Source organism: Sus scrofa, chromosome 9, assembly GCF_054392235.1.
Source record: "Sus scrofa isolate SSC_HxYL_T2T_F1_AM1 chromosome 9, Sscrofa_HxYL_maternal_Yorkshire_Landrace_v2.0, whole genome shotgun sequence".
Taxonomy (NCBI): Eukaryota; Metazoa; Chordata; class Mammalia; order Artiodactyla; family Suidae; genus Sus; species Sus scrofa.
Genome location: NC_139391.1, coordinates 52,048,507 through 52,178,523, shown reverse-complemented (window position 1 = coordinate 52,178,523; position 130,017 = coordinate 52,048,507). Strand labels below are relative to the sequence as shown.

At 43.6% G+C, this 130,017-nt stretch overlaps 4 protein-coding genes and 1 long non-coding RNA gene across 16 annotated transcripts; 1 reads left to right on the top strand and 4 right to left on the bottom strand.

Annotated features, from left to right (window-relative positions):
• Positions 1-21,482: 21,482 nt before the first annotated feature.
• LOC146399911 (uncharacterized) lies at positions 21,483-23,401 on the bottom strand. Its single transcript, XR_014816738.1, has 2 exons — positions 23,367-23,401; positions 21,483-21,808 (listed from the first exon to the last, which is right to left on the bottom strand). It is a non-coding gene; the product is annotated as an uncharacterized LOC146399911 (long non-coding RNA).
• A 15,037-nt stretch (positions 23,402-38,438) lies between these two features.
• SPA17 (sperm autoantigenic protein 17) lies at positions 38,439-50,967 on the bottom strand. 4 transcript variants are annotated; one of them, XM_003130022.4, is made up of 5 exons: positions 50,822-50,967; positions 49,569-49,749; positions 42,773-42,843; positions 41,763-41,837; positions 38,439-38,764 (listed from the first exon to the last, which is right to left on the bottom strand). In XM_003130022.4, the coding sequence occupies exons 2-5, from the start codon at positions 49,720-49,722 to the stop codon at positions 38,603-38,605; spliced, it is 462 nt and encodes a 153-aa protein (XP_003130070.1). In that variant the 5' UTR covers positions 49,723-49,749; positions 50,822-50,967; the 3' UTR covers positions 38,439-38,602. The 4 variants fall into 4 exon arrangements, 3 of the variants coding, with proteins under 3 accessions (XP_003130070.1, XP_005667513.1, XP_003130071.1); XM_005667456.3 differs by having other exon boundaries at positions 38,439-38,761; XM_003130023.4 differs by having other exon boundaries at positions 38,439-38,743.
• Positions 50,968-51,062: 95 nt separating this feature from the next.
• Positions 51,063-90,657, top strand: SIAE (sialic acid acetylesterase). 6 transcript variants are annotated; one of them, XM_013979529.3, is made up of 11 exons: positions 51,063-51,152; positions 55,885-55,996; positions 58,463-58,526; positions 64,616-64,791; positions 75,619-75,757; positions 80,092-80,263; positions 80,860-80,969; positions 81,515-81,648; positions 85,961-86,118; positions 87,089-87,281; positions 89,179-90,657. In XM_013979529.3, exons 4-11 carry the CDS (start codon positions 64,633-64,635, stop codon positions 89,458-89,460), a joined length of 1,347 nt encoding a protein of 448 aa, XP_013834983.2. In that variant the 5' UTR covers positions 51,063-51,152; positions 55,885-55,996; positions 58,463-58,526; positions 64,616-64,632; the 3' UTR covers positions 89,461-90,657. The 6 variants fall into 6 exon arrangements, with proteins under 6 accessions (XP_013834983.2, XP_020918717.2, XP_013834980.2 ...); XM_021063058.2 differs by having other exon boundaries at positions 55,835-55,996; XM_013979526.3 differs by lacking the exon at positions 58,463-58,526 and having other exon boundaries at positions 55,835-55,996.
• A 785-nt stretch (positions 90,658-91,442) lies between these two features.
• On the bottom strand, positions 91,443-104,556 carry TBRG1 (transforming growth factor beta regulator 1). Of its 4 annotated transcripts, none has more exons than XM_084976514.1 (9): positions 103,678-104,556; positions 102,165-102,235; positions 100,583-100,815; positions 99,711-99,847; positions 99,266-99,412; positions 96,002-96,099; positions 95,666-95,776; positions 95,131-95,273; positions 91,443-94,524 (listed from the first exon to the last, which is right to left on the bottom strand). In XM_084976514.1, exons 4-9 carry the CDS (start codon positions 99,816-99,818, stop codon positions 94,379-94,381), a joined length of 753 nt encoding a protein of 250 aa, XP_084832640.1. In that variant the 5' UTR covers positions 99,819-99,847; positions 100,583-100,815; positions 102,165-102,235; positions 103,678-104,556; the 3' UTR covers positions 91,443-94,378. The 4 variants fall into 4 exon arrangements, with proteins under 4 accessions (XP_084832640.1, XP_003130068.1, XP_084832639.1 ...); XM_003130020.5 differs by having other exon boundaries at positions 104,179-104,556; XM_084976513.1 differs by lacking the exon at positions 99,711-99,847.
• A 4,804-nt stretch (positions 104,557-109,360) lies between these two features.
• Positions 109,361-115,730, bottom strand: PANX3 (pannexin 3). Its single transcript, XM_003130019.5, has 4 exons — positions 115,550-115,730; positions 114,566-114,708; positions 111,807-112,021; positions 109,361-110,190 (listed from the first exon to the last, which is right to left on the bottom strand). The coding sequence occupies exons 1-4, from the start codon at positions 115,728-115,730 to the stop codon at positions 109,551-109,553; spliced, it is 1,179 nt and encodes a 392-aa protein (XP_003130067.1). The 3' UTR covers positions 109,361-109,550.
• Positions 115,731-130,017: the final 14,287 nt, after the last annotated feature.

The following is a 130,017-nucleotide window of genomic DNA, read 5'->3' as shown; positions in this document are numbered from 1 at the left end:
GCACAAATACACTCGCATCTGGGCACAACAACATTCCAACCCACACAGAGAAAACCACGCACCCCTCACCCCACCCCATACTTCCACAACCTAGCTACGGTCCCAGATATGGCGCCCTCTACCTTCCCTCCCCCTCAGTCCTCAAAGAAATGCCCTCCTAAGACTTGTTGAAAAGTACGGTTATCACTGCTGTGGAATGGAGAAGGTGTCAGCACGCAACCAGGTGGTGGGCACATTTAAACAGAAAAGCTCTCGGCACGAGCCCCACCTGCCCATATATGATACTCCCCAGGTTTACTAAAACGAGCACTTCTTCAACATGTAGGCACAGAGTCTGCAAAAACAACTACGTAGACCCTGTACACACACTGTGCAGATACGCGCAGATTCCGTTATGCGCACACACACGCAATTACCCTACCCGAGATGTCTACATTATGTTATCTATTTATCTATCTATCATCTATCCATCCTTCTATGTGCCCTGCACCAGACAAAAATCAAATAATCACAACACCCATTTTGTATGCATTTATGCATAGATACTGATGGGAGAAACCCCCTTCTCTTTCACTCCCCATACCAGACTCTCCCCAAGCTCTTGATACACAGCTTCTGAATCAGATAAAAACTGGCCACTCCCACCCTTGCCCCTGGGGAGAAGAAAAATACCCTCAACTCCAGTGTAGGGAAATACCAGAAATCATCAGTTCTTTGGGTTCCTGATGGAGGAAGAATGTGGGTGTTGTGAGAGGCTTGAGACGAGAGATATGGAGGAGCAGCCTGCCACTTTCGTGGTCTCCAAACTCCCCCAATCTGTCAGACTGCTAGAGCCAGCAGTGTGGTGTGGTACGTGAAATGGGTGGGACATCTCTGAGAAAACCAGAAAGAATGTATTTTTCAGCTGAGGTCTCAGAAAAGGGTAGGAAGAAAGGACAACTGTTGCTCAGGTCCTTTGACTGAAGCAGAGGGAGGAGGGGAAAAATGCCCTGTGGCTCTGGTTGGAGCAGGGGTTGTTGGAACAGCACTGCTGCGAATGCTCAACCACTGGCCAGTCCTACTTAGCGGGACTGTAACATGCTTCCTACCTAAACATGCGGGCCATGGGCTTTGCTTGCCAAAGGGAAAATGAATGGGAGGGAAATTCCCATGGCCATTCAGGTTGGGAACAGGGTTAGCCAGTGTGGGCCCCCAAGCCAAGCTGGATGCTGGCTGGGGATCCTGGGGTGTAAGGTGTCTCTCCTGGCATGTTTGGGACCCTCCCACCCTTGTAACTGAAAATCTGTTCCCCAATCTGTCTCTGGCACATCCTCCATACCCTCCACCTCCACCAAACGGCAAGATGTCCTGGGAACTCAGGCCCTTGCCTGTCTGATGGGTGTCTCTAGGACCCTGGTTTGTGCTAATTCTTGTTGGATTTCAACTCCAGAATCCAGAGGAGAGAGGGAAGGAGGACGTTGGGGGCAGACTGGATATCAGGCCTGGACTCCGTGCTTTTCTCTTCCCAAATTAGAGCCAAGGAATTCGGGATTTAGTGAGTTTGCAGTAAAGTCTCCCAAGTTGCTAGGCAACATCCCTCTGCAGGCTGCGCTGCCTCTGGGCCCTTCTTCCTGCTGGTCAGAGCTGAAGGGGGGTATCTTTATAATGCACCCCCACACAGGGAGCACAGCCCTTTCCTCTTCCTAAAAAATACCTTTGTGTGGGGCAAGATGTCTCTGAATACCACCAGGCCCAAGGGAGAACAGATACACAACTGTCAGTTCAAGCCACAAAACCAAACCATTTCAGCCACAGCCCTCTTGAGGCGCCTACGCAGAACTGGCCTCAGTGCTGTCCTGGGGGATGGGCAGGCACCGAGTGAGGAAAAGGTAGACAGAAGGCAGAGGCCAGAATCGGAAGACAGACACCCACGGACTCAACTATCCAGAGGCAGGAGCAGCAACACGGATGGCCCCATTTATTGACACCTACACACAGACAAACACACTGTCCACACATCCACAGAGCCACACACTGTGGGCACACTGACATCCAAAGACATGCACAGGAGCGGACCCCTTCACCACCATGCATTAAGGGCACTCACTTCTCCTGGGAAGGGGTTCCTTTTCTGGACTGGGTGGCTGGAGTTTGTCAGCGAGCTCGGCCGGGTGAAACTGAACCTCTGATTCTTGAATAGATGAACAAGGAAAGGGGACAGAAGCACCGTGGAATGCTGGGCCAGGCTGCTTTGGGCAGCAGGCTACCTCACTCTGCGAGACCAGATGACACTCGCCGTGGAAGACTGCCTGGCCTCAGGCCTGGTGCCAACGTCAGCCTTCGGAGTATTACCTGTTAACCTGCTGGCCTTCGGTGCTGCAGTTATCCTCCTTGACTCTTCAGATTTCAAAACATCTCCTCTGTCTTCGCTGGCCCCCACAGTTGAGGGAGAAGGATGGCAGCAGGCCTGGAAGGGAGAGGAAGGCAGGGAGGGCCAGGTTAGAGAGGGAGCTGGGGCCTGTGGGTGTGGTGGACCCAGCAGGGAGCACGGAGATGGAGGGCACAGGATAGAAGGCAGGGCCAGCCAAGGAGGAGATGATTCGACAAAAGAGAGGATAAAAGATGGATTAGTGGCAAGCTTCTGGGGTCCAATACAGATCCTTCTTGGGACAGATGGAAGGGGATTTGGAGAGAGTTGGTCCTCGTAAGCAGAGAGGAAAGCCAAGGCACATGGCAAGCTATTTGCCAATACTTGTGGCTTCCCCTCCCTGGAGTGGGTACTGTCTGAACATAACATCCCAGCTCAAGCCCACAGAGGGACTCCATGGTGAGGCGGGGGTGGAAAGTAGGAGGCTGTGCCTTTGGTGGAGCTGATCTGGGGGCTTCTCAGGTCAGGATTTTACCCATTTGAGTGGAGGGGGTGAGGGTAGCAGGAAATTCAGTTTTCTCTGCAAATATTTCAGCTTTTGCTGGAGTAATATTTTTAGAACTTGGTTGGCAGAGGAGGAACCCGGGTACATTTTTAAAGGGGCCTCTGCCAGACGGAGGCCTCCTCCCACCTTCACCCCACATGTCATAATGGCAAGAGGGGAACGTCCAGGGCTCAGGGGTGTGTTCGAATTTAAAAGTCAGGTTTGGAGTTCCCGTCGTGGCGCAGTGGTTAACGAATCCGACTAGGAACCATGAGGTTGCGGGTTCGGTCCCTGCCCTTGCTCAGCGGGTTAACGATCCGGCGTTGCCGTGAGCTGTGGTGTAGGCTGCAGACGCGGCTCGGATCCCGCGTTGCTGTGGCTCTGGCCTAGGCCGGTGGCTACAGCTCCGATTCGACCCCTAGCCTGGGAACCTCCATATGCCGCGGGAGCGGCCCAAGAAATAGCAAAAAGACAAAAAAAATAAATAAATAAATAAATAATAATAATAATAATAAAAGTCAGGTTTGCTGGGCATTAGGCAACCATTAGGTCATCTTTACTAATAGTTGCTAGGTGTTATCATCAACATCATTCTCATTAACAGCTGTATCAGGAGTAAATATTTCTTAAACTTGTGCTGTGTGCAGGGTGCTGATGGGGACATGATACAGAAAGCTTCACATGACACACTTGTGAGTTGGGGGGAAGCGGTGAGGACCTCTGAGTGAGCACCAGGTGCTGTGTTGTTCTAGCCACGTTATACGTGTGATTTCATTTAATTCTTACCACCACACTGTGAGTTAGGCATTCTGTTTCCTATTTTACAGATAAGGAAGCAAAGGCTTTTAGGGGTTGAGGAATTTGCACAAGGCTACACCATCATTAAATGGAAGAGTCTGGATGAAACTCAAAACAGAATCATAACCTTAGCTTCAAACTGAGTAGACTTAAAACGTGCTTTCACATCCACAGTTTAATCTGTGCTTTTGAGAACTGTGTAAGGAGGGATTAGTATGTTTAACCCTTTTTTCTGCACAGGAAATGAGGTCTAGAAAGGTTAAGTGACGTATGACTTTGACAGCGATAGAGTAGGCACAGGTGGTTGTGGGAGTCCCAAGAGGGGATCATGGATGAAGAGGGAAACCTGGGGGATGTTGGGAGCCCACTGTAAGTTCAGGAAAACCATCAGAACAAGGCAGCCTTGCTTATTAACTAGTGGAGGTGCGAGAGCTGCCTCAGGTCATTGGGTGGGGGATGGGCTGAGGCCTGCATCCAGATTCAGACCTGGGGCAGGAGTTGGAGGACCTCCCTTCAGCTGACTTGAATACACACCTCACCGGATACTAAGGAGGAGCTACTACTCCCAGAAAGGAAGAGGCGGGCCTTTCCAGCCCCCCCTCCCCTTGGATGATAAAACTGTGGCCCACCTGATCCTTGGGCAGAGCTTCCTTGCCTGCCTGCTTGCATCTCTTACAAGCGTCCTATCCTAGTAAATCTGTTTCTTGCCTATCACTTTGTCTCTCGCTGAATTCCTTCTGCTCAGAGACTTAAAGAACCTGATCCTTGGTGAGTCCGAACACAGGGTGAGTAACTTGAATGTAAAACCGTGGGTTCAAGTCCCAGGTTGGGTTTTGGCTGGGTTTGAGTCCCAGCACGTGGGTTCAAGTTCCAGTCTGTGTTCTGGCTAGGTTCAGGCCCTTCGTGCTGTCAGTTTCAACTTGTCCGGTATGAGACCTCTAGTGAACTGCAGAAATGGGACTAAAATGCAGCTGTTCTAGCTTTGAATACTGTGGGTTTTCACCTCTAGGATTCCCAGCACTTGTACTGGGCTGAAAGGAATGGGTTACAGTGGTTAACAAAACACACATAGTCTTTTTTCTCTTGGCTCTTAGGGTCTTACGGATAAAGTGTATATGTATGTAGATATATATATGTGTGTGTGTATATATAGATATTGATGTATATATCTATCTGCATATTTTTATGCATGAGATGTAGTTATATATCCTAAAGTAATAAATGCTAGATGCCAAACGAATGATGCAGACAGTAAGTGTTATGAGAATTGAGAGGTGGGGAAATAATTGAGAGTTCCTGGAGGAGGATGGTTTGGAGGAAGACTAGGACTCAGAGTAGTGGAGGGGCTGAGAATGTGCAGAAGGACCATGTCATGAGACATCCCCTGCATTTAGTGTCACTGTTAGCTTATGCTTTCCCAGTCCAGGAAGGCCCAGGGCCCAGCAATCCCAGCCTCCTGCCTCTCACCCAGGGTTTTACGTCACAGGAGCACTCCTGGACCTCTAGGTCACACCAGCTATGTGCTCACGCCTGCTCTGCAGCCCTGCTGTTCCCTGGAGCTCTGACACACCTGCCCCTTGTCCCTGCTTCCTCCGCCTCCACACCGTTTTACTCAGGGTCTCAGTGGAGTTCAAAGCCCTGGATGTGGTTTGCTCCTTGTTCCTGTATGGCCCCAAACATTTGCTGGTTTGACAGTACTCCACCTCCCCCTGCTCAGGGTGCTTCCCCACCTTTCCCTGTGAATAAAAGTCAGTGATGGCTAAGCAGCGTGTGCACCTGCTGGGCCTCAGATCCCACCTTGGAAACATTGCACCGACATCATCACTTTTATAACAAGGAAACCACTGTTTGGATAATATTTTAAACTCTAACACAAATCTAAGAGCCACCTCAATTTTGGTCCAAACAATTGCTTGTTTTAATTGGTTTTTATAAAAAAAGACTTGGGGTATGCTTTTTTTACCCTCTTCCTTGGTCAATTTAAAGACCCTCTTTCCTTTTGTGGTTCTGCTGGACAGAGAAAATAGATTCCTGGTCCTACCAGTGAGTGTGTCCAGTGGACGCAGGCCATTCTCCTTGTCATTGTCTACCTTATGGAAGAGGGGGAAACACCTATCCAGGACAGGGAGACGATTTTTTTTCTGTTTTAGGGCCACAGTTACAGCATATGGAATTTCCCAGGCTAGGGATGGAATGGGAGCTACAGCTGCTGGCCTACGCTACCACGGCCACAGCAACACCTGATAACCCACTGAGGGAGGCCAGGGATTGAACCTGCATCTACCTGGAGACTACTTGGGTTTGTTTCCACTGAGCCACGATGGGAACTCCCGGGAGACTCTCTTGAAGAGCGTCTCTTGGAGGGTGTGAGGCCAGTGTCCCAGTCTCACGCTTCTTGGTGCTGACACTCTCTGGTCTGAGAGCTTGGATGGAGCAGTGGTTTTGATCTGGATCCACTGGCCATGGCTGTCATTCATTTGGTATCTAGAGACTATTGTCTTGTATTAATACTTTTTTTGGTTTGTTTTTACCCTCTGTTTTGCTTTAGAAAAATTTAAACACGTACAAAACATGGAGTTCCCGTTGTGGCTCAGTGATTAACGAAAGTGACTAGCAACCATGAGGACTCAGGTTCGATCCCTGGCCTTGCTCAGTGAGTTAAGGATCTAGTGTTGCTGTGAGCTGTGGTGTAGGTTGCAGACTCAGTTTGGATCCTGAGTTGCTGTGGCTGTGGTAGGCCAACAGCTCTGATTGGACCCCTAGCCTGGAAACCTCCATATGCTGCAGGCGTGGCCCTAAAAAGACAAAAGACAATAAATAAATAAACAAACAAACATGCAAAAGCAAGTAGTGTATATATAATGAGCTCCACTGTACCCATGACTCACATTCACTAAGTCTCAGCTCATGACCAAACTTACTTAATCTATATTCTGTATGATTCCCCCATTACCATTTTGTCATAAATATTCAAGTATGTGTTTCTGACATATAGGGACTCTTTCATACTTATCTTTCAATTGTATGTTTATTAGACTGGAAACCCCATATAGAAAGAGATTAGTTGGAGTTCCCTGGTGGTGCAGTAGGTTAAAAGTCTGGGATTATCACTGCTGTGGCACAGGTTCGATCCCTGGTTTGGGAACTTCTGTATGCCACAGATATGGCCAACAAAACAAAACAAAAAACCCAGAAAAAACAACCCCTTCTCCCCCCAAAAGGAAAGAGATTGGTGCTGTTTTCTTTACCACTGTAGCCTTATTACAATGTCTGGGATATAGTGGATATTCAAAGAACATTTTTTGAATGATTGGATGAAGAAGGGGGTGAATGAATATCATCTAGAGGAAGCAAAGGGTAAAGAAAAGTGCATATTTCTGTGGTCAGGCATGACCTAATTTGCAGTGGGCCATGATTCTGTTAGAGGCCCAGGTATGTCTTCACTAAGAACTTGGTAGTCGGGCCATAAATCGGGAGGCAACTCCTCATCTGTCTGAAGTTCAGTCTCAGAGCTTCCATTCTGAAGAGCTGAGACATTCGGACACGTGTTCCATGAAAATCTTTTCTGGAATGGCCCCGCTTCATGGTAGGAGCATGGGAGACAGAACAAGACCAGGCCTGCCAGCCTGGGAAGGAAACTTACTTACAACCAGTTTATCTAGTTTAATGTTTCTATTTCTGTTTTATGGTTTCCTTCCTTTAGTTTGGTTAAGCATTTCAACTTTGTCTTGGTTATGCAAAAGCACATTAAAGGAAGAATTGTATACTCAGACCCCAGTGTCCAAGGCTCAATGGCCAACCGGGTGGCAGCATCCATCAGTGAGGGACCTTATGAGGAAATGGCTCTCAGGAGATCAGAGTCCAGCTTTATGGTTTTGCTGCCTTTTTACTTTTTTCTTTCTTTCTTTTTCTTTTTTTTTTTTTTTTCTTTTAGGGCGGCACCCTCGGCATATGGAAGTTCCCAGTCTAAGGGTTGAACTGGAGCTGGAGCTGCCAGCCTGTATCTCAGCCACAGCAACACTGGATCCTAGCTGTGTGTTTGACCTACACCACAGCTTGAGGCAACGCCAGATCCTTAACCCCCTGAGCCAGGCCAGGGATAGAACCTGAGTCCTCATGGATATTAGCCAGGTTTGTTACTGCTGAGCCTCAGTGGGAACTCCTCTTGCTGCCTTTTTTGTTCGGATATTCTCTTTCCATTGACAACCTTGGAGGGGTTTACTTTGATTTTTAAAAGTGGGAAGTTTCTTTCATTGGGTGGGTACTCTGTTGTAGTTGACCCTAGTTTCCTTGAAAAAGTTTGTATGTTAATGACTTCTGCCCATTAGACCCAACCAATGGCCTCTTGGGTGGATGAACACGAGCCTGCCAGTGTCGTTCACTAGGAATGAAGGGCCCATCACTTTCATTAAACCAACCCAGATCAGCCATCTGACTGAGGATGGTGTTAACAAAAATCATCTATTGAATCTTCGTGTGAGCTTCTGTGAGAACAGTTAGTGTTAGCATGGATAGGTCTCTTACCTAGACTTCAAAAGGAAGGAGACATTGACAGAATTGCCCTCGTGGACTGTCATCCAATATGGCCCAGATATAGGTGAACAGATATTGGAACGCAGCCATTGTAGGGCCTGTGGCAGGCCATCTGCAAGAGAAAACTTCCTCTAGGGCACCAGCCAACATCAAAGGCAGGTCACACGCCCCTCTGATTGGATCATGACATAGGAATTTGGACATTCGGTCAATTGTCTTTCCCTATGTGAAAATGAGAGTGGTTCTACCCAAATGAACCCTGGCTTTCACATTGGGAAGTGATGTTTGCTTGGTTTGACTTTTTTTCCCTTTTTTGGTCAGATTGAAACACCAAAAAGCAGAGGATTATTAACTACAAACTTCGGTTATTCTGTAGCTGTGTGGCATGTTTGCTTTTAATGAGGTAAGAACTGGTAGTTATTTGGGTTGATATACTTTTGTTATTTTTGCTTTGCTTGCTGTGGGATCGTGTGTTGGAGTGGGGTGAGGGTGGGGAGTGCTAGAACATGGGCTGTTTTTGGATTGGGTTGTTAGTGGAAATATTCCTGCTGCTTAGAAAGAAGGCATTTTAGGTAAAACAACTCTGTCCCTTTGACACTAAAGCCTTAAGGCATTTAAATGATCTTCCCATAGGTGTTCGGTGTTCACATACACCTAGGAAACTGAGTCAAAGTTCTGTCCTGTAGACACGATCCTATGTAGCAGATGTCCCTCAGAAGTGAAAGAGTATTCAGGCTGGTTCTTAAGGAAGAAAGAGCACTTTCTGTTCTCCTGGAACAGGACAGTGGAACTGAGCTAGGTTTATGATTTGCTAAACATATGTCAGATCAAAACGACAGGAAAGTTCCACACTTGGGATTCTGTTGATAAGGCTAGAGTAGGCACAGGTGGTTGTGGGAGTCCCAAGAGGGGATCATGGATGAAGAGGGAAACCTGGGGGATGTTGGGAGCCCACTGTAAGTTCAGGAAAACCATCAGAACAAGGCAGCCTTGCTTATTAACTAGTGGAGGTGCGAGAGCTGCCTCAGGTCATTGGGTGGGGGATGGGCTGAGGCCTGCATCCAGATTCAGACCTGGGGCAGGAGTTGGAGGACCTCCCTTCAGCTGACTTGAACACACACCTCACCGGATACTAAGGAGGAGCTACTACTCCCAGAAAGGAAGAGGCGGGCCTTTCCAGCCCCCCCTCCCCTTGGATGATAAAACTGTGGCCCACCTGATCCTTGGGCAGAGCTTCCTTGCCTGCCTGCTTGCATCTCTTACAAGCGTCCTATCCTAGTAAATCTGTTTCTTGCCTATCACTTTGTCTCTCGCTGAATTCCTTCTGCTCAGAGACTTAAAGAACCTGATCCTTGGTGAGTCCGAACACAGGGTGAGTAACTTGAATGTAAAACCGTGGGTTCAAGTCCCAGTTTGGGTTTTGGCTGGGTTTGAGTCCCAGCACGTGGGTTCAAGTTCCAGTCTGTGTTCTGGCTAGGTTCAGGCCCTTCGTGCTGTCAGTTTTACTATGGGAAGATGAGTAGTTCTTTTTTTTTTTTCCTTCCCCTACAGCCTCACCTGCAGCATATAGAAGTTTCTGGTCTAGGGGTTGAATCAGAGCTGCAGCTGCAGGCCTATACCATAGCCATGGCAACACCGCATCCCAGCCACATCTGTGAACTAAGCTGCAGCTGTGGCAATGCTGGATCTTTAACCTCCTGAGCAAGGCCAGGGATTGAATCCACATCTTTGCAGACACTGGGATGGGTTCTTAACCTGCTGAGCCACAGAAGGAACTCCAGGATGTGTAGATCTTAATGAAACCATCATGGCAGACACCACTGGTTACACAGCCAACATCCATGCATTCCCTACACTTGCTTCCTAACAGAGCACAGTTTTGTTGGGGCCATTATGAGTCTGGACCTGATAACGTGTCATAATCAGTCTAAGCCTGTTTCCACTTTCTCAGCTTCTGCGACAGCTAGGGCTGATCACAAGGCGAAGATACGGCCAATGAGATATAAGCAGATTTCTGCTGAGAAATCTTGTGGGGAAGCTCTTGTTCTCCAACTAGGAGGAGGCAGAGGCAGCTGGCACCACCAGTCCCTCCTCTTTCTGCCTCGAATACGGAACTGAAGTCTAGAGCTGCGCCAGCTGTCTTTTGACCACCAAGCAACAAATCAAATGGTAAAACCATGAGGAAAAAACCTCCTCTATATTCAAGCCAGTATCATTCAGGCTTTCTATAAGATTTAACCCAGTGAGTCCCTAATATGCCATAATGATACCAGAGATGTTTGAGTGCATCAGATCAATGTATCTATCATTCTGACAGGATGGGGGCAGCACGCGCAAGTCATTTCCAGGGATTCTTTGATGACAGACCCTGAATATTCTAAGTTCGAAGAGGTAACATTTCAGACATGAGTTTATGTGCTCTCACGCCCCTTGGTTGTCCTAGATTGGCTCTGCTTAGCTGAGGAACCATTGCAGGATTCTGGGTGACCATTTATAGTTCCTGTAGTCACGCTCAAAGCCTTTGTCCCCTGGTCTCTCTCAGCATTGCTATCACATCAACCTCTCTCTGTGGTCCCATGTCTGGTGTGTGGGTGCTATACTTAGAATTACTGACGAGTGGGGAAAATTCCTTTAACACTGAGAAGAGAACCCAGAGATAGTGGAGGACTAGATGAGTTTGGGCATTTTATCTCTAGTCATACAGCTGATCTTTATTATTTGTTTGAAAGTGATAAGTGGGAGAGCCCTAATTCCTTATAAGTGGCAGTGACAGGATTGTCTTCAGCCACCCAATAGGCTTGTACTGGAGAAATCATTAACATATAAACTTATTCAATTTGGGATCAACCGTATCAGATCACCCACTGAAGAAACTTCCCCCTTTTTTACTAAAAATAAAACCCTCCAGGGTTAGCAGTGGAAGGGGACAAATTCAAGCCGAGTAGATATTTATCCAGAATCTCTTGTTTGTACACAAACACTTAGTGGTAAAACCAGGAATGCTTTTCTCTGATTGTCCAGCTACACCACAAAAGGAGAGAGGATCTTTAAACTGGACTAAAGAATAAGGTAAAAATCATACCTCATGTTAAGTCTTTTTATAAAAACCAATTAAAATACGGATGCTCTCCCCACCATTCCTGTGGACAGGACTGTAGTCCACATGCAGTTGCCAGACTAGTTGTGCTAATATGCTGAAGAGTTAAGCAGATGTCCTTAGGACAAAGATTTTCCACCAGTTCTTTGGGTAAAGTAGGCTTGTCTCCTCTAAAAGAGCCATCATTTTTGGAGTTCCTTTTGTGGCTTAGTGGTAATGAACCCCGTTAGTATCCATGAGGATGTGGGTTCTATCCTTTGCCCCACTCAGTGGGTTAAGGATCTGGTGTTACCATGAGCTGTGATGTAGGTCTTGGAGGTGGTCTGGTGTTGCTGTGGCTGTGGTGTAGGCTGGCGGCTGAGGGTCTGATTTGACCCCTAGCCTGGAAACTTACAGAAGCCTCGGGTGTGGCCCTAAAATATATATATTTTAGGAGCAGAAGCAGACATCTCTGAGACACTAGGGAGGGCATTTATTAATGGTCATCTTTATTGTGGTACACCGGTATATACAGATACACAGGGAATTCTGAATTTACCTTAAACTAAAACTTTCAGAAGTCTGAAAGATCTCAAATCATTTTTCTGGGAGCAATTTCTGTGCAAATATTTATTATGGACGTTTATTCCATGCCAGCCGCCTTACACTAGGGACGTCACATGTGGTGTCCATCAGGACTCTCTTGGGTGTAAGGGATAGAAACCTGACTTCTCTATCCCTTCTTTCTGCACTGTGATGCCAGAGATGGGGATTCAGAAACAACCAGATCCAGCAATATAAAATCGTACCAAATCTCTCTTCTTCCTTTTTTTTCTTTTGTCTCTGCTTCTTTCTGCATGATGCTGTCATTCCCATAATACTAGAATTATGGCTATAGGCATCTCTGAACTTAAGCCAATATAGCCTTGGGAACAAAGAGGAAATGTGTTCTTCAATCTCCACTTCAATAATAATAATTTTTAAATTCCTGGGAGCAGTCTCTTGGGGCTTCTTGGTTGACTTGGGTTGCATGCCCATCCCTGTGGCTAGAAGGATGAAATCTTGTACCTGTGTGTGACCGTGGGGCCAGCTGGATTATTTGATTGGTGGTGCCCTCTGGGACCACTTGGTCAGAGTAGAGGAAGAGCAGTTCCCCAAAACAAAGAGGGTTGCTCCAGACCAGGCCAAGTAATGAATGCATGTCCATCTCAGTACATTACATCATATAATACTCACAATGGCCCAATAAAATAAATACTATTGTCCATGTTTTACTGGGAAGGAATATGTGGATAAAGAAAGGTTAAGTAACTTGAGCATCAAGTCACAGAGCCAGCAGGCAGCTGGGATTCCACTTAGGTCTGACTCCGAAGCTGCTCCATCACCTTGCCACCTTTCCTGCCTAGAGGAATTTCTCTTCAATTCATGTGTCTTAGAGTTATGGACCATTAAGACAAATCAGTCTAACTTTGCACATTAGAAAACCACCTTCTCTCCTTCTGCTCCCCTCTAGGAAAGGACCTTGGGAATAAGGCTCTTGTCAGGCTTCTGCTTCCCTCTGGAATTACTAGTCTAAACAAAACCAAGAACGTATTGAGCCACTTAACTGGGTTGGCACAGCTGGACCCCGGGGCTGAGAACGGTGTTGTCAGGTCTCTGTTTCCCTTTCTATCTTTCAGCACAGCTTCCCTCAGAGTCTTTGTGTTAGCTTTACTCTCACATTGGCGTGAGGGCTGCAGACAGGCCCAAAACTGCAAAAGAAAGAGAGATAATCTCTCTGTATGTAGCCAATTTTGTTTTTTCTTCTTTGGCCACACACACAGCATTTAGACGTTTCCAGGCCAGGGTTGTAGTCAGAGATGCATCTGCAGGCTATGCCACAGCTGCGGCAACAACAGATCCTTAACTCACTGCACAGGGCCAGGGACTGAACCGGCAACACCACAGAGACAAGCCAGATCTTTAATCCACTGTGCCACAGTGGGGAACTCCCTGCATATACCAATTTTTTTGAAAGAGGTCTGTGCAGTCCTACTTGGGTATATGTCCAAGTTACTGAGAAATACTCCAGGACAATATGGACTGGGCCAAGCCTAGGAGGGGATTCTGACAGCCATAAACCCACACACATCAACCACTAACAAGGTGGAGTCATAAAGAGTTGTGGTCAGTCTCCTTCTTAATATTCCTCTAGTATTTTTTTTTTTTTTTTGGTCTTTTTAGGGCTGCACCCCTAAAAAGCATATGGAGGTTCCCAGGTTAGGGGTCAAATCGGAGCTACAGCTGCCAGCCTACACCAGAGCCACAGCCACACCAGTTCTGAGCTGCATCTGCAACCTATACCACAGCTCACGGCAATGCCGGATCCTTAACCCACTGAGTGAGGCCAGGGATTGAACCTGCAGCCTCATAGTTCCCAGTTGGATTCGTTTCTGCTGCGCCACGATGGGAACTCTCCACTAATATTTTATTTATTTATTTATTTATTTATTTTTTTTTGGTCTTTTGTCTTTTTGTTGTTGTTGTTGTTGTTGCTATTTCTTGGGCCGCTCCCGCGGCATATGGAGGTTCCCAGGCTAGGGGTTGAATCGGAGCTGTAGCCACCGGCCTACGCCAGAGCCACAGCAACGCGGGATCCGAGCCGCGTCTGCAACCTACACCACAGCTCACGGCAACGCCGGATCGTTAACCCACTGAGCAAGGGCAGGGACCGAACCCGCAACCTCATGGTTCCTAGTCGGATTCGTTAACCACTGCGCCACGACGGGAACTCCTCCACTAATATTTTATTAGCACTTAACCACACTGCCCAGTAATTGTCTACATCTTCTCTTCCTCACTAGCTGTGAAGGTCAATGGAACCAAGATTTGGCCTTTCACTTTGACATCTCAGCATCTAGCATAGTGCCCGACATATAGGAAGTCAATGAATGTTTACCAAACCAATGAATATAGTACAAAACAATGCTATGGTTTGCAATGCTACACTTGAGAAAATAAACATTCTCCAGAGTTCTGGCAGGCACCACAGTAGTAAAAGCTACCACTTAGATGCCATTGTATAATTTACAAAGTAAATGATAATTAAAAAAAAATAAATAACTACTTTGCTGAAAAAGTTTATCTGTGCATCTAATTTAAACTAAACACAATGAAAATGCATGTACCACTACTGAGAAGTCTTGCTCTTAGCCTGTGTAGAGAAGATGAGGGAGGCTGCAGAAGTCGAGGATGTGATCTGTAAGGAGAATTTGGTCCTGTGGAGGCAGGATAACTAAGACAATTAGAAAAATTTCTCTGAGGAGTTCCGTTGTGGTGCAGCAGGTTAAGGATCTGGCATTGTCTCTGCAGTGGCTCAGGTCACAGTTCTGGCTTGGATTCCATCCCTGGCCTGGGAACTTCTATATGCTGCGGGTGTGCTGAAAAAAAAGAGGCCCAGCATCTGTTCAGGTTCCAAGGAGGAACCTGAGGATATATGCAGAGCAGGGTTAGAAGAGTGACAAGGAGATGAGCTAAAAAACATGACATGTGTGGAAAGGTTAAAGCAACCAGAATGACTCAGGTTGGAGAAGAGAAGGCCGCGAGGAAATTGAATCATTTCCCTCAAGACAAAGAAGAGCACTCTTGCTGGGGGGTGGTGACCAGCTGTCCCCCTTTGCCTCTGCATGCGTGGAGCAAGGGGAAACGGGCTTGGACGGAAGGCAGGGCTAAGATTAGAGAGAAGGAAGAACTTGGCAGTAAGGGATGTTGTATAACCTACTTTTCGAGACACTTGGGCACTGGAGAGACTCCCCCACTCCTGGTCCCGCCCAGGGGACTGTGCCTGGGGATGGTCTGGCAGGCTGGCGGGGAACAGAGGAGGGGGTCCTGTGGGCCTTCTGTACATGGCCTGATCTTCTTCTGTGTCCTCAATTTCCCGTTGAAAGTTAAATTCCCCAATTTTGGAGCTGGCAAGGAGGCACCTCCCCCACCCACCACGCACTGCACCAGTGTTCTGGGCTGGGTAATAATGCCTGTCATTTCCTCTCCCGGGGGAGTGGGGCTGCAACCGCCCTGACAGCCCCGAGGGATTGAAGGCAACTAAAAATAGTGCATTAAATATAATCTGTTGAGGGGCACATTTGCATTGCTTTTCTCTCCCCCTCGCCTATCTCTTCATCCTTCCGGACAGGCCAGGCCTGGGTCTAGTTCTGCGCCCTGGGAATCAGGTTCTGGGCTCCAGCTGCTCTCATTTTGTTGCAAAAGACAAGAGATCCAGGGAAGAAAGTCCAAAGAGTACAACTGAGAGTCCTCAGGGGCGTCCCTTGCCACCACCACCCCCTTTCCATTGGGCCCCCTGGGTCCTTCAGGGCCTGAAGGTACAGGGAGAGAAGCTGGATGTGGGGGAGGCAGTGTTGAAAAGGAGAGCTAGCTCCGGCTTTGTTCTCCCATCAGCCACTTCCGTCTGCTACACAATCTCTCTGAGGTTAAATATTAATTAAGAGCAGAATGACAGTGAGAGCTGAGCAGTGTCACTTTCTGTCCCAACACAAATGCTAATTTCCTTCCTGGTATAAAGTGACTTTGGAATGGGATTGGCAGCCCAGGGAGATTAGCTGGGGAGAGGGAAGGCAAGGAGGTGAGAGATGGGCAGCCTAGCTGCAGAGCTCTTAGGAAGAAGGAGGCAAGAGAGGGGGAGGAGAGGGCTGTCAGGTCACAGAGTACATGGGTCTCGACACAATGCTAGGCTCTCCCCAATGTGACATGGTGATCTAAGAAGCTGGGGCAGAGCCGGCTCTCCCTACATCTCTAAGGCAGAGTTCTTAACCTGAGGTCCATGCATTGGTTTCAGGGCTCACGAAACTGCTCATTGTTTGTAAAGCTGTGTGTGTGCATGTAGCTTTTGGGGGAGAGTTAGGAATTTCCATCTGAGCCTGTATGATGTTCCACTGGGTCATCATTACCATGGTACCTGTCTTGTGGTTCAAGATGGCTGCCGAACATCTGCCTTCCAGACAAGAAGCAGGAGAAAGGTGGGATAGGGAGGGAGGGGCCAAAAAGCTCCCCTCCAGTTTTCTGTCCCCCTGTTCATGAGCTGTTCCAGAAGTCCACTTCCATCTTCCTGTCCACATCCACCTGCAAGACAGGCTGGGGAATACAGTCTCTCATCTGACTGTGTTGCAGCTTCAAATAAAACCTCTGTTTGGAGCTCCTGTTGTGGTTAATGAATCTGACTAGCATCCATGAGGACACAGGTTCAATCTCTGGCCTTGCTCAGTGGGTTAAGGATCCCGAGTTGCCATGAGCTGTGGTGTAGGTTACAGATGCAGCTCGGATCCTGCATTGCTGTGGCTGAGGTGTATAGGCCAGTAGCTACAGCTCCAATTTGACCCCTAGCCTGGAACCTCCATATGCCTTGGGTGAGGCCTGAAAATGCAAAAACAAAAACAAAACCACTCTGTTTACATTAAGAAGAAAAAAAGAATGATAAGGAGTTATTATCGTGGCTCAGTGGGTTAAGAACCTGACATAGTGTCCGTGAGGATGGGGTTCAATCCATGGCCTCACTCAGTGGGTTAAGGATCAGGCATTGCTGCAAGCTGTAGCTTAGGTCACAGATGTGGCTTGGATCTGGTGTTGCTGTGGCTGTGGTGTAGGGCTGCAGCTGCAGCTCCAATTTGCCTCCTGGCCCAGTAACTTCCATGTGCTGCAGTTGTGGCCCTAAAAAGAAAAAGAGAGAATGTCAGATAATTAAGAATTTCTTCCACAGTCTCTGTCTCACTCAAGGACAAGAATCTCAGATTTGAGGAGGAGATACTCCACCTCTCCAGGGTCTCCGTGCCCACTGCCCAGACGAAGCTGACTGAAGGCAAAGGCCAAGGGTTCAAGTGCCCACTTTGTTTTGGGGACTCATCAGGCACTCCTAGTTCACACTTTTTCCTCAGAGCCTGGTGCTCTCAAGTGAGGTTGGCAGGTATGGCCTGTGACAGGTTATTTGAAAGGAGGCCAAACAAATGGATGCTTGCTCCGCTGAAGAAGGAGCGGGCTTTGTGGTGTGCACTGCAGAATGGCTTTGTTTGGTCTGTCATTATTATCTTCTTCCTGGCAGTACTTGGCACTCCACAGCCTGGAACAGGTGACAGAGGAGAGGGAAGACATTTGTGCTTCCTAGGAAAGATGCAAATGGGGGCAGGTCTGGGGTGTGGGTGTCAGAGAGGTGAACTGGACCAGGGTGAGAGTCCACTTGTGAAGGGCCTGGGTGGTATATTCAGTTCACTCCATTTCTCTCAGCACTTCTCACTGCTTGGTGCATTTGCTGTTCCATCTCTTCAGAGTGGTCATCCCACAGTGGACTTCTGGTTCCTTGTCCAGAGACAACTCCGTGGACCTGTTCCTGATGTCTCCACCCCACTCCCCAGGAAACCTGTTGCAATTTTGAACATCTCTCTCCTTTTTTTTTTTTTGCTTTTTAGGAGCATACCCGAAGTATATGGAGGTTCCCAGGCTAGGGGTTGAATCAGAGCTGTAGCCACTGGCCTATACCACAGCCACATCAATGCCAGATCCAAGCCACATCTACAGCCTATACCACAGCTCATGGCAATGCAAGATCCTTAACCTGCTGAGTGAGGCCAGGGATTGAACTAGCATCCTCATAGATACTAGTCAGATTTGTTTCCGCTGAGCCACAACAAACATATCTTTATTACAACGTTCATCATATTGCTTAAAACTATTTACTTGTCTTCGTCCCCTGGGCTGACAGCTCTTTGATGATAGAGAATGTTTTGTGATCATCTATAGAAGACAGCTCTTGGTCAGGCTCAGTGCATGTTTATGGGGATAGACCAATTTTAAAAGGTGTTAAGGAACATCTATAGAGAGAAAAATATTCTAGAGGTAATAAGAGGATAAAAAATTCCCTTCATGACTCAGTGGTTAATGAACCCAACTAGGAACCATGAGGATGCAGGTTCAATCCCTGGCCTCAATCAGCTGGTTAAGGATCCGGCATTGCCGTGAGCTGTGGTGTAGGTCGCAGGCATGGCTCAGCTCCTGCATTGCTGTGGCTGTGGCGTAGGCTGGCAGCTATAGCTCCGATTTGACCCCTAGCCTGGGAACCTCCATATGCCGCGGGAGCAGCCCTAGAAAAGATAAAGAAAAAAAAAAAATCTTTGGAGATCAGGTGTTTGGGCAGGGCTGGACAATTCCCTTGGGAATCTGGAAGTGTCTTGGAGTTCTTGCTGTGGCTCAACCGGATCTGCGGCATCAGCTTTGAAAGTGCTTGTGAAGGTGTCTGGACGGGGAGATGGTGCTGTTCAGGGAGAGGAGGAAAGAGGCCAGGGTGGGGCTGGGGGGCAGGCATGGCTGCCACCTTGGTCTGAGGGTTTTGGAGGCCTTTAGGAAGGAGGTCCCATGCTATGTCCTTCCCTCACTCTCCCTTTTCTGTCTTTCTTAAAATACCCTGTGTTTCTGCAGCAGTGCGGCTGCTAATCTAAAATAAAAACAGCAGGAAATGCAAATGGTCAGGTTCTCCTAGCAACAGGAGCCAACCCACGCAGGGCGTGTGGAGCAGAGAAAACTGTCCTGAGGCTGAGATGCGGGTGGCTGGGGCGAGGAACAAGTCTCCTCTTACAGCCTGGCTCCTTTAACTTCAGAGAGGGATGGATGGTCTGGTGGGCAGCCGCCCGCTGTGCAATGAACTAGACAACTAGATGGAGGAAGAGGATCGTGTGCTGGGGAGAAGCACATGGGTAGGAAACACAGCAGCAGCCACAGTATATTTAAGAGAGCTCCTGACCGGCCTCTCAGAACCTGACCCCAGGGGTCTAACTAGGTGTGTGATTTGGAGGGGCCTGGATTTGTGGGCATGTTTCCATGTGTCCATTTGAATCAACCCACCCAAGCCTTGTCATCATTCCTAAGGTTATGAAATAGAAGGCTCAGATACCTAGGGGAGGGGACCTGCAAATATTCTTAGAAGCCACTGCCTTAATCCCCTTGTGTTACAAATGCAGAAACTGAGGTCTGAAGAGGTAAATGACTTTCACAGTACACAGGGGTGGAACTAGAAAACAAGTATCCAGGCCGAGATTCATTTTATTTTGAGTTGAAGCTGCTGTAGGCCCTCCTCGGGCTATAGCTAGACAATTAGATACCATGATAACTTTGCTGGGCTTTGGGGGAAAAAGAACCACAATATTCTTAGGTGCAGCAAATTAGTCTAAAGGCATTCGAGAGAGAAATGGGGGCCACAACCCCTGTGGAGTGCCTCAGAAAAGTGAGTCCCTGAAGATGAGGGGGGCATTGGCTGGGGGTTGTCACTAAGAGTGCCCCTCAGTGCCTGGTGGCTGTCATGCCCAGGAGCTCGTGGGGTCTCTCAGTAGGAAAGGGGAGGGAGAGCGCCACTTCATCAAAGAAGGGGACAAGAGAAGTTGGGGGTGACTCGCTCAAAGGGTCAGATCCCATGTGTGGTAGAGCTTGAAACAGAACCCTGGCTCCCAAGCTCCTGGAGAGGCCCATGTGACCTAGACAGTGTGGTTTCCTTTTACATAACAACTCCTTTATTATGCAAACTTTGGCTTTTCCCTGCAAGTTTCCTAAAGCCTCTCCCCCAGAAAACATGGTGGAAGAAAAGCATTCTTCGATGTAGCCAAGTCTTGGCCACTTGAGTGCATGGTCCAATCATGAGGGTTCCAGGGTGGGTTACGGGGTGGACAAGAGCCACAAGCTATGCCAGGGAAATGGTGTACTCAGAGCTTGAATTCAGAACCACCGATCTAGGAATGACCAATATATCTGCCTGCTTAACTTCCCCCTGACCCCAGGGTACCTCATGGCCAAAGCCCTGGAAAGGTGCCCCACCCTCCCAGCCAAAGCCTGGACTGAGGCCCGAGCTCCCGTTGTGGCTCAGTGGTAATGAACCTGTATCCATGAGGATGCAGGTTCGATCCCTGGCCTCCATCAATGGGTTAAGGATCTGGTGTTGCCATGAACTGGTATAGTTCACACACCTGGCTCAGGTCCTGAGTTGCTGTGGCTGTGGTGTAGGTTGGCAGCTGCAGATTCAACCCCTAGCCTGGGAACTTCCATATGCTGAAAGGTATGGCCCTAAAAAGCAACCCCCCCCAAAAAAAAAAAAACCCACAATGGAATTGAGGCAGTCGATTGATGAATAGAAAAAAAGAACTTGGGCATCAACAGCTTGGGCTCAAATTCTAGCTTAGTGACTACCTGAATGACCTTATTCGACTTTGCTTCTGAGAATTGGACTCTTTATCTGCAAAACAAGAGCAACTGTGTCTTTCTCCTAGAGCCGAACTGCATAGATGTATGTGGAGCGCTAGCACAGCCAGACATCCAGTAGGCACTCAACAAATACAGGTTTCCGCACTTCTTACTTGTGGTTGCAGTTGCTCAGGGACCAGGTGGGAGTTTCGACTGCTATTGCCAAGGCAGGGAATGCTATTTTCCAGGTAGCCTGAGATGGAGCTCAGAATGGAATTCTCCCACACACAAAAATTACCTCCCCTTTATCATTGATTAAATGAATTCTTAATGATTGATCTGGGAACCTAATGTCTACGTCTTTTTTCCATTATGTCCCCAGCGCCTGGTATAGTAGGCACTCAATAAACAGTTGTTGAGTAAATGAACTAATGCGTTGTTTATGTGAGAAAAGGCATTTTAAATTCAAGCTAACCAGCTTACAAAAGAATATTTGAAGCATAAGGAAGTCATCATTCTGGTCTGCTGAACCTCTTTGAGGCCAGACTCAGAGAAGGCTAGTCAGGGTCCAGGGTGTGTTATCTGATCTGCTGGTGGGTTTATCAAGCCATGACCTATAGCCCAGCTCTGGACAGTTTCCTGGCTCAGGCATGACAACAAACTGCCATGATTCATATAAATGGCTTACGAGGGGGAGGGTCTTCCCAGGAGATCTCTGATGGGCTGTTGAGGTCAGTAAAGTGGATAGTCGGCCTCCGGCTTGGCAACTCCATCCTCCATCCCACTCTTCCAGCAGATGAGGGGTGTATGCAGCTGAGGTCTCGCCAAGAGTGGTTTGTCCTTCCCTCTTAATTGTAAACATCTCCCCCAACCCACCACACTGTCGCAGTCCCTCTCTCTCTTCTCTTTCTCTGACACTATCTCTCAATCCCCACCCCCTGCCCCAATTGATTCTGCCATTTAAATTTCAAATCCTGTTTTTCAAGTGTGGATAGATGTGGTTTATTCATTATTTTCTTGCTGCTGGAATTGTCATAAAAATCAATTTCCCATAGCTGAGGTACTTGCTCCTTGTGTCTCTTAGGGGATGAGCAGGGACAAGGGCCTTCCCATTGGACCTCTGGGAAATCACAGAGGCCGTTCTAGCTGTGGGTTCAGCATAGGAGGTCCCAAGGGGATTATGGCCCCATTCCTCCTGGCAAGTGTGTATCTGCTGAGCTTGTCTGCAGTCTCATTGAGTCTCAGATTCGTTGGAGTGTTCAGATCCTCTTCTTTTGCTTCCTCTACCCAACACATTATGGACCTGCGGGAAGAATCAGAATTCCAAAATTCCTCAGTGAGAGACAAAGTCTTTGGCCTTAGCTTTTTTCTTTCTAAAATATGGGTCTTCACTCACGAGGAATCAGGCTGCCTGATATCATTACCCATGAAACCGATAGAGAGTAAGAAAATCGTCTTTCTCTTCATGGGTAGGAAATCAGGTCATCCTCTCCAAAGGTATAGAATACTCCCCCAGGCTGTGGAGAGCAGGTTCTGGTTTCTACCCAGAAAAGCTATAGAGGAAGACTGTGGCTGCCTACTACTGAGTATCAGGGGGGAAAGCAGAGATATTTTTAACATACGGAATATCAGTGAACAGAATGCTAAGGAACTGGAAAACTTATTCCAATAAATACGAAGCATATGCTCTGCCTAAAGCAAACCCAGCTTTTGCTATATACAAATTTCATAAAGGAAAAAAAGTCAGAAATTGCAGAAATATCTGGCCCAAACTGGGCTACAACCACTTGCTGCAGGAGACCTGAAGGGCTGCACAGATGGCCTGGGAACAGTGACCAGGTAGGCCAAGGGTTCACGGGGTCCTTGGCCATCATGCGGGTTGGGGATTGTCCAGAGCCCTCTGGAGTCCTGGGAACCCGGCTCCAGATGGACAGGCCCACACACACAACCTCAGTTTGTAATGTCAGGGTGTGCGTCACCAACAGTCAGATCATGGTCTCCGGTTCACTACTCTGAATCCTCACACACGGAAAGTGCCTGTCTCAGTGGCAGAGATTCATGCGATCAAATGGCCTTTTGGATTTTATGCTACAGCTTCTTCCTCTTGCAACCAAGAAAGGCAATTTGTGATCATCTCATTAGTGAGGTTCTGGTAATTGGCGATATTAATTTCATTGCTAAACCTGACAAATATTTTACTTTCTCCTGTAGTAGGTAATTGCATTCCCAACAGCCTCTCCTTTTGTGCTGCCAGATGGAAAGGATGTGTGTTTGCCACTCTCATTAATACAATTAGTACCTTAGCATCGCGCCTGCCCCCTCCCCAGCCGCACGCTCCCCGGGAGGCGGTGGAAGAGGAGGGGAGACCTAGAGAAGCCCGCCTGGTGGGGGCTGGGTCCGAGAGGGGCTGGCAGAGCTCTAGGCACCACGGAAGGAAGCGAGGCGCTGCCGAGCGCTAAACCACAGTAAAAACACCGCTAACCACAGTGCGGTGGAGCAGCAACAAATCATTATGCCGCCTGAAACTCTCCCTGCAGCAACCCAGCCCCCGAAACAGCTCTCCGCACTGAGGGCGCCACCACCCGCCTCCTCGCAGCCCGACTGCTGACACGCTGCAGCCACTCCCGCCCCCGGCTGTCCCCACGCCTGGTTCTTTTCTCCTTCAGCAAGGCCGCCCCTCTGCGAGATGCTGGAAGCCCCCCCGTCAGGGAAGGGGGAAAGCTGACTCTCCGCGGGCAGGTATTGCAAGCCTGTTCCTTCTCCTCTGGAGGAGGAGCAAGAATCTTGCTGAGGCTGCCTGGGCCTCCAAGATTTCTGAGCGCACCCTGTCTCCATCCTCTTTCTGAAGGCGGCCGACTTACCTACACCCTCGCGATGCTCTTGGCCCCGCCTCCTCAGGCGTCGCAGGATTCTGACTGGCAGAGGCTTCGGATACAATTTCTTTCCCCGGAAGGATGGGGGGGCAAGGGCAGACGCGGGGTGAGGGAAGCACTCCAGCCCATATCTCAGGAATCCTTTCTGCTGATCTCACAAATGACACCCACAACTGTTCGCTGGACTCCCTTGGCTCCTGCCGTTTCTCAGCTTTCGGGGAGATGGGTGTGGGGTGTCACTTTTTTCCAACCTCATCTAACCCAAAAGGGAAAAAAAACAAAACAAAAAAACCAAAAACGAAAACAAAAACTAGGCAGGGTACACTTCCCCACTCTTCTCTTTCCTCTGGCCTTTGAGTGTGGATCTGGGTGTGGATTTCCATTATAGAATGGAAACGGTTTTGCAGATGTGCTCAGGGATATCACATTCTTCTCACCACCCCCCATTTTGGGTCATCTCCCAATATAATTTTAGCCAAATATGGAATTGGTGGCAAAGACTCACCTTAAAACACTCGCTATTACATTGGGATTTGGATTTGAAGAACTTGGATAGAAGCCAGCCCATGGTCCCTAATCCTGATTGTGTTCCCAGAGGACCAGAAACTCTGAGCTTCAATACGACCTTTCTAATTTAAGATTGATAACTTTTCCTGAGGTTTTTGGAGTTTTTGAAGCAAGCTGAATGGAAATATATGAGCCTTTTACTGGTTTTCCCTGAATGGAATGGACTCATCCTTCCTTCCCAACATATGACCCCATACCTCTTTTTCCCTTAAGATGCTTTCCTTGATCTATTTCCCGTGTAAAGTAATTCTCATGGAGAATGTACTATGTGTCCCACCCACCACTGATCCGACAGCCTTGTTATGAGTTTCCTGATAGGAAGGTAGGTGCAACATACTCATATGCGGTTGATGTTGCTTCTAAAATCCAGAGTCCTGTGAAGCACTGAGCCTCTTTTTTGTTGGTAGATGCAACCAAATGTCTTTTACTTTAGAGGGTATATTCTGACATGAACTAGACCACTAGGTCCTTAGGAAGTCACTGATATGGCAAGGACAGTTCTGGGGCCTTCTACTTGGTTCTCCTTTAGGGACCTCACTCTGTGGGTCATGGAACCAACATGAAGATTTTTCCAGTTGATAAGTATATCTGTTCTAAATATACCTTCTGAGACTGAGAACCATGAAATAGATCCATGGTCCCACTGAGTTTGGATGGAAGTTTCATCTTTTACCTGACTTTCATAAAAACATACTCTGACTAATCAACCAAGGTGGCATTCCAGGTTTTAAGATTTGAGCCTCTGATCTCTTACCCTATATGTGTGACCTGTTATTTTTTTCTCTCTTGAAATGAGTAGAATCTTATTGTCCCAAATATTCACAACTCTTCTCCATGTACCTTTCAGTGGATTTACTTTCAGTCATTGTTCTAAATACTCATGGGGTCTTTTCAATCTGGAAATCTATGTCCTTCAGTTCTGAAAGAGTTTCTAGAATTATTATCATTTTTATATATAATGATTTTTATTTTTTTCATTATAGCTGGTTTACAGTGTTCTGTTAATTTTCTGCTATACAGCACAGTGACTCAGTTACACACGTATAGATTCTTTTTTCTCACATTATCATGCTCCATCATAAGTGACTAGATATAGTTCCCAGTGCTACACAGCAGGATCTCATTGCTTATCCATTCCAAAGGCAATAGTCTGCATCTACTAACCCCAAGTTCCTAATCCATCCCGCTCCCACCCCCTCCCTCTAGAATTATTTTATTGATAATTTACCCTATTCTGCTTTCCTGTTCTCTCTAAATTTCCAATTTTCTCTCTCCTATTTGCCATCTTTTTCTTCTTACCCGTCTTTCTGAGAGACTTCCTCAGCTTTTCCCTTCAATTATATTGTTTTATTTTAATAGCATTTTTATTTTTTTGTCTTTTTAAGGCCGCACCTGTGGCAGATGGAAGTTCCCAGGCTAGGGGTTGAATCAGAGCAGCAGCTGCTGGCCTACAGCACAGCCACTGCAATGCAGGATTTGAGCTGCATCTGTGACCTACACAACAGCCACTGCATCACTGGATCCTCAACCCACTGAGTGAGTGCTCATGGATACTAGCCGGGTTTATTACTGCCGAGCCACAATGGGAACTCCTAATAGCATTTTTAAATTGAGATATGCCTCATACATAATTTAATTAACCACTTTATAGTGTATGCAGTGATTTTTAGAATATTTACTATGTTGTGCAACCATCACCACTTTTAAATTCCAGAACATTTCCAACATCCTAAGGAAGCCCTGTACCTGTTAGCAGTTAATCCCAATTCCCTCCAACTCCTGTTCTCTGGAAATCACTCATCTATTTTCTGTCTCTATGGATTCACCTATTCCAGCAATTTCATATAAATGGAATCACACTATGTGTCGACTTTGGTGTCTGGCTTCTTTCACCCAGCATAGTGTTCTAAAGGTTCATCCGTGTTCTAGCATGTAACAATATTTTACTCCTTGTTATAGCAGAATAATACTGAGTTGTACAATAGTTCCTCACTATCGGTGGGGGATTGGTTCCAGAAGCCCCTGTGTATACCAAAATCCATGGATGCTCAAGTCCCTTACATATGGTAGAGTACAAGGAATAGAGTTGACCCTCCATATCTGCTGATCCATCAATATGAAAGGCTGACTGTGTGTTTATTGAAAAAAAATCCAGGTGTAAGTGGACCCCTGCAATTCAAACCCCTGTTGGTCAAAGGTCAACTGTATAGATATACCATATCTTAATTACCCACTAATCAGTTGACGAACATTTGGGTTGTTTCCTCTTTTTTGGCTGTTATGAATAATGCTGCTCTGAACATTCATGTACAAGTTTTTGTATAAACGTATGTTTTCCTTTCTCTTGGGTATACACCTGCCTGGAAGTAGAATCGCTAGGTCATGTGGCACTTCTATGTTTAACTTTTTGAGGAACTGCCAAAGTCTACTGAGTTTTAAAATTCTGCCACCAAGTTTGACATTTCTAAGAGCTTTTCATTTCCTGAGTGTTTATCCTTTAAAAAAAAAAAAAAAAAGCCTGCATGTAATCTCTCTCTTCTCTGAGGATATCAATGAAATTTTTTAAAAAGATTTCCTCTCCTTGCCTAGTCTGTCTCAAAAATTAAAAGTTAATTTAATTTTTTTTTAAAAAAACCGTCTGTTTTCTACATTAAAAGTTTTGCCCAAATATCTGCGCCTTGGAATTCCCTGGTGGCGCAGTGGGTGTAGGATCTGGTGTGGTCACCGCTATGGCTTGAGTTTGATCCCTGGCCTGGGAACTTTCACATGCCATAGGCATGGCCAAGGAGAAAAAAAAAAAAAAAAAAAGAATATCAAATGTCTATGCCTCCTGAGGTATATGGAAAGGTTGGCTAATGGGTACCTGCTGTATAGCACAGAGACCTCCACCCAATAGTCTGTGACAGTCTATGTGGGAAAAGAATCTAAAAGAGAATGGGTGTGTGTACATGTATAACTGAATCACCTGGTTGTATAGCAGAAATTATCACAACCTTGTAAATCAGCTATACTTGAATAAAACTTTAAAAAATGAAAAAATATGTCTATGCCTCATAATCCTTGGCTGATCAAGAATGATTTTGTTCAAGGATAAAGAACCAAAAAACTGATTGGATCATGCTCTATCATGTGGGTAGTCTTGTTGACTTTGAGTTTCAAAGTGATTTCATGGGCTGTTTGTTGAGAACCCCTGATGACAGTTACTTTGGTCAGATTCCTCAGTGAAGGACCTTCCAGTCTCTAATCTGGAGGTTAGGATCCTTCTACCTGTGCTCTGAGGGGTGAATGGGGAGGAGAGCTGGGTGTCTCTGGATTCAAAGTGCACGTGGTCACTATTCTGTGGGCATGATGGTTCTGTCCTCAAGTGGGCCAGTATTTCCCAGTCTAGGGGCTATTCTAGTCTCTTTGGATGGTAAACCTCCAAATTTTGGCTAGGATGGGGTGGTGGGGCAGGTTCTCAGTGCCTTGGAGTAGCAAAAGGAGATCTAACTGCTGTTCATGCCGCTCTTACCCCATTTTCCTTTATGCAGCTTTCCCCCCATTTACTTCCAGTTCCAGGGCTGATACTGCCTCTTCCTGCAGATATTGTGGTGCAAATCGTGTTGATTCTCAGCCTTCCTCACTCACCTTGGCCTTGGGATGTGACTCTCTTAGTTCAGCCGAATCCTGGTCTCCAGCTTCCAAAACTTGATTTTGCCTCATTTCCTGTTGCACTAACCATGTTTGAATGTTAAAAAAAAAAAAAAAAATCATTTGATGATGTTTCAATGGGGTTTCTGGAGGATACAGAGTTAGATGCACGTGTTCAGTTTTCTTCCTTAATCCAGAAGTCTGTGATGCACCCTTTTAAGTAGAAAAAAAAAAATCTGGTATTTTGATTCCCACCTGAATTAGACACCATGTAATCAGGGAACAAAACCCACTATACTTATCTTAATAAACAGAATTTAACATAAAGGCTTGTTAATCAGGTGGAAAGAATTGTCAACACGGTGACTGAAGAAGCTAAGGGAGGAAAAAAAGCTTTTGCGGTGACAGACATTGCAGGAAGCAGCTACCACTCCTAGGCCTGGAGAAACACAGAGAAGTTGGAATTATTAAAACTTAGAAACTTAGTGAAAGGACCTCATGGTGCTGAGACTCAGATTTCTGAGGACAAGCACTGCTTGTCTGGGGTTAGTGCCTGTAAGGGGACATGTTGAGGCTGGCTGTGACCCTTAGAAAGTGGGATTCAGCTGCTTCTGCACTGAATGCCTCCCTGGGGGGGAGGAAAAAGCAATGTGACATGGAGAGGCAGAGGAAGCCAACAGGAAGTGGACAGAAAGGAGCATGTGTCATCCTCATCCTCCAGCCTCACAGTCTCTCGCTAATGGCCTTACTGAAGGAACCTAAAAGAGGTCCAGCCCGCAAAGGAGAAATGTGGTGTGCAGAGCCCAGTCCCAGCATCACAGAGCCCACCAGAAGGTGGCCTTGGAGTGGAGGGGCAGTAGCTTAATAATAGTCTGTTCTTTGAGGTACTTGGATTCACAGGCATCCTGCTAAGCCTAAGTGAACTTGCATATGACAATAGATCCACTCTGTTTATACCTTCTCACAAAACCTCACTTTATCTCCAAAGAAGGAGACACAAAGTCCAAATAAAAATTATTTCCATATGTGAGAGATGGTCTCACTGTCTACCTGAGCTACATTAATTATTGAACAAATGCGGTCACAATCCCATCTGGATATTCTGTTCCCTTCCCTTCCTTTTTTGTCTTTTTAGGGCTGCACCCATGGCACGTGGAAATTCCTAGGCTAGGGGTTGAATTGGAGCTGCAGCTGCCGGCCTACACCACAGCCACAGTGACGTGGGATCCAAGCTGCATCTGCAACCTACACCACAGCTCATGGCAACACTTGCCAGATCCTTAACCCACCGAGAGAGGCCAGGGATCAAACCCACATCCTCATGGATGCTTGTTGGGTTCATTAGCACTGTACCACAACAGGAACTCCAGGATATTCTGTTTCTAAAGACTACCTTTTTTTGTTTGTCTGTTTAGGGCCGCACCCACGGCATATGGAGGTTCCCAGGCCAGGGGTTGAATCAGAGCTACAGCTGCTGGCCTACACCACAGCCACAGCAATGCAGGATCTGAGTCTCGTCTGCCACCTACACCACAGGTCACGACAATGCTGGATCCTTAACCTACTGAGCAAGGCCAGGGACCAAACCTGCAACCTCGTGGATACTAGATGGGTTTGTTAACACCCAACCATGAAGGGAACTCCGCTAAACATTATCTTTTGATCCCAATTTTCCTCCTTACTTTCCCTCAACTGGTTTATAATTTGGGTTGAGAAGAGAGGGGTATTATATATAAACTTTCTTAATAGGTGTGCTTATCATTAACAAGTTTATCAGCTACTGTGCCACTCTACCTCCCTTCCCAAGAGTGGTGTGAGTGAGTTCTGGCTGTTTCACACCATCCACTTCATATTGTTAGACTTAAATTTTGCCAGTTTATGAATGAGATATTGTATCTCATTATTTAATTCTTCTTTATTGGGGAGGTCAGACATGTTCTTGCCATTTCCTTATTGGACTTGAATTTCCTTTTCCACTCATATTTTTTGCCCATTTGTCTAATTTTTTCTTCTTAGTCATTTGCGGGAAATCATAGTTTTTTTTGGTAAAACCTATTTCAAACATACAAATAAGATGATAATATAAAAATATTCATGTTTTTAATTAAATATGAATTGTCTTGTTTTTGTTTGTCTTATTTGCTTCAGCTTAGAAAAAACAAAAATTGTGGCTCAGTGGTAACGAGCCCAACTAGGATCCATGAGGATGAGGGTTTGATCCCTGGCCCCACTCAGTGGGTTAGGGACCCAGCGTTGTTGTGAGCTATGGTGTAGGTCGCAGACATGGCTCGGATCCCAAGTGGCTGTGGCATAGGCTGGCAGCTGCAGCTCTGATTCTATCCCTAGCCTGGGAACTTCCACATGTGGCCCTAAAAAGCAAAAACAAAATGAAACAAAGCAAGAGTTCTCATTGTGGCTCAGCGGGTTAAGAAAAAGACATAGTGTTTTCGAGGATGAGGGTTTGATCCCTGGCCTCACTCAGTGGATTAAGGATCTGGTGGTTGTGCAAGCTTCAGAGTAGATCACAGACAAGCCTTGGAGCCAGTGTTGCTGTGGCTGTGGTGTAGACCGAAGTTGCAGCTCTGATTGGATTACAGCCCTGGGAACTTATATATGCTGCAGGTGTGGCTATAAAACAAAACAACAACAGAAAAATGTACACAATGAACACTCCTCGGGTTCTGCACCCTGCACATTGGTAGAGTTGACTTATGCATCTTCTTAGTTTGGTATTGGCCAGCAGGCAGGGGGGATGTCCTGCAACCAATACCCTATGGATCCTGAGGGACAACTGTATACTCTTGAGATCCTTTTGGTTCCCTTCTCCAGTCCTATTCTCCTCCATCCCTCCCACAGAAATCACTATCATGAATTTAGTGTTTATCGTTCTCATGCACAGTTTTTATACTGAGTAGGAGTTATATTCTGGATACTAATCTTTTGTTAATTTTATGCATTTTGAATTGCAAATATCTCCTCTCATTCTGCACTATGTTTTTTGCTTTGCTTATGGTGTTTTTTGGTATTTGAAAGTTTTAAATTTTAATGTGATCCTATTTATCAGATGTTTCTTTTATGGTTTATGCTTTTTGTGTTATATTAGAAAAATCCTTTGTCTTTCTTTTCTGTACTCTTTTTGCAGATGTACATTTTATCTCTTTGGTGAATCGGTGAATGTCTATGGTCCCTTGAGGATGGAAAGGATCATGACTTCTGTGCTTATTTCATCCTCTACAATGTCAGTTCCAGTAACTCCCAAATGTAGGTCAGAAAGACCCAACTAGTAGACATCAGCTTGTTGTTTTTCTCTGTAGATCGGGCCGTAGCTGCTGCTCTCTTTAGTCACTGTCTTGTGTCCTTTCCTCTCTTTTCCTTTTTTCCCCCATATCTACATTTCTCCTTCCTATCCTTTTATGCAGGACTCACAAGTTTATAAGAATATCAGCTGCAGCTGGGAATCTATAAAAATAAAGATAATTGACTCATACAGGTGGAAGGTCTTCAGACTTCAGCTTTGATTCAGTAGGTCATAGATATGAGCACTAAGGGAACAGTTATGATGTCTTTCTTTTTGCCCTACTTCTTACTGGGTGAAATCTTCTCCCTCGCACCCACATGACATTTTTATGCCTAATTCAGGATCTCTTAACCTTGACACTAGTGGCATTTGGGCTGAATAATTTTGGGGTGCGGGAGGGGGGTCTGTCTGAGTGTTGTAGGATAATAAGAAGCATCCTTGGCCTCTACCCTTAGATACCAATAGCTTCCCTCCTGCACACCCTGAGTTGTGACAACCAAATGTCTCCAGACATTGCCAGACATTGTCAGACATTGTCTCCTGGGGGTGAAATCACTCCTGGTCGAGAGCTTCTATCTTAATTAGATGGGTTTAAATTGCATGTCTGGTCTTGGAATAATGAGAGCCTGCTGAAGGATGAAAGAGGCTAATTGGCTTAAGCTGATCTGGATTTATTTTGAGAGTGGGCTTAACTTTTGGTCTGTGTAGATGAAGGGTGGAAACTAAAAAGAAAATCTAGGTACTAATAGAAAGGGGGGGAGTTCCCGTAATGGTGCAGTGGTTAACGAATCCGACTAGGAACCATGAGGTTGCGGGTTCGGTCCCTGCCCTTGCTCAGTGGGCTAACGATCCAGCGTTGTCGTGAGCTGTGGTGTAGGTTGCAGACGCGGCTCGGATCCCGCGTTGCTGTGGCTCTGGTGTAGGCTGGTGGCTACAGTTCCGATTCGACCCCTAGCCCAGGAACCTCCATGTGCCACGGGAGCGGCCCAAGAAATAGCAAAAAAAAAAAAAAAAAAAGAAAAGAAAAAAAAAGAAAGGGGGACAGTGGAAGTGATACTGAATAGTCAAGAAATGGCCACTCCTCCCAAATCCAATATGAGGCCCAAAGTGGCAGCTAAGGACACTTGCTACTCTTTCCCACTTTAATAAGATAATCCTTCGGTGCAAAGCCATCACCATTAGCTCTTCCACCATTGTAATGGAAAGGAGGGGAGAGAGAGAAGATCTGGGATCTCCCCTTTCAGGAGAGCACTAATTCCATCATGAGGACCCCCCATCATTACCTCATCTAAAGGTAATTATGTCCCAAAGACCCCAAATACAATCACATCCAGGATTAGGGCCTCAACATAAGAATTTTGGAGGGGGGCTTCCCATTGTGGCTCACTGGAAATGAATCTGAATGGTATCCATGAGGATGCAAGTTCAATCCCTGGCCTCACCCAGTAGGTTAAGGATCTGGTGTTGCCATGTGCTGTGGTGTAGGTTGCAGACATGGCTTGGATCCTGCATTGCTGTGGCTGTGGCCCAGGCTGGCAGCTGTAGCTCCAATTCAACCCCTAGCCTGGAACCTCCCTATGCCATGGGTGCAGCCCTAAAAAGACAAAGAATTTTGGAGGGGACACAATTCAGTACCCAGTATTACTATTTGGAATTTTGGTAATTATAATTCATTGAGAGAAGAAATAATGTGTGTTTTTCTGTTATAGATTAACCCCTGATCAGTAGGTATGCCCATAGATGTTAGAGGAAGAAAAGACTTTTTTTCCCCTTTATACAGTAGCACCTGCGGCATAGGGAATTTCCTAGACCAGGGGTCAAATTGGAGCTGCAGCTGCCGGCCTAAGCAGCAATGCCAGATCCAAGCAGCATCTGAGACCACAGATTTGCAGCAGTTCTGTATCCTAAACCCACTGAGCAAGGCCAGGGATCGAACCCACATCCTCACAGACACTAGGTTGTGTTCTCAACCTGCTGAGCCACAAAGGGAACACCAGAAAAGACTTTTTAAACATGTAGATATGCCAGAGATTTTCAACTCACCGATCAGGAATGGTTTTTGAGACCAGTGGCTTTGTATGTTTGCCTAGAGCTGATTTAGAAGTGAGTATGTTCAGGAACAACATCTGTAAGGATGGAAGGGAAGCAGGACTGGCTAGGGGACCAAGCTGAAGTGTGATGAAGTTACAACACAGGCTCCTCTGATCTTTGGGCTGCGAGCTGGGATGGCGCTGTAGGCTTGTCTCACTTTTTTTTGTTGTTGTTGTTGTTGTTGCTATTTCTTGGGCCGCTCCCACGGCATATGGAGGTTCCCAGGCTAGGGGTCGAATCGGAGCTGCAGCCACCGGCCTACGCCAGAGCCACAGCAACGCGGGATCCGAGCCGCGTCTGCAACCTACACCACAGCTCACGGCAACGCCAGATCTTTAACCCACTGAGCAAGGGCAGGGACCGAACCCGCAACCTCATGGTTCCTAGTCGGATTCGTTAACCATTGCGCCATGACGGGAACTCCGGCTTGTCTCACTTTTACACAGTAGCCCTTGTGCTACTGCAATGACTAGTCATTGGATGAAAGCTGCCTCCAAGGAGGGTACAGCCTGGGTGAAGGCAGTTCCTACAAAGGACGAAGCCTTCAGTCCTGAAAAAGTGGGGTGGGTGGGGGCAGGTTCAGTCTTCCATTCCCCAAGGCAGTCTAAAAGCAAGTGCCTCTAGGAGTTCCCGTCGTGGCGCAGTGGTTAACGAATCCGACTAGGAACCATGAGGTTGCGGGTTCGATCCCTGGCCTCGCTCAGTGGGTTAAGGATCCGGCCTTGCCATGAGCTGTGGTGTAGGTTGCAGACGCGGCTCGGATCCCGAGTTGCTGTGCCTTATGGACTGGGAACCTCCATATGCTACGGGAGCGGTCTTAGAAATGGCAAAAAGACAAAAAAAAAAAAAAAAAAAAGAAAGCAAGTGCCTCTAAGTTCATCATGGGTACTGCATTGCAGTGATCATGTTTTCCTCCAACTGCTCCTTAGGTCTCCAGGCAAGTGTACTTTCTATTGTCTCAAGGATTTCAAAAACAATCTTTTTGGATAGATTCCAAAACTGGTTTAATGACCGATTTATCAAATGGACCCCTACTTCTTAGTAATATAGTTTCGATTGAATAAAACACCTCAGTTCTTGGTCAGAAGCCTCTGAGACAGGCTTCTGAGAAGCTTCAGGGACAGAATGATGGTCAGTGTTCACAACTTCTCCTCTATATCTGATTCCCTCTTGACACAGGACACGTCCATCCTCTGGTGATCTTTTGGTCTGGAGTGTTGACCATCCTTTGCCAAGGTGGTTGGTGATGAGTGTGGTGACTCTTGAGATTTTAGTTAGAATATCACCACCCAGCAGGTGTTTGCTTTGTTGCTCCACACAACAGAGACTGCCCACTCCCAAGCACATTACATTCATGAAAATAATTTCACATTGTGGAATATTTTGCATGTTCAGTCTCTTCTGAGAGCCTCACAGGCATAAATAACTGTCAACCTCAATAGCTTTATTTGTCAAAATCACCTCAGATTGGACATGAGTTTACCATAAATTTATAGAAAATTTGTCATCATCATATGCTCATTACAGATATATGGGAGAGGGAAAATAGGGCTAAAAATAAACTGCCAAAGTCCTATGTTTGTAACCTGCTCTTTAGAAAGATCCTCAGGTCAAGAGAGCATAGTTCCTGGCTTCTGTATAACCTCCTCTCCATCCCATAAGATAAGAATATGGGGATGATTTCATAGGCGAAAACCCAAAGTTTGAAGAAAATATAGTTCCCGCTGAAATGGTTTCAAGTTTTAGAAAAAGTGAGGTTGCTTTGAGGTACGAAGAGGAACTATTGGGTTAATTTTATTGAGAAATTAGAGAAGTCACTTTTTAGTTTGCTTTAGAACAACAGCAAATGTGAAATATGTTTAGAGGCAGAATCAGATTCTTATCTTGGCCTCATCTCACTCACAGAGGGGCCAATCGTGCTCCATACACCGTGCAACAGAGAGCACGTCCTTCCAAATTACCTTGGACTTAAATTTATTAAAAAGGACCGATCGATGATCTTGATCAAAGACTCCTTTTCCCTAGGTACAGTGTTCACATGAACGTTTTATGAAAAATTCATGCTGGCAAAAATGGTTTCAAGTTTTAGAAAAAGTGAGGTTGCTTTGAGGTACGAAGAGGAACTATTGGGTTAATTTTATTGAGAAATTAGAGAAGTCACTTTTTAGTTTGCTTTAGAACAACAGCAAATGTGAAATATGTTTAGAGGCAGAATCAGATTCTTATCTTGGCCTCATCTCACTCACAGAGGGGCCAATCGTGCTCCATACACCGTGCAACAGAGAGCACGTCCTTCCAAATTACCTTGGACTTAAATTTATTAAAAAGGACCGATCGATGATCTTGATCAAAGACTCCTTTTCCCTAGGTACAGTGTTCACATGAACGTTTTATGAAAAATTCATGCTGGCAAACTCACACAGCCTCCCACAGAGCAACATTTTTCATGGTTTTTTTTTTTCCTGCCTTTTTTTTTTTTTTTTTAGGGCTGCATGCAAGGCATATGGAGGTTCCCAGACTAGGGATCCAATGGAGCTGTAGCCGCAGGCCTACACCACAACCACAGCAATGCCAGATCCAAGCCATGTCTGGGACCTATACCACAGCTCATGGAACACCGGATCTTTAACCCACTGAGCAAGGCCAGGGATCACACCTGTGTCCTCATGGATGCTAGTCAGATTTGTTTCCACTGAGCCATGACGGGAACTCCTCCACCAGGTTTTTTTGGGCAGAAGTGACCCCCTATTCCAGGGATGGGTTCTGATGGTGATAGGTGTACTCCCATTAGCATATACTTTCCCCCCTACCTCAATGATTCATTCAGAGATGGATGTATAACTCAATCAAAGCTAATTTGATGGAAGAGATATTTGTTAGAGTTTCTCCCACTTCTGTATAAGGCACTAGAAATAATTCACTCATTCTTTTTAATTCATTTGTTCTTGCTGCATGTAAAAAAGGCACTAGATTGTGAACAAAACAGCAAATCTCTACCTTCAAAGAGCATATATTCTAGAAGGAGGAAGCAGAAAGTAAACGAGTTACATGGAATGATGTTTGGAACCAGAAGGAAAATTAAAAAGGGGAAAGTGGTTAGAGAGGTAATAGGAGGCAAAATCTGCATAGAACTTTGTATACTGTTGTGAAGGTTTTGGCTTTTACACTGAGTGAAATAAGAAACCATTGGGGGTTTTAGGCAGAGCAGTGACATATGACTGTATGTCTGTAATAGGATACTCTGGCTTCTGTGTTGAAAGGGAGAAAGTAAAAGCAGAGATGAGTTATGACACCTATGAGGCTTTGGGATATTGAAATATTGGTTCCAATTCTTCACTTAATAGAATTAATCTAGAGAGGGAGGAAGGCATACCTTTAGAAAATTTTGCGTGCTGCTTTTGACACACGAAGCTGATTGGGGTCAAACACATAGAAAACCCATATATTTTTTGGGAAAAGTTTATTGGCAAAAGCATTACCAACAGCTTAAAGAGGCTGAAGATGGGTAGGATGTAAACAATTGTGTGCTTTCAGTTTTCTACAGGCAGGAATCAGGTTGAGAAACCTACTTATCTTTCAAGAAAGGGGAATTTTCCAATGCACTTTCGAAGAAAAGATGCGTAGAAGATAATGGAAAAAGAATGACTGCCTAACAGTTCCCATTGTGGCTCAGTGGGTTACCAACCCGACTAGTATCTATGAGGATGCAGGTTTGATCCCTGGCCTCACTCAGTGGGTGGGAATCTGGCATTGCTGTGGTGCCGGCAGCTGTATTTCCGGTTCAACCCTAGCCCAGGGAATTTCCATGTGCCACAGGTGCGGCCCTGGGAAAAAAAAAAGCATGATTGCCTAGATTGTGGAACCAAGAGCTATGGAGAATAGAATGGCTAGTCATTATTAGGCAGCAGAACCAGTACCTAATCATGGAACAACATTCTCCCTCCTTAGGTAACGGAACCTGATGAACTTTGCTCCGTGGGATTTTGTAATTGTTATGGACCAGTGACTGCTATTTGTTTCCATTTTCCCCCGTTTTGAATGACAGTATTTTTTGGTGGTTATATTGTCCCTGTCCATTATTTGTTGTAGGTTGGCCATAGAGAAGAAGACACTTGCTCTTTTTATTCATAGGTCTCTACATCATGAAGAGGGAGGAAAGGTATGGATTGGAACAGGTGTTTTGAATGTAATGAGGGCATGAGCAGCTGAAATCCTGGAGGAAAGTTGTTTTTTTTTCCCCCTAAGTCTGGGAGAAGGGGTTAAGGATAGGAGGAAAGGGTCCATTGGGTATTAAAGATGTGTTTGGCTAGCATGCAGCTCCCTATTGGCAGTAAGATCTTGGAAGGGGGTTGGCTGCCAGGATGTGAGTAAAGATTAGAGAATGAATGTCACAATCTTGAAAGTCATCTTTGTTTGGGTGGAGAAGATCACTCACATGGCTGAACTGTTGTAAAGCCTGATGAAAGCTCGGTGAGAGGGAAGGGCAATGGGGTACTTTCTGCTTTGCAAAAAGAGAATGAGCTTAGGATAAGGATCACAGTATATACACTTGATTTACATAACATACAGCTGGGTTTTAGAAGCTCCTCAAGTCTGAGCCACCCAGGCCTGTTTTTGAGCTTTGGGGAACAATGGCTGTGAACTAAGAGTGTCATCCTAGAACCAAAGTATGGGACATCCACTGTGGTGCAGACAGGAGTCTGAACCAGCCAGGACATGCCTTCAGTCTGCTCATGTACGGCAACAGCATTAATTAAATAAGACTCCACTTTCTCACATGTTGGGAAGGGAACTGCATCTTGTCTTAGATTTTTAAGGGTGAGGAAGCCTCAAAAAAGGAAAGCTGAACTTTATAAAAATAAGGTACAAGGAGTTTGAGCAGTTCATTGGAAAAAGACATAGGCCTCTGAGTTTATATTATCTTTTACATTAAAGAAATGTGGAATGTTTTAGCTAAATAAGAGTATTTATGATGTTATGATAGCTTTTGTTTTTTTAAAATATTACGTATTAGTCTTGTTTTGCATGGTTCTGGAGAGCAAGACCAAAAAAAAAAAAAAAAAAAAAAACAACCTGTCAGCTACATGACTGTAAGAATGGATATTAACTACTAAATCCCAGCATATGAATTGTAATCAATATATTTTTTTCAATAAAAGATTGAATGCATGCCTGACAAATGAAAACCAATGGGTGAAATTTACAGGGAGACAGATTTGAGTTATTCAAAAATTAAATGGACTCTCCTTGAAAGGCAGTGAAGTTCTCTACTACTGGAGTGAAACAGGAGCCAAAGGACTATTTTTCAGGGATGTGATAGAGCGGATTTCTTCATTAGATGATGGTTAGATGACCCAGCCTCTGAGATCTCTGAAAATTCAGATACTCCTAACTCTAAATCCAAGGGTCTCTATAGATAGACTTGGGAGAAGTATAAATAAGTCTCATGATCTCAGAGAAATCTTCAAGAGGCATGTGTTCAATGGCATGTTTATTAAACAAATGCTCGCGACAGATTTTCACAACAGCAACAAATGTTATTTCACTACATCAAATCTCACTAAGAAAAAAAGACAATCAGAACAGTGTTGATGGATTCGGATTTTTTTGTGTTTTCTGGAGGGTAAAGCCAGTCTTCTCACTCGTTTTCTTCTGTTTCGTTTTCTTGAATCTCACTTGATTTCATTTTCCTTACCTCCTCTCTGGCTAAATGTCCCCGGAAGGCTGCTTGGATTTTAAGAGCAGCATTCTCCTCCATGTTCTTATCTTTTGAAGATTCCTTCGTGGGAAGAAGAGACTTCTTAAATAGCCCAGATTTTGATGCCATAAAAATAAGAGCACAAATTTAAACAGTTTAGGGATGCAATAACTGAGATGGGTTGCTTCCTGAGGGAATTTTATATATTGTCACATTGTTTATGTACCAAATGGTGAATGTTAAAACATCAGGCATTTTGTTTTGTCAGTCTTTGATATGTCTCTGCAATAAAAGATCATTGCCAATTTCTCCCCCCCAAACAGCTCCCACATAACAGCTTCCTATTTAACTTTTTTTTGGGGGGGGAATAAGAATCCTTGAAGTGCAGTAAAAATGCCAAGAAGTATAGTAAACGGGCTGTTTCAAAAGAATCATCATTACGTAAAATGGATTAAAGTGTTCTTCGTTTCTCAATGATTAGCTAATCAAAATTATACATTTAAAGTGAAATGCCGGAGTTCCCATCATGGCACAGGGGAAACGAATCCGACTAGTAATCATGAGGTTGCGATTCCATCCCTGGCCTCTTTCAGTGGGTTAAGGATCCGGCATTGCCGTGAGCTGTGGTGTAGGCTGCAGATTCAGCTTGAATCCTGAGTTGCTGTGGCGTAGATCGGCAGCTGTAGCTCTGATTTGACCCTTAGCCTAGGAGCCTCCATATGCTGCAGGTGCGGGCTTAAAAAGAAAAAACATTAAAAAAAATAATAATAAAGTGAAATGCCAAAGAGAAATCTATTTAGTCCAATAAAGTCAGTTTTATCCTGGTTTGTTGAATTTTTTTTAATTTTTAATTTTAATTAAAAAATTTTTTTTTTCTTTTTAGGGCCACACATGTAGCATATGGAAGTTCCCAGGGTAGGGGTGGAATCAGACCTGCAGTTGGTGGCCTACGCCACAGCCGCAGCAACTCGGGATCCCAGCCAAGTCTGGGATCCGAGCCAAGTCTGCGACCTATACCACAGCTCACAGCAATCTGAATCCTTAATCCACTGAGTGAGGCCAGGGATCAAACCCACATCCTCATGAATACTAGTTGGGTTTGTAAACTGCTGAGCCACAATGAGAGCTCTTGAATTTTTGTGTACAGCCTCTTTAAAAAAAAGTGGGTATAATTTACAGATAGTGAAATGCACAGATCTTAAGTGTACAGTTCAATAGATATACAGCTTTTAATAGATTTTTAATTATAAAAGTGATACATATACATTTAAAAACTTAAATATCACCGGTAGTGAAAGTTTTCTCCCTCTTCCTAAATCCTACTCCTAAGAGGTAATTATTACTATGGGTTGAGTATAAATATCCTTCTAAAATTTCTCTATATGCAAATGTATTCATCTGGGTATATATATTTGCCTTTTTATTTAAAAAATGAGATCATGCTAATCACAAAGTTATGCAACTACTTTTCCATGTAACAATGTATCTTGGTTCTCTCTTTTTGTCATTCAATATATAATTTTGTCCATTATTATTATTCTTTTTAGTGTGGTACCCATGGCATGTAGACATTCCCAGAGCTAGGGATAGAAACAGAGCTACAACAGCCGGCCTATGCCACAGCCACAGCAATGCTAGATCTGAGCTCCATCCGCCACCTACACTGCAGCTTATGGCAATGCTGGACCCTTAACCCAGTGAGCGAGGCCAGGGATCGAAAATGCATCCTCATGGATACTAGTCGGGTTCTTAACCCACTGAGTCACAGGGAGAACTCCGTATCCATTATTTTTTTAATGACACCATTGTATTCCATTGTACCGATGTACTTTGATTTATTTACTCATTCTCTTATTAATGGCCCTTTGGGTTGTTTAAATTCTCCCTTCCCCTTGACAAACAATGAGGCAAATCCAGCTCTTTTAAACTTAATACAAACAGATTGGTATAAAATCCTCTGAGAAAATGCCCTAGTATGGGCAAAATGAATTATGCTGATGTTGGAAATCAATGGGATCTCAATTCAAAGTCATAAGAGTCTGTGCAAGGGCACCTATTAAAGACATAAGGAAATGACACTCCTTTCCTTCTTTCCTGACCTCCTACTTCATCGTATGCTAACGCTGGGCTGATTGAATTGTACTGATACAATTCTGAAATGACTTGTAAAGGTTACAGGGAAAAATTATGTCCCACTGGGTAGGAAGAAAGGTATTCCTTGAGGGGGAATGCCCATTTTTGATGTCAATTCTTGGGTAAATATCTGCCAATAATTGGGACATCAATGCATGTAAAGAAACTCAGAAATCTGGCCTTCAACATTGTACATAGTGAGTTCTTTTTTCTCACTAGGCTTGGTCCTCTTGAGTCTGGACTATGAAGCATATAGACAATGAATGATATGCTGGTAAATGTTTAACAACTGACTCTCCAGAAAGAAAATGGTCCTGATTTATGTATTTACCATGATCTTAATGCTCCCACTGTGGCTGATCTCAAACTATCAAAGTGATGCTACTGAATGTGGGGTTCTGTAGGCATGTGCACAATTGTCTCTTAAGAGCTGACTTTAGCACACCACTGAATATAGGCATTTTTGAGAGTGGACTGAACCTAGCACATATTGCTTGGGAGTAGACTGTCAGGCAGGAAGTCATTTTTGCAGGGCAAAATGCATGGAAGATGAGTAGGACTCATTGGATAAAGCCATTTTATTTGGCTGTATGTAATTCCCCATCTGAACCTTTGCCACTGTGTGGTGGTGACAGCATCAATTAGTGAAAAATTTCCAAAGTGGAAGCCAAAGGATCAAGACTGAGGCTGTGATTTCTGTCTGTATTGCTTGGGGAGATTCTCCCCTCCATTGACAATCTTGGAAAATGAGATTGTTATTTTTAAGGGGAAGAATGAGTTTTCCTTTATAAGAGGCATGGCTAAAAATGATCCACCAGTTAGTGTATCACTGACGCTAGTTATCTAGAAAGCAAAATCATAATTTTAGGAATATGGATAAGAGACTAGATTCATCTTTGGAAAAATTTTAAATTGAGTGATGTCATTCTTTGTAGGAATCCAATAATATATGGAAAATATAACTTACTAAGGCTGGTGTATCCTCCACAGATGTCTGAGACTTTTCTTTTCCAGGCTCACATTTCTCAGGTGGTTCTTGCTCCTGGAAAAAGGGGAGAGGGCCAAATAGGCAATGTTTCCAAAATAGTAAAGTCTTGAATCAAACAGCTTAAAGGTAATTAAATATTACCTTAAGTTATTGATAAGTAGTGGGAATTAAATATGATTTGTTAAGGAAAGTAGGCGGAAAAAGAAAACTCTCAAGGGAATATGAATAAAAATACTAAAGACCAAAGAATTGGTAAAAAAAATTTGATCTTTTGCTTTTGGAATGTGTGTACTATTATATTATATTAAAAACAAAGCACTGTCATACTAAATTGTGATATTATGCTGTAATGAATTGTCATCAGAGAATAAAAAAGAGGTGCTAGTAGTTTCTCAAATAGTAATGAAATAAATGCTATTATTGTATTCCATAGTGTGAGGTCAAGTTGACTTTTTTGATGACGTTTGCAGATTAAAAACTAAGTCAAAGAAGTAATTTTTGCTATGGGGAAGAATTTATATAGGAAATAGGGAAACCAGCTCTATTTTGACATGGTTACTAAAATCTTCCTCCGGAATGGAAGCATTGCTAATTTATAACCTATGAGAAGAGCTCCTTTAGTTCATAAAACATAATTTTTTTGGCCACACCCATGGCATATGGAAGTTCCCAGGCCAGGGATGGAATCCTAGCCACAGCTGAGACCTACACCAGAGCTGCAGCAATGCTGGGTCCCTAACCTACTGCATCACAGTCGGTATTCATATAAAACATGTTCGTCGTCTTTAAATTTAAGCTAAGTACTGTACATGATTCAGATACCTTAGAAAAGAATTTCTTGACAGAAAGAACAGTACAATTAAATAGATTTAATAAGACATTTGTAATGCCTCTTACAATATTCATAATTTGGGGGAGATTCCCAATAATCTCTGTATTAGAGATAGGGAGAAGAATTAACCAAATCCAGTAGCTTCATGGGACCATACCTTGAATGCATGGTTGTTATAGAAGCGGTCTTCTATCTTAGTTCCCCATTCTGCTGGATCAAAGTTGGTTTCTAAATGACAAAAAAATAAAATAATTTCAGACTTGAGTTCATTAAAGTAAATACAGACTAGTAACATAAAACATGTTTCTTTTTCAAAGTATAGGTCCTTTACTGCCAGTTGAAAATGTTACTGATGTTATACAGAGCCTAGTGCTGTAGATGTAACTAGATTGTTAAATATATGATGATGAATTAAATACTAAATGAACCCTTGAGGACATTTAGAAAGGTAGTTAAAAAACTGAATTGCTGCCTTCATAGAATTTATAATAAAATGGGGGAGAGAGAAAAAACAGATGCCAATACTTAAATATAAGTATAGAAACATTACTATTTAATTATATAACCTTATGTAAGTTTTTTTTCTTTCCATTTTTAGGGCTGCACCTGTAGCATATGGACATTCCCAGGCCAGGGGTCGAATCAGAGCTGCAGGTGCAGGCCTATATCACAGCCATGGCAACGTGGGATCCCAGCTGCATCTGTGATCTACACCACAGCTTGCAGCAATGCCAGATCCTCAATCCACTGAGCAAGACCAGGAACTGAAATGGAATCCTTAACCAGCTGAGCCACAATGGGAAAATGTATAAACATAAATGCTGAATAGTAAGGAAGTTTGGAAAAGTGAAGGATGGGAGTTTTTTAAAATTAGGCATATTTTGTAGTCAGTTGAAGTATTTATATTTAAACAGACTTTTTCTTTAACTTTTCATTATCAAGAATTTCAAACTTAGAAAGTAGAATAATGTAGAAAATTCACATGTGCACATTATTCATATTTATCAATTATAAACTCACTATTGATCTTACTTGATTTGTAACTTCACTCACTTTCCTGCCCTTCTTTTTTCAAGCCACTTCCAGACATCTATTTTATCTACAGATACTTGCTTCAGCATGTATCTCTAAGATATAAAGCCACAAACCATTACTACATCTAAAAATACTAATAATAATTCCTTAATATCATCAACTATCCAAATTTCTCCCATTGCTTAATATATTTTTGGTTACCTTTTATTTATTTATTTATTTTTTGCTGTTGGTTTGTTCAAATCAGGACCCAAACAATGGGCACATACAGCCTTTTGTTATGACTTTTCAATCTCTTTTAATTGAAACCTCCTTCCCTCCCATTCCACATTTTTTTCCTTGCAATTTATTTGTTGAGGGAATTGAGTCATTTTTCCTTTGGAGTTTTCCATAGTTTAGATATTTCTGATTCCATTTCCATTGTAATTTTTTTTTTAAACAAATTCCTCTGCCTCTGAATTTCCTGTAGACTGCTCTTAGATCTATAGGTTCCATCTGATTCAAGTTTGAGTTTTCGTTTTCAAGAATACTTTATAGGTAGTGCAGTGTAATTCTGTCCGGAGATATATAATATCTGATTCTTTCTCATTTTACAGTTTTTATGGGCCCATTGATGATGACTGCTTCGATAATTTCTTTAGGAGTTGAAACGGCAATGTTCTAATTGATCATTACTTTTTTATTTCTGGAGTACTTTAACTATTTTCCATATTTGGTTACCCTGAAATATAGTTCTTAAGGAAAAGGTAGGATAAAGGTTTGGTTCTTTCCTTTTATTTATCAGTTTTAAGATTAATCAGTTGGTTCCGTAGAATCCTCTCAAGGTGGGTTTTGTTTGTTTCGGTAAATCATTATGAACTAATGAATATTTAACGCATAGGATGAATTTCAGACTTACTGCATTTATTATTCTTATTGATGCTCTAATTGTCCAAAATTGTCCAGCAGGAGTTACTAGGTGCTCAGACGTTCCTGAGTCCTTTGGAAACAACTCTAATAATCGTTGATAGTTTTCTTATTTTCTCATAAGGCAAAATTTTGAGGTTCATCTTGCATATTTCCTGCTCAGTACATGGGATTGGTTAGTTCTCCAAGAAGCCCAGGATCCTGGGAAATGATAATTAAGACGCCACAATCTAGGGACTAGGTGCTCACTGGTACAGGGTTGGTCATTGTTTTGAGGCCTTTAAAAAACGTATAGAGACAGAAAATGATACTTTCAATTAAAAAATTTTTTTTTATTTTTAGGCTCGCACCTGCGACATATGGAGGTTCCAAGGTTAGGGGTTGAATTGGAGCTGTAGCTGCCAGCCTACACCATAGCTCACAGCGATGCTGGATCCTTAACCCACTAAGCAAGGCCAGGGATTGAACTGATAGGGCTAGAGTAGGCACAGGTGGTTGTAGAAGCCCCAAGAGGGGATCATAGATAAAGAGGGAAACCTGGGGGATTTGGGGAGACCACTGTAAGTTCAAGAAAAGGCAGGCTTGCTTAACTAGTGGAGGTGGGAGAATTGCCTCAGGTCATTGGGTGGGGGATGGGCTGAGGCCTGCATCCAGATTCAGACCTAGGGCAGGAGTTGGAGGACCTCCCTTCAGCTGACTTGAATACACACCTCACCGGATACTAAGGAGGAGCTACTACTCCCAGAAAGGAAGAGGCGGGCCTTTTCAGCCCCCCCTCCCCTTGGATGATAAAACTGTGGCCCACCTGATCCTTGGGCAGAGCTTCCTTGCCTGCCTGCTTGCATCTCTTACAAGCGTCCTATCCTAGTAAATCTGTTTCTTGCCTATCACTTTGTCTCTCACTGAATTCCTTCTGTTCGGAGGTGTAAAGAACCAGAACCTCAGTGAGTCCGAACACAGGGTGAGTAACTTGAATGTAAAACCGTGGGTTCAAGTCTCAATTTGGGTTTTGGCTGGGTTTGAGTCCCGGCACATGGGTTCAGGTCCCAGTCTGTGTTCTGGTTAGATTCAGGCCGTTAGTGCTGTTAGTTTCAGAACCTGCATCCTCATGAATGCTAGTCAGATTCATTTCCCCTGAGCCACGAAGGGAACTCTGATACCTTCATTTTCTAAAAGAGAAAGTGCATCACAAAGTCATACTGATATTTTTCAATTTAGAATTATGGGTTTTTACTTTCATTTTTTATATTTGTATGTCATTTTATTTACACTAAAAATTCTATTTCTAATAATAGTAGTTACTTATTTGCATGACCTACAATATATAAAACATTTTAGAATAATATTATTTACAGTGAGGAGTTCCCGTCATGGCGCGGTGGTTAACGAATCCGACTAGGAACCATGAGGTTGCAGGTTCGGTCCCTGCCCTTGCTCAGTGGATTAAGGATCCGGCGTTGCCGTGAGCTGTGGTGTAGGTTGCAGACGCGGCTTGGATCCTGCGTTGCTATGGCTCTGGCGTAGGCTGGTGGCTACAGCTCCGATTCGACCCCTAGCCTGGGAACCTCCATATGCTGTGGGAGCGGCCCAAGAAATGGCAAAAAGACAAAAAAAAAAAAAAATATATATATATATATATATATATGTATATAAATAGGAATTCCTGTTGTGGCTCAGTAGGTTAAGGACCGAACATTGTCTCTGTGAGGATGCAGGTTCAATTGCTGGTTTCTCTCAGTGGGTTACAGATCTGGCAATGCCACAAGCTGCAGCGTAGGTCACAGATGCGTCTCAGATCTGGTATTGCCGTGGCTGTGGCTGTGATGTAGGCTGGCAGCTTCAGCTCCAATTTAACCCCTGGCCTGGAAACGTCCATATGTCACAGGTGTGGCTGTAAAAGAAGAAATAAAAATAAAAAATATAAAGGAACACTTATGTATTCACATCAACACCCCTCTGTTAAGATAATTGGTAGTATACTAAATACATTTTCCATGTTTTTTTCACTTAATATATCCTGATGATCACTCCATAGCATCATATAGAGATCTTCCTCATTCCATTTTTGTTTACAGCAGTATATTATTCAGTAGTGTGGATGTACTCAAGTTTATTCAATGAACCCCCTATGATGAATATTTGGATTGCTTCCTCAAGTAAGAATACAGTGAAAAGTGAAGTGGAATTTCTGGGTCAAATGTAAAATATATATATATAATTTTGGTAGATATTGCCAACTTCCCTTTCTTGGGGTTGTATCATTTTGTATCCCCTCCAGCAATGTATGTGAGTATGTATTTCTTTTCTGGCTTGCTTAAAATAAATTGCTTTTGCCAATTTGATGGGGGGAGTTGTGTTGGTTGCTCCTCAGTGTAGCTTTGATATGGACTTCTGTTATTCTGTTATTACGGGTTTATGTTTTCATATATTAAGGACAATTTGTATTTATTTTTGTGCAAATTGTTTGCTCATATCACTTGCCCAGATTTTACGTAGGGTTGTTGTTTTTTTCTTCACCATTTCTATAAGCTTTTTATTTCATAGGTTTATTAACCTGTTGTGAATATAAATTGCAAATGTTTATCATTTGTACTTTTATTTTCCATACAATGATTTTTGCCATGTGAAAGTTTACTTTTGCCAATTTTATCAATCTTTTCTCTAATTGCTTTTGGATTTTTAAAGTAATTATAGCAACTTAGCTAGCAGAATTTTCCTTTTATGTTATAGAGAAATTAATTCATGCTTTCTTCCAATATTTGTATGATTTCATTTAAAAAAGTATTTAAATTTCTGAAAAACTTGGAAATTTATCCTGGTATATGATGTAAGAAATAGATCCAATTTGATCTTTTTACATCTTTATTTTTTGATCATTTAAAAGAAAGCCAACTTTTTCCCTGGTGATTTGAGAGACCACTTATATCATATACTAAAACATTTCCTGTCACAAAAAGAAGAATTAAAACTAGTAATTACTTCTGTGGGATGCTGGCATGAGAATTCTTGTACTGTGTAAGAGACTGGGCTAGAGGACTATTTTCTTCCTTTTTGGAGATTAAGTTCTGATCCATCTATCATTTGGAGAATTCACCTTGGTTTACATGAGTAGAAATGGGTGTGGTGCTTAAAATTTTTTCAAATAGTTTCACCCAATTTTTATTAGAGACCCTGAGAACCTTAGTCTGAATTACTAATTGCTTTAATTATCATGATCTAGCAACAAATGACTCAAATGTTTTTGTAATGAGATGTTTCTGAGGTCTAAAATTAAAAAATGACTAAAAACCTCTTACTCATGAATTTGTAAAATTAACATTATAATAAAATTAAATTAATGATTATTATAATTCATCTCTTACTCTAAAGGATTTCTCTTAATAGCTTTTTAGTGGCAGTTGGGTTTCAGATTGTGCAACAAATATTCACGGGGCTGGAAATGGAAAAGACCAGCAATTCAGGAAATTGGCAGAGCAAATTTCTCTGTTAGGGTAGAGCAAAGAGAAGGGGGTGGAGTCTATGTTATGTGTATGGGTATTGTTTCAATTCAAGCCTTGTGGTAGGTTTCCTCCTCAGTGAAATGATTTAAAATAGAATGTTTATTTGCTTGTGATTATTTCTAGTTACCTTTACTACTCTTGAAATAATGTAATCAAAAGTAATGATGATTACAGTTTAAACAAAATGGTTGTTCTACTCAGGGCTTTTATTTATTTTTATTTTTTGTCTTTTTTTTTAAGGGCTGCACCCCGTGGCATATGGAGGTTCCCAGGCTTGGGGTCCATTTGGAGCTGTTGCTGCTGGCCTACGCCACAGCAATGCCAGGTTCAAGCCGAGTCTGCAACCTACACCACAGCTCAGGGGAATGCCGGATCCTTAACTCACTGAGCGAGGCCAGGGATGGAACCCAAAACCTCATGGTCCCTAGTTGGATTCGTTTCTGCTGTGCCAGGAGGACAGGAACTCCTAGTTAGGGCTTTTTTTTTTTTTTGGTCTTTTTGTCTTTTTTTTGTTGTTGTTGTTATTTCTTGGGCCGCTCCCGCAGCATATGGAGGTTACCAGGCTAGGGGTTGAATCTGAGCTGTAGCCACCGGCCTACGCCAGAGCCACAGCAACTCAGGATCCAAGCCGCGTCTGCAACCTACACCACAGCTCACGGCAACGCTGGATCGTTAACCCACTGAGCAAGGGCAGGGATGGAACCCGCAACCTCATGGTTCCTAGTCGGATTCGTTAACCACTGCCCCACGACGGGAACTCCCCTAGTTAGGGCTTTTAATAGAAACCTACAGCTGTAATAATTTCCATTTTGACCAGTGAGTCAGGTCTTGATAGTCAAAGACCTTCAAGGCTGGGAATGTGGAAATTTTATTTATGGAAGCAAAGAAACTATGCTTTGGCTTTCAATCATAGAGTCACTGTCTCTGGACAGGATGGGACCTTGGAAATACAGAAAAAGAATATAAATCACCTTCCCAAGCTGAAGTTTTTTGAAAAGTTTTCTTTTCAAAAGCAGTTTTTCTGTGCGCCTTTTTTGAGGAGCAGTTTCATATACTCCCGTGAATACCAACTTATTTAATCTAAGGAGCACAGAAATATTATTTTTTGCAATACTTAATAATACTTTTTGAGTAAGAAGAGTCAAAATGTAAAGAAAACCACAAACTCCTCTTACGAAGAACAGACAGTCAACTGCCCAGGATGTAGGTGGACAGCATGCTGGAAAATGGAGAGCTGGGCTGAATGTTCTCCCGACCTCCCCTTCCACTGCATGTGTTCATGAGAAATACAGTGAAGAAAGTCTGTGATAAACTGGTAACCTTCCATAAGGTGGAATAATGTGACATAAGAGAATCTGCCAAAAAGGCACATGCTGTTTTAAAAAGCAATAACTGTTAAAGCTATCTGCCTCATAAAGGCTTTCTGTGTAATAGGAATGGTCTTAAGCAAGTTTTACCATAATCAAAGGCTTAGTCTCTTTTTTTCCAATGCCTATTTTAAAAAAAGCTTACTCTCTCTTTTCTCTAGAAGATTCTCAAAATATGCTGCTGCAAAAGCTGGTATATTGTCGGGTTGCTCCCTCAGAATCTCGCGTGTGAGCCCTTCAAGTAGATTCCCAAATCCTTGTGGAATTCGGTAGTGGGTGTTGGAGAATGGAATCGACATCTCCTTGGAAGGAACTGTCTATTGTACCTAGAGATTCGTTAAAGATACTGTTTTTAAATTTGTCTTATTTTACTTATATAACCACAACAATGACAAATTATTTCTGAGACCCCAAACTTCTGGACTTCAATCCTTTTTACCCCCAACCCAACCCAAGTCTATCCATTGCTTCCAAAGATTTTTGAAATTTTCCCTTATTAGACTGTTAACAGTCTAATTTAATAGGTAAATCATTTTTTAAAATTACAAAAATCACAGATTTTTCACTATAATAAGTATTTTTTCTCACTCTGTCTTTTGAAGACAGAGTAATTTCTGCTATCCCACGGGGATTTAGAGTGATTATTATAAATTCATCTTAAATTGCCGAAAAGGCCCTGTTAAGGGTCTAAAATTAAAAAACAAAAAAACTAGTCCTTGTTAAAACTAACTTGTCGAATAAGTTTCACACAGTCTTTCCCTTAGCTTTCACTTCTGCTGCATGACCTGCAATGCCTCGTCGAAGCATCTGTATACTCTGGAAGGGGCAACGGGGCGGGGGTGCTGGGGGCAAGGTCATGATTTTGCAATTCCAGTCTTCAATGTTTGGGGAGTCTTATATTTTCTGGATTCATCTTGAACAGGTTTCTTTTCCTATCTTGGAATACCAGAGCTAGGTAAGAATAGCTGCTAGGCAGCATGTTGGGCTACTCAGTGTTCAAATAACACTCAGAGACCTGGCTTGTTTGTGTCAACGCTGCCGAGTAAGGTAGGGTCGGGGTCTAGGTTGGGACTACGTGGTTTAGTGAGGCCCAATCTGTAAAGATTTTTTCCCTTTCTCTTTTTGAGGGAACAGGAGATGGGGTATTAAATCATTCTAAGGTGAAAAGGTAGAGACCCTCAACCAAGGTGGGGCGAGGAGAGGGGTCGCAGGGGGAACACAGGTCTAGTCTGAGGCGCGACGTCGAGGATCTGGGATTTCACACTAGCAGAATGGGCTGCTTGGGGGCCAGTTTTCCCTAAGTTTCCCAGAATGCGGCGGGGACCCTGAGAGAATAAGAGAGGCGAAGGGGAAAGCGACGTCTCGATTTCGGAGAGGAAATGGGGTAAACCGCCTCACCTCTTCAATCTCTCTGAGCTGGAGCTGAAAGTTCCGGTTGTTTTTTCTCGTTGCCGGGAAACCGTTCCCCCTCAAACCATTCAACTACGGCGGCCGAGGAGAGCAAGGGCCAGCCCGGCGGCCGCGGACGGCTTCGCGGAATTAATGACCTGAGAAGGGCGGAGTCTGACCTTATCGGCCCTGCGCAGGCCCCGCCCACAAGGCTCCACCTCTGCTGGCGTCCGCACCGCCCCGGCGGCGCAGGGGTGCGCCCTCCTCGCAAACATGGTCGCTCTGGGGTTTGTGTTTGGGTTGGTGCTGTCGTTACTCTTGCCGGCCGACGCAAGTGCAGGTGAGGCGGCCGGGCTCGGCTCGGGCCGACCCCTGTCCGCCCGTCCGCCTATGCGGACTCTGAGTTACTCCGTAGGACGGCCCCCGAGTCCCCTTCTGTAGGTCTGGGACGGAACCCCGGGCCGAAGCCTGGTTCTCCTTGCAAGGCCTAGGCTGCCCCGGCCCGTCCTCTTTCTCCACTCCCTTCCACTGCCTTTATGATGCAGGGAGTGGGAGAGTTGGGTTTATCTAAGCGAGGGAAAGCCCAAATGTGCTCAGACCGAGGCCCTTAGTGTCTCTGAATAATTGCAGGGGAACTCGAAGGGGAGGGGGCGAAGCTAGTTAGATAATATTTGGAAACTGATGACTCAGTCATCCCAAACATTTCAGTGCTGCCCCCTCAGTGGCACCCTTGGGGAGGGTTTCCTTCAGGCTGGGTTCCTTGGGGGAATTAAATTTTACTAGTTTTAAGTGGTGATTAGGGCTAAGAAATACAACCCCCTCACTAGCTCAGAATATTTAAGACTCAGCTTTGATTCCTGCTGCAGCTCGCAGATATTGGTGGTGGGATAATATGCGTGGCATTGAGGAGGAGGGTGACTCACTTTGACTATTGTTCAGGTCATATATTGTTTCGTTTGAATACCCCGGGCTGGACGCTGGGTCACAGCCATGGAGAAACCAGAAGAGGGACCTTGTCCAGAAATGCAAGTAAAGGGATAATGCTGGATTTTTTTTTTTTTCCCCCTTCTTTATCCGACCACTCAAATAGTGGACCCCAAAGGTCCCTGTTAAGAAAGGAAAGTTGAGGAGTTCCCGTCGTGGCTCAGTGGTTAACGAATCCGACTAGGAACCGTGAGGTTGCGGGTTTGATCCCTGCCCTTGCTCAGTGGGTTAAGGATCCAGCGTTGCCGTGAGCTGTGGTGTAGGTTGCAGACGTGGCTCGGATCCAGCGTTGCTGTGGCTCTGGCGTAGGCCGGTGGCTACAGCTCCGATTGGACCCCTAACCTGGAATCTACATATGCCGCGGGAGCGGCCCAAGAAATGGCAAAAAGACCAAAAAAAAAAAAAAAAAAAAAAAAAGTTGAGGTGGGAGAACAGAGTCAAGAAAAATGACTGCAGCTCTGCCTAAGAACCCACACAGTGCCCAGATGCAGACAAACTGCAGCCCATAAATGGTTCTTCAGGGTTTATCAAAAGTGTAAACTAGCAGCACTCTGTGTATCATTTCCTGACTTTTGTCCCCACTTGGTGAGTTTTGAGTCCAGTATATTAGGTGGGGAAAAGGAAAAGAAGAGAGCAGGATTGTTATTTTATAGTTTTTCTGTTAAAGGCTGTTAACTTTAATATTACTATTTTATCATTGCCTTTGGGTCATATTGTTACATCACCTTCATTAACAATAACTTGATTTTTCATTCGTTAAAGATTTAAATTTTCTTTCTTTTTTATTTGGTTGCATATCCTGACTTCTTTCCTTCAAATCATTCCCCCTGCACCCATGTTTATCACCTATTTTTTTCCAGCCACAGCTGCAGCATATGGAAGTTCCTGGGCCAGGGCTTGAATCAGAGCTGCAGCTGTGACCTATACCATAGACAGGAATGCCTATCACTTAATATTTGAAATGTACAAAAATATGTAGCAATGAAATAATAAAATGAACACCCAGGGAAGTTCTACCCAATTAAGAACTAGAATGTTGCCAGTTTTTTTTTTTTTTTTTTTTTTTTTGTCTTTTGTCTTTTGTTGTTGTTGTTGTTGCTATTTCTTGAATGTTGCCAGTTTTATTGAGACTCCATGGATATTCCTCTCCAGTGCATCTAACAGTTCCTCACCAGGGATAACTGCTGTCCTAATTTTGTCAGTCTACTTTTAATGACCACTTTTAACTTCCCAGAACACGAATTTCTCTTTTTCTAGTCCAACACGCAAATGAAGGAAAAAAATTAAAGACTTAAAAAAATTTCAGCTGTTGGAGTTCTCATCGTGGCGCAGTGGAAATGACTCAATAGGAACCATGAGGTTGGGGGTTCCATCTCTGGCCTTGCTCAGTGGGTTCTGGCATTGCTGTGAGCTGTGACGTAGGCCAGCGGCTGTAGCTCTGATTTGACCCCTAGCCTGGGAACCTCCATATGCCATGCGTGTGGCCTTAGTTTAAAAAAAAGCAAAGCAAAAAAAAAAAAAAATCAAATATTAAATGTCTTGTAGTTGACAAAAACAATTACTAGTCCTGCCTCCTTTCTTGTTCTCGGGTTTGGCCATTGCTCAATTCCTCCGTAATGTTCCACTGTCTATGCTTATCAGCTTGGAATGTGAGCTTTATAAGGACAGGGAATATGACTTTTCTTTGATTTATCACCAGCCTCTAATGGTGGCAGAGTAGAAATTGCAGTAACTTTGGAATCAGGTGGTTTGGCTTCTTGTCTGGTCCTAAACTACCCCTATGTGATTTGAGGCCAAAGAAGTTTAACATCTGTAATGTGTTTAGCACTGTGCTTGCCATAAGTAAGCTCCCCAGTAGAATGTAAGCTCCCTGCTGGCAAGGAGTTTTGTCTGCTTTTTCCCCCTTTCTTTAATGCTTAAAATTGTGCCTCGTACATAGTAGGCATTGATAAGTATTTGTTGAATTAATTAGTGGCCAAGCTATTTGAAAAAATTACCTACTCTTCTTGAGTCTCAGTGTGTTGATCAGTAAATAACATGATTATCCCCCAGAGTGTAAGAGATTCTTTTCTGCCTCTAAAATTCTTTTTTTTTTTCTTTCTCTTTTTAGGCCCATAGCTGCGGCACATGGAGAGTCCCAGGCTAGGGGTCTAATGGGAGTTGTAGCTACTGGCCTGCGCCGCAGCCATAGCAATGGCAGATCGCAGCCGAGAGTCTGTGACCTACACCATAGCTGGCAACGCCAGATCCTTAACCCACTGAGCGAGGTCAGGGATTGACCCTGCATACTCATGGATCCTAGTCTGGTTCCTTAACCACTGAGCCATGAAGGGAACTCCAGCCACCTCTATAATTCTTTAACTCAGAATGGAGATATGCACACAGAGGTTCAGTGAATGTGTGATGTCAAAAAGGGACTGACTTGGAAAGGTATTTTCCCTGGTGTATGAGAGGGCAGCTGCACACATCCAGAGCCCCTCATTTGCATGGGCTCTTATGCCTGCCTAACGCAGCCAGTTTTCTTCAATCTGTCCTGTACCCCATCCTCTTTCTTCTTAGCTCTTAGGCCTTTGGTTTTCAGGTTTTTTTTGCATATGAAGCACTCACCCAACACTAGGCCTCCCCACACGTGCCTCTCCCCTTTCCTCCAGCAGACTGCCAACGTGCTTATGCAATTCTGCACCATTGTAGTCTCTTCCTAGAGCATTTTTGCTCCTGGTAGCTGTGCATCTCCAGCCTAGTGAGTCTTCTGGATGATCTTTGATTGTCATGTAGGTTTTATGATGAAACAAACTCATAAGAGAGAGAGAGCTAAGCGATGTCTAGGGACTGGGCTGTTATTCCAAGTGCAGGACAAATAGGCCACCAAGTCTGTGCAGGAGATCCTATTAGCTGTGCTGCCCTGTTAAGTGTGGCCTAAGGGGCTGTCATCATTTGTCGCTTCCAGGGAGGAAAATGTCAACCTTGTTAGTTCTGATTCTCTTTCCTGCCTATCATTTTTGTTTAAAATCTTTAAGAAAAATCTTAATTTTGTTAATTATTTTCCTCTGGGGAGTTTTCTGTTTTGTTCAGACAATTGGGATGGAACTTTAAAAGTTTTTTTTCTCATGTTAAATTTTTATGAAAAACTCACTGAGATAATTTGGAAAGATGCTTGTTATTATTAATAAAATACTTCGATATAGGCTGGATGTTAAAAATAGGAATGATCTCGTTAAAGTGAATTCTTATTCAGTCTTATTAGTGACTGTCTAGAATAGAATCCACAATTTCAAGCCCTCTTTCTCTTGCTCTTTTTGTATAATTTAGCTTGTGAATTGGGTAAATTGCAGCGAAAGATCTTTTGTATAGACATTTTGACCTTCTGTCTCTCACTGACCTTGTTTTTTTTTTTATCTTAATTTATCTGAATTTACCTTAGAAGGAAGCAGCCTTGTCATAGGTATTCATAAATGCTTATTTAGAATTTTCAGTGGATTGTTGAAAAAACACAATAAGGAGAATTATTTGAGGGAAACTGATGCTGGGAGGACTGGAAGGGGGAGATGGGGGGGGGATTAGAAAGGGCTAAGTTGGAGTAAGGCAGGTCTTTTTATTCCCAGCTATGAGGAGTGGGAGTGGTGATGGAAATTCAGGGAAGGAAGTGGCTTATTTTTCTCATAAATACCATCTGTGGGGTGCATAAAAAGAGCATTTTTGTGATTTTCAGGGAGAGAGTCAAGCATTAGGGCCAAGCCTGTAAGCAGTGGAAGATGAAGAGCTCTTAAGGGGAAGAGGCTTGTGGCAAATGGGTTACCCTAGGCTCATAGAATTTTCCTTATTGATCATCTTGACTATGGTGCTTATTGATGGAAACTGTTCTTGTTATGTTGCTTTACCTAATTAGGAGGAATAAGATCTAGCTTTAGAAAATTAAGAGCACTGGGTATCTTCAGCTTCTCTTGTATAAAGACTCTATGTCCCTTGCTCTTTAACCAGATTCAGTCTTTGATGAATCTCCCCAATGGTGCTCTTCTAAGTGTTTGCTAAATTTTTTAGACGTTGGTTTTCGGTTTGCTTCCTACATCGATAATTACATGGTGCTGCAGAAGGAGCCTGCAGGGGCAGTGATTTGGGGCTATGGCGTATCTGGAGCCACAGTGACAGTGACTCTGTGCCAAGATCAGGAAACCATCATGAAGAAAGTGACCAGTGTTAAAGGTAAGACAGTTCATCTTCTGTTGAGCTTTTATCTTCTTCTGCCACCTACTGGATGATCTGAAAATGAATGCTAATGCTTCAGCTCAGGTTATCCATCCATCCATCCATCCATCCATCCATCCATCCATCCATCCAGGTTATTTGAGTATTTATCATGTGCCCTGAGGATACAAAGTCCCTGTCCTCAAGGAACTCATGGAATAATGGGAACAGACACCAAGTCATGTGATGCTTAGATGAAAATGGGTATGGAGTGTCATGGGATACAGAAAAGAAACATTTAACCCATTGGATGGTGAGGGAAGGTTTCCGCTGAAGGTGGTAACATTTGAACTGAATTGCATCTAAAAGAGAGGTGGTATGGATGAGAGGTGAAGAATCTAGGCTCTGGAATTCCCTTCCCCATGCAGATCCTGACTGTTGCTTAATGGCTACATAACCTTGGACAATGCTATTTAACAACTCTGTCTCACAATTTATTTGTCAAGTGATAAAAATAATATTTAGGATTATTGTGAGGATTATACGAGTTAACACATGTAAAGTACTTAAAATAGTGCCTGGAACACAGTCAGTACTGAGTGTTAGGTGTTGTCATTGTTAATATTATTTTTATTCTGATATTTAGTCTGCACTCAAGTATTTATTGTCTATGAAGTGCTAGATGCTGTACTGGGTACTGGTTATACAGTGATGAGCAAAACAGATGTGGTCTCTCCCCTAATGAAGCTTATAGGTTAGGGGAGGAGACAGAAAAATAATCTATATAAAAATATATTGAGTAGTTATACAGTGAAGTGTGGTCCGTGCTGTAGTGGGGAGTACGAGTGCTAGAGGAGTGCTTAGGAGGGAGAATTAACGTAGTCTAAGGCTTATCTTGAAAGCTGTGCTGGGCAGACCAGGTAAAGGGAATAGCCTGGGCAAGAGCATAGAGACCTGAGTGAGCCTGGGTCTGTGGAGTAATGCCAGGTGGGCTGTTTTGCCTGGAACACTGGTATACGTGACTGGTGGTGGATGACAGGAGACAAGGTTGGAAATGTGGGAGGGCTGGTTTGTCATTGCCAAGGAGTGTGTACTCTATTTTGGATAGATGGATTTTAAGCAGCAAGATAACACAACCAGATTTATTATCTTAGATTACTCTGGCAGCACTGGAAGAAGGACAGGAGGTGGATGAGACGAGAGGTGGTGGGACCAATTAGCAGGCTGTTACAACATTCAGGCAATAGGTGTTGAATGCTTGACCCCAAATTGTGGCTGTGAGGATGTTCTGGAAGATGATAATTGCAGTTAGCAGGCTTCATGAACAGAGAGGTTCTACAAAGGAGTCTCTGTCCAGCAGAGAGAAAGATGTGCAAGACAATGTGTGGAGGAACTAGAAGGCATGCTCAGGGCTGGATCAAGTGGATACCTGATTTTACCTTAGTGAGAGGTAGCTATGTTGCTGAGAGATGTTGAGGTGAGGGTCTGAATGGGTGAGGCGGGGTTGGGGGGGGGGCGGTGAGCTTAATGTGGGGGTTGCTGGTTTGAGAAGGGACTTGAATACATACCGGTTAGCGAAGCTTGCGAACATTTTATTGGCCCCTGTACACAAGGATTGCCTGATTGGTTTTGTCAGTATACAGGACTGATATCCAGTCCAGAGTGATCCAGACCCTGGTGCAGACTCTTAATGATTCATTTCCATTCAACACACATTTAAAAAAATTACTGAGTACCAAACATAGATGCAAGGTAAGTGCCTCTGTTTCTTGGGTTTTAAGACTTTTTAAAGGTAAGAATGTTACTGAGTAAAGCTCAGAAACCTGAAAGGGAAGCTTAAGCTAATTGAGAAGTTGTCATCTGACAGATTTAAGTGCTTTGGGGGATTTCCCGTTGTGGAGCAGTGGAAATGAATCTGACTAGTATTCATGAGGATTCTGGTTTGATCCCTGTTCTCACTCAGTGGGTCAGGGACCTGGCATTGCCGTGAGCTGTGGTGTAGGTTGCAGACATGGCTCAGATCCCATATAGCTGTGGCTGTGGTGCAGGTCAGCAGCTACAGCTCTGATTAGACCCCTAGCTGGGAACATCCATATACTGAGGGTGTGGCCCTAAAAAGCAAAAGACAAAACAAAACAAAAACACCTTTTGGTGATTTGGAGGTTATACTGAAAATGAGGAAATCAGGAGACCAGCAGTGCTTTCTTTTTGTGTTGTATCCATCTTAGAAATGAACAGTGCAGAGTACAAAAAGTGGTACTGTCAGTAAAACAATGTTGATTTTGAAACCTAAAGAATTGATGTAGTTTAAAAATAAGGAATAGGATTTCCTTGGTGCTAATACTTAACATTACCAATAAATAGGCGACAGAGACTGCACAGTACTGTAGAAATAGAGAAAGCACATAATATATAGCATTTCAGTTTTTTAAAAATGTTCCTATGCATGATTTTTAGTTTTTTTCCCCTTCATGGCTGTTGCAGGACCAATATTTGGAGTGGCCACAGTCGAGGCAGGAGGGTAGGTGGTGACAAGAAGGAATAAAAGGTAATAATTAGGGGATCAACCCCTCTTCTCCTTTATAGTGACAGTGAACCTGCTCACTTTTCTGGAGTTCATTTCTATAAACATCAACTGAGAGCTTATTATGTATAAAACGCTGAGCCAGAGACCCTAGAAAATACAAAGAAAATTGTAAACAGTGCCCACTGTCCAGGAACTCACTCGCTCATGCTGTCCTTTCACCTTTAGCAGTTTAGGTTCAAATTGTGCTTCAGTTGTTTCACTGCAAAGTGAGGTGTCATTTGGAGTTAAAATATTCAGCAGCAGCTTAAGGGAACCAAGTGATTTGTGGACTATTGATGGTAATTTCACAGGAAAAGAGATTGTTGTTATTAGTGGGGTGAGGGGTAGACAGATCTGTTTATTAGGCTCTCCGCACTGACTGGGTAGAGAAGAAAGGTATTTTAGTTTATAGAGATCCGCAAACCTACTTCAGTGGACAGCTTGCTCCGTCCTGCTCATGAGGAAAAATGGGTAAAGTGTTATTTGGAATAAAGGAGATAGACATGTAGGAAATTTCCCAGGGCAGCGGAGAAAATGTTCCTCAAAGGAAATACTACAGGGTAAATTTGAAGGGTTGACTTCTGTTTAAATTTTGATGACGACTCTGGGGTTTTCAGCCAGACTGCCTCAGTTCACTGTTCTATTTCTATTAATATTTAACTTATTACCTATAAACCCCTAGGTGCCCACAGCAAAGTGGAATTTAACAACATGAAGGTTTTTGTCCAGCAGACTGACAGTTAAGCAATGGGAAAATTAAAACCTGAAGGATGACTGGGAATATGCTCAGGTTCTGGGCCTGTTCAAACCATGTTGTCAAATGATGCATAGTGATTCTCAGACACAAGGAGTAAAATTGAGGCAAAAAGCTTTATCTTTTCACTTTGACACACATGGGGGATGTATACGTAGGTGATAAAATGAAGGTGTGTCTGTCTGAGTTTGTCATCATGATTGAGGTAAATAGAAAAATACAAAAAGCCTAATTAAAACCCTTAGAAAAATAAAAGGCTCCTGGTTGCAGTGTTACACGTGTGCTAGTTTTCTGTGCCACACAATGTTACCACAAACATAGGGGCTTCAAACAACACACTTTTACCATCTCACAATTTCTATAGATTTGAAGCCTGGCCATGATGAGGCTGGATTCTCAGACTTTCAGAAGGCTGAAATCTGGGCGTTGGCTGGGCCGAGTTCTCGTCTGGAGGCTTGACTAGGGAATGATTTGCTTCCAAGCTCCCTTAGTTTCCGGCAGATTCATTTCCTTGTGCCAGTATCTCTGCTGCTTTGAGTCTCTGACCTCTGGACCTTATTTAAAGGGCTCTCCTTATTTAGGTCAAGACATAGCCAGGATTACCGCCCTTTTTATAAACTTAGCCAATTGATTAGAGATTTTAATTATATCTGCAAAACCCCTTCCTTTTTTCTATGTAACCTAATCACAAGAATGGCTTTGCATCCCCTTTGCCATTTTCTGTTGACTGAAAGCAAATCATATGCTCTGCCTGCACCTGAGGGGAGGAGTTATACAAGGGTGTGACTTATTGGGGGTCACCTTAGGGATGTCAGCCATAGCATACAATAAGTAACTTGCATAAACAGTTTTATTGATAGAAAAATATTTAAACTTTTTTTTTTAACAAGTCATCTTTAGTGGTGGTGCAGGTGAACTTTGTACAGAATAATGCAGATCAGGAAGGGGCAGTTTGGGCAGTAAGGCCTTCTTTACCTCCAAGTTACTTCCATAAACCACTGGACCAGTTTGCAGCTGGTGAAGTGCCAGGGTTCTCTAGGGGAAGAAGTGATTAGGGTTGCTTTCAGCTTTAGGTTTTTCCTCTTGGGAAGGGAAAGGTCATGGATAATTTTCCTTTTTTTTTCTTCTCTGCTTCTGAGATTTGGCACAAGAACCTGAAAAATAATTAACATCTGATGTGAATAGCAAAGAGAAGAAAGCAAGATGCACTTTATGACTAATTATGTCTCTAGACAAACTATTTTAATTTTTTGCCTTTGATTGTTTATTCTTCCCATTTTGAGGTGGGGGTTGGTTGAGGAGATGGAGAGAGTTCTTTACTTATGCCTTTGGCTGGAATATGAAGAGCAGAGGGACAGTGAGAAATAGACCACCAGATACACTGACCATTAGCGAGGAAAACACAAAGCCCTGATCAGTTTGCATGGCTTTCTTGCCAGTATAACCCAGGATGGGGGTTTACTCTGCCGTTTACTTGCTCGAGTGCCTGGCACATGGTAGGCACTCTTAAGTAGCTGTACCATGAAGGTAGGGTATGAATCTTCCTAGATAGGAGAAGAAAAAATGTGAAGAAGCAGAAATTTGAATGCATCAGTAGTGAGAATTTATAGAAACCTGGGCCTAGATGGGTAAGAGAGGTTACAAGTCAGCAAGTGACTAGGGCCCAGAGGAAGGAACCAGAGCAAGTGTTGTTCAGAAAGCCACCAGAATCAGCAGAAGCCAGCTGGATGGTGAACTTCAGTTCCTCGTGGTCAGTGACTCGATTGTATAATTTGGACTCAACCTCATGGGCTTGGTGGGTCAACACAGTTTCTGAAATCTATGGCTGGACTTCATGGGCCTGTGGTCAGCTCCACTTTAGCCCTCCCAGTGCTAAATGGATAGGCCAAGTTCTCCTTGTGAAATGTCCCACCCTTGCCTTTAGTCAAAGAAGCAGCCTTTACAAAGGCTGCTCTCCTCTGTATATATTTAGGTGAAAATAAATCTACATTTTTTTTTATTTTTAATTTTTGTTATTGTTTTTTTAGGACTGCACCTGTAGCACATAAAGTTTTCAGGCTAGGGGTTGAATCAAAGCTGTAGCTGCCACCCTGTGTCACAGCCACAGCCACGCCAGAACCAAGCTGCGTCTGTGACCTACACCACAGCTCTTGTCAACGCTGTATCTTTTTTTTTCTTTCTTCTTTTTTTGGTCTTTTGTCTTTTTAGGGCCGCATCTGTGGCATGTGGAGGTTCCCAGGCTAGGGGTTTAATCGGAGCAGTAGCTGCTGGCCTACACCACAGCCACAGCAATGGCGGATCCCAGCCGAGAGTCTGTGACCTACACCACAGCTCATGGCAACGCCGGGTCCTTAACCCACTGAGCGAGGCCAGGGATTGAACCCGAAACCTCATGGTTCCTCGTTGGATTCATTTCCACTGCCCCATGACAGAAACTCCTAACGCTGGATCTTTAACCCTCTAAGTGAGGCCAGGGATGGAACCTGCATCCTCATGGATACTGGTTGGGTTCATTATCACTGAGCCAAGACAGGAACTCCTTTTTCAAATTTTTTAGGAGTTCCTCTTGTGGCTCAGCAGTTAACGAATCTGACTAGCATCCATGAGGACACAGGTTCCATCCCTGGCCTCGTTCAGTGGGTTAAGGATCTGGCACTGCTGTGAGCTGTGGTGTAGGTCACAGACACGGCTTGGATCCTGCGTTGCTGTGACTGGTGTGGGCCAGCAGCTACAGCTCCAATCCAGTTCCTAGCCTTGGAACCTCCATGTGCCAAGGGTATGGCCCTAAAAAGCAATAAATAAATAAATAAATAAATAAATAAAATAAAAACAAATATATTTAAAAATTTTTCTCTTCTTAGTCCACATTATTTTAAACCAATTGTTTCTGAGTTAGTTTGACCATTAATAACTTCTCTGGAGTGTATCTCTTTCTCCTGCCTGTCTGGAGTTAACTTTGCTTAATGCCCATGATCGTGTCAGGGGTCTGTTTTTCTCCTCTGAAGTGGGAGAAGGAAAAAGCAGCAAACTAAAAGAACTTGAAGACTAGAACACAAGGAAGTTCTCCAGGGTCTTTGAGGAAGTTGAGAGGCTTACTTGGAAGAGCAGTTCTTGGAAACAAGGCTCAGTTTCCTTCAGACGCTTTAGGCTCTAGAGGAGCTCATCTCTGGTGTAGTAGGGTGGTGTTGTCATGTTTGGCCTAAATGTCTTCCCCTTTCCTTCCTTGTCTTTTTATTTCTGGGCAGGCACCCTTTTTCAGACGCTCTGGTGAGGGTAGTTTTCCCCACCAGCCATATGGCCTGGTTTGAGGCTAAGTGTAAATACCTCATTAACAGCTGTGCCTGGGAATAGCTTGTAGCAGAAGGTGGAAAAAATAGTTCCATCCTAGGTTTTCTGGGGGTTGACCTCATCATCACACAGGAGTAATGTTGGTGGCAGGAGGACAGAGCTTCAGTAAGTCATGTAGGTGCAAGAAGCCTGGAAAGACCTTGGCAAGGCTGTCATTAGGACAGATTGGAGTGTCTGCCTGCTCAGCCGAGAGAGCCATACGGAGCACATCACACCTGGGCGCCGCAGTCTGTACTGGCTGCCCACTGTTTCCAAAACAGCGATTTTTCTGCTTAGGTGAATTCTACACTTAATATGTTGACGTCTGGCTCCTGGTGGTATTAAAAACAATAGCGAGCATTTGATCCTGGGCTTAATTGACCTCTCAGGGGTGGGAGTAGCAAGCTTAGTTGGTTGTGCTCTGGAGAGGAGCGAATTGCTTCCTTTCTCGGAGGCCTGGCAGTTTTGCATATCTCCGCAAGGACTCTGAGCAGTCCTTAAGAGTTTGAGCCTTGACCAAAGTCCTGCCGTGCATCTGGACTTTTCCCCTCAGCTCTTGCTGATTAGGAAGAACTTACCACAGTGCCTGGCATAGAGTAGGCACTTGGCTAGTATTTTTATAATTGTTACTTTTTTCTGGCTGGCATCATATCTTTAGGATGCTCCATTTCCAGTTCTTGCCACTTTTTTTCCCTTCGAATTTACATTGATCTGATGGGCACAGTTATAAGTCAGTTCATATTCCTCAGCATTGTGCCAAGAATTTTTGTTTAAAAATCATTATCTCTATTTTATCCATTTTCTCTCATTTCTACAACTTTGCTCATGCTGTTTGGTCCTCCTAGGCATCATTTTGCCACTTGGAAGATATTTTTCTTAAGTTTCCGAGTCTGATGTTGGCAGCGGTGGTGGTGTGAGTGGGTGAGAGGTAGGAAGGTGGTAGGGAGGTGGTTCCCAAGGAAAGTGCTATGAATTTCTGAAATAGGGTCTTGGATAGCTTTTCATCTCCCTAATTGAGTCCGAAAACCTTAAGTCTGGTAAATAACTCTGAAAATAATTAATTGGACAAGTCTAAATATCTTCTTCAAAGAGAGATTAATTTATATACCTCCTACTATTTATGTGTGAGTTTCTCCACTCACGTGTTTAACTGTTGATAAGAGAACCCAGAACCACTGGTGATATTAACCCCTGAGAGCAACATGGGGTAGAGGTCAGGGGATTGATGACAAGGATGGTACCGTCAAGTAAGGAATTTCAGATTATAAATGATTTTCTCTGACTTGTCCCCTCATTCGATCGGACAATTACAAGTTAATTTGGGGTGCTCTGTAATCTATTAGATTATGATTATATCAATATTGACAGTTGGATAGGATAGTAAGAATTTCTATTTTACTTTTTTTATTAAACTCCCTTGAATTTAATCTCTGAGTATTTTTGTCTGTCCTCATTTAGGATTATAACTGGGTAATTTATTTTTCTTGTAACTGCTTCGTTAAAGTAAGGAGGGATTGGAGGAGTTCCCGTTGTGGCGCAGTGGTTAACGAATCCAACTGGGAACCATGAGGTTGTGGGTTCGGTCCCTGCCCTTGCTCAGTGGGTTAATGATCCGGCGTTGCCGTGAGCTGTGGTATAGGTCACGGACGCGGCTCGGATCCTGCATTGCTGTGGCTCTGGCGTAGGCCGGTGGCTACAGCTCCGATTTGACCCCTAGCCTAGGAACCTCCATATGCCGCGGAAGCGGCCCAAGAAATAGCAAAAAAAAAAAAAAAAAAAAAGAGGGATTGGTACAGATTAAGGTTAGTCAGGCCTTGGCTTTTGTTATTTCTCTTCACTTGTATGAAATTTGGCCAGTCTTCTTAGCTTTGAATTCAGTTCATCAGAGAAGCTGGGAATAGCCATAAATGAGTCTGATGCGTGACAGGACTGGGCTTGAGTTTCATTTTAGTTGATTGATTAATTCCTTGGTGCCTTGTTGTTATTTCAGCACCCTCTAGTAGCTGGATGGTGGTATTGGACCCTGTGAAGCCTGGTGGACCTTATGAAGTTATAGCCCAACAGACTTATGGGAGGATGAACTTCACCCTGAGAGTTCATGATGTCTTATTTGGAGATGTCTGGCTTTGCAGTGGGCAAAGTAACATGCAGATGACGGTTTCACAGGTAATTTGCAGACTCTCAGTGATAGGTATGAAGAAAAAGGAGGAGGAGGAGGGGAGCCTGTGCCAAGCTCTGCTCTAAGTGCTGTTTTTACATGTTAATTCAATTTAAAACTTTATGGGGTAAGTACTGTTACTCATATCTCACAGATGAAGAAACTGGCCCTAACTGGGCTTAAGCTCCCTGCCTAAGGTCATAGCATTAATAAAATAGTGGCCAGGGTATGAATGCGACCCCTGAGCCTGCTTTCTTCGTTATTATGGCCACTCTGCTGTTGGTGTGCGGGGAGGGGGCACTATTTTCTTAGGTTGGTTAACTGCTGAGGCACGAAGGGAACTCCTGCCTTCAATTTGATATAAAATCTCAGTTACCATCAGAAACTCTCTAGCTTCTGTCGTTAGCCTAACGAAGGTGGTTAATGAACCTGACTAGGATCCATGAGGATGTGGGTTTGATCCCTGGCCTCTCTCGGTGGGCTAAGGATCTGGCATTGCCGAGAGCTGTGGTGTAGGCCATAGACTCGGCTTGGAACCCGAGTTGCTGTGTCTGTGGCAAAGGCTGGCAGCTGTAGCTTGGATTTGACCCCTAGCCTGGGAACTTTAATATGCTGCAGGTGCGGCCCTAAAAAGTGTGTCGGGGGGAATCAGAGGCAGAGTAGGTTACTCTTGTTTTTGATTGATCTTAAAAGATGACTTTCTGGATTGAGTCTAGGCAATCAAAACAATTAGATTTTGTTTTAATGCTGAGCAGCTGACATACTCTGTCCTTTGTTGTCATGGAGATTAAAAAATTGAGACAATGTTGACTTTGCCTTACTAGTTGTATGGTTTGTAGCAAATCACTCAGTATTTATGAGACTTTGTTTTTAAAACACGCTTTTAAAAATTGTGGTTAAAATGAATATTACATGTTTATCATTTTAACCCTTAGTAAGTGTACAGTTCAGTGAGTGGCATTAAATATATTCACAATGCTGTATGTATCCATACCACTCTCTATGCTCAAAGGTTTTTCATTATCCCCAACATATAGTCTGTACCCATCAAACAGTAAATCCCCCTTTCCCTTCCCTCCATCCACTGATAACCTCTATTTTGCTTTCTTTCTCTGACTTTGCCTCTTCTAGGTACCTGATATAAGTGGAATAATATAGTATTTGTCCTTCTGTATCTGACTTATCTTACTAAGCATAATGCTTTTAAGGTTCATCCATGTATCATATATCAAAAATTTATCCCCATTCGTGGTTGAATTGTATTCCATTGTATGTTATATTTTGTTTATCCTTTCATCTATTGATGAATAGTTGGGTTGTTTCAACCTTTTGGCTCTTGTGAGTAATGCTGGTATGGACCTCGATGTACAGATATCTGTTCCAGTTCATGCTTTCAATTCTTTTGGATATGTACCTATGGGGGGAGTTGCTGGGTCATCTGTTATTTCTATATTTAACTTTTGAGGAATCACCAAACCATTTTCCACAGTGGCTATGCCATTTTACATTCCTACCAGCAATATGCAAATGTTCCAATTTCACTCCATCCTTACTAACATGTGTTACTTTCTGTTTTCTTGGTCACAGCTATGCTAGTAGTTGAGAAGTGGTATCTTAATGTGGTTTTGCATTTCTCAAGTGACTAGTGATTTTGAGTATTATTTCATGTACTTGTTGGCCATTTGTACATCTTCTTTGGAAAAAATGTTTTAAGCCCTTTCCTCATTTTTGAATTATTTGTTGTTAAATTATAGGAATTATTTATATATTCTAGATATTGCTTCTCAGATAAATGATTTGTAAATATTTTTTCTCATTCTGTACTTTGTCATTTCACTTTTTTGAGAATGTCCTTTGATGCATAAAAGTTCTTAATTTTTATTTAATTCCATTTATGTATTTTTCTTTTGTCGTCTGTGCTTTTAGTGTCATTTTGAAATTACTGCCAAATCCAATGACATGAAGATTTTCCCCAATGTTTTAAGAGTTTTTTAGTTTTAGCTCTTAGGTCTTTAATCATTCTTTTTTTTTTTTTTTAAGATATTTTTATTTTATTATTTTTTTTTCTTTTGTCTTTTTTGTTGTTGTTGTTGTTGTTGTTGTTGCTATTTCTTGGGCCGCTCCTGCGGCATATGGAGGTTCCCAGGCCAGGGGTCAAATCGGAGCTGTAGCCACCGGCCTACGCCAGAGCCACAGCAACGCGGGATCCGAGCCGCGTCTGCAACCTACACCACAGCTCACGGCAACGCCAGATCGTTAACCCACTGAGCAAGGGCAGGGACCGAACCCGCAACCTCATGGTTCCTAGTCGGATTCATTAACCACTGCGCCACGACGGGAACTCCTTTAATCATTCTTGATCACTTTTTGTATATGGTGTCAGATGATGGTCTAACTTCATTCTTTTGCAAGTGGATATCTAGTTCTCCCTGTACCAATGGTTGAGAAGACTGTCCTCCCATTGAATGGCATGTTTTTTTTTTTTTCCCCTTAATTACTTTATTTTTTTTTATTACTCAAATGAATTTATCACATCTGTAGCTGTATAATGATCATAACAATCTGATTTCATAGGATTTCCATCCTGCAGCCCAAGCACATCCCCCCACCCCCCAAACTGTCTCCTCCGGAGACCGTAAGTTTTTCAATGTCTGTGAGTCAGCATCTGTTCTGCAAAGAAGTTCTGTCTGTCCTTTTTTCAGATTCCACATGTCAGTGAAAGCATTTGATGTTGGTGTCTCATTGTATGGCTGACTTCACTTAGCATGATAGTTTCTAGGTCCATCCATGTTGCTAAGAATGGCATGGGTTTTTTTAAAAAAACACACTGTCTGTATATATGAGGGCTTGTTTGTGGGCTTTCTGTTCTGTTCCATTGGTCTCTATGTGTCTCTTTATGGCAGGACCATATTTTTTAAATTGCCGTAGCTTTGTAGTAAGTTTAAAAATTGGGATGACTAAGACCTCTGTCTTTTTCTTTTTCAAGATTGTTTTGACTATTCAAGATCCCTAGTAATTCCATATGAATATTAGGAAATGATTTTCCATTTCTGCAAAAAGTTTGAGTTTTTTTTTCCTTTTTAGGGCCACACCCATGGCCTATGGAGGTTTCCAAGCTAGGGGTCGAATTGGAGCTGTAGTCTCTGGCCTATATCACAGCCATAGCAATGCCAGATCCAAGCTGTGTCTGCGACCTATACCACAGCTCCTGGCAACACTGGATCCTTAACCCACTGAGCAAGGCCAGGGATTGAACCTGCGTCCTCATGGGTGCTAGTGAGATACGTTTCTGCTGAGCCATGATAGACAGGAACTCCAGTTGTTGGAATTTTGATAGCTATTGTGTTGAATGTATAGATTGCTTTGGCTAGCATTGACATTTTAACAATGTTAAGTCTTCCTATCCATGAACACAGGATGTCTTTCCATTAATTTAGATTTTCTTTTTTTTTCCCAGTAATGTTCTATAGTTTTCAGTTATAAGTCTTTTACTACTTGGCTAGATTTATTACTAAGTATTAAATTCTTTCAGACATTATTATAAATGGAATTTCTTAATTTTCTTTAAGGATTGTTTATTACTGATGTATAGAAACAAATGTTCTTTGCATGTTGATCTTGTATCCTGCAACTGCTGAATTTGTTCACTAGCTCTAGTAGCTTTCTTGTAAATATTTTGGAGTTTTCTCTGTATAAGAACATATCATGAGCAGTTAGAGATAGTTTTCTCTCTCTCTTTGCAATGTGAATACCTTTTATTTTTTTCATGTCTAACAGCTCTGGCTAGAACTTGTCGTACAGTGTCAAAAAGCAATGGCAAAAATAGACATCCTTGTCTTGTTACTGGTTTTGGGAAAATTTTAATATTTCTATGATATTATCTCTGGATTTTTCATAAATATCTTTTATCGTATTGAGGAACTTTCCCTCTATTTCTAGTTTTCTTAGAGGTTTTTTGTTTCTGTTTGTTTGCTTTTTGCTTTTTAGGGCCACACTTGTGGGATATTGGAAGTTCCCAGGCTAGGGGTCAAAGCAGAGCTCATGGCAGTGCCGGAAACTTAACCCACTGAGCAAGGCCAGGGGTATAACCTGCATCCTCATGGATAGTAGTTGGGTTCTTAACCTGCTGAACCACAACAGGAACTCCTAGAGTTTTTATCAGGAAAGTGTGTTGAATTTTGTCAAATATCTGAGATGTAGTTTTAATGAGTGTACTATAATAGGGATTATATTTGACCTAATTTACAGGGCCATTATGAAGATTTAATTATTTGTCTCTAAAAAAAGGTCCATCTAAATTGAACAGTGCTGTCTATATGCCATTATTTTTAAAACTTTTTATTGTAAAAAAAATGAAACACACAAAAGTTGAGACTTAAAACACCTATGTGTTCATCATCTAGATTGACAGTTGTTAGTATTTTGCCACATTTAGTTTATCTATTTGTCATTGCTATTGTTGTTGAACCATCTCAGGGTAAGCTTCAGACATCTTGATACTTCAATTAGGTGTTGTATGTCAAATTGATATATATATTCATATGTCAAATAAAGGAGAAACAATAGGCCAGTGATGACTCTTTTTGCTCAACTTTTTCATAGCCCAGGATTTCTTTTGTTAACATCAATTTTTTTTCTTTCAATCATGGCCTTTGAAGATTAACTTTTCTTAAATTTTGAGACCTAACCTTTCCCCCCCTTATTATAACTATAGAGAGGCTTCACTGGGCTCTCTTTATCCTGATAGAATGTTGGGACGGAGAGCACTACCTGGGATCCCAGGTAGGGATGGGGCATAGACAGTACCTGGAGAAGCCAGTGGGTCAGAACAAGGGATTGCTGCTGATCTTGAAGTGTTCCTGTCTCCATTGCCATCAGAGCCCCTCCGATAGACTCTGAGTGAAGTCTCTTAAGTAAAGTTGGATAAAAAGGACATTGGAAAACTTTACCAAGGGCCTAAGCTCCCAATTGTATTCTTTCTATCAAGACAGCAGTGGTTGAATAAAAGCATTGGTGCTCTATGTCTTTAGCACTCAGATTTCTTTTAGGGAACAACTGTACTTTCTTCTTCTTTTTTTTTTTTTGGCCACATCTATGGCATGTGGAAGTTCCCAGGCCAGGGATTGAACCGATGTTGCAGATCCCTCCCCCGCCACAGATCCCTGGCCTGGGCACCACATTTGCAGCAAAGCTGGATCCTTAATGCATTGAGCCACACATGAACTTCCTCTACTTTTTTTGTGAACACACCAAAAAGTCTAGAATAAAAAGAGTAGATTGTGGATAGCGTGTGATAGGGTTATTGCTTTGGACCTCGGAATTGCCATTGCTTTGTTTAGTGGAAGCTGTCTGATTTAAAAATAAAAGTAAGGGAGACCATTGCTGTTTCATTAAATATTAGGATCAGGGCTGGACAATAGCAAGTTCATAGACATATTTAAAGTATATCAGCTTAAAATATTGCTGCACAATTAGTCAATATTTTTTACTTGGTATTAGAGCTTCAGCGAAATTAGTGTGAGTGAAATTCTTTGGCACAATTTGAAATTGAAATTGATTTTCTTTGCTTGCATGTAGTTTCTGATTTTTCTGTAATTGGCAGGAGATAACTATAATTTTTGAGAGGAAGTTATAAAAACAAGAAATTTATATCCACTTAACTAATATCTGAAATATCTATCAAAGACTAATGTTGTGATAAAGAGGCATATCATGTAAGGGAGAATCTTAGGAATAAATGATTTAATTTGCATTATTTATCAGAACAACTATGTTCTGTGTACACTGATGTGTACTTTCATTTGTTTCCTTTAATAGGTTAAGAACTTGAAGAGATTATTGTCTTCCCTAGGTCTTCCTCTAAAACTCAATTCCTTCTCAAGTTGATTTTTATTTTTTTTTCACTATCTACTTCTCCACCTTTGAGAAGTATTCACATTTGGGATTTAAAAATTTCTACAACTAGGAGTTTCCATTGTGGATCAACAGGTTAAGGACCCAGTGTTGTCTCTGTGAGGATGCAGATTTGATTCCTGGCCTTGTACCAGGTGGGTTAAGGATCCAGCGTTGCTGCAAGGTACCATGTATATTGCAGATGATGCTCAGATCAGGTGTTTCTGCAGCTCTGATTTGACTCCTAGCCCAGGAACTTCCACATGCCGTAGTTGTAGCTGAAAAAAAGAAAAAGACAAAAAAAAAAAAAAAAGACTCTACAACTAGACCATGATCTCAATTCATCTTTTTAAAAAAATTGATAAAATCAAGACCTTGCACATACTCTATGACTTGCATTTTGTTACTGTAGCTTCTCTTCCTTCTAGTTTCTTTTTTTAACCAATTACTAGATAGTGCTACTAAAAAGATTCTAATCCGGACATACCTGCTTCATTTTGTTTTTGGTTTTCTAATTTAAATGTTTGCATTTATATCTTCCTAACCAATATTTTACTTAGTCTTGATTTCTGCCCTACTTAAATATATGGAAACCTTTTGTGTTGAAACGTTTATTAAACTTGACTTTAACATAAGTGAGTAGAAGCAAAATTGAAGTTTTATATCATGATGAAAAGCATGGTTTTATATAGAAGTGGGATTGCTGTTAAGGAAAACAATATTTTCCTTAAGGCCTTTTTTTTTTTGGTCTTTTAGGGCCGAAGCCGAGGCATATGGAAGTTCCCTGGCTAGGGGTCCAATTGGAGCTGTAGCTGCTGGCCTACGCCACAGCCACAGCAATGCAGGATCCGAGCCGCATCTGAGACTTTAACCACAGCTCACGACAATGCCAGATCATTAACCTACCGAGCAAGGCCAGGAATCAAACCCACATCTTCATGGATGCTATAGTCAGGTTCATTAACTGATGAACCATGATGAGAACTCCCTTCCTTAATGCTTTAATTGCAGTACCCTGTTCACACAGAAAAGCCTGGACCAGATCTGTTTGTAGCTATGCAGTTTGGTTTTCAAGAGCAGTCTGTGCCAGGGTATCGCATCTCGTTTTCTGTCCATCTAAATCAGCTTTTTGTTTGTTTGTTTTTGGCTTTTTATTTTTTATTTTATTTTTTTTATCTTTTTGCCTTTTCTAGGGCTGCTCTCGCGGCATATGGAGATTCCCAGGCTAGGGGTCGAATCGAAGCTATAGCCGCCGGCCTACACCAGAGCCACAGCAACTTGGGATCCAGGCCGCATCTGCGACCTACACCACAGCTCACGGCAATGCCTTAACCCACTGAGCAAAGCTAGGGATTGAACCCACAACCTCATGGTTCTTAGTCGGATTCGTTAACCACTGAGCCACGACCGGAACTCCTGTTTCTGGCTTTTTAGGGCTGCACCTGCAGCATATGGAGGTTTCTAGGCTAGGGGTCAAATTGGTGCTAACAGCTGCTGGCCTATGCCACAGCCATAGCAACCTGAGATCCGAGCTGAGTCTGTGACCTACATCACAGCTTATGGCAATGCTGGATCCTTAACCCACTGATTGAGGCCAGGGATCAAACCTGTGTCCTCATGGATACTAGTTGGGTTCGTTTCTACTGAGCCACCACAGGAACTCTCCTAAATCAGATTTTGATTAAGAGTGAACACATTCTTTCTGCCTAGAATTTGCTGTTAAGCATCTTCTATATTAAACCAAGGCGATAAGCTCAGAGATACAGGGAAAAGAAAAAAAAGATTCTATTTGAAACAGCCAAGTGTTAATTTTTTATTTTTTTTGTTTAAAATCATGCACTTAGTCTGCAAGACAGCATTTTAGGTGCTGACAGGACCAAAAGCCATGTTTTCTAGTCTCTTAACACTCTGTAGAACTTTATTTTTTGATCAAAAGGATGCATCACATAATTCTTTTATTCCTTTTGCTCCTTTTCCCTTGAGGACGTCCCCCCCCCCCCGTGTGCGCGCACGCGCGCGCGCACACACACACATGCACACACTGTGTTTCTGTGTCTCTTTTCCTCCCTCCAGGTGATTTTTCTGAGAGATAATGTTTCCACTATAACCAGCCAGATGAAGGAAATGGCAGATTGTATGCCCATTTTGTCATTCGGGTAAAGTGGAATTTTAAAATCAAGGGTTATTTATAACACTGAGTGAGATGTTTATAAATGGAGGAAAGTCTAAATGTTTGTCTGTCTCCTCCTAAGTCAGGGTATGTCTGAAGACTTGGATATTTCTAGTTAGGCTCAGAAGATGATGACCAGTGTTAGATAGGAAACCCCTTTGTCAGTATCTCAGCAGCCCCCACTCTCCTACTTTACAAATAGGGGAGTTAACATCCGGAAAGGCTGCTGGTACCACATTATAATGAAAGATTCCCAGGGGCTTATTTATAGTTATTCTCTCAACTTTAAATTTGCTGTATTTTACTGTAAGAGAAGGTAAAGTAACATACAGATTCACAGTCTTTTAAGTTTCCCTGTGTCCTTCAGTGCGTGCGCACACACACACACTGCTCCCCCACAAAGACCCCATGCTAAGATTCTCCAAGGAAATAGATTCTTGACGTTTCTTCATTAATTCAAGAATGTGGTATAAAGGTTACAAAATGAACACCAGTGAGCAGCTGCTTTGATGGTGAACCACAGGTCCCCAGGGAGGCAGCAGAGGCTCTCCCAGTCGCTGCAGCCTTAATGACTTCAAATACCTTGGTATTCATTTACATCCTCATTTCAATACTTGGTAGAAAAATAATTACACTGAGGTGTTTGATGAGATGAAATTTGATCTCAGCAGATGGAGTAAGGCTTCCCCTTTCATCAGCAGGGAAACCAAGTGTCATTTAAATGAAAATCTTCCTGAAATCTCTTTATTCCTAAGTTTGCTGCCAATATCCCTGAGGAAATGAATCCGTCAAAAAGGCGTGGCGATTCTGGGAAAGGATACTGATTTCAGAAGTAATTGTCACCAGGTACAGCAGACTTTCTCCCATCCCCCATCTCTGCTAACACTTTCTGTGGCTTTTGGGTTTCGGCTTGAAATAATGCACAAATGTGAGTTTGAAAATGGAGGTTTTCCAGCCAATGCCTTGGATGCAGTCCTGTATGCTGGTAACAATAGAGGAGGATGCCAACCACCCCCACCCCCCAATTCTGTTGGACTTGCAATAGTCTAGAGTGTTAGCAGTGGGTCTAAAAGACAGGAGCATGTTGGCCGCGCTGCCTCCCCAAGCTGGCGGCTCAGTGTGAGGAGGAGTTCCCAGTCGGTGCGGAAGCTGGTGTGGGTGGAGAGAATGAAAGCAGTTTTATCCACTGTTTCCATGGAAGCAACATATGATCCTTAGTGCTTGGTGCAGAACTGAATTTCAAGAGGCCACTTTTTACAGGTACTTGCTGCTGAAAAATAATTTCCCTGCCAAAATACACTGTGAGTACATTATCCTGTTCTTACTCTTTAATGTTTATTTTACATGAAACTTGCCAGGCAAGAGCCTGAACCAAGCAGGTCTGGATTTCCTGTGGAATTTTCCTGAGGCCGCATGTGAAGGACCAGTAACCCTGATGGCCTAAGAGCTGCTGTCACCCAGGGAGCATTTCAGGCTGCAGCTCCCACTGTGGCCAAAAGAGCCACTTTTTTTGCATCTGGCCATCTTCTTGGCCACAGCAGACTCAGTGGCAAGTCAGAAGGCGATTCAAGGGGCAGCTCATTTCAATGAAATGCTCTGTGGGGGGCACTCTGGCTGCTCCAAGGTTCCCCCACACCGTGGGCTGCAGGGCCAGCTGTATTCTCTGTGGTGGGTGGGAGGAGAAGCAAGCCAGCTGCACGCTCTGTGGCCAGCGGCCAATGGAAAGCGTCCGGGCCTCCTGTGCCTCTGCTGTAGCAGTCTTGTCTCAGCTGGAGCTCTTGTTCCCTGAGGCTAGGGATAACTGGGCTTCCTGAGCCTCCTATTAGCCCTTTGTTTTGGGAAGACCAGACTGTCCAGAGGGATGGAGAGAAGACTAGAAAAAACAACACTAATAAAAAAGAAAAACAATCTATTCATGATACATTAAAAAAAAAAAAAAACCAAAAGAAACGTAACTACTGAAAAATCAGGATTGAAGGAAAGTGCGCTTATGTGTAAGCTCATAGATGTTGATGCTTAATAGGACTAACAAAGGAACCCATTGGTGTAGCATAGGCATCCATGTAAGAGGAACCCTAGGCCATTCCTGTCATGCTCTTGGCGACAGATGAGGTTTCATAAAGTGGTTTGGGAGAAAGTGATGTGTCTGTGGATGGACCCTCCTTGTCTGGCTTTTTGGGACGTTCTCAGCAGTTACCTGAAATACCACCTATTACATGGCCAGGCCTCGTGTGCTTTTCTTTGGTAATTTGCCAGGACTGAGATGAGAAGACAGGCATTTTGAGACTGATTTCAGTATGTTTTAGTTGTTCAGCGAACATTTCTCAGATGCGTTCCTTTTGAATACACTCTTCTTGTGGGGAATGGATTATATAAACCTACCTCCCCACAGCCTTTTTGGCTCCATTTTTGAAATAACTTAATGCCATGGTTTTATGTTAGCAGGTTCTTTTTCTGAATAGAAGTATTTTAGTTTCAAGATATTGGCCTTCTTCAGCCTAAACCAGTCCACAGCTCCTCTCATCTAGTACAGACTTGTCCTTGACATCTCAGATTTCTTTGTTGGGGGATGTGGTTTATCAATGTCTCTGTTGGTCAAGGTGGATCAAGGTCATCTGGAGCAGCCCATCATTGGTTTTGGCTGTTCCTTTGGTTTTGGTGTCCTGAAGACTCAGAAGGAGCTAAGAGCATTAGTAGTATTTTCTAGGAGGCAGTAGGACCATTGGCCGTCCACTAGGTTGAGATAAGAAATGACATTCCTATTTTTTTCCAGATATTTAATGCCACAAGCGAGTTGTCTGACACTGCCGCCTATCAGTCTGTGCGCATCCTCGCCGTGTCCCTCAATCAGGCCCTGCAAGAGCTGGAGGACCTTGCTGGGGTTGACCTGCGATGGTCTAAGCCTACCTCAGGTGAGTGATTGCCACCTCTCTGTGAGGGGCTGGTAGCCTGCATGGAATCTGATCCTGAATTGATTCTGATCTCTCTGTCATGGTTCACCCATCCTTTTATTCATCGGCCCTCCCCCACCCCTATTCCTGATGGGACCCATTTCCTACGTTTTTTTCTGGAAACTCCATAGTGAGCCTTCCCCCTTCTCTGAGCAGATGATCCTTCCTCTAACTTCGCTGGCCCAATGGAGGCCACTCAGCACGAGCTCCACCAGCGTTTCTTCAGCACCGGTGCTCTCTTTCCCTCTTCTTGCTTGGTTTCTGTGGCTGAATACAACCAGCTGTTTTCTTTCAGGGCTGCCTCTGATGTGGGCTCTTAACTCCTCCAGGGCCTCTTCTTGTCCCTCAGGCTCTGCTTTTTTTTCTTCTTCTTTTGTGGTTGCCCTGCCCAGCAGATGGAGCTCTCCAGCCAGGGATCAGATCTGAGCCACAGGTGTAATCTACTTTACAGCTGCAGCAATGCCAGATCCTTAACCCACTGTGCTGGCCGGGGATCGAACCCACGTCCTTGTGCTGCAGAGATGCCATTGTGCCACAGCAGGAACTCCTCAGGCTCTGTTCTTTTACCCACTGTCCAGTCTGCTCAATTTCAGGCCTACCCTGCGTCAGGCTCTGTTCTAGACCCTAAGGATACAGCATAAACAGGACAGACACAGTCCCTTCATTCAGAGCTTATCTTTTCTTTTATTCTAACAAGACCAAAAGCTAAGGACAACACACACCCTTCTCTCCTTTGCTTTGTTAAACCTATTAATTAATTGATTTATTTTTGGCCACATTGGAGGCATATTGAAGTTCCCCAGCCAGGGATCGAATCCAAGCCCCAGCTGTGACCCATGCCACAGGTGTGCCAATGCAGAATCTTTAGGTCATTGCGCAGGGTAGGACCGAACGTGCATCTCTATAGTAGAACTCTGTTTAGGCCTTTTAAGAACATCTTTTCATTCTTTTCACTGCTTTCCCACATGTTCGCTCTTTAACACTTTGTAACCTGGCTTCTGGTCCATCTCAGCACCTTGTTCCCCCAAGGTTACTGCTGTCCTTCCAGGGCTGCACTCTGGACGCCCTGTAGCACTGACACTGCTGACCACTGCTTTTAGAGACTGCACCTTCCTCTCAGCCCTGTGGTACTTCCTTTGCCCTCTTCTCTTGCTCTGTCCTCTCCCTGCTCATTTCTTTCCTCTTCAACCTGTTCCTCCAGCTGTGGCCCCTCGTGCCCTTTCTAGTCCCTTTCCTCTTTCACCTGTATGAGTGTTACCTTGGTAACCTCCGTTGCACCTACATTTTCAAGTTGTAATTCATTCAACAAATATTTGAGTGCCTACTATGCACCAGGCCCTATTCTAACTGCTGGGGGTATAGCAGTGAATAAAGAGTAGACAAGAGCGCCTGGTCTCTTGGAGCTGACAGTCCCCTGCGGGGGTGGAGGTCGTGGGTACAGAAAATGAGGAGTAAAATTAGTGATTTATATACCGTGTCTGGTACTATTCAGTGCTGCACCATCTGAGCTCTCCCTACAAGAACTCAGGAACTGAATAGATTTGGGTCCATGTGTTTATGACTCCTTTGGTCTGTGAACCCTTTTTTGTTTGTTTGTTTTCCCTGCTGTACCTGCAGCGTATGGAAGTTCCTGGGCTAGGGACTGAATTCAAGCCATAGCGGTAACCTACGCCACAGCTGCAGTGACACTGGATCCTTAACTGTGTCAGCCCAGGGATCGAACCACAGTGGGATCCTTAACCTGCTTTGCCATGGCAGACACTCTCTTACTGCCATCCAACACTCAGGATATACCTTGCTACTGGCTCCCTTTATTCTCTGAACCTGAGAGAAAAAACTTCTTAAATTTTTGAGTTTCAAGGGATAGTTTAGATAGCCATGCGTATCGAGACAAAAATAAGTATATAAAATACCATTAGGAAAGGGGGGCAGTTTGGCTCTCGGGTCTAGGTTGGGGTGATGGTTTCTGGTTTAGAGTGGCCATGGAAATCCCAGCATTTCCGTAATACCTGAAAGAGGTGAGGCAGCACACGTGTCTGGGGATGAGCATAGTAGGTCAGGCCCCTTTCACGTTCCAGGTCTCTCCTGCCTCTTCTGCTGTCATCATGTTTCTGATTGTAGCTTGGAACAAGCTGGGAATGGTCTCTGACTTTAAAGACTCTTGTAATTAGATTGGACCTGTCTGGAAAATCCAGGACAACCACCTCCTCTTAAAGTCCTTACCCCTGTAACATCTACAATGAGCCTTTAGCCACGTAAGGTTCATCCATAGGTTCTAGGCCTCAGAACATGGACGTCGTTGCAGGCTGTTTTGCCCAGCACACATCCTCATGCTCAAGCATTTTCCAGTGGCTTTCCATTTTCTTTAGTCCAAGATGTGACTCCAGCCTCCCTTTCAGGTTATACTAATCTCCTTTTGTAATCTATGCTCTAGTCAAATACTTATAACATTTTTTCCAGTTCTGCATGCCTTTGTGCCTACTGTTTCTTCTGCCTAGAATGCAAGCCCTGTTTGTTGAATTCCTGCCCATCTTTCAAGGCCTTGTCACTTCTCTCCCCAACCCCCCCTTTTTTATGGCTGCGCTTGGGGCTTGTGGAAGTTTCTGGGCTAGGGGTCAAATCAGAGCTGCAGCTGTGGCCTACACCAAAGCAACACCGAATCCAAGTGTGATCTGTGACCATCTGTGACCTATGCTGCTGCTTGTGGCAATGCTGGATCCTTAGCCCACTGAGCAAGGCCAGGGATCGAACCTACATCCTCATGGAGACCGTGTCAGGTCCTTAACCTGCTGAGTCACAATGGGAGTTCCTCTCCTTAGCTCTTAAATACCTTTTCGTTCTACTTACCCATCAGTGAACCCACCTTTACTCCAGCTACCCACAGCCACCCAACACCAGCCAACAAACATTCACTGACTCTCTCTTGGGTTCCAGACATGGGGAGTATGGAAGCGAATGAGATGAAGTCCTAGTGGTTTAGTGGGTGAGGGAGGCACTAAGCACCTGATATTATGGAAGCGCAGGGAAGATCCATCTTTACTGGGCTTTTTACAATCTGCCTTTCATTTCATATTCTTTCTTCAGCTGTTGAAACCTCTTCACACTTGTTTGTACCTCTTAACGCGCTAAACCATATTTTGCCATGTACTTTACTCAGCTAGGTATTTGTCTTATTCTGTAGAAATATAAGACCTCTGAGGAGAGGTTCCATGTCTCTCCATATGTCTTTAAATACTGTATCCCAGTCATCTAGAAGTGACTGGCACCTGGTAGGTGCTCAATCCATTGATTTCAGTTCCCATTGTTACACTATCATAGGTTTGAGGGCCAGAACTGTACTGAGATTGGATTGTCCACGTGCCTTGCCAGTGATTTATACGTAACGGTTCTTTAACAGCTACTGAATTGGATTGATTCTATCAGTTGTATGTGTGCATGTCCCCCTGTTCATCAGCTTTCTTCTGATATGGAAATTGCCCATTCTGGCCCTTTTTGGTTTCTGGGCTGTATGGATGAACCAGCTAGGTGATGCTGAACATTTAAATACTGATTTTGGTTTCTGTTGCTCCCTTTTGGCCAAACTCCCCATTGATTGTTCTTGTTTTCATTACCACAGCTATAAAATTGGGTATGAAACTCTCCAGAAAAAGATTTCCTTTCCTTTCCTTTTCTCTTTCTTTTCAGGGCCACACACATGGCATAAGGAAGTTCCCAGGCTGGGGGTTGAATCAGAGTTGCAGCTGCCGGCCTCCACCACCGTCACAGCAATGCCAGATCTGAGCTGAGTCTGCAACCTATACCACAGGTCAGGGCAATGCCACATCCTTAACCTGCTGAGTGGGGCCAGGGATTGAACCCACATCCTCATGAATACTAGTCAGGTTTGTTCCTGCTGAGCCACAAGAGGAACTCCCAGAAATACCTTTCTTCTCCACATGCTCCATGCTTGCTTGTTCCCTTTTTCAGAGCTAAGTGGGATGCATGCTGGGTGAGAGGAGTAGGGGCCCAAGGCCTTTCCGCTTCTCACCTGTGGAAGAGGAGTCTTAATAGTCCTAGATTCTCAGGGACCTGCATGTGGTGGGGAAGCAGGGGCAAAGCCTGCATGCCTGGCAGAGAGCTTTAGTTTTTCTGCTGTCGAGACAGCTGCCTCTCAGTCTTATCCTAGTCTTGGAATGTCTTAGAAAGGAATGCAAGGCCTAACCCACACCCATTCTTCTCACCTCGACCCACTTAGGAGCCACAGTCTGTATCCATCTGCTTTTTCCCTGTTTTTCTTTAACTGTTTCTCTGAACAGAAAACTTGGGCCATGGAGATTTTAAGTACATGTCAGCAGTGTGCTGGCTCTTTGGGCGTTACCTGTACGACACTCTGCAGTATCCCGTCGGGCTGATCGCCTCCTCCTGGGCCGGGACGCCTATTGAAGCCTGGTCATCTGAAAGGTCACTGAAAGCCTGTGGGGTCCCTAGGTAAGGATAAAAAAGCATCCACCATTCTGGGGAAAAGCCTGCCAGGAAATTATACACAGCCTCTACAAGTGTAAATTCATAAAGTATTTCATAGAGACAGTTTAGGGACATGTTCAGAGTCTAAAAAAAACCCAAAAACGTGTGCCTTTTGACCTGGCAATTTCATCTCTGAGAATTTCTCTAAAGGAAATAAGTAAGCCTGTATGTAATGATTTAGCTTCAAGGAAGGTAATTACAGCATTGCTTATAAAAGCAAAGAGCTTACAACAATCTAAATATTAGTTAAATAAATTTATTGCCTGTGTGATAGACTCATTATAAAATACCCTTCTCTTTTTAATCACTTTATCTGGAAATGGAGGTGACCCCACTCCGAACTTAAGAGAAAGCTGACAGATATACTTACCTCGGGAAGAGCCTGGAGTAAAATTCAGAGACTATTCACATTTCCTCATGGGGACAGAGTGGTTGATTTAAACTCTGCGGCTTTCATCAGGAGTTTGCCCCAAGTGAAGCTGGGTAGATGCCAGCTTAGGGGTCATCATGTGATCAGTCACCAGCTCTCTCCTGACACTTGTGCACCTTACTGATTTCAGGTTCATACCATCTGATTTTGGAACCGGTCCCAGTGAAAACTCTGTTCTCTGGAATGCCATGGTCCATCCACTACATAACATGACTCTGAAAGGGGTGATATGGTACCAGGGTGAGTGTTCAGTTTGCTTTTCTCATTCTTAGCAGTTAGCTTTTGCTGTATAACCAACCAACCTAGAACTTAGTGACTTCAAACAGTAACAATTATTTAGCTCACTGTTTTCTAGGTTAGCAGGGCAAGTTTTTCTGTCTGGGCTGCTTTAGATAATTTCTGCTAGAATCATTTATATGTCTTTGGGCACCTGGCAGGTTGTCTGGTGGCTGAATGACCTAAAATGGCCTCTCCCTCATGTCTTTTGACCCAGGCTGTCTGTCTGCTGGGGCCTCTCATCCTTCAGAAAGCTGGTTCAGACTTATTTATCATTTACATAGAAGCTTCAGGGCTCCAAGTCTATCAGGAGAGAACAAACCCCAGAGCTGAATTGCTTTCCAAGCCTCTACTTACGTTACATTCACTGATGCCCCATCAGCCTGAGCAAGCAAAAGGCCTGTCCAGAGAGACCCCAAGAAGGCCCATGATCTAAGGGCATGGATGGAGGGGGGGATGTGTGGCCATCTTTGTATCTATCCCAGTCTCACAGTATGGACTGTTTTTAGGGGAATCCAATATAAATTTTAACAGGGACCTGTACAATTGTACTTTCCCTGCGCTGATCGAAGACTGGCGCCAAACCTTCCACCGTGGCTCCCAGGGGCAGACAGAACGCTTCTTCCCGTTTGGATTTGTCCAGGTATGTGCCCAGGGGAGAGGGTTCATGTGCTGGTGAGGTCTCTTTCTATTCCTTTTCTTGCCCTCATAGCCTGTCTGCTGGTCAAGAACTGAATGTAGGAATTAAATTCATCTCAATTCACTGATGGGACAATTCAATCTTTGAAAAGCTAATAAGTAACTAATATTTTTTCTTACTAAAAAACAGTACACGTTCATTAAAGAAATATCTAAAAGAAAGGCAAAAAATAAGCTAAAAACATCCACAATTCCACAATCCAGAAATAAGCACACCTTTTCCGCTCATGTTTTTGAAATAGGATCCATACCATAATACTGTACCATATCTTGCTTTTTCTCTTAGTATGAACATGTGTCATATTGTGAATTTATTTCCATGCCAGTAGATATTTTCAGCACAATTTATAATTATTGGATTCTGAGATGTGGCTGTATTATAAATTAGTTAACTAGGTCTCCACAGATTTCTTTAAACATTTTGCTTCTATAAGCAGTGGTGTATTTATTTTCCTTGTAGCTAAATCACTGCATACGTGCTTAATTATTTCCCTAAGATAAGCTCCTAGAAATGAAATTAATAGGTTAAATTGGATACTTTTTAAGGCTTTGAGCATGTCCCCAAATTTCTCTGTGGCAATTTGCCAATTAGTATAAATTTATACTCTTAGCAACTGAGTGTGTGTCCACTTCTGCACACCCTCCTGAACTTGGTGTTAGCCCTTCCACCTCTTAGAGTGATGCACATTCACCGCCAGCCCACTGTACGTGCTCCTTGCCTGAACAACCTCTCTCTGCCATGCTTTCCTGAGTAACTTTTTTTTTTTTTTTTTTTTTAATGGCTGCACCCCATGGCATATGGAAATTCCTGGGCCAGGGATTGAATCTGAGCCTCAGTTGCGACGCCAGATCCTTAACCCACTGCCTCCACAGCGACCTGAGCTGCTGCAGTTGGATTCTTAATCCATTGTGCCCATTGAACTCCCCTAGGTAACTGTCACTCCTCCCGTAGATCTCAGCCTGCATATCAGCTAGGAAGCCTTCTTGGGCTATCCAGACTCTGTCCCCATAGGTGTGGCTGCTCCCTTCTACATCCCCTTTTGGCTGGCATGCACATGACCACTTTTCCTGAATCACATTTCCATCCCTAGTACCCAGTTGATTGGCACTCATTAAATGTGGTCTAGCACACAAATGAAAAAAATATATCAAGGAGTTCCCATTGTGGTGAAGCGTAATCAAATCTGACTGGTGTCCATGAGGATTCAGGTTCGATCCCTGGACTCGCTCAGTGAGTTAAGGATCCGGTGTTGCTGTGAGCTGTGGTGTAGGCCGGCAGCTGTGGGCTCCAATTCAACCCCTAGCCCGGGAACTTCCATATGCTATGGGTGTGGCCCTAAAAAAAAGCCCCCCCCCGCCCCCAAATAAATATATCTGTCATCAAGGGAAACCATACTTTCAGTCAGTGGTACCTAGTCAGGGGGATTCTGCTCTCAGCATTGTCTAAAAGGAATAAACATATTTAACCAAGTTCATAGTTGCTCTGCTTCACCTGTTCCTATGACCCCTCTAAGACCTAGATCTTCTAGCAGGGTGGTGGTTCTGACTTTTCTGGAACACAGGAATTGAATAAGTAAGGTGCTAGAAAAACAAGGCCCAACTCATAGCATAGACATGGAATAGACTTTAATATTTGGGCTGGACACACCTACGTCCAGGCGTCTGCCTCTGCAGGCCCCACACAGGCTTTCCTCTCACCATCCTCCCATCTCCTCTACCTCGTCCTATTTCACATACCTTTTTTGGATAAAGATTTTTATAGACCTTGTTTCCACTTATAATTACTTTACAGTTATTTTCTTTCTTCTTTCTTGCATTTGTTTTGACTTTGAACAAAATTATTCTGCTCATTATTTTCAAAATAGCAACTCCTGTCACCAGTTCTGTGTTACTGTTGGTGGCAACTGCATTTGGTCCTCTGAGGTACTTTTTTTGTCTCTCAGCCTGTGTACATGCTGATTTGAATGTGACTTCAACCAATTCAGACCAGAAATATGTGTTGCATGCTTATTATATGCTATGAACTGTGTGAGGTGCTGGAAATAGAACATAAAGCAGAGAGAGTGGTCTTGCACTTGTGCCTCATGGTTTAGTAGAAGCCCCTGCACCTTGGGTGTTAACTTTATCATCATCATGCTGGTTTGTGGAAAACTGGGAGTATAAATGTATACCTTCAAAGGGAACTATCAAATATGACAGTGTAATGGTTCAGAGGATGGTCTGGGGCTAGTCTGCTTGGTCAGATCCCAGCTCTGACCCATCTTTATTGTTACAAGATACTGAACTTCTTTGTTATGTTAAGTATTCATTGAGTTAATCTATATAAAGCCTGGCACATGCTAGATCATGTCAGTGTTTTTTATTATTAATGCGAGAAGCCAGAAAAATCCGGAGGGACAGTTGGTCTATAGGGAAAATTGAAGTGGCTTGATAAAAGTGCTGAGTGTGAAATGATGGTGGCAATAACTGGAGCACAGTTACAGAGGCAGAACTCAGAACTACGTGGAGAGAGCAGGACTAGACACATGTATCTGGTGGAGAGGGAGAGAGAGGAGCAGGGGCCAGGGCTGGAGTCCCTAAGAGTGTGCTTTTTATTTTATTTTATTATTTTTTTGTCTTTTTAGGGCCACACCCATGGCATATGGAGGTTCCCAGACTAGGGGTCAAATTGGAGCTATAGCCGCTGGTCTAGGCCACAGCCACAGCAACGCCAGATCCAAGCCATGTCTCCGACCTACACCACAGCTCATGGAAATGCCTGATCCTTAACCCACTGAGCGAGGCCAGGGATCGAGCCTGCGTCGTCAGGGATGCTAGTCAGATTTGTTTCTGCTGAGCCATGACAGGAACTCCAGGAGTGTGTTTTTTATACACTGCAAACTACAGAGCTATTGTAAAGCCCTCTGAATGTGGCCACTTTTGTATTCTTTGGCTGTTATATGACTTCATTAGCAGCAGTATTTCTACTAATCACTGTGGGACAAGTGCCCTGCTTTATCTCAGTTTAGGAAAAACACAGGAATTTCACTGGGGTGTGGAGTGTGCTGGTGCCCCCTTGTGGCCAGTTTGTAGTCGTGCAACCATGAACTAGAATGGAAAATTGTGGCAGGAATACTCAGCAAACTGCCATTTTGAGACAACTTCCTTGGCTTGAGTGACTGCTACTAGCACTTTTCCCTGAGGGCTTCAGGCCATTACTCACGCTCAACACTTTCTAGTGGCCTTGTTGCAGTGATCCTCATCATTGTACTTTATTGAACATGGCTCCACTTTGAGTTTTCTTTTTGGTGTTGTATGGGATGTGGTAGGATTACTCACTGGATCTTTTTATTCCCTTTTTCTAGTTTTCATGAAATTTCATTGTGAAGCTTCAGCACCTTTTATCGTGTCATATGTTAATGCAAATTTGCATAAGAGATTTTTAGTAAAAATCAAGTAGTGGGAAAATACACTCTTTCTCTTAGTGGGAGAAACCACAAAGCCATGTGGCGACAGGGTGTGGCTAGTGGAAGGTGTGAAGAATTGGGGTCTTTGTTGCAATTTGCCACCTGTTCCAGGGCAAATTCCTCTCTGCTTCCCTGCAGTGTTTGGCCATGTATTCTGCACAGATGTATCAGTTACCTATCGCTTTGTAACAAACTACCTCAGAGCTTTGGGGCTTACAACGTCAGCCATTATGTTTGCTTAGGATTTTATGGGCAGGGCTCAGCTGGGATGGCCCATCTTGGCTCTGTAATGTCAACCAGACTTGATCATGTGGCTGCAGTCTGAAGGATTCACACAACTTGTCCCTCAGCTGGGATGGCTGGGACATTCAGCTGGGATGGCTGGGACATTAATGCCTCTCTCCTCATGACCTTCCAACTTCCAAGGCTGCTCTCTCCACATTTCTCCAGGAAGTGTAGCTGCACTTTTGTTACATGGCCATCTCAGGATTCATGAAGTCAGAGGCAAGGGCAGACTCAGAAGCTGCACAGCATCACCCCTGCAGTATTCTGTTCGTCAGAGAAAATCACAGGTTCAGCCTAGGTTCAGTGGGAGGAGAAATAGACTCACTTCCTGCTGAGAGGGGTGGCAGAGTTACACTGTGGCCTGTGGGATGAGAGGTTCAGCCACAAGGATAGGAGGCTCAGTAAATAATGTGTTGAATGAGCAAGTGAGCAAAGCAGGTGAAGCAGAAGCAGGGTCTACTTGTGAAAGACTCCAGTGTAGGGTTCTTATGCAATAAAATTGACACAACAATGTCTACTTTCTAGTTATCTTCATTTCTGTCTGGTGCAACCTCCAGTGAGGGACTTCCCCACATTCGTTGGCATCAAACAGCAGACTTTGGCTACGTTCCCAACCTAAGGATGCCCAACACTTTCATGGCTGTAGCTATGGATCTCTGTGATAGGAATTCACCTTTTGGCAGGTTGGTGCTTTTTTGACTTTGCCTAAACAATAATGTATGTTTTTTGTGGCCTTCACTCTGCGTTCACTTGTGAGAGGGCAGAGAGTAGGTGACCTAAGGATTGGACCTTAAAAGCATGATCTATTAATCATGTGCTGCAGTAACAAAAATTCCCTCGAATCTCAGTGCCTCAGTGCAGCAGAGCCTTATCTCTTCTTCACACTCCGTGACCAAAGGTTAACAGAGAGGCTTTCCTATCATTGTCATTCACAAATCCAGAGCAACAGCAGCTCCAAGGTGATCTGTGTTTCCACCGTCAGGGTCTGATACTGGTAATTAAATGCTTCCACCAGAGGCAATGGAAATCACTTCTGCTAACATTGCAGTGGCCAAAGCAAGTCCCATGGCCATGCTTGTCTTCAGCAAGAGCAGGAAATCAATTCTGCTGTGGACTCAGAGGAGGACCACTGGAGTATTTGTGAACAGCTCTGGTGACTGCCACCTGCTAGCTGTAGGATACGAGGAGATTTCAGTGTGAAATGGAGCCCCACACAGAGCGTTTGGATTATATTTGGAGGTTGCATGAATATTTATTGATGAATGAATGAATGTTTTTTGAATGAATAAAACCTGGAGGGGACCAGGTAATGAACAGCTGATTCAGATGAACCACAGGACTTTTTTTAGTGGTTGCAGTAGCTTCTTGAGAGCTCTCCCAGGTTAGTACCAATGCCTGCTTGCCCTCCCTCCTCTCCCTTTATTCCTTCCTTCCAAATCCCCAGTTGTTTCAAGATTTCTGGCCCATGGAAGGCCCAGAGCCCCATCTGTGGTTACCATTCATCACTTCTTTTGGTCTGTCAAGCCGTTTATCACTGGCTAGGATCAGTTAACTTGATCCTCCTTAAAGGGTGCTTTGTATGTTTTCTTTTTTTTTAATCTGATTATTGCTGAGCTCAAACCCAAAGTCCTCTACTTGTTCTTTGTCCTGTAGTGCCCACCCTCGAGATAAACAGACGGTGGCCTACAGGCTGCACTTGGGGGCCCTCGCCGTGGCGTATGGGGAGAAGTTGACCTTCCAAGGACCACTGCCTCAGAAGATGGAACTCTTGGCCGACAGGGGGCTGCTTAACCTCACATATTCCCAGCAAATCCTGGTGCAGAGGCAGGACAAAAAGATATTTGAGGTGAGACTAGTCAGAGGGGTTCATACTACGTGGGAGTCAGGATCTCCACACCGAGGCCCGTCTCTGATTATAACGTGACTAGGAGGCAGGTCTTGGTTGGTAGGGGGCTGCGTTTATGTATCTCAGAGTGACAGATAAGCAGCTGTTAATTCATTCCCACAGAGGCAATGTTGATAGACAGTTAAGGAAAGGAAATGAGTCCATAATAAAATGATACTCCTCTCTTTTCCCTCCCAGAACTGTCTATCCTCAGGGAAGGGCCAGCAGCTTTACTAGTAGGTTACCTTTTGAGAGGATCTTTGCTCCAGAATATCCCCTCATCCATAGATGTCTTTTTTGGTCACACTATCCTAAATTCTGATTTTGTTTTGAGTTTAATGTCACCTTTAAGAGGTTTAAGCTTGGTGATTTATAACAGTGTGAATTTCTGTAATGAATCTTCATACTTTCTTCTAATATCTGGTGACGATTATTCCATTGTGGAACTGGGGTATTAAAGAGCTTATTTAGGAGTTTTCTAAGGTCTTCTAAGGTGGGGATGGAGGCATTCCTAGATGGAGTGTTTTTTTTAATTTTTTAATTGTGATTTCTAGGGCCGCTCCTGTGGCATATAGAGATTCCCAGCCTAGGGGTCTACTCGGAGCCATAGCCACCGGCCTACACCAGAGCCACAGCAATGCTGGATCCGAGCCTCATCTGCCATCTACACCACAGCTCATGGCAGCGCTGGGTCCTTAACCCACTGAGTAAGGCCAAGGATCGAACCCACAACCTCATGGTTCCTAGTCGAATTCATTAACCACTGAGCCACAATGCGAACTCCTAGATGGAGCGTTTAAATGAGTGTTTAGGATTCCTAGGAGACTAGGTTGTGGGCATCTGTGTATGAAAAGAGGACACTGGAGAGGATGAAAGAATGTAAAAGACTAATTACACAGGACTCTATCCAGGGCTGTTCCTCCTCTGGAATCCTAAGTACCATGTCCACTTGGCTTGGGTGCTCAGCACTTGCTCTACTTAGCTTCTTTAGATGCTAGATTTTAGGTGAATTCTAGCTCCCGAGAAGTCTCTGCATTCTGAGTTCTCTGTAGTCAGTTGGAACCCCAGCTGGCAGTCCGGACCTGGACTGCATCGCCAGAACCTGGAATCACAGCTGGGGCCAGGACAGAATTTAACCTTTGTGTGCTGGATATTCTGTGTTCCCTGCAGTGGATTGCTTTCTGGCCTGAGGACAGTTTCTCAGCCATAGTTCTTCTGGGCCCCTTCTTTGCTCTCCAGATTTGCTTCACTCAAATTTCTTTTTTCTTTAGATCCACACCCATGGCATATAGAAGTTTCCAGGCTAGGGGTTGAATTGGAGCTGTAGCTTCCAGTCTACACCACAGCCACAGCAATGCCATATCCTTAACCCAGTAAGCGAGGCTAGAGATTGAACCTGTGTCCTCATGGATACTAGTTGGGTTTGTTACCTGAGTCACAATGGAAACTCTACTCACTCAAATTTCTGCCTGCTTTGCTGTTTGGCAGGAGGATCACTGGAAGAATGTTCTGGAGAGCTGTCCCTAAATGCTTCACATGACAACACTGCCTTGTCTCCCTTGTAACTCAGTGTTCTAGTTTTTGATTTAAGCTATTCCTCCCGCCCCCCCGCCCGCTGTACAGCATGGGGACCAAGTTACACAAAAGCTATTTATCTTATCATGTGAACTTTTATTATCCATTTGTGGCCGTGCTGACCAGACCTAATCTGGACTCAGGTTTGTTCTGGTTATTGGAGGAAATGTGTCCTTAGCTGAGAGTGGCCCCTTCTCTCCTTTGAGTCCATCTCAAAGGGCAGCTCCTTCTCTCAGTATATCCCTCTGTCCTGACCATTCCTGTTTATGACTCTTCTGTTTAGGTCTCATGTTGCAGTGACCAGCAGTGCAAGTGGCTTCCAGCTCCCATGGACACTTTCTCCACTCAGACCTTGGCCCTGGATATCACATCTTGTCAGGACACCCTGGTTGCTGTTCGCTATGCCTGGAGCACATGGCCTTGTGAATATAAACAATGTCCCTTGTACCACCCCACCAGTACCCTGCCAGCTCCTCCCTTCACTGCTTTCATTACAAACCAGATTCCTGATGATCTCAGCAAGGGGCAAATGATTTCAATGCATTATGATCACATCCTGCTGTAAGTATGGATCCTTATTTGGGCATTTAGGAATTTAAATGACAACTATCATTTTTAATGGAAATTAATAGAACTGTCTCATTGACAGCACCCAACTAGCACATGGTTGTTTCTATATTCTGAGATGCCAAGGCTAGTAGGCAAATGAAATGCTTGCCTTCTCTCCTCCAATGAGGCCAGGTATCTGTATTAGACTTAATTCTGAACTGCAAACAACTTGAATCTCAATGTCATTCACTTCCTTAATTATTGGGAGTGAAATGTCCTAACACTTTTGTCCCCTTACATCCAGGGCATGGAAACTCAGGGTTGGAAGAGATTTCAAGGCTATGGAAGAAGCTAGCTGGTATTTATGTGTTTTCTACCAAATATGACAAATGGTTATCAAATCTCTGTATAAAATTTCCATTTTAAACTTGCCCACAGTTTTTCCTCATGTGGAACTGAAATCTTTCTCTTTACAGCAGTCTTTCAGAGAACTGAAGATAGCTCTGTTTTGTTCTAAGCCAAATAGTTCTGTTCCTTCACTCTGAATAATGATAATGTGAATGTTTAAACAAACCAGAACCGGAGTTTCCCTCGTGGCTCAGTGGTTAACGAATCTGACTAGGAACCATGAGGTTGCAGGTCTGATCCCTGGCCTTGCTCAGTGGGGTAAGGATCCGGTATTGCCGTGAGCTGTGATGTAGGTTGCAGACACGGCTTGGATCTCGAGTTGCTGTGGCTCTGGCGTAGGCCGGTGGCTACAGTTCCGATTGGACCCCTAGCCTGGGAACCTCCATATACAGCAGGAGCGGCCCTAGAAAAGGCAAAAAAAAGACAAAAGAAAATAATAAAACAAACCAGAACCATGTGTGGGGCCTTTGGGAGGCACTAAGGGACTGCCTGGGGAGGGAAGTGCAAGGGCAAGGTGGTAGCTGCCCAGTGAGAACCACCTGACAGTACAGGTCACCGAGAGGCAAATACAGACACCATGCTCTTTAGATGGGAGAGTTTAACTACAAAAAGGCTAATCCAGATGGAAGAACAAAGTGAGGCTGAAAGTAAAGCATTTAGACAAATAATCCAGATGGGACAATGTGAAAGGGGCTTTTGTGTATACTGTTAAGAATCATTATGCTATTTACTGGTTGATTAAGACAGCTAATGGCACTTGATAACTGTAATCTGCAAAAAGTTGAAAATAAAAGTATAATCATTAGCCATGTGTACATGTTTATATCCAGTCAAAACTGGTTTAGGAGCGGGCTTGCACACTGTCCTCTGAAACTGAGAAAAGAATGAGACTTACCTATCGGTAGCTTCCATCCCCTTAATGTGAAACGAGAAGACAGCAGAAGCTTCACTGTCTTCCCAGCTGCCCTCCCTGGGGTCCTGGTGTGTTGCCGAGCAGTAGGAAGAGTCAGTGCCAGGATTTTAGTGAGTAAAGAACCAAAACAGCAGAGTTCCCTTCGTGGCTCAGCGGACAAACCCGACTAGGATCCATGAGGATTGGGGTTCAATCCCTGACCTCGAGTTGCCATGAGCTATGGCGTAGGTTGCAGATGTGGTGTGGATCCATCGTTGCTGTGGCTGTGGTATAGGCCAGCAGTTGTAGCTCCGATTGGACCCCTAGCCTGGAAACTTCCATATGCCTTGGGTGCAGCCCTAAAAAGCAAAGAAACAAAACAAAAAATTTGAAACCGCTCCGCAGTTTGCAAGGAACTCCTTGGATCCTTTGAAGACCTCCTAACACCCTGCGTGAACCTCGACTTCTTGCTCATCTGCCTTGATGGGAACCATGAACCCAGTAACAGACTCCTGAGAAAAAGCGAATCTACATCCATTCACCCCTCCTCACCCCAACACCGCTCAGGGGCTGTTCTAACTTGGAGGCAGCAGAGAGCCCAGAGCTCTGGCTCCAGGTTCCCTGCACCTCCAGTAGCCCTGGGCACATCAGGACAAAAAACTAGGTTTAGGTAGTGGATATGTTAATGAAAAGCCAAGTGAAAGTTCATTTACTTTTAATGGGTGAATAATTTAAAACATTCTGTGTGGGCATTCAGTTTATTTCCCAAAGGAAAATAACTTTTTACTGTTTGAAAAACACAATTTAAATAAAATCACTTCAGAAGACTTGGATGCTAAAGAAACGTATAAGTAAAAACCGCCTCAAAATTCGTTTGGAAGCAATATTTTGGTGAACAGTCACTTGATTTATTTGGGTCACATTTTACATACTATTACACGGTATCTTGTTTTGTAATCTGTGCTTTTGATGTTTTCTAGCAAAATAATTTTCGTATATAGATTGAGTATAGATTTAGTTTGTTTCAGTCTCTGGGAGTCCCTTACTTTAACCAACTTCCCATTAGTGAACATATAGGGTTTTTCACTATTAAGCGAATAGTGTTAACTGTTACATGCAAACACCATAAAGTACAACTCCATAGGGTCCTAAAGATATGTCTTGATTACCTAGTTTAAGAACTAATGGGTTGGAGAGTTCCCATCGTGGGGCAGCAGAAATGAATCCAACTAGGAACCATGAGGTTTCGGGTTTGATCCCTGGCGTTGCTCAGTGGGTTAAGGATTCGGCGTTGCTGTGAGCTGTGGTGCAGGCTGGCAACTGTAGCTGATTCGACCCCTAGCGTGGGAACCTCCATATGCCACAGGCACGGCCCTAAAAAGCAAAGAAAAAAAAAAGGGTTGGCATTCCCTTTGTAGCTCAGCAGAAACAAGCCCAACTAGGATCCACGAGGCTGTGGGTTTAATCCCTGGCTTTGGTCAGTGGGTTTAAGGATCTGGTTGTTGCTGTGGGCTGTGGTGTAGGTCACAGACGTGGCTCAGATCCCAAGGTGCTGGGGCTGTGGTGTAGGCTGGTAGCTGTAGTGGAGCTCCAAATTCAACCCCTAGCCTGGGAACTTCCATGTGCTCTGGGTGTGGCCCTAAAGAAAAACAAACAAAAACTAATGAGATCTGTAGTTTGAAAAACACTGTTCTGGGAAATTTACAAAGTAGCTTTATATTTTGTAGGCAGTGCGCTAACTTATTTAACAAAAAAGGAGGGGGGGGGGCATGCCCATAGCACAAGGAAGTTCTTGAGCCAGGGATCAAAGCCTTGCCGCAGCAGCTACCTGGGCTGCTGCAGTGACAATGCTGGATCTTAAACCTGCTTTGCCACAAGGGAATTCCCCAAAAATTTCTTAAAAAAATCTTTCTTAAAATGAAACTTTGTGATTTGCTCAGGCTGTAAACTGCATGGATATTTGTTATATGATAAAAGCAGTATATATTTCTCTTTCAGTGCAAATAGATTTCAGACATTTTATGCACAGAAAAAAGGCAAAAGAAAAACATTAACAGCTCCTTCCCATTCCTGATTTGCTATTATCCAGATTTAATTATTTGCATGGTAAAAGCTATACAAACTTGTAAGACTATAATTAAGAGTCATAAAATTAGTATTAGCTACTTTAGTTTCTGATAATTTACAGTGGCCAATATGGTGTGCTCTAAATGCTGCATCTGATCCCCTTGCTCTGCTGTCTACATATATTCCTGTAAAGTGCTAGTTCCGATTTCTCCCCGTTTAGCAGTTATGGACTGTCACATAGTAACAGTCCAGTTCTTACCAATCCTTCCCCATTTTTCTACTTCTGGGATCCTTCTGAGACAGGTTGGGACCTGGGGCCCTTTGTTGCAGTGCCTGCACCTGGAAAAACATCTCCTCGAACAACAAAATACAAAGAAACTATAAGGGACTAAAAACTGCATGCATGCCTAGTTGGGGCAAGTTATAGACAAGATACAAAAAGATCAAAAATCCCCAAGTGCCACTTCTGAAGAGCTGGGAGCAAAAGCAGGGTACTGCATGTTCCCCCAGCACAAACCAGCACCAAAGGGGTGGCCTCACCCATGGACCTGCCCCTCCCCCTATAGAGAAACCAGCAAACCCCTGCCCCCCTGGGGGAATCGGGCAAAAGAACCCGTTACCTGTTTTTGCTCCCTCTTGCCATAGCTCCCTCCTGGAATGAGGCCTTGCTTGACTTTCTCGTCTGGCCTCATCAATTTCTACTGATTGGGAAGGCCAAGAACTGTGGTCGGTAACACTTCCGTTCCTTCCCATGCCAGCCAGCCCTGGTACCTGGTGGGATGGGCAGTGAGGGCGTTCCACAGGGTGTGGGGTTGTACTGGTTGGCGTTCGGTGATGCCCTAAGCCTCTACCTTTATGCCATAAGTAGGGTCCAAAAAATTCAGTTATACAGAATACAAAGTTATTACAGTGGATTTAATGAGCTGATGGGGTGAGTCTGTTATGGAGGATGAGAACCAATCCCCATTCATGTCCTAACTAAATCTGTGTTATCCTGCAGTTTCAATGTATTTAGCTAAAAGCACATTATCCAGTAAGGAACCATAAACGGGATGTAGAAAGCGTTAGGGTTTTTAGATCCCCTGGAAGAATGTGTGAAATGTGAACAAGATGAACAGTGTGGGCCTTGGACTGGGATAAGCAGGATTTGATTCTATGACACTGACAGGAAAATACAGCAGCAGCTGGTAGTTAGGTCTGGGAAACTTAACACTGAACTACGATCAGAATCAAGGGTAGAAGGATGTTAGAATCTTACTCCTTTCTTCATGAGTCAGCAACTATCTCCGGTTTATAAAGGACCTAAGTTCACTCTACCTCAGGCAGAGCTAAGCAAAAAGATTATATCCTGATTGCAAGATGAAAATAAGCAGAGTTTTCAAGAGAAATTTATTACTAAAAATAAAGCAGCTGAAATTTTTCTCAGGAAAGCTGTCACCATGGGAACCTCCTTGACACAATGTGTTAATTTACTATCTTCTCTGAGTTGCTGCCTTCTTCTAGTCTAAGTTTTAAGTTAACAAAACTGATCATGTTAAAGATGATGTGGTATCTGATCCCTTCTTGTTTAGTCTGAAGACTGAGTTGGGCTACAATGCGATGGAGACTTCAAGTGTTGTAGGTGAGTTTCTATCAATGGTTCATGTGTCAGGAACATGGGTTGGTAGGAAGACACAAAGGCTGTAGGCTGAAGCTCCGGGAGGTCCAAGGATCCTAGAGGAAAAAATGCCTTAAGTTTCACTGTTGCCTGGGAATCTCAGGAGGACTGGCTTGATCAGACACATGTATGTCCTTTCAATTCTTGATTCCCTTGCATCTGTCAGCCCAATTTTGCCCTTGCTTGCTAAGACAGGATAGATACTTTTACAATGAAGAAAGCTGTGGCTGAAATTGATTAAGTGACTTGCCTAGGATTATAGAGCATATGAGGCAAAGAGAGAGAATTTAATTCTATTTTCTTATTTCAAGTCCAGAGCTCTCCACACCTGACTCCAATGCTGGATCCCCTGATCACTCACTTGTGGGAGGGAATCCATGGAACAAGGCAGAACCGAGCCCATGATCTTATTCCCTTTACTTCATCTGAAACTTGAGTCCCACAGCGAACTTTGCCTTGTGGTGCTGCTTAGGTTTTACTTAGGTTAGGAAATGAGACACCCTAGAATCTCAGCAGGACCCCCAGCCCAGGGTTCTTGACTGTTGGAGCAGGGGAAGCTTCTCTCAATTACTGCCCAGACATGTGGGGAACTCAGCAATGAGGAGGGAAGGGGAGCCTCAAAAATGGTCAATATTTAAACCAGAAAGGAAAAATAAAGATACCTTGTAGAATGGGATCATTATGATCTTCATCGAAGGTCTGTCTCTGAAAGGCTTCAAAGCTTGTTGCTGAGTCATCCTCCAGCTGCCTTTGGGGCGGTGGCCCATCTCCAGGTTTGCACACGTCAAACTTCACCCACTGGTAACTGCAGGGCCAAAGGGACCATTACTGAATTGTCTGTTGGCCATAATAACCCACTCTGCCCTCCAAAGTGATCAGGCATTTTTTTCTTTAGGTCTTTCCCATAAATATCGGAAAAACATATTAACCAAAAAAAATGAAAAGAGCACAGAGAGGCTTCTTAATGACACTTATCCTGCAGGACTTCCCAACTTGTCTGCTGTCATGATGTACACAAAAAACACTAACAACTCCAGTACCGGGTACTGGGTCCTGCTCACCATCTAGAAGCCTGTTCCTTGTGCACAGAAGCAGCTCAGTAAATACATGAATGAGCAGCACGGAAACTGACAGTTTAGGTCCCTGGCCGACTGATCATGGAGCTTCTTTCAAGAGGATGGATCTGACCCCGCTTACCTGACGCATTTTCGAGCTCCTGGACAACTCTGGATCAGGTTGTGGATGGTTGGATGAGAAAACCCAAAAAAATCAGCTCCGGATGGAAGCATGTTGGGCATTAGTTTCCCCCTAAATAGGACAGGAAGATGACAATGGGTTAGGAGTGGACTGTGGGTACAAACATATGGAATAGGGTTTTTGGACATGGATACTCCGAAGACCATAGCTGCTAAGACATTCAAAGGACAGTCCTCTATAAAATAAGGGATCTCTACTCATTGAAAGCAAGAGAGAAGGTCTTACTGTACCAAAAGTGATCTTTTTAGCCTGTCTTCAAGCTGGTTGTCAACTTACATAGCAGCACTTATGGTCTTGAGCAGTTCGGCATGACAGGCATCTGCAGAAGAGCTGACAATGGCATTCTGGGGGTCATCTTCAGGAACAATTTCAAACTGAGAAAGACAAAGGAGCAATGAGCTCAGTATTCAAGGAGAAGGTAGTACAGTCATCTGCCTGGTGTAACTATTTCTTCACTCTGGAACTTGAAGCTGAGTATCCCAGCTAAGAGGCCAGCACAATTTCCAAGAGGGCTAATAAAAATTCCAAGCCAAGAAAACAGAAAGTCCTTTAATTCTCTCTACGTGACTGCTCTCCAGAGGTCAACACTTAATTTGTTATGTACTTTCCAGATGCTTTCTTTTCACTTACTTACATTTATAAGTACAAATATAAATGGTATTTTAAAAACAAGATCATTTTCCAATGATGTAATCTTTTATAATATCTAGGAAAAGTATAGGCTATTTTGACTGCAAATCCTCATTTCACTTTCTCTATCTGCTTTTTAGGGCTTCACCCGTGGCATATGGAAGTCCCCACACTAGGAGTTGAACTGGAGCTGTAGTCAGTGGCCTATGCCACAGCCACAGCCACATGAGATCCGAGCTGCATCTGTGACCTACGCCACAGCTCCCAGCAATGCCGGATCTTTAACCACTGAGTGAGGCCAGGGATCAAACCCACATCCTCATGGATACCAGTTGGATTCGTTTCCACTGCGCCACAATGGGAACTCCTCACTTTATTTTTTGAGTTGTAAAATAACTTGACTATTTATAAAAATAAATTGTTAAATCAAAATTATACTGAGGAATTTTTGCCAAGAGAGTATTTTTGTAACAAGTGCTGTCTACTCAACTTTATTACTTGACCAGTTTTCTATAAAGTTCAATGACTTTGCAAAAAATTTCTTCTGTAACAAGTTCTATCTACTTCATTTGTTATTACACAAGATGGATATATTTTAATTTTTAACTATTCTCCTACTGATGAGTATTTAAGCTACATCTAACTAACTGCTATTGCAAATCATATCACAATTATACTGTTATACACTCTTTTGTTCACACTTACATGTTTCTCTAAGAAATACTGAAATACCTAGAAGTATTCTCGATCAAAGGATATACATTTTAAAATTGTTATTATTGCCTAGTAGCCTTCCAAAAAGATTTCACAAATTTTTATTCCTACTAATACATTTTTACTTGTTTTCCTACACTCTGGCCAATACTTGATATTGTCAATCTCTCCAATATTTGCCTATGAGAAAAATAAGATCTGTTTTACTTGCATCCCCCTAACTACTAGTGAGGTCTGCTCTTATTGTCTATCCTCACTTTTCTGTTAAATGCCTGGTATATCTGATTGCCTTTTTTTTTTTTTGGACTTTTTGCTATTTCTTGGGCCGCTCCTGTGGCATAGGGAGGTTCCCAGGCTAGGGGTCGAATTGGAGCTGTAGCCGCCTGCCTACACCAGAGCCGCAGCAACGCGGGATCCGAGCCGGGTCTGCAACCTGCACCACAGCTCATGGCAACGCTGGATCGTCAACCCACTAAGCAAGGGAAGGGACCGAACCCGCAACCTCATGGTTCCTCGTCGGATTCGTTAACCACTGCGCCATGACGGGAACTCCCTGATTGCTTTTTAGTTCAGACTATAAGAGCACTTCATCTGGATATTAATCCACTGTTATTTATCTTCTTGTTTGCTGCTTAAGTTTAACTTTGATTATGGTGGGTTCTGTCATTCAGAAGCATTTAAATTTTTAATAGTTAAATCTGTTACTCTTTTCCTTTATGGCTTCTACTTTTCATGTCTTGCTAAAGAAAAGCTTTTCACCTCACCCAAAGATTATAAAAATATTCTTCTATATTTTCTTTTAACCTATTTATAACATAAAACATTCTATAAAGCTAAAAAATTTAAAGTCCTTGGCATTTATAGACAAGTAGGTGAAATGGTCTGGAAACATATTCAAACATTTTATTTAGTATATACTAAGGGTGTCATTTGATCTTAGCTGGGAAAAAAAATTAAAGCTCACAATGCACCTAAAAACCATGCCCAGATGGGTTAATGGCCTAAAAAAGAAAATAGAAAACTCCACACTCTTATTTTTCAAAAATATTTAGCAATTGTCTTTTAGAGGAAATTTAGGACCAGCTTGTCAGTTGTCACTTACATTCTATTAGGATTTTGATTAGATCCTTGAATGTACAGATTTGTTATAAATATGGCATACTGTTACAATGGTGAATCTGTCTGTTAGAGCACTTTTTTTCTTTTTTTTGTTTTGTTTCTTTGCTTTTTAGGGCCGCACCTAAGGCATATGGAGGTTCCCAGGCTAGGGGTTGAACCAGAGCTACAGTCGCCACAGCAACGCCAGATCCGAGCCGTGTCTGTGACCTATACCACAGCTCACGGCCACACCAGATCCTTAACCCACTGAGTGAGGCCAGGGATTGAACCCACAACCTCGTGGTTCCTAGTTGGATTTATTTCCGCTGCACCAAGATGGGAACTCCTGTTACAGCATTTTCTAAAGAGAAATGTTGTATGGCCAAGGTCATCTGAACTCTCAAGGTGCATCCAACAGAGTTCTAACCAAGATGGGAATGATGCAATATTATCCACCTGTGTCAGGCAGGCTCTTAGCTTCTGCTCAAAGGTTCCTTCCCTTGCTCCTATTTCCTCCCACCCCATTTTCAAGTGTTCTGTTAACATCTCGAGGCAGTGAAGCCTGGAACTCCACAAATGGTCTATTTTTCCCTAACGATCAGAGGTGATGGTTTGGTAAAATGAACTGTCTTGAACCACAGCATTGAGAAGGATGAACAAAGATATTTAACAAGACTAGGTAGGATTCAGTTCTCCAAGGTCTTTTAAGAGTATGTGCAGTCAGAAACAAATACGCCATTTCTTTGCTACCTCCATTTTGGTCCCGCCTGAACTGGGAGAGTGTCAATCTTCCCTGAATGTAGGCCTGCACTTAACAAAAAAGCAGCTTGATCGGGCCTCACATGGTCACCGTATTGACAGCAGAGGAAGCATGGTCAAGGGAAAGGGAGTCGGGAGAACCACACAAATGCAGATTCACATCCCAGCTTAATCACTTAATGGAGGTGTGACTCAGAGCCAATCACTTTCTGTATCTTGCACAGTATGTATCTTGTAAAGTGTCTGAATAGGTAATAAATATTAAGTACCTATTGCAGAGAATGTTCTCAAAAAAAAAAAAAAAAACAAAAAGGAAGCGGTTATTCTTAGAGTGGTTACCTGGGGCCCCGTGCCACCGTCCTTGATCTGACAGGTGTACAGACACTCTTGGTCTGGGTGCTGCATGCTGGCATATATCCGAGTACTGCAGTAGCCCACAGGGTAGATGGCACTCTCGTCATGAAAGCCAGGTCGGTCGGTGATGATCTATTAAAAAAAGATTTATCCAACCTGCCATTGAGATTCCTAGAGAATTAAAAAAGTCCAGGGTACTGTGATAGCCTTTAGAACCACCTTGGGGCTGCCAAGAGTGACTCAAACCACAAGAGAGAGAGAGTGTAGGATGTGTAGTGGACAAAACTGACCTGGTTTCCTAGGGACTGGAGATTTTCTGGGGTTGGTCTGGATCAGCCAGGGGCTGCTGCTAATGGGACCAGGGAGGGAAGGCTCAACCCCATTCCCGTACTTCTGATTCTCCTCTCTCTTTACCGCTGGTCTCACTCACCTCCCCCAGGCTATATACTGTTAGACCCCCCAGTCCGATGGGGAACACAGGCCGTCCTGAGGGATCCAGGGCAATGGGCTGAACCAGCTTGCGAGCACCTCCCTCCATTTTCTTTTTCTTGGATGCTTTCTTCAGAACTGAAACGCAAATCTGGGGTCACCCACTTTAGACCCCTCCCAATGCTGAGGGGAAGGGAAAAATGTACACGATGCTAAGAGCAATAAGCCAATCCTGATTCTACACACTCACTGAATGGGCACATGGGACTTTTCCCCAAAGCCCTGAGTTACCTTTCTCACCCACCCACCTTGCAGTCACCAATTTTAGTACCAGTGCTTAAGATCTAAAAGCCTTATATTTTTTAAGGCCTCTTACTTCATTTATAAGAAATTTCCCAAACCATCTGTGTGCTCAAAAGGCCACCGAGCCCATTTCCCTGCCTCTAGAAGAGTCTGGACTGCAGGCACCCAGAGAGTTAGTGTGTGGGAGAAGAGAGAGGCTTTGGCCTGCTCCCACCACGTTTAATCAGGTCTAGCTGCAGCGTTTCTGCCCAAAGTGGCTTCTTTTTTTTTTTTTTTTTTTTTTTTTTTTATACTCCCCCCTGGCTGTACCTGCAGCACATGGAAGTTCCTGGGCCAAGGATCAAACCTGTACTGCCACAGAGACAACGCTGGATCCTTAACCCACTGTACCACAGCTGGAACTCCCAGAGTGGCTTTAAGACACTTGTTTTTTTCAGGGCTACCAGGGCTGCTTCAGGACCAGGTGAGAGTTTAAGTTGTTTCTGTGACCGAGTGTCTACCAGTTAGTACCAGCTCTTTGTCATTAGCTGCTGAGCCACTGGGGCAAGTGACATCCTCTTTCCAAGGTACCTTCCAATTTGTTGTTCTCTTTGCCTTTTTCTTTTTTCTCCTTCTTGGATTTCTTCCCAAATGGTTCCTCAGCTCCAGTGCTTGGCCCAGAAATCGGCCCAGCTCCCTGTACAGTTCCCACAGAGCTGGCCACACCATAGGTCAGGGGCAAACTGGAGCTGTGGGAAGGAGCGGCAGCCTGTACTTCCCCTTCAGTTAGAGCCTGAAGCTGGAGGAGCTTCTTTAGCAAGTACCTAAGGTTGGGAAGGAAAGGGAGCAGAGGCATAAGCTTCTGGTTTTTGTTTCTTTGTTTGCTTTGCTTTTTAGGGCTGCACCCACGGCATATGGAGTTTCACAGACTAGGGGTCCAATTGGAGCTACAACTGCCAGCCACAGCCACAGCCACACCAGATCCAAGCTGCATCTACAACCTTCACCACAGCTCATGGCAATGCCAGATCCTTAACCCACTGAGCAAGACCAGGGATCAAACCCGCAACCTCATGGTTCCTAGTCAGATCCATTTCTGCTGTGCCACAACAGGAACTCCGCTTGTTTTTTTTTTGGTCTTTTTGCTATTTCTTGGGCTGCGCCCGCAGCATACGGAGGTTTCCAGGCTAGGGGTCAAATCAGAGCTATAGCTGCCAGCCTACGCCAGAGCCACAGCAACGGGGGATCCGAGCCACGTCTGCAACCTACACCACAGCTCACGGCAATGCCGGATCGTTAACCCACTGAGCAAGGGCAGGGATCGAACCTGCAACCTCATGGTTCCTAGTCGGATTCATTAACTACTGCGCCATGATGGGAACTCCCGCTTCTGTTTTATTTATACTCAATTCAATATTTTATTTGAGGATTGGGAAAAGCCAGAACTATATACAAAGATTACTGCATTCACAAAACTAGGGTTCTTACGAGACCTGGGGAAAAATGAAGCTCTAGAGGATAATACCTCAAGATGCCAAGGATAAAGGATTACAGACTAACTTTTTTGCATGTGGAGGGCTCTTCTAACTGGATGTTGGAAGGTGTCAGGTTTCTGAAGGGCAAATATCATGAACTATATATGTATATATACTCAAAGAGTAGTATCTAATATTTGAAAGTGAAATGCAGTTTCTTTTGTCCCTTGGCTTACAACTGCAGAGTTATAAGATTAGCTTTTTAGGGCCATACCCTCGGCATATGAAGGTTCCCAGGCAAGGGGTCCAATCGGTGCTATAGCTGCCGGCCTGAGCCACAGCCACAGCAACATCAGATCTGAGCCACGTCTGTGACCTACACCACAGCTCATGGCAACACCAGATCCTTAACCCACTGAGTGAGGCCAGGGATTGAACCCGCAACCTCACGGTTCCTAGTTGGACTTGTTTCTGCTGTGCCATGGCGGGGATGCCTGGAAAGAGCTGGTTTATCACCATGTTCCGACACAACCTGGGTAAAAAGGAACCAACACCACATGTTGCAAGTTTCTCTGTACTAGATAGTGGCCAATGGGCTGTGCAAAGCACAAAAATCCCACTGGAGGAAAAATCCCTGGATCAGTAACACTGTAGCAATCACCCAAAATGATTCTGAACACAAAATGAACCCAGCTCACCGTCTTTCTTCTTTTGCTTTAAGAAATTTTTCCTCAAGACGAGCAATTTCATCACAAATAGCAGCATTTTCCTTTAAGAAAAATTTTGAATACAATCACACAAAATGAATACAAAGTCAAAGTATTATGTTGGGAAGAGGAGCAATATTCCAAATCAAAGAAGTCTGTGTGGCTGAGAAGCGCTAATCTGTCTACCTTACAAACTGTAAACCTGTAAGTAAAGGTAGGGTCAAGTTCTACTCTGCGCCACGGTAATTTACAGAAACTGGGGCACCTGTGAGTGAAAAGGAGGAGCTATTAATGATTTTGCCAGAACATGGCAAGGTAGGGATGTCCTAGGCAAACCAAAATGTATGGTCACCTTTAGTAGGGCCAGCTTTTAACAGAGAAAAGGGCATACTGCTAAAATCCACAGAAGCTTAAATTCAATGCTATAATATGGAGAAAAGTTCATTCCCAAGTGTCTTGACACCTGGGGAGCTTACAAAACCAACCCACACTAAAGGATCCCATGCAGTATGAACCTTTAAGAGAAAATCTGGATGGAACAAAATCAAGTCTAACCCATAAAATTCTCTGTGTGTGTGTGTGTGTGTGTGTGTGTGTCTTTTTAGGGCCACACCTGCAGCATAGGGAGGTTCCAAGGCTAGGGGTTGAATCGGAGCTGGTGCTGCCGGCCTCTGCCACAGCCACGCCAGATCCGAGCCGAGGATGGCAACGCCGGATCCTTAACCCACTGAGCAAGGCCAGGGATGGAACCTGCAACCTCATGGTTCCTAGTCGGATTCGTTTCAGCTGCACCACAAAGGGAACTCATCTCTTGAGTTTTTTTTTTTGTCTTTTGTCTTATAAAACTCTTAAACTTCGTAACCTATTTATGTATACTGAAGGGTTATCTTTCTTTACTGATGACTCAATCTATTTCCCAAGCACGAGTCCTGAGGGGAGTGCTTCAATCTGGGTGTTCCATACTTGGGACCTCAAATTTGAACGTTCAAAACAGTATCCCCTTTCTTCACAAAATCTACTTCAGGGGCTTAATGGAAACAATACTCTTCTAACAACATAGGCATCTTTGACATTTAGGCGACAAAAGAATGGTAACACTTAGATACCAAATCCTCTTAATTCCACTTTTCTTATTTCTCTCTAGTGCACGTGCCAAGTGCTAAATAAATGTTTTTGGAATGAATGTTCTAATTTCTAAAACTTTCCTCACACTTCCAAAGACCTGAGGGACATTCAAGCTTCAGGTGGAAAAGGTAAGGTGGTGATTCAGATGGGAAGACATCTGAGGACTCCACTTCCTATTTCCAAGCACTGGAGTGAGCCTGAGCAAGCCTGAATATTGTAACCCTTAGTAATGACTAGTAAACCAGTTCATTCATCCAATAAACCCAGGACCTCTACAATAAAGAAGGGTAGAAACACTCAGAAGACTCAAAAGTGGTTGGAAGGAGGGATAATTGAATGCTTCATGTGCCTTTTCGGGGGAAAAAAAAGGGTCAATTACCGCGTGTGTTGTGGGCCTTGGGAAACAGGCTGTGTAATGGAAGTAATAAAGAAACTAGAATCAGGTGTTCTGAGTTGGGAGTCTGAGTCCTGACACAGTGGCCGTGAGCAAATCATCTCTGCCGGCTTCGGTGTTGCTATTCTAAAAAGTGCCTTATTCTCAGGTTTCTCTCGAGAATAAAAAGCCTTTCAAAGAGTTTTGCGGTAATAACGATAATGACTAAAACTTATTGGCGCTTCTGGCTGACGAGGTCTTTACTTTCCTCATTTAATCTTCTTGAACTCTGCTAGGTAGTTATTCGATCTCTTTTGCAAATGAGGAAACAGGATTATAGATATTACACCATTTGTCCAAGGCACAAGGCTTACAAGAAGTAATGTAAATCGTAAAAGCTAACACTGTATTAATACTGCCACTCTGGGAAAGGGCACAGTTTGGGGAAAAGATTTCGCGCGTCAGGAGAGTCTCGAGGCGGAGAAGGGCTGGGCGCTGGTCACTCACAAACACCGTGGCTTTGGCCGCCTTGCGCAGCCGCAGGTACTTGAGCCGGTACTTCTCGTTCTGGCTCTTCTTCGGGAGCTTTTTCATCCTGGCCCTGCTGGACTGCAGCGGGGCCCGCGGCGAGGAAGCCAGGCCGCCCAGCAGGCTCATGGTCCGGCCCCGCTACGGGGGCTCCAGGGCGCGGCCTGCATCAGCTCCTCGGACTCAGAGCGGCCTCAAGCGCCGGCTTCGTACGGGTCTGGGCTGGCGGATGCGGGCTTCTAAGGAACCGACCGCCCCAGAACGTCCCTGAAGGGCACAGCGGAGCCAGAAACCCAGCAGCCAACCCGGCTCCTGGTGCCTCCTTGCACTTCCGCGTCTGCTTCGGAAGTCAGTTCTGCCGGAAGTTACGTCTCGGCGCCGGCCGCGTGTAACTTCCGGGGCTGGGAGCCGGGTCGGTCCGCAGGGCACGCCCATCTGAGGCCCCGGAGGCGGGGATAGGAAAGTGGGCGGTCTAGGTGGGAAGGAGGGCGGTGGGAAGTGACCCTCTGAGATTCGCGCCTGTGTGTGCTTAGCTGAGGCGTGTTGTTGTCGAGCTAAAGAGGAACAAACAAAAAATCTTACACGGGCCTATCTCATATACGCTCTCCAAGCCGAGCCACAGAATTAAAAAAAAAAAAAAGATTTATTATGTGCATATATATTATATATGTGTATATATGTGTGTGTGTATATATATATAAAATCAGTCCCGCAGATACATATATACACATATATAATATATATGCACATATATCAATATATGTGTGTGTATCTATATTTTGGGGGGGGGCGCACCCATGGCATATGGAAGTTCCCAGGCTAGGGGTCACATCAGAGCTGTAGCCGTTGGGCTACACCACAGCGACGGGCAATGCCGGAAACCAGCCGCCTCTGCGACCTACACTACAGCTCACGGCAACAACGTCGGATCCAGAACCGGCAACTTCATGGTTCCTAGACAGATTCGTTTCCGCTGAGCCACTACAGGGAACCCCTGTTCTTTTTTAAATATTTTTTTTCCATCATGTTCTATTCCAGGAGATTGGGTATAGTTCCCTGTGCTATACCATAGAACCTTGTTTATCCATTCTAAATGTCACAGTTTGCATGTACTAACTCCAAACCCCTAATCCATTCCACCACACTGCATTTCAACATCACTTTTCCACACTTCATACAGACTGACCTTCCTAGATTGTAGGATGCACATGAAAGCAGTGCTGGGACTGTGGCTTTCCTTTCTTCCTTCCTTTATACAGCTTGCACAGGTGTTTCTTGAGAGCCTATTACACTGTGACTTTACTGGGAGCTGGGACTACAGTGGTGAATAGAAAAAAAGGCTTCTGCTCTCAGATTAGAATCTAGTATGGAAGATGGAAGGGATTTAACTGGCAGTTTTAATAACTTGCGCCAAGTGGGCACTCAGTAAATATCTGCCTAATGAAATCAAAAGTATGTTTCCGTGCCTACACTTGTATTTATAAAGCTCTTTGTAACCAAAGACTATCTAAAATCATCAAGTAAGTAAGGTGAACAGTTTTTTAGAATGCAATCTTGGTAAATGCGCTGGGCTGAAAGGCAGAAAACTTGTAGTATTCATTTTTCTCCCAGCAATTCCACTAACTAGCTGAGTGAGCCTCTGGGTTACCGGTTTTTCCTTTCGAAACTGAATATACTCTTTAGAATAATGAAGTGAAAGTTATAAAGGTAATGAAGTGAAAAGTACTCTGTTGATGTATAATTACTGTTCTATATACTCAAAATTTAGGCTTTTAGAATTGTATATGGAAATTAAGGAAAATATGTGCAGAGTTAAAACAATAAATTCAATAAGTTACTGGAGAAAAAGCTTACGCTAAAATAAGTTTGAAAAAAAAAAGAGTTTTAGAATCGATAACCCAGGTACCTCATTTTTGGAAATTGTAAGAATAATGACAAGAGTCTTTACAAAATGGTTTTAACACAGAAAGCTTACAAAAGTCCTTTTGGTCCATCCATATTGTCAGCTTCCCTGTTGGACCTAGCTAGGTTTCAAAAGAGCAATTCCTTATGGTTCTAGTGTGCTTTTACAAGCATAGGCAAGGCAGGAGTATAGATTCATTTTTGGAAATTGCAAAGGATACTTTCAGCCTACAAAATATCCATACTCATGCTTTTCATACTGTAGACTGGAATTTAGCCTTGGATCCTGAAAATAGATAGTTCCGATTAGCAGAGAGAGTCCTTCCATCCTTCCTCCCTCTTTTTTTTCTTTTTGCTTTTTAGGGCTATGTCTGAGACCTATACCACAGCTCACAGCAACGCTGGATCCCCGACCCACTGAGCAACTGAGCCAGGCCAGGGATGGAACCCGCATCCTCATGGATACTAGTCATATTCCTTTCCCTTGCACCACAATGGAAACTCCCTCTTTCTTTCTTTTTCTTCCCTCTTTCTTTTCTCCTTCCCTCCCTTTTTTTTTCTTTTCCTTTTTAAACCATTATTTACTAACTATCTGATTTATTTGCTTTTCAGCTGTATTTTGTCCTTGGCAGGCTCTGTGATCTGGCTTTATTTTCACTATTCCTCTGCACATACATAGATCATACCTAGCGGGAGGAAAGTGTTACCACTTGCCTTAGTTTGCAAGCTACTCTAGCAAATGGATTTTAGTGGAATTTGCATTAACACATTTATTGTTTCTTCATTAGAAACACTTCCTTATGACTTATAAAACATTTCACGCAAAATTTAAAAATTTAGAAAACATAATACAAAGATTTTAGAAAATTCATAATGCTGCCACACTAAGTGAATCATTTTTAACATGTATGCGTAATTTTCTAAATTTAAGTACAGTTGATTTATAATATATTTGTTTCAGGTGCACAGTATAGTGATTCAATATTTTTGCAGATTATACTCCATTAAAAATTATTAAAAGACAATGGCTATGAATCCCTGTGCTAGATAATATATCCTTGTTGCTTATGTATTGTATATGTGGTAGAGCATATGTTTAATATTTTAGTATATTTTTTAATATAGGTTAGTTCATACTCAATATAACGTTTCCTTTTTTTGTTCACTTACCATTATTATAGTCATTTTGTAGTGTTATTATAACTTCTTTATAAATGCAATATTAGATGACTGCTTAATATTCCAGTTATGGCATAGTAATTTTACATAATTATCTCCATGTTTAACTTTTTGGTCATCAATTGCTGTGAAGCGCATCTTGGTGCAGAAAGCCTTTTACATACAGGGTTATCTAGTGCCTGGGTCTGTGTGCTCCAAACAATGTAATGTTCCCCAAGCAACTGATTCAGTGACGTGTGTATTCAGGAGAGTATTTATTTAGTGCCTTTGGTGACAAAAACCTTTAGGAAAATTGTTTGAGAGGGAAAGAAAAATGCATGGACTATATGAATACAGTATAATAAGTTTCATCTCAGAGGTAGGTATTGGATGATATGGTGGCACCCAGTTAGGGAAGGAGGGAGGAGTTGGGAAAGGCATTTTTAAGGAAATATGCCTGGGCAGACTTTGCAAGATAGCTAATGGTTGGCCCAGTGTAGAACGAAAAAGGGCATCTTGGGCAGTGGGGACAGCATAGTCACAGGCTCAGCATCATGAAAAGTGTGGGAACTGCAAGTCGTTGATTAGCGTGAAAGATGTATATGGAGAGAGGCAAGAGGTGAGACGGAGGGAGCAGGCAGGATTTGGATTGTGAGAGGTCTTGTGTACCAACCGAGAACAGCCAACATGATGATGAATGTCTGTATATCAACCCCTTTGCTGTTTTAGGTAAATGTATCTAAATTTGTCTCTTTCTACTTACCTATGTGAAGAATGGTGTAAATGACTTATTCAAAAATTCTCTGAAGAAATACATCACATGCAGCTCTAGAAATAAATAGTAAATGAGGAGTTCCCATTGGGGCTCAGTGGAAATGAATCTGATTGGTATCCATGAGGACACAGGTTCGATCCCTGGCCTCACTCACTGGGTTAAGGATCCAGCATTGCCGTAAGCTCTGGTGTAGGCTGCAGATGAGGCTCGGATGTGGTGTTGCTGTGTTTGTGGTGTAGGCCAGCAGCTACAGCTCTGATTCGACCCCTAGCCTGGGAACCTCCATATGCCGTGGGTGTGGCCCTAAAAAGACAATTAAAAAAAATCAAAAAAAAAAAAAGAAAGAAATAGCAAATGAGAGACAGCATGATATTGTGGGCTGAGCCTGGCCCTATTAAATCCGGGCATAGGAATAGAAGTTAGAGGCTAAGATGCAGAAGAGAGAGATGGGGCCCAACGGCACTTAAGTGTCTATCCTGTTAGTTTTAAGTGGCTGCTATCAGTGATTCGCTGTAAGTGGAGGTAGAGCATCCCCTGGGATATTAAAAGCATATCTGGGCTCATTAAGAATTGTGAAGGGGTCCGCAGCCCATACTCCCAGTCTTTGGTGAAGTGAGTCCCTGGTGTAAATGATGAAAAAGCATTATTTATACACCTCTAGGCTCCAAACATAGCTGATGCATGACCCTGGCCTTAAGCCCCAATAGCAGATTACAAGTTCCTGTCAACAGTATCTCTTGAACCACTTTGCAGGCCAGAGTGCCTGGGCAAGATCAGTGATTTCCACAAAACAGGCTGGGCAAATTCCTGGGATTTGAGGCCACGCCAGAGGGTTTCCAGGGATTTCATATCTTTATTTTCTTATCAGATTACCCCCTTTGCTCTTTGAGGTAAACTGAACGTATATCCTGGAAAGGCCAAGGAGTAAATAAAAACAGTGAGAAGAAACTGCCTCCATAAATAGCCTATAGAACCTTCTTCCTTTGTACAATGGCTACACTTCAATTTTAGTTTTAGTTTTTGTCCCCATCTTCATATTATGCCCTAGACCTAGTTTTTTTAGTTTTTAAACTTTTTTTTTTGGGGGGGGGACCCCACCTGCAGCATGTGGAGGTTCCTAGGCTAGGGGTCTAATCGGAGCTACAGCTGCCAGCTTACATCACAGCCACAGCAACACAAGATCCGAGCCACGTCTCATGGCAACGCTGGATCCTTAACCCGCTGAGCGAGGCCAGGACTCGAACCCGAAACCTCATGGTTCCTAGTTGGATTCATTTCCACTGCACTACAACGGGAACTCCCTAGTTTTTAAACTCTTTATCTCCAACTTTCAGATGTGTTTCCATGTATTGATTATATCTTCTCACCTTTGGGATAACAATACTGACGTATGATTCAGCTAAATCCAAGCTTAGCAATCCTAGAGCGGATGTTTTTGTATATCAGCGTGGGAGGATTGTGAAGAAGGGGAGAGATTTTTAATTTCCATAAAATGTCTTGCTTCACGGTTTCTTAACTATGGGTTTTCATCACACATCCCGTGGGTGAGATGTTTAGGTTTTGAGGGTTCTAAGCCAGCCAATACAGTCATGAAATCAACCACTGTGTCGATGTTGTGCTTCTGGGTGGTTGTGTCCTTCAGTGCGCATAAGACACTCAACCAGCTAAAGGAGATGAGCTCAGAGATGTTGGCTCTGAGAAAAAGAAGGATCACATTGAGGTCATTAATGGGACATCCCAGCATCTTTCTGCTGAGGAGATCAAAGGCAGGGAGCATCTCATAGATGGATAGGAGTCGTTTGTCCCACCGACATAGCCGTGTGAGGTTGTACATTATCACTGGAACCAATAGGGTGTATATTGCTACACAGGCGAGACTAACAATCTGGAAGACAGACAAGGAGGTCAGCCTGCATGTGATCAGATCGGGGATGTAGGTCTCGTCCCTTAGCAGCCCTGTCTTGATGGAACAGCTGAATTCCTCTTGGAAGAAGACATCCAGGTGGAAGTGGCCAAGGTACAGGTAGATGGCCGAGGTGAAGAGGAGCAAGAGGGAGTTCCTCAGGAGGTAGGTAGCCACTAGTGAGTGTGAGCGCTGCTTACATGCCAGGTACCGTTCTAGCAAGGGGAATTCAAAGTATCGTTCCTTCCGAGCCCTGGGCAGGGGAAGAAAGGAGGCATGATTAGGAGGGACCATTTAGATCTGTACCCTGAGGAGGCCACGTAGGGAAGTAACAGAACCTCTGTGTCCAACATGGCATTCTTGGCTCATGTAGATATCTGCCTTCGAGCATAACCACTCCTTTCCCCTTTTAAAAAGAGGTATGTGAATGTATCTTAATTCTCCAAGAAATGAGTGCAATGCCGTAAACCCAGTGAATGATCTTTGAATAATGAATGGTCACTCTGGATTTTTGCAGACTAAATCTAAATAAAAGCTGAAATCAGATCCTCAGGAAGCATTAAGACTCCCTAGACTGGGAGTCTAGGTAACCATGTTCTGGTTCTCAGTCTGTTTACTTTGTGTATCACTTTTAGGCCAGTTCATTCAGTTTATAAAAATAAGTGTGCTAACAAGTATTTGTTGAGAGCTGTGGTATTTTAGGTACATGGAACCTGGTCTCTGCTCTGAAGCCTAGAAACTGGCTTGTAGGGAAGGGGCAGATGAGCCTTGCAGATAAGAAGTAAAAACAATGCTTGATTTGTTGCTAAAATGATGGCCACAAACTACGGTAGCTGTAAAAGTTGGAAGGGACACTAACAGTGTGGGCTGGAGTGTTCAGAAACCTCTGTGGAGAATACTGTCTCAGACTGGCCTTCAAAAGGCAGATAGGGTTCAGAAAGATAGGTGGGAAAGGAACTGTTCCAGAGAACAGAGATAGGTACAAACTTGAGGCAGAATATGGTTTCAGATCCTAGCTCAACTGTGCTCAGGGGGCTGGCCCTGGCCACTCTATTTAAAGCTGCACCTCCCTCCCTCACCCCACCTCTCAGCTTTCCTGAGTCCCTTACCCTGCCCTTAGTTTTTGTTTTTTGTTTTGTTTTGGCTGAGCCTGGGCATATGTAATTTCCCAGGCCAGGGACTGAACCTGCGCCACAGCAGCAACCTGAGCCTTAGCAATAACAATGCTGGATCCCTAACCCGTTGAGCCACCAGGGAACTCCATGCCTTAGTTTTCTTTACATCACTTATCTGCCACCATATACTCTACATTGTGTTATGCTTATTCATTGTCTGTGTTCCCTCAATTGAATATAAGCCTCTGCCCCCTCTCAACATATCCATAGCACCTAGAGCTGTGTCTGGTGCTCAGTGTGCGACTGACGAATGCTTAAATAAATGAATGGTTGGTTCAGGAGAAAAGAAAGAGGCTGCCTAGGTGGAGTGGAAGGTTTCTGTCACTTGGTAGTTCACAAGAAGTTTGAGAAAGCAGTTGATGACAGTGTGTGGAAAGCCTAAGGAAAACTATTTGGGAGAATTTGTATATTTCTTTCAGTGTTGGCCTTGGAAGAAACTATTCCAGGTCCTGAAAAAGTGATATTTTAGAGGTTAACAACCCCTTTGTGTCTCAGTGGGTTCAGCTGTAAACTGAAGGCAGAGTCCTTTTTCCTTTCTCTGTACAGAAGTGATAGACAGTTAAGGAGATGATGTGTTAGGCACTTTAAATTCTTGGGAAGGATGGCACAGAAGACAGTTTAAAGATTACTCTGCAAGGATATCATTTTAGTGCTTGACAGAGTCTCTCAGAAAAGAGTAGGAGAGACAACTCACTTCTCCAGCTCATCCCAGAACACATGGGGGTCCGAACTCTTCTGCTGGATCTTCAGCATGTGCTGTACCAGGCGGATGGCACGATTGTAGGATTTGTCCAGTTCGCTGATGATGAACAGCAGATCTGAGCTGAGGGCTGGCACGGCTGCATACTGCCAGAGCAGAACTGGCAGGTACATGCCCACGGCCAGGGCCAGTAGGGAGTAGGGGAGAGCCTGTGGGGCAAGAGTGAGCTGAGGAGGGGGCCCAGGGGGCTGAGACCTCGGGGAGAGAATGCTGAGTGAGGGGCTCCCACTCCTGTTCCTGCCTGAGCAGGGGGTCAGGGGGTGGGGGGAGAGAGAGAGAGAGGGAAAGGGAGCTAGCTTCCTCCCCCTTCCCCATGCATGTTGGATGTTACCTTGGATAGCAAACTAGGCTAACTAGAGATCATGGCCAGTGGTGGTCATGGCATCCTAGGAGAGAGGGTCTTCATTCTCAATCTTCCACTTTTCTTTCTCTGACTGCTTCCTTATATTTCCTCAACACTCACTACACCTAACAGGTTGGACCCACTATTTTGCCCACAGTAAAAACTCTACTTGAAGAGGTTCTGTTAAGTGACATTTGTGCCAGGTGCTTCATGTGCATTATTCATCCCATCTCCTCAAGGGTGCTATCAGTAGGTACGTTAGTATCTCCACTTTACAGACAGAGAAACTGAAGCATGAAGATGTGAAGTAACCTGTACAGGTTACTCACCTACTAAGGTGAGTGAGCAAGGTTTGGAGCCAGGCAGTCTGATTTTGGATCTTATTCCCTTAACGATTACTGACCATGGCATCTCCTGAACCAGAGATGCTTTTTATTTTAATTAATTAATTAATTATTTTTTTGTCTTTTTGCCATTTCTCCATATCCCGTGGCCACTCCCACGGGATATGGAGGTTCCCAGGCTAGGGGTCGAATTGGAGCTGTAGCCGCTGGCCTACGCCAGAGCCACAGCAACTGGGGATCCGAGCCGCGTCTGTGACCTACACCACAGCTCACGGCAACGCCGGATGCTCAACACACGAGCAAGGCCAGGGATTGAACCCACAACCTCATGGTTCCTAGTCAAATTCGTTAACCACTGAGCCACGATGGGAACTCCTGGGATGCTTTTTAGAGGACAGTTCAAAGAAAAAGAGACAGGGTTGCATACTTGGTTGTGTGTGTGTTTTGGAACTAAACTAGAGAGACAGGTTAGGCAAGGTATTCTAGGGCATGAGAAAAAATTAGAACTTTTCACTCCTAAGAAATGACATTTCTTGAAAATAAACTCGTCACCCCTAGAGCTTCTGTTTCAGTAGGTGTAAAGTGAAGCCAGAGAATCTGGGCTTAAAGAGCTCTCAGGTGATGTGATGATTAGACAGCTTGACTCTTTTCTGACACACGAATCCTCTCTTGGCATGTACCTGGAACTTGCCATCTAGATCCTGCTTTAACACTTTCAAGGACAGACATCTCATGAACTCTTTTTACTAAGTCTCTGATTTGGTCTGGGTCCTCGAACTATGGCATTTTGAGGCCCTGCACATTGTCATAACTAGAAAATGTTATGAATGACTTCTGATTAAAATGTGAATTGAGGAGTTCCCGTCGTGGCGCAGTGGTTGGCGAATCCGACTAGGAACCATGAGGTTGCGGGTTCGGTCCCTGCCCTTGCTTAGTGGGTTGACGATCCAGCGTTGCCGTGAGCTGTGGTGTAGGTTGCAGATGCGGCTCGGATACTGCGTTGCTGTGGCTCTGGCGTAGGCCGGTGGCTACAGCTCCGATTCAACCCCTAGCCTGGGAGCCTCCATGTGCCGCGGGAGCGGCCCAAGAAATAGCAACAACAACAACAACAACAACAAAAGACAAAAGATAAAATGTGAATTGAGCATCCATATTACTTCTGCTCCCTTATGAAACCACACTATAAAGACAATAAAGGGACCCAAAGGATATCATCCTATAAGGATGAAAGAAATAGGAGAGGACACCAGAATAACAAAGCATTAAAACCTGGGAAGCAGGTGCATGAGAGAAGGTGCCAGCCTGAGAGGAGCATGCAGAGTTGAGGTGGGGGCAGCCAAGCTCTTTTTCACCACAGAAAAGGAAGACTCAGGAATTGGAGATACGAGGTATGTCTAAAAATGGGGGTGTAGGTGGGGTTGGAGATGGGAATATTGAGAAAATAGACACACGGATCCTTTCTGTAACATGATGCACTCAGCCAACCACTCTTTCCCTCTCCTAGAAGTCCTGTGGTTTGTTCTTTGAAATATTAAACTGGAAAGATTCTGCACATGAGTCCATTGAAGGCAGGAGGACCATTCTGAGAAAAGGGATAAGTTGAGTGAATACTGAATGCTGAGACCTGCGGCTGAGTTCCCAGGAAGTGACAGCCAAGCTTGACTGTCCCCTCTGCATAAATAAGGGATTTAATTCCTGGGAAAACTGATCAACCCAAAAGAAACGATTGTAGATATCAATATTTGAGGTTTTCCCTGTGCAATGGCCCAAAAGGATTACTTTAAACTGACAGCCTCAACCTTAGGCACAAAACTTGCAATCACATTAAAGTGGGTGAGCAAATATTACCAGATATTTCAAGAATGTCTGAAACATGAAAGTTAATGACCAAAATATAAAAGCAGGGGCAAGTGGCGAAGAGGCAGGAGAGACCAGAACAAGGCAGTTCCACCTCTCTCCCCCACTGGGCCATGAAGTCGGCCTGGTAAGGTCCCAGCCCGCTTTACCTTGTGAGGCCAGAGGGATTTTGTCTTGAACTGGCCAGACTCATCCTGTTCATGGTGAACCAGTGAGTCCCAACAGGAACTGTCCACGTAGGCAGCCTGCCGGATGCTGAAATTGCCAGGAGAGAAGCAGCTGATGGGTGACCCTGGAATAGGAACACAGTTTTGAGGCAGCCCTGAGTTGGGGTGGAGGGATGGGAATCCAGGGGACATGCAGCTAAGTGCTTTTCGGGATTGGCCTTGTCCATTCTAATTTTTGTATCTGGCAGGCAATTTCTTATTCCCAGGCCCCAGTTTTCTGGGCTCAGCACTGTGGGTGAATGACGAGGCAGTGGGAGAGGGACAAACCTCCTTGGGAAAGGGTGTAAGCTCACCAAACAGCCAGAGAAGAAAGGCAGAAATCCCAAGTCTCAGAAAGTCCACTTTGTCTTTAATAAAGGGGCAGATTTGCTGAGTTAATCTGGCACCTGGAACACTAGATATGTGTGTTTGTTAATGTTTGTGAGTTTAGCTGCAGTTCATGGAGAGAATGGAATGGATTTATTCAGCACCTGTGATGAGCCAGGCTATGCCATGCACTTAACTTATGTTCTCAAGTCAGTAACCCTGGAGGAAGGAGGCTACGAGAAGATAAGGGATTTATCTAAAGCTTGGCTAATTAAGACCCCTAGAGGTCAAAAGTCTTGCAAAGATTATAGGATCCTAATCTCTTTCATCTACACGAAAATCAAAATAAAAGTTTAATTATTTCAATGACACAAAAATATACATACTGAAATTAACACTAAATATTTTTTATTGCAATATTTTGGAAATGACTTTCAAAGTGTTTTGGTGTCTCTGCTTTGCAGATGCCCTGAACTGATGCACAGTCTGCCTTTCAGGAGATGCCTGGCCCAAGTCATTCAGCCAGTGCGGTGCCTGTCTCACTTAAGGGACCAGGCAGAGTGAGTCTCTCTTGTACCCTGGGTCTTGGAAGCCACTTACCGGAGGAGAACTCCTGGGCAAATGCCAGGGACATCAGCAACAAGGGGAAGCCCACGGCTACGAACTTGACCATGCGGTCCAGGGGAAGCTCCAGGCGCAGTCCTTTGAGGCGGGGGCCCCTGCGGTCGGGCAGCAGGGCATCCGAGAGCATGTACTCTGCAGCTGTGTGTGCGAGTGACATGATGCTGCCGAGCTTGGGACGCAGAGGTGGCAGGAGGGCTCTAGGAGAGTGGAGTCAGGAGTTGGCAGCTTCAGGTAGCCGGCTTTCAGCAGACAGTGCCTGCAACCCCGCCCCGCCTCATGGACATCTGTGTGAGGAGCGGGCACTGGTTCTTTAAATAACTGGCCAGGCCCTGAGCCAGGCACCTGGTAATTAGAGGCAGGCCTAGCCTAGTGGGTCCTCACTGGAGGAGGGTCCGGTGTCATCTGGGGCTGGTGCCAGGCTGCCCTCAGGACTGTCGCCGAGCAGATACAGCCAGTGGCTTTATGCTGCCCTCTCATTAATAAAGTATTTTTGGTGGAGGGAGGAGGGCTGTGGAGCAGGCCCCCCATGTAATTGGTGTAGAATTTGGGTGGAGATTGCTTGAATATGCTGAAGGCCCTCATTTTGTGGTTTGGGGTGGGAATGGAGCCCCTAAGACTTAGCTAGAGTTGCTGCTCCTACATAGTATTCTTTGTCCCAGTGATGATTTCTGCTTGGGGCCAGGCTCTTTCCCAGAAACTGATCTGTATTTGGTGTTACATTCCCTTCCCTGCCTCTGTTCCTTCTCTAAAATGTTTCAACTGCTTATTTACATTTTCCGTATATTTACCCTTTCTTAAAAAAATTATTTTTAGCTCCCATCAGTTCTCTAGAAAGCAGGGGGATGGGTGGCAGTGTGGAGTAATAGAACATGATTTTTGAAATTTGGAGGGAAAAGTCTCCCACTGGAGACCTAGCAGTACTTGTTTTTTATTGCGTGACTGCAGGAAGTCATTTTGGCTCAGTATTCTCATCTACTAAATGGTATATTGATTGTATAACATTCTGAGGATTGATGAAGAGTATTGTGTGGGAAGATGCTTTGTAAACTGTAAAGTAAATGCCAACTCACTTAAATTTGGTGAAATTACTTTGGAAAAAGCAATCACTGGGCCACAGGGCACTCTGATCTATAGTACTGCCCTGAGATGTGGCAGGAGAGGCCCTGACCTTGGCTTTCATGCTGGTCTCCTTTGTCTGTGGCCTTCCCACAAGGCAAAGAGTCCATGGGGCCAAGAGGATGTGCCCATTCAGAGCCCATGCACCTGCTCTAGACCACTCTTCCGGCACCTGGGGCACTCTAAGCCCCTGCCCAGATGGCCCCAGCCTGCGTCCAGGGCCTGTGCAGGCTTTTTTCTTGGGTGCATCCTCCCATTAGTAGATCATGAGGCTGGTGTGCACACTTGGGCCTAAGGAATGGCTTATTGTGGGAGTTTGGATGGAATTTAGAAATCCTGGGTATCCACATATGTCATTGTGAGGCTTTCTGCAATGTGGGACTTAGCTGTGCTGGGAATCCTCACATTGAGGATTCTAAATGTGAACCTGGCATTCTCGATCATTATTAAGGGGTGTGTGTGTGTCTATGTTTATCAAGGTAGGCAGATAGAGCACAGTTTATTTAGCAGTTTGCTAGCTTGATTTATAACTTCTAATTTTTTTAGGTATTTGATATGTGGGCCTCTATTCCTGGGCCCACAAATGCTTGGGCTGGCAATGCCTCTCTCCCCATCCACAGGCTGGAGGCCAACTCTGATTCGGAGCTGCCCTGCGTGTACTAACTGCAGCGATCCAGGCCTGGGAGCAGGAGAAATGATCCTTTACTTCTATTCCCCGTTAGCCTCTCCACACTCCCATTTCTGTCTCTTTCCACTGTGTGTGTTTTTGTCAAATGTATTTTGCTAAATATTATTGGTTTATATGCATGAATTTTCTTTTTCCTTTTAAAAATACTTTGTTTTTGATGAAACTAATATACATACATTATTATGTACATATAATAAGTGTATAGTCCTATAACTTCTCATCTGGTTTATAGAAACGCAACCTTAGTTAACACCCCAGAAGCCATCTTTGTGCTCCTTTCTAATAACCATCATTTCCCAAAGGGTAATCATTATCCTCACTTCTAGTAGCATACATTAGTTTTGCCTTTCTTATGCTTTATAGGAATGGAATTGTATGTATATACTTTTTTTGTGTTTAGCTTCTATTGCTCTATATTACATCTATGAGAATCATCCACCTTATTGCCTGTTTTTGTACTCTATGTGAATGGAATCATATGTATCGTATTTTTTATGTCTGGATTCTCTGCTTAACATATTTCTGCGATTCATCCATGTTGTGTGTGTCAGATTTCCATTCCTTTTTATTGCACAGAAACACAACCATTTGTTTATCCATTCACCAACAGACATTTGAGATTCTCAATAGACATTTGAGATTCTAGTTTTGGTTAGTATCCATGAGGATGAAGATTTAATCCCTGGCCTCACTCAGTGGGTTAAGGATCCGGTGTTGCCGTGAGCTGTGGTGTAAATTGCAGGAGTTCCTGTTGTGGCGCAGTGGTTAACGAATCCGACTGGGAACCATGAGGTTGCGGGTATGGTCCCTGCCCTTGCTCAGTGGGTTAACGATCGGCATTGCCGTGAGCTGTGGTGTAGGTTGCAGACGTGGCTCGGATCCCGCATTGCTGTGGCTGTGGTGTGGGCCAGTCGCTACAGCTCTGATTCCGACCCCTAGCCTGGGAACCTCCATATGCCGCGGGAGCGGCCCAAGAAATAGCAAAAAGACAAAAAGACAAAAAAAAAAAAAAAAATTGCAGATGTGGCTCGGATCCCACCTTGCTGTGGCTGTGGCATAGGCCAGCAGCTGCAGCTCGGATTCAACCCCTCGCCTGGGAACTTTCATATGCCAAGGATGTGGCCCTAAAAGAAAAATAGCAAATAAAATAAAATAAGGCTACTATGAACATTCTAATTTGTGTCTTATGGTGAATATGTGTATGCATTTCTTCTTCTTCTTCTTTTTTTTTTCTTTTTAGGGCCATATCTGCAGCATATGGAGGTTCCCAGACTAGGGGGCTAATCAGAACTGTAGCTGCTGGCCTATGACACAGCCACAGGAGTGCAGGATCTGAGCCGCATCTGTGACCTACACCACAGCTCACGGCGACGCTGGATCCTTAACCCACTGAGCAAGGCCTGGGATCGAACCTGTGTCCTCATGGATGCTAGTCAGATTTGTTAACTGCTAAGCCACAAGGGAAGTCCTGTGTATGCCATTTCTGTTGGTTATATACCAAAGAGAATTAGTATATTGGAACTGCTGAGTCACAATGCTTTGCATATGTTTATCTTTATTCGTTGTCCAAGTGGTTGTATTAATTTACATTTTTATCAACGCTTTGTGAGAGTCCTATTTGCTCCATATCCTTACATTTTTGCAATTAAAATTTGTTTGCCATTTCAAAAGGTGTGTAATAGCATTGGATTGGGGTTTAGCTTGCATTTCTCTGACGATGAATGTAGTTGGCCACTTTGTTTTTGTTTTTTGTTTTTGCTTTTTAGGGCTGCACCCACGGCGTATGGAGGTTCCCAGGCCAGGGGTCTAATTGGAACTACAGCTGCTGGCCTACACCACAGCCACGCAGGATCCGAGCTACTTCTTCGACCTACTCCATAGCTCAGGGCAACACTGAATCCTTAATCCACTGAGTGAGGCCAGGGATGGAACCTGCGTCCTCATGGATACCAGTCAGATTTGTTTCTACTTTGCCACAATGGGAACACCTAGGTGGCCACTTTGACCATTGGGATATCTTCTTTTGTGAGGTGTATGTTTATGTCTTTTGCCTGCTTTTCTCTTGAGTTGTATGGCTTTTGAAAATTGATTTGTAGAATTTTTTTTTTGTCTTTTTTTTTTAGGGCCGAAACCATGGCATAGGGAGGTTCCTAGGCTAGGGGTCTAATTGGAACTCTAGCTGCTGGCCACAGCCATAGCAACACAGGATCCTAGCCTCATCTTCGACCTACACCACAGTTCACGGTAACACTGAATCCTTAACCCAGTGAGTGAGGCCAGAGATGGAACCTGCATCCTCATGGATACCAGTCAGACTCGTTTGGAGTTCCCGTTGTGGCGCAGTGGTTGGCGAATCCGACTAGGAACCATGAGGTTGCGGGTTCGGTCCCTGCCCTTGCTCAGTGGGTTAAGGATCCAGCGTTGCCATGAACTGTGGTGTAGGCTGCAGACGCGGCTGGGATCCCTCGTTGCTGTGGCTCTGGCGTAGGCCGGTGGCTACGGCTCTGATTCGACCCCTAGCCTGGGAACCTCCATATGCCGCAGGGGCGGCCCACGAAATAGCAAAAAGACAAAAAGACAAAAAAAAAAAAAAAAAAGACTCGTTTCCACTGAGCCACGACAGGAACTCTGATCTGCAGAATTTGTTTTTATATTCTGCATATGAGACCATCACCAGATATATGTTTAATTTATATCTTCTGGGAGTCTCAGTTCCTTGTTGGGTGTTGGCAGGAGATCTCAGTTCCTTCCCATGTGGGCCTCTTCTCCACCTCTCATCTGATGATCTGAGAGAGAGCAAAGCAGGAGCCATGGTGCCTTTAATAACCTAATTTCTGAAGTTGCCACTGCTACCTCTATTTCTTTCCTATTCAATAGAAGAAGTCATGAAATCCAGTCTATCTGCAAGGGGAGAGGAATTGGGCTCCACCTTTTTAAGGGAGTGTCAAAGAATTTGTAGAATATTTTAAACCATTACATTAAATAAGTTAAATTTTTTGTCCATTTTTCATCCAAATTGTCAAATTTATTTGCATACCATCATTCATAATAGTCTCTCATTATATGGAATTAAAAATTTAAAGATAGGAGTCCCAGTTGTGGCTCAGCAGTAACAAACCAGACTAGTATCCATGAGGATGAGGGTTCGATCTCTGACCTTGCTCAGTAGGTTAAGGATCTGGCATTGCTGTGAGCTGTGGTGTAGGTTGCAAATGTGGTTCAGCCACAGCTCAGATATGGTGTTGCTTTGGCTACCGTGTAGGCTGGCAGCTACAGCTCTTATTTGACCCCTAACCTGGTAATTTCCACATGTCCCGGGTGGGGCCCTAAAAAGACAAAAAACAAACAAACAAAAAAAACAAACTTAAAGATAGAGCCAAGTTGAAAGAATTTTACAATAAACATCTGTAATAGTTTCTTCTATCATTAGTATTTCACTTGGCTTGCTTTGTTACATGTTTATCTATTCATCCCTCTATCCATTAATATTCTTTTGGATACACTTCCAATTGTAAATATTGATATCCTTCTCCCTAAATATTTCAGCATGCACATCACTAACTATACTTCAATACTTGTTTACAGTTTTTTTCTTTTAAGGCAAAATTTATGTACAGTATAATGCACAAAGCTCAAGTATGCATACACAGATTCTTACAAATGCATACACCTGTGTAATTCACGCCTCGTCGGGACCAGGATGTAGTCATTACTCCAGAGAATTCCATTTAATTATTTTTTAGAGATCCTAGTTTTCTGGTGAAAATCTCCATACTTTCACCTAATTCATCCATCTTTTATTTTCTTGATCATATTAATGAGTAATTTTAAAATCCTTTCTGCTAACTCCAGAATTGGGGTAATCTGTAGATCTGCTTCTATTGTCTACTTTTTGCAAAAACTGCTGTTTGAAATTTTGCATTGTATGCTGAACATTTTGGATGAGGGAACATATGGACCAGAGATGCTCTGGATGATATCTTTCACCAAAGACGGTCCCCCTTTCTTCTATTAGGCATACAGGGTAAGGAGCTGACCACTGAATCCAACCAGGATCTGAACTGGAGTTTTACTAAGATTCAGTGTACATTTAGTTTTTCCTATTCCTAGAGCCTGATCTCCCCAGGATTTTGATTGAGTCTGTTAGGTCTTTGTTCCTTAAATTCTGAGAGACTGTGAGAGGGTCTATTATCCTATTCAGAGGATTTCAGTTTAGCTCATTATCCTCCCACTGCATTTAGCTTCTCAGTCTGGCAAATGCTTTGAAGAAGAGACAGCCTCAGTGAGTCTGTGTTAGTGATTTGAATGTAGGGCCCTTTCCTTTGCAGTGTATTTCTTTCCTAATTACCATGGAGTGTAGGAGATTTCACTTTGCATTTTAGAAGTTTTTCGTCTAGTCCCAGCACCCAGTAAATGTCCTATGGGGAAAACCAGGCAAGCATTTGCAGTCTCTCAAATTTCCTATTGTCACTCCACCCTTGCAACAACCACTAAAAGCTTGGTGGTTCATTTTTTTTCCCTCACAGAGGCCCTCTGCTTGGACCAAGACCAACGGTGAGTTGGCATCCAGAAGCAGAAAATTTCTCCAGGGTATAAATTCCTGGAAATTGTCTTCTTACCCCCAAATCATTCTGTCTCTTGGGGAATTTTAATTCATCTTGCTGTCATTTCTTCCGCAACTTCCTGATATCCACAAAACATAATTTTTGTAATTTTCTTTTTTTTTTTTTAGGGCTGTACCGGCAGCATATGGAGGTTCCCAGGCTAGGGGTATAACCGGAGCTACAGGTGCCGACCTACACCAGAGCCACAGGAACGCAGGATCTGAGCCTCAGATCCAAGTCTTGTCTGCGACCCACACCACAGTTCATGGCAATGCCGGATCCTCAACCCACTGAGCGAGGCCAGGGATCGAACCTGAAACCTCATGGTTCTTAGTTGGATTTGTTTCCACTGCGCCACGATGGGAACTCCAATTTTTGTAATTAATGCAGCCTCCTCTACTTTTTGCTGCAGGAGCATTTGCCTGTACTTTGCCTGAAAGTCTGTGCATTATAATTAGAATACATTTAAGTGATTTTATGTTTTATTGTCTCTTTATTTTTTACTCAGCTCTGTATCTCTAAAGTCCATCTGTGTTGCTATGTACACAGATAATGTGTTATTTCTACTGCTGCAAAAGATTTCATTTTATCTACGTGCTTGCCTGTTGATGAGCATTCATTTTGCCTGTGCTCCACAAATAATGCACATTTCCCCTTATGGTCCTACAAGAGATTTCAATACATCAGGACTAGAATTTCTAGATCATAGGGCAGCAAATACTTAACTTTTCTTAAGTGGTATATTGCTCCTGGAATGGCTGTGGTGCACAAAGTTTCCTTTATTCTTACATTTTCATCAAAAGTTCAGACTATTCAACTTAAAAATTTTTTGTTAGTGGAGTTTCCGTCGTGGCTCATCAGTTAGCGAACCCGACTGGCATTCATGAGGATGTGGGTTTGATCCCTGGCCTTGCTCAGTGGGTTAAGGATCTGGCGTTGCCGTGAGCTGTGGTGTAAATTGCTGATGTGGCTTGGATCCCACCTTGCTGTGGCTGTGGGGAAGGCTGACAGCTGAAGCTCCGATTTGACCCCTAGCCCGGGAACCTCCACATGCGGTGGATGCGGCCCTAAAAGACGAAAGACAAAAAAACTTTTTTTGTTAGTCTATTGGATGTTAAGCAAGTGTTCTCAAAGTGAGGTCCAGGAAAATCTGAGAGTCCTTGAAGCCCTTTTAGGGGATCTGCAAGGTCAAAACTATTTTCATAATAATGTTGGCACTATGTGCTCTTTAACTCTCATTCTTTCATGAATGTAAACTTTTCTGGAGGCTACATGATCTGTGATATTTCAATGGGTTGAATGCAGAGGCAGATAGGAGATTCCATCTGTTTTTTTATTAAGGGAATTAAAGAGATTTGCAAAACTTATATAAAGCAGTGTCACTCTTCTCACTACATTTTTGTGGGGTTTTTTGGGGAAAATATAGTTACTTTTCACAAAAACATCTATGTTAACATTTAATAGGTCTGTCATAGAAACGTGAATTGTCATTAGACGTCTGGAGATTGACCTTAGTTTTTCCCTGGACTTGAGGCTCTGTGATCTAATGCCCACTTTGGGGAGGTCAGTTACCAGGTGAATCAGAGGGCAGTAGCTGGGGTGAAAGCATCATGTGGGAGTTCCTGAGAAGCCATTCCTTTTTTTTTTTCTTTTCCATTTTATAGTTTAATCAAACCAGTGGTATTTAGAAGCAATGTGATTTACATTTATAATGATACTTTTTCATTGAGACATATCTGTATTTTATTAAAAAGAAATATGTTATTTTGTAAGCAAAAAAATCTGAAACGAGGTTATAAATGACGGACTTTTATAAACACAAAAAAATCGGTTTTCAAGATTTAAGTTTGATTTGGAATTAAAAACTTCTATACAGAACTCCTCCCCCAAATCTCATTATTGTGGTTAACATGTAGGCACAGCTTATATAATATTAAAATGTAATATTAAAAAAAGTACACTTAACACTTTAGAGCTTGAGAAGCCATTCCTTAAAGGAGTATGATGGGCACCCTGACAGGCCATGCATATCAGCACTGATGGAGCTTGGCTAATTGAATTTTTTCTTTCTTTATGGCTGCAACTGTGGCATATGGAAGTTCCCAGTCTAGGGGTCCAATTGGAGCTGCAGCTGCAGGCCTATACCACAGCCACAGCAACAGTAATGCTGGATCCACCGGATCCTTAACCCACTGAGAGAGGCCAGGGATTGAACCTGCATCCTCATGGAGACTATGTTGAGTTCTTAATACACTGAGCCACAAGGGGGACTCCTAATTGAATTTTAATGCACACAGATGTAAAAGGAGACCGTGAAGACTGTGTTAAGTGCCTGCATGTGGCCTGTCCATAGCATGGCCTGAGGTAGTCAATGAGGAAGGAAATGAATAAAGAACAAGGAATTATACACATCTGAAAAAACATGCATGCTATTACAGTTACATATTTGTGGAAAACTGTATATATGTTTGTTGTTTAAAATGATGAAAAGAAATAGGATATAGCACTATGTGTATTTAGGCCAAGAACTAGGTTTATTCTGCATATGAAATTGAATCCAACAAATTGGTAATTGGGCTTAAGTCCTATAATTGCTGAAAAGCCAGCATCTCTGACTCTGGGTTGAAGGCATTGTTCTACTAGAGAAAGGTTAGATTATAGCAACTGAGAATTTTGTAGCTTGAAAAATTAGAGAATCAGAATAAGTCTGTAGCTTTTAAAAAATTGGGCATATCAGGCTTGGGTTATAACTTACTCTGAGTAAAATAAGGGAACTAAGAAAAAAAGATGAGGTCTATGGCTCCTTTTGTGCTCAGAGGAGCTCAGGCAAATTCAGGTTAGGTCAGGTTAGAAGTAGGTGGAACTAGAAATAGAATATGACACTCACAGATCAAAAGAGAAATGATTAAGTGGGGAACCAGATCCCCTCTGCTCTGTGCCCTTTGTACTGGGGTCTCAAGAAGTCTGTCTGTCCCTGATTTCTTCTCATGTCAGCTTCTACCCCTGATATTGAAGTATATGGAATTATTAAGAAGAGGCACATAGGAAACTGTGAGGACATGTCTACTTTGGGAAAAAATAAAATGGAGCAAGTAAGGGAATGTAACCATAGCACAGCAGACATTAAGTGCTGAGAAATGCAAATCGTGATATACCCACATTGGGAGGAGAGAAGCAAACTGAGGGTGGGGGAATATAAGAGGTCTAAATCCCAATCAAATCTAATTGGCAGTAATTTCCTAAGCAAAACATGATGCAATAACTACCATGGGTTAGCTACTACTCTAGGCCCTGAATCAATGAATAATGTCTAAATTAGATGAATCAACAAAGAGCACTGTAAGCATATTGTTTAAAAACCCTGCTTCTAATCTTTGCTGTGTGACCCTGAGCAAATTATTTGACTGTTTGAAGCCCCAGCTTTTTAGAAAGCTACAGGTTGGGAATTACTATAGCAGCTATTTCATGGATTGTAAGGTTTAAATTACCACAATACCTGGTAAATAGTAAGTGTTCAATAAATTTTAACTCTTATGTTGTTTACTATTATTATTATTTACATATTCATCTCATGGTACCTAACTAAGGCACTGTTATCTTCATCTGCAGTGGCAAAGGACTCAAATATCAGACATGCTTTCTAGAAGCATGAATCTTCACTGTTGGGAATCTAAACTGACAGACATCTTTGTGTCTGAGATGTATTTCCTAAAATAAAAATAATTTAAATTCTAGCTACTTTAGTTGCCTAACTTATATAATTAATGCTATTTGCATAATTCAGTAGAGTTTATGCATTCTTTTCACAAGTTTAAATCTTTTAATCCTCATAAAAATCTTGGGGGCAGATGGTATTTATTAGCAAGAATCATAATGTGTGTGTGTGTGTGTGTGTGTGTGTGTGTGTGTGTATTTTTTAATTGGTGAAGGAACTCATGCCGATAGATGAAGAGATTTCTTCAAAGTCACAAAACTAAGAAAGGTGACTTGGAACTTGAACCTGAAGATTCTCTGCTTTTTTTCTTTGCCTCTAGTTCAGTGGTTGTCAACATGTGGTCCCCAGACCAGCATCATCAGCACTGCTTGGGAACTTTAATATAAATCCTTAGGGCAGAGTTTCTGTTGTGGCTCAGTGGGTTAAGAACCTCACATTGTCTCTGTGGGGATGCAGGTTCCATCCCTGGCCTTGCTCAGTGGGTTAAGGATCCAGCGTTGCCGTGACTGTGGTGTAGGCTGGCAGCTGCAGCTCCAATTTGACTCCTAGCCTGGGAACTTCCATATGCCACAGGTCCAGCAGTAAAAAGAAAAAAAAAAATCCTTAAGCCCAGCCCAGACCTATAGAAAAACCTGGAGATGGGGCCCAGTAATCTGAGTCTTAACAGCTTTTCTAGCTGGTTCTGGTGTACATTAATATTAGAGAACCACTGCTAGAGTTTGGAGCTTTTTATTTATTTTTATTTATTTTATTTTATTTTTTTTTTTTATTTTCCCACTGTACAGCAAGGGGGTCAGGTTATCCTTACATGTATACATTGCAATTACAGTTTTTCCCCCACCCTTTCTTCTGTTGCAACATGAGTATCTAGACATAGTTCTCAATGTGGAGCTTTTTAAATCTGTACACCTGTATTTCTCAGGTGGGTGATTTTCTTGATGTCTTATCAGCATAGCATAGGGAAAAAGAGGAATGCTGCATTACTGATTTCATCTTCTAGGAAACTGAAGCTCAAGAAGTTTACTCAAGTTACCCAAGGTCACAGAGAGAGCAAGAGGCAGACCTGGGCATGACCTAGTACCTAGGACTCCTGACACCGGTCCATCCTGTCCTCTCTGTAATGTGCTGTTGTTTTTTTTTTGTTTGTTTGTTTGTTTGTTTTTGTCTTTTTGCTATTTCTTTGGGCCACTCCCGTGGCATATGGAGATTCCCAGGCTAGGGGTCTAATCGGAGCTGTAGCCGACGGCCTGCGCCAGAGCCACAGCAGCGCGGGATCCGAGCCGCGTCTGCAAGCTACTCCACAGCTCACGGCAACGCCAGATGGTTAACCCTCTGAGCAGGGGCAGGGATCAAACCCGCAACCTCATGGTTCCTAGTCGGATTCATTAACCGCTGCGCCACGACGGGAATGCCTAATGTGCTGTTTTGCTCTAACTTACTTTTGCATAGGACTTTAGTTTTTAAGGTAAAATAGGGTTATTTAATTTCTGGGGATAAATGAGATTTTATTACCGTATTTCATAAGCATTTAAAAAGATTTTTAAAGCATTATATATGTATGAAGCAAGTGAGAAAATATAAGTAGGTAAGAACAAAATGAGAAATTAAAATACCATATTTCCTCTATATTCTGAACTACTTAATGTCTATCTTTCCAGATATGGATACATATTTCTTTTTTTCTGAAATGAGATCATATTACATATACTGTTTATAACTTACTTTATTGGGCTGCCTTTTAAAATACATGGTTTCAGGAGTTCCCTTCGTGGCTCAGTGGTAATGAACCCCACTAGTATCCATGAGGACTTGTGTTTGACCCCTGGCCTCGCTCAGTGGATTAATGATCCAGCGTTGCCATGAGCTGTGGTGTAGGGCCAGATGCAGCTCGGATCTGGTGTTTCTGTGGCTGTGGTGCTGGCAGCTGAAGCTCCAATTGGACCCCTAGCCTGGGAACTTCCATATGCCGCAGGTGTGGCCCTAAAAAGCAAAACAAAAACAAAAACAGAAACAAACAAAAAAACATGGTTTCATAGGATTCCCCTCTCAGTGCACACACACCCCCACACACTCTCCACTAACAATACCTGCCCCAACCATGCTGCTTTAGGCTTCAGGCTGCAGTGGTAACGACAGGGAAAACCACATTGCATCATAATCTTTGTACCTTAAAATATGGTGCCAGAAATGGCACTATTTATTCATAACTACAACTCTGAGTTGTGTTTATGATCCCTCTTTTAAGATAAAGGATTTGAAGTTCAGTGAGTAGTTAAACAAATTTACCACTGTCATTCAGTTGGGAAAGTGTCAGAGCCAGGATTTGTACTGATGCCAGACTGATTCCAAAGTTTATCATCTGAATACTTAGCAGGGTCATATAATTTGTCATTCAACTGGGATATATCACATTTGAAAAGGGTTGAGTCCAGAGTGACATTAGCCAAGATGGCAGAGTAGGGAACTTACAGTCTTTCAATCTGCAAAACAGTAAATAAACTGGAAAAAAACTTTCACAATAAACTGGCTTGCAATTCTGGGTTGTAGTAACTAGGGGAACACAATCAAGAAAAAATCTGAATGTTGTGAAGAGAGCTTTATGGCATTTTAACTTATTCTGGATGTATCTCCTGCTCCCAGCTCAGTGTTGGCATTGAAGACAACAGCCTTCATTCCTGGTTTAAGCACAGTACTGGAAGGAGCACAACAGACCTCATTCTCCAAAAACTGTGGTTGTTTGTTTTGACCTCTCTGAAAGACTATCAAAGGGCTTGCTTGCCTCCATTTTGTCTAACATGGAACACTCCCAGGGCTGATGGGGCTACAGGGGGAGGAGGCCATTTGTGGAAAATGTTTAAAAGAAAATGTATGTCATTGCCACCTGGCACAAGGGATAACAGTTGGAGCAAACAATAGATTAGCCAAAAATCTTGGGAGGAAAAACTAGGGAATGAGATGTTTTTGAAAATAAGGGCTTTGAAAAGAGCCCACATTTTCCTGAGAACGTAAAAGTCCACTACTTGGTTACAGCTGGGCATATGCTCAGACAAGACCTGAAAAAACTCTAAACTCTCACCTCTGGCTGACCTTCAGGCAGCATTATTTATAATAGTCCCCAAATGAAACAACTCAAATATCTATCAACTGAGGCATGGATAAATAAAATGCAGTATATCCATACAATGGAATATTATTCAGTCCTCAAAAATGATATATCCAGAATTCCTGACGTGGCTCAGTGGGTTAAGGACCTGACATTGTCTCTGTGAGGATGCAGGTTCCATTCCTGACCCCGCTCAGTGGGTTAGAGATTAAGAGTTGCTTCAAGCTGCAATGTAGATTACAGCTGCCCTTCTGATTAGACCCCTGGCTTGGGAACTTTCATATGCCTCAGGTGTGGCTGAAAAAAGAAAAAAAAATTATGTACTTAATATATATTACAACATGGACAAAACGTGAAAACAATTATGCTGAGTGCAAGAAGCCAGATACAAAAGGCCATGTGCTGTATGATTTTCTTCATATGAAATGATCAGAAAAGGGAAATCAACAGAGACAGATAGCAGATTAATAATTGCCAGGGGCTGGGGTTAGGAGAATAGGGAATGATTGCTTATGGTTATGAGGTTTCTTTTTCAGCCAGGAGAATGTTCTGGAATTATATAGTGCTGATGGTTGTACAGCATTGTGAATGCACTAAAAACACCAATATGTATACCTTAAAATGCTTAAAATAGTGAATTTTACCTCAATAAAAATAAAAATAAAAACAAACAGAGCAAAAAAAGAGCTCTGAAATGCACTTGAAATGATGCTTCCATAGCAACAGTCTCGGCAGTGACATCAACTCAGAGAACTGTCCCTGATGTTGCAACATTCAGACAAGAAACCTCAAAGGTTTTTAGAGAAAAGTCAACTTTTAATGAATCCCTGAGGTCTTATTTGCTCTTGAGTCCCAAGGAGAGTCAGCCTTCTGGGACTTATTTGAAGTTTGTGATAATGAATTGTTTTCCCTATGTGCAGTGTATGTGCTGCTGAAGCAAGCATTATTTTTCTCTATTTATAAATTTTGTGCAGTGGGATTGAGGACAGGGATTGGGATTTATTAATGATATTGAAGGATGTAGCAAAGTTCTAAATGAAGATCTATAAATAAGGCACCATCATTGCTGAGTCTTTACTGAATATTGGCCACAGAAAAAGCAATCATTGCTAGGTATTTATGTATACTCATAAGCATCAACAGGCCTTGAAGAAGATGGATTTTGGCCTTTGTATCATGATTTCATAAATTCTCCAAGGGGACTCCAGCACTTAACTC

Bases quoted from the DNA above. Each gene is read 5' to 3' on its own strand.
- SPA17 (XM_003130022.4), bottom strand. From the start codon at position 49,722: ATGTCGATTCCATTCTCCAACACCCACTACCGAATTCCACAAGGATTT. The intron at 41,838-42,772 runs GTATGGTCCCAT...CCCTTTTTCCAG, and splicing joins ATAACAACCATGCATTCAAG to GAGCAAGAACCACCTGAGAA. The intron at 38,765-41,762 runs GTAAGTTATATT...GGGCTATTTAAG, and splicing joins TGGAGGATACACCAGCCTTA to AAGTCTCTTCTTCCCACGAA.
- SIAE (XM_013979526.3), top strand. From the start codon at position 51,086: ATGGTCGCTCTGGGGTTTGTGTTTGGGTTGGTGCTGTCGTTACTCTTG. The intron at 51,153-55,834 runs GTGAGGCGGCCG...TAAATTTTTTAG, and splicing joins GCCGGCCGACGCAAGTGCAG to ACGTTGGTTTTCGGTTTGCT. The intron at 75,758-80,091 runs GTGAGTGATTGC...TTCTCTGAACAG, and splicing joins ATGGTCTAAGCCTACCTCAG to AAAACTTGGGCCATGGAGAT.
- TBRG1 (XM_003130020.5), bottom strand. From the start codon at position 104,328: ATGAGCCTGCTGGGCGGCCTGGCTTCCTCGCCGCGGGCCCCGCTGCAG. The intron at 102,236-104,178 runs GTGAGTGACCAG...TTTTTCTTAAAG, and splicing joins CGGCCAAAGCCACGGTGTTT to GAAAATGCTGCTATTTGTGA. The intron at 94,525-95,130 runs GTATCTTTATTT...TTTTTCCTCTAG, and splicing joins TAATGATCCCATTCTACAAG to GATCCTTGGACCTCCCGGAG.
- PANX3 (XM_003130019.5), bottom strand. From the start codon at position 115,730: ATGTCACTCGCACACACAGCTGCAGAGTACATGCTCTCGGATGCCCTG. The intron at 114,709-115,549 runs GTAAGTGGCTTC...TTCCTATTCCAG, and splicing joins TGCCCAGGAGTTCTCCTCCG to GGTCACCCATCAGCTGCTTC. The intron at 110,191-111,806 runs GTGAGTTGTCTC...TCCCCTGCCCAG, and splicing joins TTCTGGGATGAGCTGGAGAA to GGCTCGGAAGGAACGATACT.